Source organism: Tubulanus polymorphus, unplaced genomic scaffold (genome assembly GCF_964204645.1).
Source record: "Tubulanus polymorphus unplaced genomic scaffold, tnTubPoly1.2 scaffold_48, whole genome shotgun sequence".
In the NCBI taxonomy this organism is placed as follows: Eukaryota; Metazoa; Nemertea; class Palaeonemertea; order Tubulaniformes; family Tubulanidae; genus Tubulanus; species Tubulanus polymorphus.
In genome coordinates, this window is record NW_027437454.1 from 1 (window position 1) to 102,555 (window position 102,555).

The 102,555-nt window shown below is 43.5% G+C and overlaps 1 long non-coding RNA gene and 4 other non-coding genes across 5 annotated transcripts; 1 reads left to right on the top strand and 4 right to left on the bottom strand.

The window, feature by feature from the left end:
- The first annotated feature begins 19,116 nt into the window (after window positions 1-19,116).
- On the top strand, window positions 19,117-85,515 carry LOC141914579 (uncharacterized). Its single transcript, XR_012620857.1, has 4 exons — window positions 19,117-19,295; window positions 29,486-29,638; window positions 58,025-58,062; window positions 85,442-85,515. It is a non-coding gene; the product is annotated as an uncharacterized LOC141914579 (long non-coding RNA).
- Window positions 48,777-48,849, bottom strand: Trnak-cuu (transfer RNA lysine (anticodon CUU)). The gene has a single exon. It is a non-coding gene; the product is annotated as a tRNA-Lys (tRNA).
- An 84-nt stretch (window positions 85,516-85,599) lies between the features above and the next one.
- Trnak-cuu (transfer RNA lysine (anticodon CUU)) lies at window positions 85,600-85,793 on the bottom strand. The gene is made up of 2 exons: window positions 85,757-85,793; window positions 85,600-85,635 (listed from the first exon to the last, which is right to left on the bottom strand). It is a non-coding gene; the product is annotated as a tRNA-Lys (tRNA).
- A 5,490-nt stretch (window positions 85,794-91,283) lies between these two features.
- Window positions 91,284-91,356, bottom strand: Trnak-cuu (transfer RNA lysine (anticodon CUU)). Its single transcript has one exon. It is a non-coding gene; the product is annotated as a tRNA-Lys (tRNA).
- A 4,256-nt stretch (window positions 91,357-95,612) lies between these two features.
- Window positions 95,613-95,684, bottom strand: Trnad-guc (transfer RNA aspartic acid (anticodon GUC)). Its single transcript has one exon. It is a non-coding gene; the product is annotated as a tRNA-Asp (tRNA).
- Window positions 95,685-102,555: the final 6,871 nt, after the last annotated feature.

Genomic DNA, 102,555 nt, shown 5'->3' on the forward strand with positions numbered 1-102,555 from the left:
CTCGCTTTTTGCAAATTCAAAAGATCAAAAACGAAATTCAGCGGGAAAGATTCAATAGAGGAAGCAGTTCGAATTGTATAAACTGATCCCTGTGTAGAAAGCGGTGTAAACATTGCAATATGGTTTTTCTGTTGTCGGTCTACGTGTCGGCTTGTCGACCGGCGTCTTGTGCTTGTCGTCTGCGTTTTGATTGATATCGCCGGTAGCGCCGAACTCCCGATTCCTGCCTGTCTGTCTGTCTGGTCTATCGGAAATCAAACATCCCTCAAGATTCAATAAACCTCGATTCTGTTGACAGATCTATTGTGTGCGCGCATCGATACATCGAACACTGTGTCACTATGTATAATACGCACTACTTTTTATTGGCAATATCCCCCGTTCATCAGAAATTGACAGCTTTCACTCCTACTCGCCTCCTCCCCAATGATGATGTCATAGGGGGATTTATGGAGGCGGACATCTTTTCTGAACCTGTCTGTATATCAAATCACTAGTAGACAATTTGATGATGTCATAGGGGGATTTATGGAGGCGGGCATGTTTTCTGGAAGCGCCTATGAAATCGCTTGCGGATAATTTGATGATGTCATAGGGGGATTTCTACAGGAAGCCATCTTTTCTCGGAATGTCTATACATTTTACCACGACTAGGCGCTTAATGATGTCATAGGGGGATTTGCAGAAGCAGACAACATTGATATTATTGATATCTCATCATTTTTACTGGAGTGATTCTTGTCGATGTCCGATCATACTCATGACGTCACCGTACGGATGTGACCGTACCGTTTCTAAACGAGCGCCGAGCTTAGCTCCGTCGACGACAGCTCAACCGGGGCGCCGGAAATAGCGAATACTTTTCCTGAGTGTCCGATAAGTATTTTCTCTGATGTCTAACGCCATTTCGCCGTCTGCCGAGAGCGGTCATCCATCGCTCTGCGCGACGGAGGAAAAAAATCGCTAATAGCTTCGGGGGCCGAAATAGATTGCGAAGTAATAATGAATTATTATCAGAGCTAAGTAGCTCTAGAGATGACTATAAATATGATGGATAATTAGAAATTGTTACTATTGGCGACTGGATCCGATGGGCCGAACTGGCGATCGACGCCAGGATGAGAGCGCGAATGAAGCATCGTCGAGTTGTGGATGATAGAACTTCTGTCTTATCCGTTCAGTTCGATAGTCATTTAAGTAGTATTGAGGGGATGGGTCAAGAGCGATGCGTAGTTTGTAATGAAACGATAGTGACAGAGTTAAAAATATCAGCTTACCATGGCTGAAATGCCAGCAGCATAGGCCATAAGTAATAATGCCATAGATGAAGATTCATGAACCAAAAATGCCATGTGAGTAAGTAAAAATGCTTTAAGTTCATTGTGAATCGCGACGGAGCCCACGAAATCACGTCACGAACACGTAGATTTAGTTTTTTATCATCGTCGTAAAAAGTATCGACCGTGAACAGGATATTTTGCCCTGTATATTTTGATCTGTTTAAGCGCAACAAAATGGCGAAATGTCAAACGGCTCTCGACACCACGCACCTGAAGTGTTGAGGCCATCGAGCGAACGGTTGTCGGAATTCTATATTCATATCGCGGAATGACGAATACAGCGAGAGACCTAGAGTTTCTTGGCGCGCGTTTTTGCGAAGGGTGAATTCTCTTCTAGGAATTCGTCGAAATTCGAGGAATCATTGAATATCTGTTGGGGGTGGATGCGTAGACGCTATTGTTCAATTTGATTCTCGATTCAAAACCAGGTTTTTTTCATAGATCCACTGACTGGAACTTATTAGACTCTTAACCCAGTTCTACAGTTGTGTGGGTTTAATTTGACTCTGGACTCAGTTCCACAGTTGTGTGGGTTTTATTTGACTCTGGACTCAGTTCCACAGTTGTGTGGGTTTAATTTGACTCTGAACTCAGTTCCACAGTTGTGTAGGTTCAATTAGACTCTGAACCCAGTTCCACAGTTGTGTGAGTTCAATTTGACTCTGAACCCAGTCCTATACGTGTGGGTTTAATTAGACTCTGGATCCAGTTCCACAGTTGTGTGTGTTTAATTGAACTCTGAACCCAGTTCCACAGTAGTGTGGGTTCAATTTGACTCTGAACCCAGTTCCACAGTTGTGTGTGTTCAATTTAAACTCTGAACCTAGTTCCACAGTTGTGTTGGGTTTAATTTGACTCTGAACCCAGTTCCACAGTTGTGTGTGTTCAATTTGACTCTTAAACCCTGTTCCACAGTTGTGTGTATTTAGTTTGACTTATTTGTTCTATACTTATGAAATGTTTCAATAGATTCTAAACCGCGTCAAATGAAAAAAAAACAAACGATGCACACGTGACCTAAATAACATTTCGACCCCGATGTTATACTTTTGATCAATTACTAATGAGGTCTTTTTCAAAGAACCGCATCTTCCCCGGCTTCAACGACAACAAGAGATAGAACTCATCTTTCAAACCATTGCACTTTTCTTCTTCCCCTTAGTTTGCCAATCAAACAATCCCTCCTTTATTCGTTCCCTCTTTTATTTCTACGCGTTGTTCGTCCGTAGCCGCGGATTAGTGACGCCCGAATTTAAACCTCAACGGCTCTGATGTTTTAAATCCGGGCACTCGCCGGAACTACGTCATCTCGGCAGACGACGAATGACGTTATTTATCCCGGTGAAAAAAACCGATTTCTACCTAAGCTGCACTGACAACCGACTTTGACCCAGAGACATTTTATATCGTTCTAAATCATCGTTTGCTATGATACCTAGTGTTTAGGGTGGATCGCATCGTTTTGTTTTCATTAGTTTTATCCACATGTGATCACAATAATGACGGCCCGTTATGAGATATTCAACAACAGAAATTCCTTTCTGCTACTCTTACCCACCCTCTCTCTCTCACTCCTTCTCTCTCCTCCATCTCTGCTCCCTAAAATTTCCCTCTTCTTTCTCTCTACCTCTGTCTTCATTCGTTCTCCCCTCTCTCTCTCTCACTGGCTGCCCCCCTCATTACTACACTCACAAACTCTCTCCTATCTTCCTCGTCTCCTTGTCTGCTTCACCCTCTTAACTAAAAAATCCTTCCTCCCTTCCTTCCTTCCTCCCTCCCTCCCTCCCTATCCCTCCCTCCATCCATCCATTTCTCCCTCCCTCCCTCTTTCCCTCCCTATCTCCCTCCCTTCCTCTCTGACTATTTATCTTGCACCCACATTCCGTCTATATTTCGTACTCACTGACACTCTCCCTCCCTCTCCCCTTTCTCTCTCTCTCCCTCTCCCCTTTCTCTCTCCCTCTCCCCTTTCTCTCTCTCTCTCCCTCTCTTTTTAAATCAGCCTCTAGTGATTCCTCTTGACCGTCGTCATCATCTTCTCACTTCCGCATCGAACTTCACTCATGAATCAGTACGAAGAGAAGAACCCGACGCCAGCGACGAAAGAGAGAGAGAATGAGGCGCTCTCTACTTTCAATGGCACCTTCAGAAAATCAGAGCCTTCAGCTAAAAGTCAACAAACGCCAGATAAAAACCATCTCTCAATTATTATCAGTATGATGTCACTGCGCCGCTCGCGCGAACCGTGTGAGCCTCAATCATCGCGTAGGTACACGCTGTTGTTAATAATAACGGGTGTTGTTTGGCCCGAGGCGGTTGTCAAGTAGCGCGGCGTACTGATCTCCTAGTGAGAGAGAGAGAGAGGGATTGTTGGACTCGGATACGGCAGATGAAACTGTCGATTGTGATATCTGAAGAGATCGTTTTTTTCAGTGCCGCCAAGTCTCCCATCTCAACCGCTCAAGACTTTTCCATTGAAAAAACTTCGGAAAATCATTTTTCTTATCGTTCTCAAGAAAGCAGGCTTCACCAAGAGGTTGCCACTCTTGTCGCTAGAGGGCGTTGAATGTCGCCCTGCTGAATATTCATTTCTAGTCACTAGAGGGCACACGCTTCAAGTTGTCAATCCATGTCTCACTGTAAGTAATCAGTCACTAGGGGGCGCTAACATCGCGCTCCGAGTTGCCAATTCCAGTCACTAGGGGTCGCTAACTGTTGCAACAGTGAAAGAAGGTTTCACGCAGTCTTCAGTTGAGATCCGTAATGGCACAATCTACAGGCGCGCCTCCTGGTGACAGAATAGTCGGAATGAACAATTGAATAAGATCCATTAGGAACGATTGCCACCTCTCGACTTTCATCGGCGCTGAATCGATGCAGCTGACACGTTTTTGACAGAACCTCGAATAAAAAAAAAAACATTGAAAAAACAGATGATGAGCCGAACAGAGCGTGGCGGCGGCGGTGGCCACAGGTGACGAATATCGCGTGACTCGAAACTCGTTACGTGGCCACCGTAACTGGCACCTGCAGCCCGCGTATCACGTGTCACGTATCGGTCAGCGGAACAATCGGCGCCGTTGAGAATACACAATATACGGATACTAATCAACATCAGACGGATCCGCTGTTCATTAGTTCCGTTGTTACTTAGCGAGACTCGTAATTTATAAATCCCTGGCTATGAGAATGAACTCGGGCTATATGAGTTCGAGGTTTCGACTGTAAACGCAGTCTCAAATGTTTTGTGACTTTCTCAAAATGTATCAAAAATTTAACTAATTTTTAGTTCATAAGTCCTCAAATATTCATAAATGCACAGTTAAAAATTGTTGAAACATGTCGACTCTGCCGTAAAATCAACCTATTAACAGTCCGCAATTTGGGAAAATATCGGGCTTTAGAGAACATAATGCCCCCGAGGTCTTCACATTTACAGAAAAGATTACGTAAGTGATTCACGCGCAGCGCGCGATAGGCGCACAATAGAAATCTGAGCCGCGCGTTCTTTGAGTGTCACCAATTCGGGCTATATAAGTTCGAGGTTTCGACTGTTATCCGCATTTCCTAGTTTATGGTATCTAACATCGCATGAAGAGTCTGGATTGTGTACTATGTATCCCGGTTTTTCGTTAAAGAACTAGTAATTCTGAAGATCCGACTGTCGGAATAAAGTCGAAACGTTAAATAAATAAACCACTTATTCGGGAACTGTAATAAACTCGAATAAATGTCATTATATCATTTGATGATTTTGTCATTGTATATTCCTCTCTACTCTAATCTCAGGTCATACACAACCTAGTGCGTGTGCGTGGTGCGTGGTGCGTGAATATGTCAGACCGGCGCTAAATATATCTATATCTAAATTTGCCATCTAAATCATGCACGTAGATATCTCGATACGATCTCAATTTGATCGCAGCCGGTTCCACGAAATTCTTATCTCCGAATCACCGTTATCATTAAGGCCTTGACCTCTGCCAGTCGCATGTTGACCTCATCGAACTTCCTACAAGTGATTTGAACTTCAAGATCCAAATCCCCTAATGACATCATCAATGTTTCTACTAGGATCTAAAAACCTTCCATAAATCTCCGGCATCATAAAGTTACTTACTATCTTTATCTAGACACTTCCAGATAATATGCCAGTATCCACAAATCTCCTTATGACATCATCAAATTATCTAGCAGTGATTTGATCTATAGACACTTCTAGAAAACATGTCTGCCTCCATAAATCCCCCTATAACGTCATCAAGTTGTCAACTAGTATTTTAATCCATTGACACTTCTAGAAACGATACTTCCACGAATCCACCTATGACATCATCTAAATCATCGATCAGTAATTCAATATAAAAACCCTTCCAATGAAGTTGGCTATCTCTATCTAATGCCCCCTATGACATCACCATTCAGCGGCGCCTTGATTGGCCCGACACTACACGATCATTATCAGAGACAGCGAGATGCAATTTAGTTTTGCGTCCAATTTAAATAATTAGCTGTATCAGATTGATTTGACCAGGTGACCGCTGCGACCGCTACATCATTATAGACTAATAGATATCGGAATTTTATACCAGGGCGGACACGATTTGATATCCCAGTGTCTGAACTCACGATCGTCAGGCATAGATAATGTATTTCTAACCTACGTGCGCACGGACTCCGGTACCGATCATTGTTGGAGTTAAACCTGTCATCGATTTGTAATGTCAACTCCTCGCTCTTATCATTTAGAAATGTTGCCTCCGTAGATCACCTTAGGACGATTGTCTGAAGGTTTGGTCAATCTGCAGATCTTTCGAGTAAAAAATATCCGCTCGCTTAGAATCTCGGTAACGCCGTTCCGGGGATAGGTAATTCCGCTTGTGGCAAGTGAAGATCCTCTAGGTGTCACTAGCGTGCGGTAGTAGGACATCGAAGTAAGGTTCAACCAGGTGTCGCTGGTCGTCATTCGGTCTTCCGCGTTCGATTTCTTTTCGATTTTAATCAAAATCGAATCAACTTTAAGTAAATCAATTATCGATGCAGATCCTGCCTAACACCGAAAGAAGAAATATTGTAACTGGTCATTAAATCGCGCAACGAATGCGAATACTAATATTTATTACACTCCAACCATTCCCGTGGTATATGGAGGAAAAAAAACAGTATTTACAATTATTTACAAAAACAGTAGATAAAAGCACTTTGAAACAAAACAAACGTTATTTACAACATACTATTTACACACACTAACGGATGGATCTATATACATCTAGACCTAATTTGTTAAATTTGGCAAGTTTAAAGGTTGGATTTATTAAAACATCAAGATTCCGAAAGGTATTAGAATTTAGGTAGCTTTCACGGAATACGGTAAGTAATTTACAGTCAAAAATGAAATGTAGTTCGTCGCCTAAAACGTTACGGGTGGGACATAATCTATCGACTTTTAGTCGCGCCATCTGGCGACACATTCGATATTACGCACGTTTTCCCGAATACGTTTAATCAATATTTGCGTATATGCAAATTTCAAGAGATTGATGTATTTGTTTATGACCCCCGGTATTCCGCGACTGCCAATAAACTCTTCGCTATCTTTATCGCCGTTTCATCGGAAAACCAAACTCTCAACGCGTACTAATACACACGGGCACCGATAGGTTAAAGAGGCGATTTGTTTCACACGCGCGCAGAGCGCGTCTAAAGTAGTTCGAATTTTACGACGTTGATATACGCCGGTTTACGGCAGCTCGGTGGTCGTAACTATTGATTTAGTAACCGGATATTGGCGGGCGAGTAAGCGGCTGGCTAAATTGATTTGTTTATGCCCGAAAATACGTCGGTTAACCGGCGAATTTATTTCATAGTGAAGGCCCGCACTAAATCAGTCAGGTACGACATAAAGCACGGCGGTTTTATATTCTCGCCGTTAACGCGATTTAACGAGTGTACGCGCGAGATCTCTCGCCGATTCGGTTACGGGCGACGGTTGAATTTGAATTTTTGAATTTTATCCTCCGTTTTATAGAACGAAGTCGCGTTCCGGCTTCGGAAATTAATTCTTTTCGCTTCGTTTACGACGACGATGACGTCGAGACGCGATTTAAATTTCGTAATTTACACGGTTTAACGGTTTTAACGGCTTTTCGCTGTTTCTTATAGGGGAGTCGGAAAAAAGGCGCCGTATACTCCTAATTCGTCGAACGTGATTACAATGAATATCTCACACTAAAATCAGATTATTAGATAATTCGAAGGGGGATAGCGGGGTGGCCTGGTGGCGGGGAGCAGAGACAGGAAGGGGAGAGAGGGAGGTGGGGAGGTGAGAGACGGAGATTGGGAGGTGAGAGGGCAGAGAGTGGGAAGAGGAGGAGAGTGAAGGGAAGACGAGTAAGAGAGGGAAAGAGAGAGTGGATGGGGAGGTGAGTGGGGAGAGAGAGTGGATGGGGAGGTGAGAAGAGGGAGATTGGATGGGGAGGTGAGTGGGGAGAGAGAGTGGATAAGGGGATGTGAGGAGAGAGAGCGTGGATGGGGAGGTGAGAGGAGAGAGAGAGTGGGTGGGGAGGTGAGAGGAGGGAGAGTGGATGGGGAGGTGAGAGGAGGGAGAGTGGATGGGGAGGTGAGAGGAGGGAGAGTGGATGGGGAGGTGAGAGGAGAGAGAGAGTGGGTGGGGAGGTGAGAGGAGGGAGAGTGGATGGGGAGGTGAGAGGAGAGAGAGAGTGGGTGGGGAGGTGAGAGGAGGGAGAGTGGATGGGGAGGTGAGAGGAGGGAGAGTGGATGGGGAGAGTTCAATCGGTTCTGTTTTTCTGTTTGCTGTTTCCTGATGTAATCACGTTTCATGTTTTGCGCACGGTTTCTGTTGTTTGAGGAAGTTTTCAATCGGAAATTGAATAAATCGACAGCAGACGCGTATAAACACCGTCATTATCGGAGAAACACTCGAACGGCTGGTTCCGAGTGGTTGGCTCCGAGTGTGAAAAATAATGAGCGGGAAGTTAGTTTTATTTCAGCGATTAAAAACCAAGACCATGCAGTATAAGTTCATTTGAAATAAAAACGAAGTAACCCTTTTGGATTCGCCGACTTAAAAAAGTTCGAAAATACGATCATCGATATTCTGACGAACCCGAATATTTGCATTATGTGAACTAGTAACCGACGACGGTTTCGTTTTTGAAAATTTTCCTCAAAAACGAATTGTACAATAGGCTTTTCTCAGAAAATTGTTCGAATTCTGATCGATACATACTCGCAGCCTCCGAACTTCTACGTTTTCCGAGCGTCCGTTGTTAGATAGATCGATTTCCTCGTCGGAGCCATCCTCCTTTCGAACGGATGAAAAAGAAGCCATCCGATCGCAGACGAGACTCGCGCGAGCGCGCATGTGCGCGTAGAGAGAGAGAGAGATCGTGAAAATGGTATTTGAAAGGAAAAAATATGCGACGGAAAAATCTTTTCATGTTTTGTCTGATGCGGGATGCGCACGGGGTGGATTGAAATACGAGACAAATTCGATGTAAAACAACTGAAGCCTTTTTATTGAGTTTGTTAGTAATAAGCTGGGGTTTCCTGCATGTCTGCGATGAATTATCGTGAATCTGGTATTATTGCGGTGTAGAAATGGAGAGAAGGGATTGCGGGAGAGAATGGGAGAGGGAGGGATGGACCTATAAGGGTAGCGAGGAGATGGACAGGGGAGAGGAGAGAGGAAGAGAGGGAGAGATAAGATCATAGAGAGAGAGGGGAGGGGGAGAGGGGAGGAGAAGGCGAGGGAGAGAAAGGGGCAGAGAGGAAGGAAAGGGCGAGGGAGAGAGATGGGGAGAGAGGAAAGGAGAGGGCGAGGGAGAGAAAGGGGGAGAGAGGAAGGAAAGGGCGAGGGAGAGAGAGGGGGAGAGAGGAAAGGAGAGGGCGAGGTAGAGAGAGGGGAGAGAGGGAAGGAGAAGGTGAGGGAGTGGTGGTTGTGAGTTAGAGTTAACTCTGAACTCAGGATCCAGTTCCACAGTTGTGAATTAGAGTTAACTGTGAACTCAGGATCCAGTTCCACAGTTGTGAATTAGAGTCAACTCTTGAGTCAGAATCAGCTCATCATCAATGAATTAGACTTGTAGCTCATATTGAACTTTAAATCAATAACTGAAATCAGAGCTAAACGTCATAGCAACTATATGCATCCATTTCATCCTGAACTGCCTATCGTAAAACTGACCTTTTAAATGATTAACTATCCGATATTTCCTATGACATATGATCTCATTGTCTACAGATAACAATGATGTTATACAACCGGTCGGTCCGTCAATCATAACGACATCGATGTCAGGTTAATTAGGGGACCGTATTCTCGGAATAATGGTCGTTTCATTTAGTATTCATGCGTTTAGCGGCCGCCTGCGTTGCCGGGCAAATATACAGTAAACGTCAAATCAACATTGAACTCGAAATCTTTCCACGAAAAATATGCATAATGTATTATCCTGAGGGCTGGGTTTCATAGACGTGGAAGAAAAATAGTCCCTGGGAACATTTTGAAATTTGTCAATTATAACCATGGTTTCTCATTGTAACTATGGTGGTTATCACCCAGATTGAGGATTTACCCCTAGGGATAACTTTGATACCCAGTCTATGAAACCAGGTCCAGGTTAAGGATTTATCCCTAGGGATAACTTTGATACCCAGTCTATAAAACCAGGTCCAGGTTAAGGATTTACCCCTAGGGATAACTTTGATACCCAGTCTATAAAACCAGGTCCAGGTTATTTACCCCTAGGGATAACTTTGATACCCAGTCTATGAAACCGGGCCCAGGTTAAGGATTTATCCCTAGGGATAACTTTGATACCCAGTCTATAAAACCAGGTCCAGGTTGTTTACCCCTAGGGATAACTTTGATACCCAGTCTATGAAACCGGGCCCAGGTGTCGCTGGTTCAAAGGAAACATTTTTAGACTAGATATTATTTATCGTAATTATTGTGGGATACTCTATCTATTGAAAGGTTGAAGTATCAAATTAGTAGGTTTTTTAGATCTAGGAATATAGTATAGTAGATATTGTAGTCGCTGTTTCATCGTTAAATTCTCGTGTACAGAACTCGGCCCGCAGAGCCGCCGACACGTTATAACGTGACCTTTTGTCGTACGCGCCATAAACTGGTTTGTACCAGAACAATCAAAAACTGACCTATCCGGTCAATCTATAGATTGCGCATGAGTGACCCGTGAAAGGAGTATATCAGATCTTCTTGAGCTTGATACAACAGAGGCTAGGGGCACATAAAATGATAACTTTACATTTTGGAGGTGCCACGACCATGATTTCCAGCCCAAACATAGACGTAGCTTAGACTGGTCTTAAGCTGTTAGGATTGGTTGTAGAACCAACATGAGCTCAGACTGGTCTTAAATTTTCAGATAGGCTGTAGAACCAACATGAGCTAAGACTGGCATAAAATTGTTAGATAGGTTATTGAACTAAGATGAGCCTTGACTGATCTAAATTTGTTAGCTTGGTTACAGGACCAAAATGAGTTTAGACTGGTCGTATTTCACCAAACAGTGGTGCGGGTCAGGACGCTGCAATTTTTTTTTTTGATCTTAAAATAGGGATTGTCCCTGTTATTTATTTGGTTGTTAAATATCGTTTGTCCCTTACAGACCCACCACACCTGCCGGGAGCGAAACAGGGGGTTTGATTTTGAAATCGGAAATCGAAGTACCGATATAGTTGTATGATCGGCGGTCGAGTTTACATTTTGTTTAAATCGAAGTACATAATTTGGAAATTGCGGTTCCGGTTCATTCAAACAATCTTCCAACCAGTCTGAACCGGCGAGCGACTGATTGGAATTTTTATTCAGCGGCAGGTTCTTTTCGCTTAGAAGGTGATAAAAAGAGCTCGCATTTAGTCATAACCACCTCCTCCACTCCTAGCAGCTGAATTAATGTCATCCGACACCAGTTGAATTTTACCCAAAGGTACAGTTTTACCGGTCTGTGAAATGTGCGCGCATTTTTTTGTTTCTTAGCGATAACGGATCGGCCGGGGTGCGATGACGCATTGCCATTTTATATACGTCGTCGAAAAAAAAAACTCTGGACCCTCGCGACCGCAAACTGCTTGAAAATTTGCCTTGTTAATTACCGCCACAGAAACTGAATGATTTATGTTCTGAAATTCTGGCTTTCGAACAGCAGTTCGTAAATTCCACATTTCACGGAAAGTGGTGGTTACGCAGGATATAAGTTGAATGAGTGACTTATTACGAAAGCCTCGCTGCTTGTACTTTGACCGCAATACGGGCCTGTTGTCAAGTTTATAATATTAATCTATTAGATTTTTGGACGCCTTAAAAACTTTTACAACTGTGTTTATATACATCGATAACTAGCACGCGTTATATCAGGGGGTTATGCGTGGGTCGATGCGCACTACGTCATCGATATTGGCGTTTCGAAATAACAATCAAAAATGTGATTTTCGGCGTTTTGTTTTGTGATTAAATATATATTTCATAATTCATATTTCAAATCCGATAAATAAATTTAGATAATTATTTAAAACAGGATGTGCACCGCGTTATCATTATATCGCGACTAGACTGGTTGCCGGTCAATTCAATTCAACCATCGATATATTGAAATCTAAATTAATTTTCATTGATTCTTGATGATATGTTATATATCGTCAAACATATAACGCAATGCATATGTGTTATTTTCCAAGGTGTAAATAAACATTCGAGTTAGGTGTCTTGTTATATAGAGGTTATTTATTGTATTATTTGACCTCCACGCCCTGGTGTACTGGGTTTATGGATGGATATCATGTAGTGTCGTGATTAGATTGGGCGTGTTTCGTTTATTTTGAAATCTATTATTAATTGCGAAAGACTTCAGAGAATTTGATCCGCAGTGCTCTCGACAGTCCACGTCGTTTCAAGCCTTTTAGGTGTAACCGCACCCGAGGACGCGTGCCAGCTTTACGCAATTATTCAGAATAACTATTCGATGATGTCATAGGTGGATTTATGGAGGCAGACATCGTTTTTGGAAGTGTCTATAGATCAAATCACTAATAGACAATTCGACCATGTCATAGGGGGATTTATGGAGGCAGACATCGTTTATGGACGTTTCTATATATCAAATCACTAATAGACAATATGATGATGTCATAGGGGGATTTATGGAGGCTGACATCTTTTCTGGAAGTGTGTATAGATCAAATCACTAGTAGACAATTTGATGATGTCATAGGGGGATTTATGGAGGCTGACATCTCTTCTAGAGGTGTTCATAGATCAAAACGCTTGCAATCTATTTGATACTAGGGGATTTATGAGCAGGTAGTTCGATGATGTCATTAGGTGTTTTCCGTAAGGTTGTTTATAAACACTGCTCTGATGGGTATCATCTCCTCAGTGCGTGGTGTTACATATACTTGTCGTCAAACAACCGTTTAATCAGATTTCACGGTTAATCGATTCTCTTACAGGTGACTACGATTAACGAACAGTAAACACCATCCATCCGCATTCTGATCCGCATAGAATCCCTCACAGTCATCAGTAACACATTACTGCCTCATTGGCTTCAAGTTCATTTTGGTTACGTTCTGAAATGACTTGTGGACAGTGGGCTTATTTGAAAGTGTACTGATAAAATGTCTAATGTCTGGTGTTTGTGGTACATTTTCAATAAAAAAAATATCTCAGGTGAAGCACTGAACACATGTGAAGTGTGGACGATCAGTTTTTGAAAGTGTGATGATGATACGTAAAATGTCTAATGTCTGGTGTTAATTTTTAGATTGGTTAAAGAACAAAAATTAGCCAAAGACTGGTCTTAAGTTGTTGGATTGGTAATAGAACCAGAATGAGTTTAGAATGGTCTTAAGTTGTTAGATCGGTTATAGAATCAAAATGAGCTTGGACTGGTCTTAAGTTGTTGGATTGGTTATAAAACCAAAATGCGTTTAGACTGGTCTTAAGTTGTTGGATTGGTTATAGAACCAAAATGAGTTTAGACTGGTCTTTAATTGTTTAATACTGACCAAAGACTTACAAGAAAATACCTCGAATGCTCGTCCGCTGTGTGTAATCAGTATCGTTTGTGCAAGACACAGAATCTACATGACGTAAAAACCTATAATCAACGTAGCCGGTTCCACGTAAAAAACCCCCTCCCTCCTCCTCTCTCATCCATTTATTTAATGATACCTTTCCACGTCGACTCTCTCCAATCCAGCCTCTTCTCAGCGAGCTAGTTATCTGTAATTAGAACGCGCAAAGCATTCAATATTGTTAATGTATTTGTCGTCACTGCCGGTTGACTGTGCGCTTGATACTCTATATCGTCAGTGACACGAATCGTTTTAAAAGTTGGATCGGAAAATGACTGAAACTCGATGACGTTGTAGAACAGGCGATATGATGCTGGTTTCCATAGACAAGTAGTGCTTTTACTACGAATCAGGCAATGCGCATTGTTGGACTGTGGTAATCGAGGACCCGCTAGGTGCCGCTGGTGTAAAGCCAGTTTCCAATGCGTCCTCGCAATCTGTTGCGATCGAGGATCCGCTAGGTGGCACTAGTGGCTTCTACGCATACGATACTACTGTGGCAGTCGATGATTCGCTAGTGGCGCTAGTGTGAAGTCAGTATTCAGTATGTCACGCATGCTATTGTGGCATGCGAGGATCCGCTAGGGGCGCTAGTGTGAAGTTATTCGGCTGCAACTGCTGACAAGGCTACTGTGTAAAATCTAATGTAATATCCCATTGTGATTTTGTGCACCCTCTAATACCTCCCGCACCAAGGGTTTGAGAGTAAATAAAATCGAATCGAATCGAAATTGAACTGAATCAACACAAAGTGAAAGTAACTATGGCAATCGGTAGTCCGCTAGGGGCGCTAGCGTATAGTATATTACACGTATAGTATCACTATCTACGTGTGGAAGGTTTTCGGTTGATGAACCTTTTCTGTGACCGATTTGAACCACGGAAAGAAGCGAGACAAAACTGAAATTCGTGTTAATATTTCGCCTCGGCAGTTGCATCGTGATAACGTGCGCAGAGCGCGCCTCGGCAGGTGCTTTTATAGAACGGATTTAGAGAAAGCGAAATTTAAAAAGAAAAAAACTTTCCAGCGCGACGTCGAATTTTTTCCGTAATGACATATTCTTTTGCAGTAGCGAGCATTCAATGATATCCGTACTGGCTGAATTATTAAAAACTCCACGGCCGTCGTAAGCGATCGACCGTTCGTGTTGGCAGTTTCCATTTTCTTGATTACCGGAATTCGACGACGCGCACGCGCGTGCACCGAGCTGGCTACTCACGTGACGTTGAAGTTTGTTTTCGTTGCACGGAAATGTCAAATTCGTGCAACGAAACGTCGTACGATGAATTATTGGTGACGCTGAGTAAAATTGATCGTGTAAAGGGACGATGGAGAGAGAGAGAGAGAGAGAGAGAGAGAGGGGGGGGGGGAGAGAGAGAGAGTGAGAGAGAAAGCCCAGTCTTTAAGATACCGTGGTACTGGGCTCAGATACTGGAAGCCCAGTCTTTAAGATATCGTGGTACTGGTGTCAGATACTGGAAGCCCAGTCTTTAAGATACCATGGTACTGGGCTCAGATACTGGAAGCCCAGTCTTTAAGATATCGTGGTACTGGTGTCAGATACTGGAAGCCCAGTCTTTAAGATATCGTGGTACTGGTGTCAGATACTGGAAGCCCAGTCTTTAAGATATCGTGGTACTGGGGTCAGATACTGAGATATTTTGAACTGGTTTCCTGGTGAACCGTGTAACTGAGGTTCGTGACAATGATTTCCAGGTGAACACAAATTATTAATGTACTGAATTAATTCACGGAGGTCGTTTATGCATCAACAGATCGTTAAATTAATCACCACGACCTTATAGATACACGATATATATTACAACAGCAGCAGCAGCAGCAGCAGCAGCAGTGTGAAACACATCGAGAAATCCAAAATGATTCATACATTTAAATTCGTCATCATTCAAGTATGCGCAGAAGGTCCTGCTGTCCCTAAATATCTTGATGACAATGATAAAAAAGCACCCTAAAGATGCAAGGGTGATGCAGCCACTTAATCCAGTTCCACAGTTGTGTGGGTTTGATTTGACTCTGGATCCAGTCCCACAGTTGTGTGGGTTTGATTTGACTCTGGATCCAGTTCCACAGTTGTGTGGGTTTGATTTTACTCTAAATCTTGTTCCACAGTTGTGTGGGTTTAATTTGACTCTGAACCCAGTTCCACAGTTGTGTGGGTTCGATTTGACTCTGAACCCAGTTTCAAAGTTGTATGGGTTTAATTCGACTCCGGACCCAGATACACAATGTTGTCCTCACAACTTGATAACCGTATCCAGAGTCGAATGAAATCCACACAACTGTGCAACTGGATCCGAATTCCCCATTCCACAGAACTGAGCCTTTGCACCAAGAAAATCGAAAAGAAAAAACATTCTATTGAAAACCTGCCACGGAAGTGCGCGATTTGAATCAAACAGATGTATATTTGAACAGGACGTGCAGGTATTTGAGTGTACTGGCGGCGACCGGGGACACGGTAAACATTACCCCAGCGCGACACTGAATCGACAAATATATAACCCCCAATAACATTCACCGTGTGCAATCAAACACGTCAGCAAACTTCAATCAGCTGAAACCGCGTTAATTCGTGTAATTAAACGTTTTCCTGCAGTATTTAGTTTAAGTATTTGGACGCGGGCGACGCGATTTCGCGAGCAAGCTCCGCCGGGAAATGAATTTGTGTAAATACAGAACAAACTGACTGGTTACACACTCAGTGACGACGTAAAATAAATATTATATCAAATCCCAATAGACCCAGGCGATAATACGCTGCCGTACCCGCTAGTGAAATTGTGACCGATTTTTTATTTGTTCGGTTGGTGAGGAGACAACCCCCTCCGTAACGTCTGCGACCCGCCCCGAGCGACCGCTAGATGGCGCAGTACGAATGCTAATCGTATTTGGACACGGTAACTTATGGCAAACTGTGTAGGACCTCTACACAAGGCGAATTAAATAGATTATCCGTGAGCAACACTTTCAACATCCGAAATTAGAGAGGCGTATTAGTGAATTTAATGACGATTTAGTAAATAGTCAATTCGAATTCAAAATTGGGTCTTATCGTGTAACATGAGAACGATTCAGTAAAATTACGAGAAGTTACTAATGACGACCTTCTCATTCTCGATGACTTCAACGATTCAGTAAAATTATGATTAGTTACTAATGACGACCCTCTCATTCTCGACATCTTCAACGATTCAGTAAAATTATGATTAGTCACTTATGACGACCTTCTCATTCTCGATGACTTCAACGATTCAGTAAAATTATGATTAGTCACTTATGACGACCTTCTCATTCTCGATGACTTCAACGATTCAGTAAAATTATGATTAGTTACTAATGACGACCTTCTCATTCTCGATGACTTCAACGATTCAGTAAAATTATGATTAGTTACTAATGACGACCTTCTCATTCTCGATGACTTCAACGATTCAGTAAAACTATGATTAGTTACTAATGACGACCTTCTCATTCTCGATAACTTCAACGATTCAGTAAAATTATGATTAGTTACTAATGACGACCTTCTCATTCTCGATGACTTCAACGATTCAGTAAAACTATGATTAGTTACTAATGACGACCTTCTCATTCTCGATGACTTCAACGATTCAGTAAAATTATGATTAGTTACTAATGACGACCTTCTCATTCTCGATGACTTCAACGATTCAGTAAAACTATGATTAGTTACTAATGACGACCTTCTCATTCTCGATGACTTCAACGATTCAGTAAAATTATGATTAGTTACTGAAAATGACATTCCGACTCAAGACTACAAAAGACTCAGTAAAATCATTATAGAAGTAATCATTAAATGAACATTTGCATGAAAGGTTATTAAAAGTATTGCTTCTGGTTATAAACGCAAATATTTTACGCAAACGACCGTATTTTCTAATGAGCTTGTTTTAGAGTATAAGCACTAAGTACAATCATCACGTACCACAAAACGAACACATGTCGTTCTCAGTTTATGTACTATTATATTTTATCGTATCAATTGAAACGGCGCGTAATCCGTCGTATAAGTTTTCTATACTAAAGCATAAATATATACAACGTAACTTAATCCTGTATCGATATCGAATCAGCCACCTGCGAGCTCCGTACCGAGTCTCGTGAGCTCGGGATTAACCCGCTACCGGCGCGCCGGGTGAAATGAAATCGGATTTTGGTCTTATGTTTTTAATCAACGACACGCGATATACGTCGTAAAAAAATTAATTAATAATTGTCACCTCGTGAATGTGATCCCTGTTAATGAAGGCCGCCCAGCTATATCCACCGTCGCGATATGTGTGATCTGTATTCATCGTACGTGCCATTTTAGAAATTATGCTTAGATTTTTATTGAATCTCTGAGACGCTAGGTGGACCCTCACTTGCCACGAGTGGAATCCGCTATTGTCACAGTAGATAATGTCCTACTGCACACTAGCGACACCTGGTGGATCTTCACTTGCCACGAGTGGAATCCTCTATTGTCACAGTAGTTAATGTCCTACTGCACACTAGCGACACCTGGTGGATCTTCACTTGCCACGAGTGGAATCCTCTATTGTCACAGTAGTTAATGTCCTACTGTACACTAGCGACACCTGGTGGATCCTCACTTGCTACAAGTAGAATCCTCTATTGCCGCAGTAGTTGATGCCCTACTTACTGTACACTAGCGACACTTCATCCTCACTATAACTGGAAATGTAACATGATCAAACAGTTCTTTGTTGTTGGAGTATCTTTTGTTTGTTTCATTATCAAATAAGCTCCGTTCACGATAAGTTAAAAATGAAAATAGCTGCGGTGAATATTTCATAACTGAATCGATATGCGTTCACACACAACTACTAAAACCGGATCCAATGTCATTGTGATTTTCGAATATTCAAATATTAATGTTACTAATACGCGAAACGGCAATATCTGTAATAGTCTGATATCGAATAGATATTCATATACAAATACAATAACTGTGGATAAAAGGTTTTCAATTTATGTTTCCTTTTTAGAACGGATTAATAAAGTTTAAGGGGGTTTAGGGGTACGTGCTAATCTGTAGCCTTGAACCAGGCTTATCGCATTGCCTGTCGTAACGTGAAAAGTGTGAACGATCAGTTTATCGAAGTGTGCTGATCAAATATCTGGAGTTTGTAGTGTATTTTCAATTAGAAATGTACTAGGTGAAGCACTGAACACATTGTGTAGCGGGGACGATCAGTTTTTGAAAGTGTGCCGATAAATAGTCTAATGTTTGGTGTTTGTTGTTCGTTTTTCAATTAAAAATATCTCACGTGAAGCACCGAATATTTCTGGGTTGGGCTGCAGGGTGAAGACTTTAGGCTGACGCAGTGTTGGTTTGAAACGAACGTATCTCAAAATGCCGCGTGTCGCTGTGTTACGGAGCACAGCCACTGCTGCTGCTGCTGCTACTGTTGTTACCGATGTCGTACCGATGTCTCCGCTGTTAGCTGAGCGGCGCTGCGACACACGCGCTCGCGTCCTGATATCGTGGACGGCGCAACGACTGCCGTTTCATAGCGCGCATAGAACACACGCTAACACAACAGCCGCGGAACTAATAGCGAAAACACGCCGTCATCAGGACACGGCGCTGGTACGAACCGCGCGCGCTTATCAAAACAAACCCAGATCGAGAGAGAGAGAGCCAGAGAGAATGGGACAAAATACACGGAAAATTTACATTATTCCCTAAAAAAAAATGCGAGTGGATTTTTAAATATCAAATCGTCGAATGCCAGCGATTTTAATTGGATTAATTCATACTAAACGCTATCGGAACCCAGGTAAATATATTTATATGTATATATATATATATATATATATATATATATATATATATATATATATATATATATATATATATATATATATATATATATATATATATATATATATATATATATATATATATATATATATATATATATATATATATATATATATATATATATATTTTATGCGATATCGCAGATTTCTCTCATACGTGTCTATATTATTCTACGTAAAACTCAGAATTTTCTTTTTCTTGAAAGGAATTCGCAATATCTACGGAAACGTCCCGGGGACATTAGAAAAGAAATTCTATTTTTGAATAAGAGCTCATATTTTTGCGAAAAAACAAAAACCCTCTTCTTGCAAAGAAAATCCCATTTTTTGAATAATAAATCCTATTTTCGGATATACATTTTTTTCACAGTCCTCAGGTCGCTTCCGTGCATATCTGTAAGCTCCGGGAATTTCAGGGGTTTTGACCGTTTGTATTAGTTATACATTACAGGGGAGGCTCCGGGCATTTTTCCGTGAGATGTGATTCTTGAATAAAATGCGCGGGCAGCTGATATTGACAGCAATTTCAGAGCTTTTTCGCTATTGAAAATAACTAAGTTATATACTTTCATTAATCATTCATGCAAAAATCATGACACTCCAAAGACACTTACAAGTTTGAGAATTTCAGAGATTTTGCCGGTTTTTTTATCATCTATTTCTATTCATTTTCTCGACTGAATTTTCGTCGTGAATTTAACCAGGCACGAAGGCTTGCAATTCTGCATTTCTCCTCAACCGCTCTTTTTCTCTTTCAAAAACGCGCGTCGAAGTTCTTCGTTAGTTCATATTTAACATCTATCGGAATTTGTTTCTTTGTTCGCGCAAATTCGATATTCTGCGCAAAATCGCATTTTTGCGAATTTCGAAATTATTTGATTTTAACCACAATCGACGACGCTTCGCGTTTCGGTACAAAACGATTTCCGATTTCGTGCTGAAAATGCGATTTTCTGATCGAGGTCCTTGCAATATTTTTTCAAACCGAGAATTTCCTTCTCCACGGAAATCTCGGCCATCGTGAGCTTCCGTTCTTATCGGTCGAAAATGATTTTAATACCTTAAGATGCTAAGTTCGTTCCTAGAATTAGATCGCTTTATTTCCGAGGTTTCCCTCCTATCTATCTGATCGATTTATTTAATTTGATTTTATGCTCACTTTTCGCATGTCTTACCATACTCGTCACCTGCCGGGAGCGAAACAGGGGGTTTGATTTTTGAATCGGAAATCGAACTACGGATATATTTGTGTGATCGGCGGTTAGAATTTACGGAATTTTTCCGGTTTCAAAATGAGTATCGAAATGGAAATTTCGGCTCAGGTCTGTGAGCGATCGTCCTTCAAGTTTCATCCGGCAAGCGACTGATTGGGGTCAAATTTTCTTGGTTGCCTAATTTAGTACATCGTAATATAAACTGGAATTTACCGAAAGGTTGTTTGGCTTCTAGGTTTCTGATGAATCTCCCTTAACACCTTGAACCGGTGGCAAACGAATTGTATTTATAGTTTTTCTTCAAAAGCTTATATTCAACACCTGTCGCCTTCAAAAATCTCGAGACTCGAAAAATGAAACGAAAATGATACTTGGATCTAGTTTCTGCGATGTAAAAAAAGTGCGCGCAAAATCGTACGCGCCACAAGCGATCGAGCGATTCGAACGTAATCTTCCGGAAAACATTCGAAATATTTTCTAAACTATATAGAAAAAACCGCGTGTTCAACAAAACGTTGGAAATTGAAAAATTGCGAAGAGGATCTTTTCTTTTCGAGAAGGATATACTAAAAAGGATTGACGAATGCGGATCGAGTTTGACATCGGAAACGTTTTCGATAGATTTCGAAAAAAAATAAATATTTTTCAAGATTATATCGTGTTACCGTCGAAGTGTTAAGTCGTCGTTCTGAAACGTATTTCGCGTTTGCTTAATTTCGACGTAAATTCGATTTTCTTCAGGAAAGCGCTAGTTACTAGAGAGGGTACCTCACCGATACTGTGCCGCTACTGCGTCTGAAAGTGTTTAAATATCGGATTTTGGTTTCTAAATCAGACGCCGATTCCGACACGAGTGACTGTAATTCTAAAATCCGTTTTCGGTTAAATTCTAAAAAGGAAATATCGCGCTTCCGTCTGATTTTTATTTGAGAAATTTCCATCCGGCGAACGAGATTTAGTTCGACTTGAAATTGAAACGAGTTCTGGTCCTCTGGTGTTTTGTCAAATTTCATTCAACTTGGAAGCCATATTCCCAAAGATGTCAGCCTCCATAGATCTCCCTATGACATCATCAAATTACCAACTGATTTCATCCAGAAACTTCCACAAAAGATGTCCGCCATAATCCCCTTATGACATCATCAAATTGGCTACTAGTGATTTGATCTGTAGGAACTTCAAGAAAAGATGTCTGCCTCCACAAATCCTCTTATATGACATCATCAAATTACCTTCGAGTGATTTGATATATAGACACTTCTAGAAAAGATGTATGCCTTCATAAACCCCCTATGACATCATCAAATTGTCTACTAGTGATTTGATCTATAGACACATCTAGAAAAGATGTATGACTCCATAATCCCCCTATGACATCAATATCAATTAGTTAATTGATCTGTCGTTGTTTAATGATTTATAGAAGTGGATCCCCTGCGGTTAGAACTCACTGCGATACTTCGTATTTTCAGTTCGGTTAATTGAACTATAATGGCATCGATTTAAACGGTTTCTAATCATAGTTTACACCGGTTACGATCCGCCGGAGCCGGAGTGGCAGTGTGATCAACGCCACGCACTTCACAACCCGATATCTTTTCAACTGCTCTTGACTTCCGTTAACGAGCGTTTTCAATCTGAAATACCCGTTAGTAATGCAACCGACGGCGGAGAGGCTTAGACGACGGTAGAGCTGGAGAAAGAGAGGAGAGAGAGAGAGAGAGGGGGGGAGGGAGGGAGGGAGGAAAGCCGGGTCTGTTATTGTTAGCTTGATCATGATTTTCTTAATCTACAAGATAAGCTGCCGGCCGGGTCAGTTTTTGAGCTCAGCAAAAATGAGAAAAAGGTATAAATTGTTTTAGCCTTGCTGATATTTCAGAAGATGGTCGTATGCATAAATTTTGTGGCTAGTCGCTACGCATTGTAAACTGTGACTGCGAATGACGTGTGTCACGTGGTAAAGGCTCCAGACTGAACGACCTGTTCATCGAACATTAAACCTGACAGTCGAACAAAGGATTTTTTTAAAAAGAATTGATCATTTCGATAGAAATATACCAATGAGATATTCTACGATGAGCAAACAAAGGATTGAACAATAATTTCTATACATGAAGTACCTTTTTTAAATGATTTAATAATATATATATATAATTATATATATATATATATATATATATATATATATATATATATATATATATATATATATATATATATATATATATATGCGAATGTGGATTTTACAGGTTAGACATATGTCATTTATGATCCACGTGTATCTGTGTCTATTGTTTAGACAGCTGTGGTTGGTCTCCACTTTCTATGATCTTTCACTCCATCTGTATGCACACAATGCGCTGCTGTAATCGTTTATTTAATACGTTCATTTCGGCGCGATGCCACAGATTGTAAACCCTAGGTGTCGGATACCCGCCGTTGTGACGGTTCGGTGTCTCAACCTCGTCAGTGTCGTCGGCCTACTCAGCGGGGCAAACTCTGCGAGGCAAACTTTGTCAGGCAAACTCTGCGAGGCAAACTCTGTCAGGCAAACTCTGTCAGGCAAACTCTGCGAGGCAAACTCTTCGAGGCATACTCTGTCAGGCAAACTCTGTCAGGCAAACTCTGTCAGGCAAACTCTGCGAGGCAAACTCTTCGAGGCATACTCTGTCAGGCAAACTCTGTCAGGCAAACTCTGCGAGGCATACTCTGTCAGGCAAACTCTGTCAGGCAAACTCTGCGAGGCAAACTCTGCGAGGCAAACTCCCTCTGGCAAACTCTGTCAGGCAAACTCTGCGAGGCAAACCCTACGAGGCATACTCTGTCAGGCAAACTCTGTCAGGCAAACTCTGCCAGGCAAACTCTGCGAGGCAAACCCTACGAGACATACTCTGTCAGGCAAACTTTGTCAGGCAAACTCATTCCCGAAGATTGCCGATTGGAATCATACGGTTTTATATATCGAACTTATCCGATTCCACAAATAGTTTAGAGTCGAATTAAACAGTTACTGTTGAACTGGATCCAGACTGAAATTCAATCCATACAACTGCGGAACTTGGTCCAGAGTCGAATTAAACTCAACCGTGGAAACATATAACATAAGTTTTGAAATGTTATTCGATTTGTAAGGTCACGTGTGGATCATTTGTTATTCTTTATTTGACACAGTAAAATTAAACCCACACAACAGTGGAACTGGATCCAGAGTCAAACAAAACCCACACAACTGTGGAACTGGGTTCAGAGTCAAATTATTAAACTCACACAACTGTGGAACTGGGTTCAGAGTCTAATTAAACCCACACAACAGTGGAACTGGATCCAGAGTCAAACAAAACCCACACAACTGCGGAACTGGGTTCAGAGTCAAATTATTAAACTCACACAACTGTGGAACTGGGTTCAGAGTCTAATTAAACCCACACAACTGTGGAACTGGATCCAGAGTCTAATTAAACCCACACAACTGTGGAACTGGGTCCAGAGTCTAATTAAACCCACACAACTGTGGAATTGGATCCAGAGTCTAATTAAACCCACACGTATAGGACTGGGTCCAGAGTCATCGAACTAACGCAACTGCGGAAGATGATTCTGAGTCCACTAATAATGTCGACTAATCAAGGCTTTGCCTTCAATGTCGATTCTATATGGAATCTAACGCCGTGTTATGCATTATTTATATTCGATGTGGCGCACACTTCAATCTGGTAATATTACAAATCAGATACACGCAGAACTTTTGATGATGTTAGTAACTGGATCCGTCTCCGTCCTCTCATCCGTCCACAGCCGTCGCCATGTTTTAACGTTTTGAGTTTCATGTTTGGTATGGATATTCGGGATTCCGCACGTCATCAACACTTCAACACGTGTGTCATCGTAATATCGATGAACTTGACATAATATTCAGTATAAATGTTTTCAAACTATGAGATAAGAACGATTCCCGCGCAGGTTGCGTTGATACGATTAAAACGTTGATTAATATTCGACCAGTTGATGAGCTTGGTCCAGCGTCAGATTGAACCCATTCAACTGTGGAACTGGATTCAGAATTAAATTAAACCGACATAACTGTGGAACTGGGTCTAGAGTTAAATAAACCTACACAACTGTGAAACTGGGTTCAGAGACAGATTAAGCCAACCCGTCAAACTGGATTCAGAGTCAAATTAAACCCACACATACGGTGGTACTGGATCCACAGTCAAATGAAACCCATACAACTGTGGAACTGGATTCAGAGCCATATCAAACCCACACAACTGTGGAACTGCTTTACAACCAGATTAAAACCCAATAAAATGTACATCTGAGCCTTTGTTATTTTTGTGAACAGTGATGATACGTTGATTGTGGCAGCACAATAGTACAGTCTGCGATATACACATATAGGGGGTTCAGAGAACGGACGAATGATTTCAGCTCGTGATTCTAAGGGACTGTCTCGTTGTTATTCCAGTTCCGCTTGTATTCGTCCAGTTTTCCTGTGTTGACTCGCTGCTCATTTCCGTTCGTTACCACTGTTCCCCGCTGCGCGTTGCGTCGGTCATCGAAAGCAATCCGACCAGGCGAACCAGGCGCTTTCAAAATCAGAACTTTACCCGAGATCTTTTCAGATTTATCTTCCAGTTACGGTAAAAACCTTATTGCTTGTATTTTTCCGTGTTTTTCTGCGCGGTATCGACCGAAACGACGACAAATCGATTTTTTTTCGGGATTGCTGAGTTCTGGAATGAAATGAAGGGGAGAGGGGAGAGTAAGAGAGTAAAATGAATGAGACAGAAGAGAGGATTGGACGAAGAGAGAGTGGGGTAGAGGAGAAGGACAAGAGAGAACAGAGAGAGCAACGAAATGAGAAAATAAAGAGAAGCAAGAGAGGGGGGAAGTAGGGAAAGAGAGAGGAGAGAGGAGAGAGGAGTTCGTTCGTTCGTTCGTTCGTTCGTTCGTTCCGAGAACCGGTTGAATTCCTCGTCGGCCCGATAAACACACGCTCCGTCACGGAGAGGCCGAGAACCGGTTGAATTCCTCGTCGGCCCGATAAACACACGCTTCGTCACGGAGAGGCCGAGAACCGGTTGAATTCCTCGTCGGTCCGATAAACACACGCTCTGTCACTGAGAGGCCGAGAACCGGTTGAACATGTGGTCGTGGAGAGGGCATAAACATGAACCGATTGATTTAAAACTAACCGAGGAAATATAAGAGAAACTCGAAATGATTTTATCCTGACAGCTGAATCGTCAAACACTCACACACGTATTGATACATATATAAGTGAATTACTATTCTAATATTACTTCAAGCGTGTGTATATCGAACTACGCGTATTGACCTTCATGAAAAAAAATACCATGTTTACCTCCATATATCCCCCTATGACATCATCAAATTGCCCGCTAGGAATTTTGATCTATAAAAACTTCTAGAAAAGATGTCTGCCTCCACACCTCCTATGGCACCATCAAATTGTCTATTAGTGGTTTGAAACTCCTAGAAGTGATGTCTGCCTCCATAAATAAATCCCCTTATGACATCATGAAATTACCTACCAGTTACTCAGCGACCTAACTAGGTTTAGTTGAAGGCAACTCGCCGACGTCATCGGAGGATTCGCAGAGAAGGCCGTCTTGATTTGAAATGTATTTTCCATATTTGGAATCGTGCCCGGATATTCGCGCGTACAAGCATCGACCGTGACGTCATCGCGCAGGAAATTTCTCAATTTAGTCTCCTAGACTGGAGAGGCGCGTGACTGTTGAATCAGTTCCGTGAGAGGAGGAGGCCGGGGACCATTTGAAATTAATTGCTGTCGTTTTCTCTGCTCAGGACTCAGGATATTGCGCGTGATTTTGCCGCCTCTGCGCAAGGCGTACTGCACGCGCTGGTGACACGTCGTATAAACACGTATAATGTTCACCGAGAACCTTAGTGCCTGATGTGAATGAATCTTTTTTTCTTTTTCTAATGTAACACTTTTTTGGGGGGGTGGTATATCCTACAAGCTACGCTTTTTTATATCTTCCCCTCTGATAAATTATGTCAATTTATACTGAATTTGTGCAAAAACATGATAATTTATAAATTGTATATTATTTGTTATAAATTGCTATAATTTTCAGAAAATAAATACATAATAAATGTACCACAGAGGACACACGAACGACATTTTCTCAATACTTTTAAATCACTGTGACTTTAAACCACCAGCAATCCAGTTCCACTAAACCGATTGCGAAAAATAAACTATATCATTACAAACCTCACACGTTCAGTTTTCTTATTATTATATTCATTCGTAGGTTCCTTCATCGTAGTCCGTGCTTGATGCGATATAAATACAGAGATAGCAAAAAATGAAACCATTTTTTCGCTCTGAAACTAGGCATTGTAACACTATCGTCAAAATGATATAATGAACAAACGTAGGACGTCATAAGGGTTAGTGTAGATGGTGTCCTACTGCTGGCAAGCGACACCTGGCGGATCCTCACTTGCAACAGGTGGAATCTTCGATATCCGCAGTTTATAGTCCACATGGCACTGTAGTTGTGCACACGGTGCGCGGCGGGTCACGTGCGCGTCAGTAGGCTTCACAAAAATGGAGAACGCGTTTTATTCCGCGCCGTTTGCGAAATGAAACGAATCTGAATAAATCACGGACAGTAACGGTACTATAAACCTCGCGAGCTGAACGAAACGACTACTATGAATTTGATTTATTGATTTGGCGTGAGATCGATGTTTGACAACCTGGCTGAATAAAACCTGACTAAATGAGTCCACCACTGCTGCTGGTAATGGGGCTGCTGCTGCTGCTGCTGCTGGTGCTAATGTTGGTGCTTCTGCTGCTGCTGGTGCTGCTAGTGCTGCTGGTACTGGTGCTGCTGCTGGTGCTGCCTCTGCCGCCGCCGCTGCCGCTGCTGCTGTGTTTGTTGTCGTTAAAAAGAGTCATTTTGTAAATTGAAACGCGACCATTGCAACAATAACTACACCGCCGCAATGATCCGTTAAAACAGCGTTATATAAACAACCGCGCCGTTTCATACGTCACTGACGACGTAATTCAAAATTTATTGCCCGTGAAATGGAGCACGTGTTCCCCGTGTATCCCGTTATCCTCCGAGCTGCCGCTTCCGCCGCGGATGCCACATCCGGCGCGTAGTCAATCTAATCAGGAATTTGAGTTTTAGAAAAACAGTACAAAAAAATCATCAAAATACCAACTAGAGATTTTACATGTAAACATTTCGAGAAAAAGATGTCTGCCTCCATAAACCCCCTATGACGTCATCAAATTACCTCTACTACAGTGATTTGATTTGACCCTTGATTTAATTAGAAAAGATGTCTGCCTCCATAAATCCCCCTATGACATCATTACTTTTCTTGTAGTGATTTGATCTATAGACACTTCTTGAAAAGATGTCTGCCTCCATAAATCCCTCAATGACGTCATCAAATTACCTCTACTATAGTGATTTGATTTGACCCTTGATTTAGAAAAGATGTCAGCCTCCATAGATCCCCCTATGACATCATCAATTGTCTACTAAGTGATTTGATCTATAGACACTTCTATAAAACATGTCTACCTCCATCAATCCCCCTATGACATCATCAAATTTACTCGGCAATTTCATCCATTAACGAACTCGAGTAAACTCGACACATTTTTTTCGCGCTGTCTCTTGTGTGTGACATATTAGTTGAGTAAATAAAATAAAATCGAAAAATATTCCGGCGACGCTAAAAGCAAAATCTGCAACGTTACGGGGAAGAGGTATATAGACGTTAGCCGTCGGTCTACGGCGCGGTGGTTCCATTAGCTAAAGTGTTGATTTAGAAGCCGGTAATAAATGGACCGGTGGTAGAAAAAAAATTATATTTTGTAACCGACGCGGTTTCTGATGCTGCTGCTGCCGGTGCCGGTGTAGTGTAGTCTTCCCGCGTGGTGTGTATCGGTTTATCCTGGCGCTAAGTAAATTTTTACGCTAAAAGCCAACTCGACGGACAAATATTAGCCACGTTGGTATTTACGGCGTGAAAACAAAACCGTTCCTTTTTTGTCGGTGGATGCTGCGCGCAACTGTCTGTATCCGTCATTGGATAGCTCCTCGCGCGTTACCGTCACGGCGACATTCCGCCAGGGTCGCCTGCCAGGGTCGGCTCGCCTGCGCCAGTAACCGAGCTTTTGTTACGCGCGCGCTCGCAAATAGAGAGGAGTAACGTCGTCGTCGTCGTCGCTACGGTTTCCCTGGGGGTGTATTACGTAGATAAATACCATAGTAACTGCCATTTTAGTAATGAGTACCAACAAATGATAGTGATTCCCCGAGGAGCCATTTTTTTATGATACTCGGATAGAACTGCGAGCGGATTTCAGATCTGAAGAGTTTGAGAAAAAAACTATTGATAGCCATCAGCTATTGTGGGTTTAGTTTCACTCTGTACCCAGTTCCACAGTTGTGCGGGTTTAATTTGACTCTGTACCCAGTTCCACTGTTGTGTTAGTTTAAATTGACTCTGAATTAAGTTCCGCAGTTGTGCGGGTTTAATTTGACTGTGGATCCAGTTACACAGTTGTGTGAGTCTAATTTGACTATTAAGCCCGGGTCCACAGTTGTGTACTAGGTTTAGTTTTACTCTGAACCCAATTCCACAGTTGTGCGAGGCTGAATTTGACCCCTTCACATCCATTAACAGCGCATCAAATCACAATCGATTATATTCTCCAATCATCATTCAAACACTGCACTCTCCTCCACGCTCGGCTCGGCTCGACTCGACTCGGTTCGGTTCGGCTCGGCTCGGCTCGGCTCGGCTCGGCTCGGTTCGGTTCGGTTCGGCTCGGCTCGGCTCGAATCATCCTCGACATGCACTAATTCGATTCACACGCGCAGTTTCACATTTCTTTTTCTTTGCAGAACCTTCGTAAAAAAACACAATAAGGAATTATATATAATTATTTCGGCTCAAACGGAAGGATACAACGCCCGCGTCCGTTCTAAGATCACGACCGTCGCCGTCGCCGCCGCCGCCGCTACCGCCGCCTGACTTGTGACCGCCGCCGCCTGAAGGTAAGATATACATGTTTTATCGCGATGCTTTTAAGTAATTATTGCCGAGTCTTTGAAGCATTGTTTTCCGTAATGAAAACTAATAACGAATGAACACTGGCGGCCATTTTGTTTATTACCGACCAATCAGTGAGCTCGATTAGTTAACAGCGATATTTAGCAATTTCCTATATGTTTTGGGTTCGAATCCCACAAATTTTGCAATATTTTTCTCATCATTGTCCCAGTATTAACTTTCTGTAAGACTAAAAAAAACCAGTGCTAACTATAACTCAGAACTCTGGCGAACTGGATTCTCAGTTCTGCAGAGTTAGCTCTAACTCATCAGAGTAAACTCTTACTCACATGCTGTGGAAATGGATCCTGAGTTCAGAGTTAACTCCAACTCACAACTGTAGAACTGTATCCCGAGTTCAGAGTTAACTCTAACATACAACAGTAGAACTGGATCCTGATATGAGTTTCATAAACAAAATTTTGTAGTCTTTTTTTGAATTTGTTAGTATTATGTATATGAATGTTTGTTGACACTTTCACAAGATCCAGACGTTTATATTTACATTATTATAAGCTGCGCCGGAATCGTTTTTTTTCCTCTCTCGCTCTCTCTCTCTCCCTCTCTCTCACTCTGATTTCCCCCAGGTTTCACTCGGCGGTAAGATCCTATGAATAATGTTAATATTCGCCTACTGCTTGCAGGGCTATCGCTCAGCGGTTCTGCTTTTTGTAAATGTCACCAGTAGTTTTCGTGTGAACGCGCTCGCTTTTTCTGACACACCAAACATCGAAGCATAAAAATGCTAAAACTGGAGATGTTGGGCGGTTCATTCTAGACCGGATAGTCGGGTAGTAACCGCATTAAGGAAACACTGTGAGTCGGTGTTGTAACTGTATCATAAAAATATATCACATTATAGAAATATATAACTGTAATTGCTCAAGATATCATAGAAGATGACATTAGGACAAATTAGGACAAGGTCGAAACGTTGAATAAACTACACTAGCTCAAGGAATACAGCATTCCTGAAGATGACTATTAGGATATAGTCAAAACGTCGAATAAACTACACTAGCTCAAGGAATACAGTATTCCTGAAGATGACTATTAGGATATAGTCAAAACGTTGAATAAACTACACTAGCTCAAGGAATACAGCATTCCTGAAGATGACTATTAGGATATAGTCGAAACGTCGAATAAACTACACTAGTTCAAGGAATACAGTATTCCTGAAGATGACTATTAGGATATAGTCGAAACGTTGAATATTAAACTACACTAGCTCAAGGAATACAGTATTCCTGAAGATGACTATTAGGATATAGTCGAAACGTTGAATAAACAACACTAGCTCAAGGAATACAGTATTCCTGAAGATGACTATTAGGATATAGTCGAAACGTCGAATAAACTACACTAGCTCAAGGAATACAGTATTCCTGAAGATGACTATTAGAATAAAGTCGAAACATTGAATAAACTACACTAGCTCAAGGAATACAGTATTCCTGAAGATGACTATTAGGATATAGTCTAAACGTCGAATAAACTACACTAGCTCATGGAAACATTTCGTACTTTATCATTTATTCTATGATAGACGATCGGTAATGCGGAAAGAAATTGTGTTAAACAGTGGTGGCGTTGAGAAACCGTAGCGACTGCAGCGGCGATATTTACTGAAATGATAATTATTAATGAATAATGATTATAATGATTTACTGAGAAGAATTTCTTCCAACGCCACTGATTATAACGTTTGATGGTCATAGTGTGAAGGTCGGATTCGGTGTTAGTTCAAAAGGTTGCGCAGACGACAAAACCAAACACTTGTGACATGTGACAGCACGTGACCACGTGTTCGTCTGCCAATCTGTTGCTTTCGATGATTTCCTTTTTTATAGTGCTCCAATCACATCACGTGTTTCGATCTCTCACTGCGCGACCCCTCGAACAAAAAAAAACATCTGTCAACGTTTATTTAACGGTCGTTTAATCTGCGCCAGGCGCGATCGACAAATACACACTCAACACTAGAATGGTGGATCTCCGACGATACTGTGGCAATCGAGGATCCCTTATCGAGACAAGCGATAGTCGCCAGGTGTCGCTAGTAGTTACAATATAACCCCACGTTTGTTGCTCCTAGTCCTTGTATTCAAAATCATCACGAGCATAAATGTACACGGTACTCATCATTAGACCTCCGATGCTACTGTGGCAATCGAGGATTCTACTTATGGCAAGCAAGGTTCCACCAGGTGCCGCTAGTAGTTACAATATAACCCCACGTTTGTTGCTCCTAGTCCTTGTTTTCAAAATCATCACGAGCATAAATGTACACGGTACTCATCATTAGACCTCCGATGCTACTGTGGCAATCGAGGATTCTACTTATGGCAAGCAAGGTTCCACCAGGTGCCGCTAGTAGTTACCAGAGTCTTTGGCATCCATTGTACATTTCAGTAAAAAACCGAATGAAATTTTCTCAATGAATCAATGAAAATGTATTTAATGTAATATGCGTGATAACAATTCAATTCGAATACGAATATTTATTACACTCCAACCATTCCCATGGTATATGGAGGAGAAAACAGTATTTACAATTATATACAAAAACAGTAGATAAAAGCACTTTGAAACAAAACAAACGTTATTTACAACTTACTATTTACACACACTACCGGTAGGATCTATATACATCTAGACCTAATTTGATAAATTTAGCCGGTTTAAAGGTTGGATTTATTGAAACATCAAGATTCCGAAACGTATTTGAAAGTTGAAAATGCACCACGGCATCTGGCGGTATAGTAGATGCCACTACGAGCGGTCAACGTCAAACAGTCTATAGCTAATCGTTTCAATCTGTGACCCACTATTATTATACACTAGATCCCGGTTACTGGTCAATCTGTTACAGATATTGTTCTTATCTGTTAACCGTATTTTTGTCGCCATTCTGGCACCATCGTCAACTTCATTTACACGAGGCGTAAATTATAGACCGTTCTGAAATGTACGTTTGCTGCCATAAATCCCTCTATGACAAAAATCAAATCGTCAGCAGTAGGCAAGCTGATGATGTCATAGGGGGATTTATGGAGGCAGACACCATTCTCCAGAAGTGTCAAATTATTAGTAGACGATTTGATGATATCATAGGGGGATTTATGGAGGCAGATATCATTCTCCAGAAGCGTAAAATTATTTGATGATGTCATAGGGGGATTTACGGAGGCAGATATCATTCTCCAGAAGTGTCAAATTACTAGTAGACAATTTGATGATATCATAGGGGGATTTATGGAGGCTGACATCTGTTCTAGAAGTGTCTTTGCACACGGAATCAGTAGGTTGTTGGGGGTTATTGAGAAATCGCGTAGCGTTGAATCAACACGCGATTATGTAAGGGTCTCCGCAATTTAGGACAGAACCGGAAGTGATAAGCCGGGCGGAAGTTTACTACTGATGTTCGTTAGCGAGTATTCGTAATTAAACCCGAAATGAACAGCTGGTAATTAGCGACGTGATATAAATTACTTCCGATACATGAAATACCTACACATTTACAAAGCGAGATCCAATCGAGACGACGGCCATCTTTCCTATTGAGAGTATCTAGATTCAATCGGTAGTGACCATGTCGATGACGTCAAAGGGGGATTTATTTAAGTGGAAATATTTTCTAGAATAGTCTATAAAGATCGAATGATTAGTAGACAAGTTTCTGATGATGTCATAGGGAGATTTATAGAAAGCTTTATAGATCTAATCACTAGTCGGTATTTAATGTCATGGGGTGAATTTCGTGTAGGCAACGAAATCGATGATGTCATAGGCGCATTTATTGAAGCCGCCATCTTTATGCGTAAGGTATGACTATCAAACCAACTCGATAACGTCATAGGGTGATTTAATAGCGAGGCAATCGTCGTGCGCGTGCGTGCCTCTCTCTCTCCCTCTCCCTCTATCTCTCCCTCTCCCCTCCCTCTCCGCTCTACAATCTTGAAGATATTCCCTCTGCCACTGCCCCTGCCTCTCTCTCTCCCTCTCCCTCTCTCTCTCCCTCTCCCCTCCCTCTCCGCTCTACAATCTTGAAGATAAAATTGTTGAAAAATTCATTAACGAATGACTACATCGCCTCGAAACGAATGTCTACATCGATATCCGGCTATTAAATCTAGACACGTGCCACCATTACAAAGGATTATAATAGCTTTATCGCACCTGTTACCGTAATACAAAAGATTGTGATTTATTTCGCGACGCTATCAGAAGTTCAGTTGGCTCACTCACTCTTACTCACTCTCACTCTTTCTAGCTCTCTTTCTCTCTTCAGCTCTCACTTGCTGTTGTTCGATTAATCACTGAACACGAGCAATTATCCCGCTATCACATATGTTACCGTCAAACATGGACGTTTTTATCGGTAGGAAATCTATTTCAAGATTTACCGTTCCGGACTGTAGGTAACTGCTTGAAAAAATGTGGCTTTATCCTCTGCCTCTGCCTCTCCCTCTCCATCAGCCTCTATCTGTCCCTCTCCCTCTCCCTCTCCCTCACTATCACCCTCTGCCTGTCCCTCTCCCTCCCCCTCTTCTCTCCCTCTCACTCCCCATCACCCTCTGCCTCTCCCTCTCTCTCCCTCTCCTTCTCCATCAGCCTATGCCTCTCCTCCCTCCCTCTCCCCTCCCTCTCACTCCCCATCACCCTCTGCCACTGCCACTGCCTCTCTCTCTCTCCCTCTGCCTCTGCCTCTGCCTCTCTCTCTCCCTCTCCCTCTCTCTCTCCCTCTCCCCTCCCTCTCACTCCCCATCACCCTCTGCCTCTGCCACTGCCTCTGCCTCTGCCTCTCCATCTCCCTTTCCCTCTCTCTCTCCCTCTCCCTCTCCCTCTCCCTCTCCCTCTCCCTCTCCCTCTCCCTCTCCCTCTCCCTCTCTCTCCGCCTCTGCCACTGCGTCTGCCTCTGCCTCTGCCTCTGCCTCTGCCTCTGCCTCTGCCTCTGCCTCCCTCTCTCTCTCTCTCCCTCTCTGCCTCTGCCTCTGCCTCTGCCTCTGCCTCTGCCTCTGCCTCCCTCTCTCTCTCTCTCCCTCTCTGCCTCTGCCTCTGCCTCTGCCTCTGCCTCTGCCTCTGCCTCTGCCTCTGCCTTCCTCTCTCTCTCTCTCCCTCTCTCCCTCTCTCCATCTCTCCTCTCTCCCCCTCTCTTTCAAGGCTGAGCACGGCTTTGCCTTTACCGAACTACACGAATTATCCTGTGCGTCAAAGACCCGCGTCTAAACATCAACACGAAACGCTAAATCACATTAAAGGTTTGCATCTGGGACGCGCGGGTCGACGACATCTGATGATATATCTTTATGATTTTCATGTCGGTGATAGTTAATTCTATTCCGCCGTCGCGCTTTCACGATTCGTGCGACACGATGTTTGGTTTTCGAACGTTCGTAAATTTGGTTATTTCTCGCGTGTGTGGATGGATTTCAGTAGCACGATATCAAAAAGCCGCCGCAGCAGCGGCAGCAGCGGCGGAGGCGTTTGCGTGGCAGTGTTTAACCTCGCGTGACTAGCTCCGCACCGCCGCTCCTTACCGACCCTGACCGCTCGACATCATCCCTCATCCCTTTCGAACTGCTCCACACACCACCTCACCGACCCTCATCACCCCTCAGCACTCCACACACCCTTCCATACACCACTCCGTGTCGCTAGTGTGCAGGACATCGCAAACTGCGGCAAAATAGGATTGCAATGTGTTTTAGCATGTTAAGATCCAACAGGTGTCGCTAGTGTGAAGTAGGACAGAGCTTGTGGAGTTCTCCTCGATTCAAATCTAGCTATAATTTCCTCGAATTGTATGATGAGTAAAAATGCTTCATTTAACCAATCTCACGTCAATGCCATCTAGCGGGATCTGGTGCAGCAAGGTCTTCTCGTGGTCACCGATCTCAAGGACGCGGGTGATTTATTATCGGGTTTTGCGGACTTGTGTCGTCTGTTTTCGATCGAGGGAGATACTGCATTACCCGCGCGCGTGCGTGCTTCGTGGTAGTAATCCATATGAAACAGTGTGCACCTCCACTCACTCGATCCAGACCCGAACCAACATGGCTCAGCGGACAAATATACTGGCGCTGTAGGCAATTCCATCGAATGGACATCTCGATATTAATATGAGTGTTAATGCGCCCGTGGCACGCACACATTTTATGTTAGCCACAAACTGTTACAAAAAGTGGATTGTCGCCTAACAGTGAGCGAGATACAGAGAGTGAGAGGGGGAAAGAGAGTGAGAGGGAGAGTAAGAGAGAGAGGAGAGAGGAGAGAGAGAGAGAGAGAGAGAGAGAGAGAGAGAGAGAGAGAGAGAAGAGAGAGAGAGAGAGAGAGAGAGAGAGAGAGAGAGAGAGAGGAGAGAGAGAGAGAGAGAGAGAGAGAGAGAGAGAGAGAGAGAGAGAGAGAGAGAGAGAGAGAGAGAGAGAGAGAGAGAGAGAGAGAGAGAGAGAGAGAGAGAGAGAGAGAGAGAGAGAGAGAGAGAGAGAGAGAGAGAGAGAGAGAGAGAGAGAGAGAGAGAGAGAGAGAGAGAGAGAGAGAGAGAGAGAGAGAGAGAGAGAGAGAGAGAGAGAGAGAGAGAGAGTGAGAGAGGGACAGTGATAGGGAGAGTGAGAGGGGAGAGAGAGGGGAGAGAGGGAGTGAGAGTGAAAGGGGAGAGAATGAGTGAGTGAGAGAGTAGGCTATGTAAGGAACTCGCGTGGTGCACTGACTTGACTTGTGTCCGTGTGTGAGTGTTTAATGTACGGGATGATGATGAATGATGAGGTCGTGTTTGAGGATTAATGAACATCCGTTTCTAACCGCAGTTTGAACTCAGCTGCTCAGTTTTTGCCTCCACTCGCATTTCCGATGAAATAAAATAAAGCCAAAGTGGAGGCATTGTCGAGAACGAATGTGCTTTCGTTTAATAGACTGGTTGCCTGTTGATTTCTGCGCCATGATCGGCATCCAGTTTAATCACTTAAATGAAACAGAAATGTAAAATAGAGTTAATTGGGGGGGGGGGGGGTTCCGGTCGTCTCTGGATTTGTAATAGAGTTCGCTCAGAGACTCCGACAATCTCTGACTCTCGCCGAGGTTCTCCGAATCTAACCGATCGAGGTTCTCCGAAACATACCGAGGTTCTCCGGATCTTACCGAGGTTCTCCGAAACTTACCGAGGTACTCCGACACTCGCAGACGCATCCCATTTATCCGAAAATACCCGACGATCTTCGGCATTAAACGACCATTTCTTGCGGTGCCCTTTTTAAAAAATCTGGAGCAGACGAGATCGATTTTGGTCGTCTGCTCAGGCTGTCGGGGCAGACGTCGCCCGCAGCGGTTCGCGTGCGCATATATAACATTTATTCAGCGAATACTTTTTGCCCCTCAAGGAGGGAACTTCTCGATAAAAACTATATCGATCAATAATGATCGACTAGCGACGCGAATACTTTATTATCTTATAAACATATGCTTCAACGACGGTAGGGAGGGGGTCTATATCCCGGCGACACAGCCGTTCTCTGCCCCCGGGCATCGCAGTTATAAATTCAGTCGTTACTTCAGTCCAGAGCCAACAAATCTATTATATACATTTAATTCATATTTCTACTGAGTGTAGCTTTAATAAATGAAAACTTCATTCGGTTTTAGCTGAAAATGTAGAAGAAACACCGAATAACTACTAGCGACACCTGGTGGATCCTCACTTGCTGCAAGTGGAATCATCTATTGTCGAACTAGTTGGTGTCCTACTGCACACTAGCGACACCTGTTGATTTAGCGTTCCTTTTCTCGTAAAACTATTTTCCACATAATTTTCACTAACTTCAATAAAAAAAACTGCGTCATCAGATATTCATTGGAAATCTATCTACTTCTGTGAAGCTAGGCTGGGTCAATATTCTAGCGAACAGGATTGCGTAACAACACACCTCATTTAGACATTAAATATGAATTGCAGCCAGTCTGTTGGATATTTCAGCAATAAAACTAGATATTGACAGCACTGCTGATATATTGGCCAGAATTTACAAAAATATAGACCAACTTCCACAGGTCTGGATCCAGTTCCACAGGTCTGGATCCAGATCCAGGATCACGTGCAACTCTCGTTTACGTCATATTGGCCGTGTAAATGGTTGACGCCCGTTGCTTTTTAGCTGGACTAACCAATTTTGATTTGAACCCAGTTGCGTGGGTTTAATTTGACTCTGAACCCAGTTCCACAGTTGTGTGTGTTTAATTTAACTCTGAATCCAGTTCCACAGTTGTGTGGGTTTAATTTAACTCTGAACCCAGTTCCCAGTTGTGTGTGTTTAATTTAACTCTGAATCCAGTTCCACAGTTGTGTGGCTTTAATTCGACCGTGGATCTAGCTCCACATCGCACACGACACGACAGACGGAAGCGCCCGGGAAACATGTCTGCATTTTCCGCGTTTCCGTAAGCGTTGCGGGCCTTATAGCACGAGTAAAATCCAACGCAACGAAACGGCTCACGACCAGAGAATCGCAGCGCGGACGTTCTACATGTAATACGTGGACGACCGCGCGGGGGCAAAGTGCACGTAACCTGCCATTGATTGGGTTATTAGCGATAATAACATCTCGCCGGAATTGATGAATCCTTTGTCGTGCGGATTATACGTGGATGAAGCCAGAATCCCGTCCGAGCCTTTGATCGACGCCGCGTTCAGCACAGACGCACGTCGCGCACGTACTCGCAGATCAAATAGCGTATGTTGATTACGTATGTCTGCTTCCACGAATCACCCTATGACGTCATCGGATTACCTACCGGACTGATGGCGTCTACGGGCATTTCGTTTAAAAGATGTCCGCCTCTGTAAATCCCGGTTATTGCGTCATCGAAATACCTACGACTTCCCCCTGAATACGCTTTCAGCAAAGATGTCTGATTCCGTAGATCCTCCTATGACATCATCAGTTTCAAATAGAAACGTAAAACCCTAACTTACCTTTTGTAGAAAAAAAGCGATGAAGACTGAAGAACAAAATATACAAAGCCGATTTCCAATGTCCAATTTCTAATCATCATGATGTAATCGGGTTCGAACCCACCAAATGGCGTGACGAGCACTCGGTCTTACGTTGTCAAAATTAGTTGATTTTCCTTCTATTCAGAGTAAGACCGAGTAACTACTAGCGACACCTGGTGGATCCTCACCTGCCAATGATTGAAATAAACGATTACATCCTTCAATGCAGAGTAAGACCGAATAACTACTAGCGACACCTGTTGGATCCTCGCCTGCCGATGAGAGGAATCTTCGATTGCCACAGGAGGTCGTAGGTTCCCCGTTTAATTCGTCTTAACTCGTGAATTTTACCTGTTTTAAGCGAGTAGACAGAATTCGTCCAGGCGCCTCCGCACATTTCATCAGTGTTTCCTCGACACGGACTCGAACATAACGACTCGTCTAACTGGTCGTGTTTTCCGTACGTGTCTCCGCAATGACATTCATCGCTATTCTGCAACCCGGCGTACGCGAAACCTTTAGATAAATTAAAACATTTCAATACCGGCTCAAACGAATGAAAATCGAATTTACCGAAAATCTCTCTCCATCTGCGCAAAAGTGAAAGGTTTCTTTGAAATATCTTGGTATAAGTTTAGATAGTTTACGGATACAAACAAGGAGAAACATACGTGTAGTTAATGTTACCTGATTGGAGACATTTGGAGGCACATTTGAATACAGTCTGATCATCGGAACGACTGTATTCACCATCAAGGTCCCTCTGTGAAGCATCCTTATAACAACCAATATACTCAACTGAAATAATACAATTCAAAGAATTGATCCATTTTCACAGTTGTGTGGGTTTAATTTGACTATGAACGCAGTTCCACAGTTGTGTGGGTTTGATTTGACTCTGAATCCAGTTACACAGTTGTGTGGGTTTGCTTTGACTCTGAACTCAGTTCCACAGTTGTGTGGGATTCATTTGACTATGAACGTAGTTCCACAGTTGTGTGGGTTTAATTCGACTCTGAATCCAGTTCCACAGTTGTGTGGGTTTAATTTGACTCTGGATCCAGTTCCACAGTTGTATAGGTTTAATTTGACCGTGGATCCAGTTCCACAGTGTAGTGAGGGTTTAATTTGATCCAGAAATTTGTTTTCTGAAATGTACACACCAGACATCTATCGACACTATTTGATGAATACTTACGTGCAAGTTGTGACGTCGAATTCGCCGAAACTTCCAGAACGAAATAAACAATGGCACCGATTACAAAACTCCTCATTCCGCCGGTCAGTCGTATCGATCGCGAACGTTTTTAGCGTAAGTCTCGCGTACTTCGACGTGGACGGACCCTCTCTCTATAGCGATTCTGACTCGAATAACGAATCGCGCAATTAGTGATAATTTGTCGCGTATTATTAAAATTTACTTATTTTTTATTCATGGAACTCGTCGATGAGGCCTGGAAACATTTCGAGCCATTCGATTGAAGTTTGATCCATTTCATCAACATATATCATGCAATAACTGATGTTGAATATTTCATCCAAATTCGATTGTCATAGGGGCGATAGGTCGATGTCAGCCGTCCACGGGTACGGACAATACTACTGCGGCAACCAAGGATCCGCTAGGGGCGCTAGTGTGAATCCGGTATTGAAGAATTAATTCCGTAGATATGTTTCTTGTAATTTTTATGTTGTCAAAAAAACTATTTTTGTTACTTTGAATATATTTAATTATAATGTTGTATTCCCTCCAATACCTCCCGCGAGGGGTTTGAGAGTAAATCAAATCGAATTGAATTGAACGTTTTATACTCGAATAGCGAATCTCGCGATTAGTTGTTAATTTTTCTTGTCCGTCGCGAATAAATACATTTTTCTCATATTTTATTCAAAAATGTCGTCGATGAGGCCTGGCAACATTTCAATCCTTTTAATTGAAGTTTGATTGATCGCAACAAATAGACTAACCAATGAATCCGCTAGGTGGCGCTTGTGTCGGTATTCCGCCGTTACTGGAAAATACGTATGGTTGCCTCCATAAATCCCCCTATGACGTCATAGAGTTTGTATAGAAAAATTAACGCCTTACCTTTTGTAACTTGTTTGTGTCCGATTTCACGTAATAGTAAAATCAGAAATCAAGTGTTAAGACTTAGTAACTATCCGTGTGATTTCATTTAATCGGGTTCGAATCCCAGCAAGTGACTTCCTGAAAGAAAGTTTATTCAATTTCTTTTCACTCATGAATTTTACCTGTCTTCAACGAGTAGATAGAATTCGCCCAGCCTCCTCCGCACTTTTCATCAGCGTTTCCACGACAGTAACGGGAACAAGACGACTCGTTTAACGGCCCGTATTTTCCGTACGAGTCTCCGCAATAGCACTCGTGGCCGTACTGTAAACCAGCGTAGGCGAAATCTACATCGAATAACATTATATATTTCTATAACAGCCCGAACTAATCAAAATTGAACCTAGAAATAAGTATTGGCCGCGTAAAAATGTGAATTTATGTTTTTTTTACACAACTTGTTTTAATTGGACATCAATTAAAAACTTTTTGAAATATTTAATACAATTCTTACCCAATTTGAGACATTCGGAGCCGCAAGCAAATGCGGTTAGGACATCGAATCTAGTGTAATAGCCACCGAGGTCTCTATCCGGAGCATCCTTATAGCAACCGATATACTCAACTAAATCAAATATATGATATTCTAAACGTATTAGAAAAATTCTGACCGCCGATCATACAACTTTATCTGTACTTCGACTGACGATTTCAAAATCAAACCCCGTTTCACTCCCAGCAGGTGTTGTGGGTTTGTAAGCGACGCCAAACGGGACAAAAATTCTAACGAAATTTACCAACCAAATAGATAACAAAAGGTCAAAGCAAAAGATCAAAAGGTATGGATCCAGTTCCACAGTTGTGTGGTTTTAATTTAACACTGAAACCAGTTCCACAGTTGTGTGGTTTTAATTTAACCCTGAAACCAGTTCCACAGTTGTGTGGTTTTAATTTAACACTGAAACCAGTTCCACAGTTGTGTGGTTATAATTTGACACTGAAACCAGTTCCGCAGTAGTGTGGGTTTGATTTGACTCTGAATCCAGTTCCACAATTGTGTGGGTTCAATTTGACTCTGAATCCAGTTCCGTTTGGGTTTAATTTGAATCTGAATCCAGTTCCGTTTGGGTTTAATTTGAATCTGAACCCAGTTCCACAGTTATCTGCTATTTGATGAATACTTACGCGCAAGTTTTGACGTCGAATTCGCCGAAACTTCCAGAACGAAATAAACAACAATTACAACACTGACAACAAAACTCCTCATTTTGCCGAAATAAAGATAAACTTTTCTTCCGTTTTAAGATCCGTTAAACCTGCTCGATATCGCGCACGCGTTATCTAGACGGTTGTCTATCGTGTTATGTCCCCAGTAGCTAAGCTTTGTTCTCCTATTAGGTACTTGAATTGAATTCATCGTTCACAATATCTGTTTATTTCTTATTCATAAAATTCGCGTGCCACAGACGCCTACGCGGCTTCAATACATCAAAGCATTTAGCCGATCTTAATTACGTAATCGCATTACGCGCTATCGCCTCGGTTTAAAGTAGCATCGAAGCAGACAAATCCACGGATTAAAGCGAAGTCCTACTTTTAAAATTCTGTTTACAACACAGAATTTCGGTAGTGCCTAACAGAGCGCTATCATCAGTTGGTTGATGATGGAGCACCGATCTTTTCGAGAAGTGTCTATAGAATATGTGCTGGTGAATTGATGATGTCATAGGGGGATTTACGGAGGCAGACATCTTCTCTGGAAGTGTTATAAATCAAATCACTGGTAGACAATTAGATGATGTCATAGGGGGATTAATGGAGGCAGACATCTTTTCCTTCGTTCTACGCAGATACGATTTGACATTCATAACAATGAAGGAGCTCAGTGAATCTACTGTGGCAGTCGAGGATCCGCTAGTGGCGCTAGTATGAAGTCAGTATTCAGTATGTCACGCGTGCTACCGTGTTTTCTAAATATTTGTATATAAATGTGTAATAGTTTTCCTCCATATACCATGGAAATGGTTGGAGTGAGTGTAAAAAAAATCGTAATCGTAATCTTCCACACGTCATGTTGACAATGCTACTGTGGCAGTCGACGATCTGCTAGAGGCGCTGTGTACTAACTGTTCGCTCCATCCAAGTATCGTCGCGTCTAGCGTCCGATTAGAACATCTCAACGACTTAGATTAGATAATTGTCTGGGAACGGGGAGAGAAACTTCGCGGGCGAGGGGTTTGAGGAGACGACCGAGTTAGAGAGGCATACATATCTCGAAATACCGACGTATGAGTGTTTCGAGGTTAGAATATGATACCCGTTGACGGTTAGGGTATCCGCGAATTCTGTATCGATTTTTTGTTAAATGTCAATCCGTCGCTCGGGTCCGCGAACGAATTATTCATGAGATATGTGTCATCGGAGCGGTTATATATCTGTCAGGGTCGGACCTACGTGCCGCAGAGGGTGTCACACTTTATTGACATGTTTTTGTATATTGGAGTTTCGTAAGAAAAACGGACCACGGCGAAATAGCGAGACTCAGATAAAAAAATCATCCCTGAAAACTATTTGATATAATTCAGCGCACGACTATTTAGAGACTTATATTGATTGTACATGATAATAATAATAATAGTAATTTTATTTTGAATAGGATAGTCTTGGACCAAATATTTCCAGATGACAAGGGCGCCTTCGAGTCTGGTGTAGTTGGTCCAGTTTCATGATAGACCGGCTCAAGCTCATTTTCGTCCAGTTCAACCCGAGACTTAAAACAAGACCGGGCTAAGCCTTATTTTAATTCAGTTCCAGGGGCCAGTTGCATAGTCATGGCTTAGACTTAAGACCAATCTAAGACCAACTTCGTTCTATAGCCAATCTAATGACTTAAGACCAATCTTAAGATCTAAGACCACTTTTGGACTTACGTCACGACTTTGCAACTGGCCCCAGGGGTCCGCTCTTAACATAAAGATCAGGCTGAGATAATTTCGGGCCAGCTCAAAAGTCAGAACTCAAAATTAGACCTGGATAACCTAATTTCGTTCACATTACCAATCAGCGCTAGTCAGATAAATACCAAACTCGTTACGATGGAATCCATTATCGCAGTCCAGTTACGCATTTTTAGGAAAACTCGAATACGTAATCGGTCATCATTACGCGCTGAATCGGGATTGTGCGGAGAAGTGACGTCGATTCCTGATGGCGATGCGGCTCAAACCAGATACATCACTTTGGAGGAATTCAATGTTATTTCCCGGCTAAAGTGGTTTTTGGTTTCTCCTTTATCCAATTAGCCGTCTGTTCCGCACAGCTAGCGGGAAGAATCACCAGAACAGACGCGGTGTATCTTTCACTGCGACCGTCTGCAATATGAGAGAGAACACTGTTATTACTGCCATCTCACCAAATCTCTCTCGTCTCTTCCCTCCCATCCCTCTCCCCTCTCCCCTTCCCCTCTCACCCAATCTCTCTCTTCTCTCCCCTCTCTCCCCCTCTCCCATCCCTCTCCCCTTCCCCTTCCCCTCTCACCCAATCTCTCTTTCTTCTCACTCCTCTCTCCCCTCTCATGCCTCCCTCCCTCACCTCTCTCCTCTCTCCTCCTCTTCGCCTCTCTCCCAATCATTCTACTCTCGCTCCCCCTCTCCCCTTCTCCCAACCCCTCGCCGAATTTCTTCTCTCGCTCCACCCCTCTCTCTTCTCTCACTCCTCTCTCCCCTCTCTCTCCCCCTCTCCCATCCCCTCACCCAATCTCTCTTCTCGCTCCTCTCCCCCTCTCTCTCTCTCTCTCTCTCTCTCCTCTTACACCTCTCCCCCTCTAACTCCTCTCTCCTCGTCTGTCTCCCTCTCCTCTTACTCCTCTCTCTCTCTCACTCTTCCGCTCTTCTCATCTGTGAATCACACTGTAACATAGATTTGATGTTCTCTAGTAGCAGCCATCAGGGAGCACGGTGCAAACATCTGCAGCTCGTTACAATCTATAATAATGTCCCTTCTATTTGTGCTGATGATCGTGAGTGGATAAGAGAAGAGAGAAGTGAGGGAGAAAGAGGGAGAGAGAGGGAGATGGGAAGAGAATCAGTAACGTTTATGTTCGCTATTTATGAAATTGTCTATTAACGCAGAGTTGAGTCGTTAATGCGTCCCTCATTCTCGTATCACCATAGATATTTATACTGCACGCCAGTCGTTAAGAGTTAGTTCTAGTTATTAGCCGGGAATACTCCCTCTCCCTCCCCCTCTCCCTCTCCCTCTCCCTCTCCCTCTCCCTCTCCCGTTGCAGCTCGAGAGAGGAGGGGAATCTTCAGGAATACTGTATTCCTTGAACTAGTGTAGTTCATTCAACGACTATATCCTAATAGTCACATCTTCAGGAAAACTGTATTCCTTGAGCTAGTGTAGTTTATTCAACGTTTCGACTATATCCTAATAGTCATCTTCAGGAATACTGTATTCCTTGAGCTAGTGTTGTTTATTCAACGTTTCGACTATATCCTAATAGTCATCTTCAGGAATACTGTATGGCTGTATGGGACTTAATTCACTTATCTAGCCCGTTCGGAGACGGTTCCAGGCCCCTTGAGGATAATTACATTCAGTTTAAGATATTTTGACGAGTAAGGCCACTGAATTCGACCTTGACATTCAATCCCCGTTTAAAGATTCACGACGCCGATGTGCGCGTCTCGGTGTGTATACAGGATACGTATACGTCGGCATTCTCTCTATAATTCAGTAGAGTCACAACGTATAAAAACCAAACTCCCCAGAGAAACGACATGAGAAATGTTTCTACTCAGCGCGTATATCAGATCCAGACACGACTGACACGAGTTATAGACACAGGCCGTTAACATCAGTTAGTGCTCGTATCTGCGAGACGTTGAATAATCGTCGAGTCGCGATATGGGCAATATTACAACATCGGTCTAAGCTCAAGGTTCTATAAACCAATCTAACAACTTGAGACCAGTCTAAGATCATTTTAGTTTCATAACCAATCTAATAGCTTAAGACCAGTCTAAGATCATTTTGGTTCTATAACCAATCTAACAACCTAAGACCAGTCCAAATTCATTTTAGTTCTATAGCCAATCTAACAACTCAAGACCAGTCTAAGCTCATTTTAGTTCTATAACCAATCTAACAACTTGAGACCAGTGTAAGCTCATTTTGGTTCTAAAGCCAATCTAACAACTCGAGACCAGTCTGAGCTCATTTGGACCAAAAGTTTAAACTGTTGTTAGAAATATTCCATTCAAAATGTATTTTTAATCTCTCAGGATTTGGTTACGCTGTCTGGCGGGATATCTAGTGAATAACGGACTCAATATTTCTCCGCTATTAAGTCCCTCGTTTACCGGGCTGTCGACAATCTCATTCACACACCTGTTTATGTATAGCCGATCGATTTCGCTTGTAACAATGATATGCTTGGAAAAACCTAAAAAAATGGATTTGATGATCGAGAGTAATTGAAACCGTAAAACCCAGACTTGTTCAATCCCACCTGTTGATTGTAAGCCGGTCTAGACTTGTTTTGTCGCAGTCTCCAATAGCGCATCTGCATTGAAAATGATATTTTAAACGATTTTAGAATAATATCATTTCATGATATTGCTGGAATTAGATGTTTGCAGGTGCTTGTTTAGCTATGAAAGTTTAAGGTCATTCTGAACTTATTTTGGTTCTATAACCAATCTAACAACTTAAGACCAGTCTAAACTCATTTTGGTTCTATAGCAAAAAAAAAACAATTTACGACCAGTCTAAGCTCATTTTGGTTCTATAACCAATCTATCAACTCAAGACCAGTCCAAAGTCATTTTGGTTCTAAAGCAAAAAAAACAATTTACGACCAGTCTATGCTCATTTTGGTTCTATAACCAATCCAACAACTTGAGACCAGTTTACGTTTATTTTCATCTTATAGACACAATGAGCTTACACCGATGTTAAAGCCGTACTGTGAAACCCTGGGTACAGGGAACCCCAGTTGTTCCCGCTTGTTCAAAATAATCTCGGCGAGCTGTCAAAAAAAAAAAAAATCTAGAATAAATTGCCTGGAAATAGATTTCATTTTCATAAATCATTTCGGTTTTTTTATAATCTCGGTCATTAATCGTTGATAAACTGTCAATTCGACCGGGTCGCTTCGCTGCCATATCACTCAATCAGTAACCTATAGTAACTGTAAGCGCGTGACGTCATTAGGGGAATATTAATCATCGCAGTAATTTCGACGGCGCATAATATAACAGATGGTTCACGAATAATGAGGCAAAATAATAATGTCACAGGAAAAAAAACTAATTACGCGCTATCGGGCGCTTGACAATTGGCAACAGACGAGTAATGAAATCACGGATATGGACTAATTGTCGACGTGGCTGCGATGAATGGAATCACCGGCGTAAAAGGACTTTATCTCGGACTCGGTTGCGTAAGATAAAAACAAACGACTAGATTGCGCGTTTAATTGTTCATCAAAGGAAATTGAACCAGATCGAAACAAATCCAATTGAATCCGAGGCGAAATGGATTCGGATTTTAATCAGTTCAGGATTTAAGGGTTCTTAGTTTACGTCGCTTCGTTTCATCCGAATCGGTGGCGTTCGGCTCTTCAGCGATAAACCCTCCATCGGCTGGGATAAGTCGCTCGCAAGATTTATCAGCTATAACCTAGCAATTCAATTAGTGTTCAACCCCTCCACTCTCCTCTCCTCTCCTCTCCTCTCTCTCTCTCTCTCTCTCTCTATCGGGCGGCCACTCCATTTACAAAAGACATTTGAACCTTCAACAGTTTCCAGGTAAATTGCGCGTATTTCAATCATTTCAACAGCTCGATAATCTGCTTCGTTCTCAGGGAGTACTGTGGCAATCGAGGATCCGCTGGGCGGCGCTAGCGTGAAGTGTTTCTTGCACGCATGCTGGCAAAACTACTGTGGCAATCGAGGGTCCACTAGGTGGCGCTTGCCTAAAGGGTATGTATTACAAAGAATATACATGTGCGTATGTATTGAAATATTTTGTTAAGCTTGACTGAGAATTCTATGACAACGCCATCTGGCGGAATATTCCCTGCGGCTATAGTTTTTCAAAACGCACGCGCGCGGCGTACGTTTTACTACAAAGACAATTTACGGAGTGAATTCTAAAGAGGCTATTATACTTTACTTTAATTCCAATCCTATTTATTTCCAGGGTCCCCCGCGCTTACCGATAGATTTCTACGAATTTCGAAACTTGCTTCGGGATCGTTTTTGAAATTCGCACGACATTATTGGCAAAGTAGCTTCGCCGCGCGTACGGTTAATTCCTATACGGTTATAGATTTTATCCCCCTAGGGAGGAATTAAGGGGGATGAGTATGATACCGGCTCTTACAGGGGGTCGAACGCGCGTAGACCCGTTGGCCCCGATCTTGATCCGGCGCGTTGCCCGGGTCGTGTTGTATATCGCGACGGATTTGAATAGTGTTGCATAAAATGTTTCTAAGCTCATTTGAAAATGGAAAAATTGTCGTCATCGCCCTCATCATCCTGAGCCGGGATCTGACGATTGTCTTGTCACTCGGTTGTCGCCTCGGGCTATTTCTATTCTGTCGGTATTTTACTAACCTTTACGAGTAGACAGTTATTAGTGAATGGGAGAGGAGAGAGAGGAGTTGGAAAGCGATAGAGCAGTTGGTGAGAGGGAGAGAGAGGGGCTAGGGAGAGGGAGAAAAATAGTTTGGTAAAGATGTTAATAGCACGCGGGTATTCAGTATTGTCTAATGGGATTTATATTATGAAAACGGACAGCTATTTTGTCGTCACCACTATAGCAGCATGGTTGAATTCGCCAGAATCACTAAAATTATCTTTGACATTTTTTGATAATATCTTGTCGGTATCTGCTCTATCGGTCTACCTCTCATTCTATCTATCTCCCTCTCCCTCTCTCTCTCTCGCTCTTCTTCTCCGGTTTGCTCTTACCGTTCCCTTGGTTGAATCATGCAAAAGCGTGCAAAAACGATCGCCCAACGTGGGGCTCGAACCCACGACCCTGGGATTAAGAGTCCCATGCTCTACCGACTGAGCTAGCCGGGCGCTTGGCTCAAACTAAGCTTTTTCGGGATTTCCCAGAGGGATTTTAATGAACTGAAATTTCTAAAGCGCATCTTCGGCCAATCGCGGAGACAGCGATTCAATAGTTACAGCGGTTAGAATGTGTCTGTCGTCTGCTAACAGTGTGTGCAGCTTGTGGTTCGGTGTCAAATCGAATATTTCTCTGCGCCCTAATGATAGTCAAGACAGCGCGGATAATGTAACGATCAGACAGCATTCCATGATTGATGATGCAATTTTCTCGAATTAACTTTTTTTTTTACTTTTAAAAAGAAAACGCTTTCGGAATTAGAGGAAAAATCAATCTAACCATTATCCAATTTTCAGTGTCAAGATCCGTAAGTTGGAACAACGGCTTCGGCTCAACTTAATCTAGATCGGGTTCCACAGCTGTGCTCATTCCACTTGAGTCTAGACCGAGTTCCACAGCTGCTGCGTTGATTTAATTCGACTCTGTATGGATCCAGTTCCACAGTTCCGTGGGTTTGATTTCAATTTTTAGACCAAGTTCAACAGTTGTGTGTGTCTAATTAATTGACCGTGAACCCAGTTCCAAAAGGGCTTAATTCGACTCTGGATCCAGTTCCACGTTTTGGGTTTAATTTGACACTGAATCCAGTTCCACAGTTGTGTGGGTTTGATTTGTGTCTAGATCCAGGTCCACGGTTGTATGGGCTCAATTTGACTCCAGACCCAGTTCCACAGTTGTATGGGCTCAATTTGACTCCAGACCCAGTTCCACAGTTGTGTAGGTTTAATTTGTGTCTAGACCCAGTTCCACAGTTGTGTTGGTTTAATTTGTGTCTAGATCCAGTTCCACAGTTATATATGTGGGTTTATTCCGACTCGGGACTATTTGCCGGACCGACTGACTGGGTTTTGTAGGAGGCAGAATGGATCTATAATGACAGACGAAGACATGGCTGATGTTTCTGGATAAACAGTAACTAACAGTTACTGACCACAGATAACAACAACTCGTCTCATGCCTTCTTTATACGTGATTAGAATGAAATCCATTGCAGAATCGTGTATAGATTAGCTATATATATACACCATCTCTCCCTTCTCTCTCTCTCTCTCTCCTTCTCTCTCTCCTCTCTCTCCTCTCTTTTCTCTCCCGGTCCAGCTCTCTCCCATTCTCCTCTCTACCGCTACCAACATCCTACCTCTTACCTCCCTCCCTCTCTCCTCCCTCTCTCTCTCATTCTCCCTCTCCTCTTTTCCCACTCACCCTCTTGCTCTCTCTCCTCTCCTCCCATCCTCTCTCTTCCCTCATTTCTCTCCCTCCCTCCCCCCTCTCTCTCTCTCTCTCTGCAGCCCCCCTCTCCGACGCCGGGGAGGCACTCAACAGTGTTTTCCCAGTTCAGTCCCATCACTGGTCAATTACTGTAAGTGCACTTATACATACACTTACGCACAAAACATACAAATCAACGAAACAAAACCTGAACCATACAACATCTCATCATTCACGACACTTCACTGTGTTTACCCTGATCATTGTTGGGTTGTTTCTCTGCGAGTCTCTCTTCCACTAATATGGGGTTCAGCATGGATCTAACTGCACTTAGGGTGCACCGAGAACCAACGTGCCTTCGCCCCCAACCGATCTCGTCTTCCCCTCACCCACCACGCAGTCTCTTGAAAACCCTCCCGCTCCCTTATTTTCATAGTCTCTTAAACTCCCCTCAGCCTATACGCTCTCCCCGTCTCAGTCTCCCCTCTCTTTTCTACACCCTCTCCCCACCCTCTGCAACATCTCTCCTCTCTCGCCCTCTCCTCGCTATATCAATCACACTCTCTGGTCTTTTGGTCTTTTTCCTATTCTCTCACATACTCGGATATGGCGATGTCCCCCTCCATCTGGGCACGGTCTCCCCTACTTCTCCTCCCAGCTGGGTGCGGTGCTCTTCCTCCCCCCATCCGGGCACGGTCCCCCCCTCCCCAGGTGCTGTGCTGCAAATATTAATACATCCTCCCCAGAGCGTCCCTCGTCATCTGTCACACGCGCAGACGTCAATAAAACGTTTCGCCAATCTCTCAGATTAATACAACCTTGTGTGTCTTTTTCTATCGCCAGAATCGAAATCTCGCAACAAGCGAAATCGAAATAAATAAATGAATTTCGTTTTTCATAATACTATACGAAGCGATACAAATCTCTAGCTGTCGTATTCAAATCGGGGGGATATTCGAAGTATTCCGGCGATGTATTCTGCTGATATTTCTGTTGTATTATTACGATTTTATCTCCGTCATTTCGTCGCTTTGTTCGCCCGATGCCGCGCCGGATTATGCCGGATACGAACGAATCGACCGGATTACGGCGACTACGAACGAGCGCGCAGTATAAGCCGGTCGACAATGCGCGGCCCTAGTCCGAATCGGTGATCCCTTAATCGCAGGCATTTTTACATGTTTGCGTTTTAACATTTATTTAACGATTCTCGGGGCTCAAACCGGATATCCGTTCAACTCGCGCGAGATTCTGCGAGAACCACGCAGCCGTCAGTTGCAGTTATGTTTTTATATGTCGTTTCAGGAGAGCGGCGCGGAAAACAATCGAAATGAAATAAATCTAATAAAAAAGACCCGGTTTATGTATCTGTCTGTCTCTGTCTGGTCTCGTCTGCATCGAGCGAGAAAACGGTTTTTATTCGTTATAGCGATTATCACACGCGACTAAATGAAATTACGACGAACATTACTCGTCAATTTTCATTTGTTTAATAATCGTCATTTAGAGTGAGATGAGGGAGGGGAGGTGACGGGAGGGGAGTTGCATAGAGAAGATAGGAGGGAGAGAGGAGGGAAGGAGAGAGAGAGAGAGAGAGAGAGAGAGAGAGAGAGAGAGAGAGAGAGAGAGAGAGAGAGAGAGAGAGAGAGAGAGAGAGAGAGAGAGAGAGAGAGAGAGAGAGAGAGAGAGAGAGAGAGAGAGAGAGAGAGAGAGAGAGAGAGAGAGAGAGAGAGAGAGAGAGAGAGAGAGAGAGAGAGAGAGAGAGAGAGAGAGAGAGAAGAGAGAGAGAGAGAGAGAGAGAGAGAGAGAGAGAGAGAGAGAGGGAGGGAGGGAGGGAGGGAGGGAGGGAGGGAGGGAGGGAGGGAGGGAGAGAGAGATGAGAGTGAGAAAAGGAGAAGGGAGAAGGAGGGGGAGCTTGGCATAGAGGAGATAAGAGGGAGAGAGTAAGGAGAGAGGAGGGAGGAAGGGAGAGAGGATGAGAGTGAAATAAGAGGGAGAGAGGAGGGAGAGAGAGACGAGGGAGGGGAAGGTGAAGAGATGGGAAGAGGGGGAGAGAGGAGGGAGGGAGAGAGATATGATGAGACGGAGAAGGGAGGGAAACCTGGAGGGGAGATAGGGAGCGAGAAGGCAGAGGGAGGTGACGGTTGTCTATATTTAGTGATTTGAATCCATAAAAATGTCTGCCCAAAGAAAACTTGAAAAGATAGTACTCCTTATTTTGGCAGCCGGAATATTCTTTACATAATCAACCTTTCATATTTCATATTCATATTCTGGTCTTCAATCTTTTCAAAATGGAATCTGGTCCATATTGTGTCGCCGGGTTTCCACAGTGGAACTGGGTCCACATTCAGCGATACACCCTATACACATATAGTCTATACACAGACAAACATACTAACACTAAGGTACTCGTGACCTGGTTCTGATGCAGAAGCAAGTTTTAATAGATTATCTCAAACGTCGTCACACTGACTGCTGAGCGCAGACGACACACCGGTAACAACCTGGAATCCTAGCTATAATTCAATTCCAAACGCTCAGCTCCGAATTGCGGAACACGACGCGCGTTGAAGAAACTTAATTAGTTAGCAATTAACGACCACTACACAACGCAGCTTGTCGCGTGCGCGCAACCAACAGAAAACGTAAATTAGTTCGGGCGGGTTACGAAATTTACTTGAAAACATTTATTTCTCGGCTTCCGCTGCTGTTCTATTTCGATTAGAATTGGGTCAGCGCTTGGAATTGTAACCCTGAGTCGTCGGTTCAAAAATGTCAAATTTCAGATTTATTTACATTTGCACGAGAAGGACAATAACAGGGACAGGGACAGGGACAGGGACAGGGACAGAGACAGGGGCAGGGGCAGGGGCAGGGACAGGGACAGGGACAGGGACAGGGACAGGGACAGGGACAGGGACAGGGACAGGGACAGGGACAGGGACAGGGACAGGGACAGGGACAGGGACAGTGAGACTGACAGGGACAGGGACAGGGAGAGGACTGTGAAAGTGAGAGTGACAGTGACAGGGACAGTGAGACTGACAGGGACACGGACAGGGACAGTGAGAGTGACAAGGACACGCACAGGGACAGTGAGAGTGAGACAGGGACACGGACAGGGACAGTGAGAGTGACAGGGACGAGGAGTCGGGGAGGAAAAAGAGGAGGTGCTAGTGTATGATTGATTGATGACGTCATAGTGTCTCGGCGGAAGTGGTTGTCGCATCTCGTATTGGTTTTAATTAAGAAGCGACTGGTGTAGTCGGAGCTAATATTTGAGTTGATCTCACAAAGCCGCTTCAAGTTTACCGGCTTTGCCAATTAGCTGTGCAAATATACTTTGAGGCAAATTAAAAACTCAACACCGGCCACACATCAACTTAGTCGTTTGACAACAGTTGTTAGTCTGAATTCAGTTCCACAGTTGTGCGTGTTTAATAAGACTCCAGTTCTACAGTTATGTGGGTTTAATTTGACTCTGGATCCAGTTCCACAGTTGTGTGGGTTTAATTTGACTCTGAATCCAGTTCCACAGTTGTGTGGGTTCAATTTGACTCTGAACCCAGTTCCACAGTTGTGTGTGTTTTATTTGACTCTGGATCCAGTTCCACAGTTGTGTGGGTTTAATTTGACCCTAGATCCAGTTCCACAGTTGTGTGGTTTCAATTTGACTCTGGATCAAATTTTGACGCATAAACAACTCGAAATCAACATGGATTCCGTTTATTCTATGAATACCAGTTTTTCATCTTTTTTTTTCTTAAACGGAAAGAATTCCACTGTCAAGTTATTCTATCAAAACAGCTACAGCTACCGAATCAACTCGTGTTGATCGCGTTCATCGTCTGAAAATGTCTTCACTTCGAGTACTGGATGTCGTCGAGATTAACACTGCATGGCGCCAAGGCTGGAAATTATTCGAAAGATTCAGATATATGTCTACGACATTTCATCAGCGCAGATTTAAAAAAGACCATCCACACTCTGAGACCATAATCATATCGTATACATTATCTGTATAGATGTGTAGGACGTCAGCGGTGAGTTCAACCCGTCCTTGGTTTAGTGTTACCGGTTAATTTAAGCGCGTCATTCTCGGAATTAACGAGATCTGCCGCTTATGACGAATGTATTTGATTCTTGTCCTCGAATCTATTTCCATATCTTAGTTTCAGCTAGGAGCAACGCCTAGATCGTGGTACTTGGTTTTAGATACAGAATCTGAACCCATTTCCGCGGTGTTGTACGAATCTAATTTTGCTCTTGACCCAGTTTCACAATTGTTGGGGTTAAATTTGACTTAATTTGGTTAAATTCGAATCTGGGTCCAGGGTCCACAGTGGTGCGGGTTTGATTTTACCCTGGGCCCAGATCCACAGTTGTGCGGGTTCATTTCCACTCATACAGGACTCAGATCCACAGTTGTGTGGGTTCATTTCCACTCATACAGGACTCAGATCCACAGTTGTGTGGGTTCATTTCCACTCATACAGGACTCAGATCCACAGTTGTGTGGATTTATTCCACTCATACGGGACTCAGATCCACAGTTGTGTGGGTTTATTCCACTCATACAGGACTCAGATCCACGGCGTTGTTAGTGTTGTTAGTACCAGTACAATTCAGTACATTTTCAGGATTAATTTGAACTCATGAGATGTCGAACAACTCAACGGAGGCAGTTCAACCTCTTAAAGAGACTTTTTCATCCGTGAACGACATTAAAAACTTAATGCGCCGAATAAAAAAATTATCGCCTCGACTTCTGTAAGCGCTTGCGTGCTATAAACAAGAACATTTTATGTAAATTCGTCTCCGCCTGCGTCATGACCGTCATCGATTTTACTGTTGACCTCGCGCGATTTATTCAAGGTCGCGCGCGTCGACAGGATTGGTTCGACGACGATTGGTTCGAGTGTCCTTCACTTTGCGCGTGTTAGAATCGTTGGAACGCGTCTGTTTTACCGGAAAATCACGTTTTCGTCAAAGTGCGAAAAGTGTCTACTTCGCGCCGGCGTTTATCCTCATTTCGGGCGCTTCAGACGTCGGAATGAGTTCATTTTAAACTTTTTAAATTGTTTTGTCGGTTGCGTAAAAAAGAACTCCGTCTGAGATATTGAAATCAGTTTCCGAGCCGATCGTCACGCGATCGTTATCATTTATCGTGCGAAATTAACACGATTATCGTGTCAAGAATAGCAGTCTGTTCGGTTCATAATAGACTTTACAATTTCGAGTGAATAACAGAAAATGTTTCATTTCAGCCGTTTTCAGAGTCAAATTAAACTGACACAATTATTATTGTGGAACTGATTCAGAGCCAAATTAAACCCACACAACTGTGGAACTGGATACAGAGTCAAATTAAACTCACACAACTGTGGAACTGGGTTCAGCGACAAATTAAACTCACACAACTGTGGAACTGGATTCAGAGTAATATTAAACTGACACAACTGTGGAACTGGATCCAGAGTCAAATTAAACCCACACAACTGTGGAACTGGGTTCAGCGACAAATTAAACTCACACAACTGTGGAACTGGGTTCAGCGACAAATTAAACTCACACAACTGTGGAACTGGATTCAGAGTAATATTAAACTGACACAACTGTGGAACTGGATCCAGAGTCAAATTAAACCCACACAACTGTGGAACTGTGTTCAGCGACAAATTAAGCTCACACAACTGTGGAACTGGATTCAGAGTAATATTAAACTGACACAGCTGTGGAACTGGGTTCAGAATCGAATTAAACTGACACAATTGTGGAACTGGATTCAGAGTCAAATTATACTGACACGTCAACCTGTGGAACTGGATTCACAGCCAAATTTAACTGACACAGTTAATGGGGAACTAATTCACTGATTCAGAATCAAATTAACCCCACACAACTGTGGAACTGGGTTCTGGATCATATCAAACTCAAACTGTGGGTTCAGCCATAAATTAGACCCACACAACTGTTCAGAGACGGATAAAACCTGAAGAAATTAGATTCAGAGTCATATCAAACTGATACAACTGTGTGGAACTGGATCCGGAGTCAAATTAAATCCACACAACTGTGGAACTGGATCCGGAGTCACATTAAATCCACACAACTGTGGAACTGGATTCAGAGTCACATTAAATCCACACAACTGTGGAACTGGATCCGGAGTCACATTAAATCCACACAACTGTGGAACTGGATCCAGAGTCACATTAAATCCACACAACTGTGGAACTGGATCCGGAGTCACATTAAATCCACACAACTGTGGAACTGGATCCAGAGTCACATTAAATCCACACAACTGTGGAACTGGATCCGGAGTCACATTAAATCCACACAACTGTGGAACTGGATCCGGATTCACATTAAATCCTTACAATCAGTTTCTTTTTTACCCGTACTCGAAGTATACACAAATAAAAACGATTGAAAGGTCACGTGACGTCGTATCCAATTTGACATTTGCGCACAATAAATATTTTGATGCGGTTGTCGGAGCCGGGAGCTAGCTGGGATCATACGAGGACGGTGTGTAGCCGATAGGGTATATAGCGGGAGAGAGGGAGGGAGAGAGAGAAGGTCGCGTCGCGTCACCTCTCAACCGCTATTAAACGTTATGAGTGACGTATGTGACGGTGCAGTAATCGAATGAACCACGTCCACCCTCACTATATATATATACAGTCAGTCCTGCAGCTATTGGTGTTCTGTCTCCCCGTCGCTGACCGTGTTTTTTAGAGAAAGTTCATACAAAGTGAACCACCTCGAGATCTGGTTGTGGTCGGAAATAGACGATAGACGAGAAAAGGAGATTGACGACACTGACGACAAGACTGAGCCGAAAAAATACTGTCTGACACAGAATTCACCGACTCGACAGAAGCGTGTAACTTGTTGTAACATTGGGTCAAAAACGCGTTTTTAAGACTAAAATGTCTCTAGATCGGTTATAGAACTCAAAGATTATCCCGACGCTAGCCTGGAATCTTAGCCTTCATTGATAAAACCATCTATCTTTTCTAGATGGATCGAGTATCATAGAGTGATGTCATAAGGGGATTTATGGAGGCAGACATCTTTTCTAGAAGTGTCTATAGATCAAATCGCTAGTAAACAATTTGATGATGTCATAAGGGGATTTATGGAGGCAGACATCTTGTCTAGAAGTGTCTATAGATCAAATAACTAGTAAACAATTTGATGATGTCATAAGGAAATTTATGGAGGCAGACATCTTTTCTAGAAGTGTCTATAGATCGCATCACTAGTAGACAACTTGATGATGTCATAGGGAGACCTATAGAGGCAGACATCTTTTCTGAAGAAGTGTCGATATATAAAATCGCTAGTAGACATTTTGATGATGTCATAAGGAAGCTTTGTGAAGGCAGCCATCTTTTCAAGTGTTTAATCATCTCTCTTCCGTCTGCGTAGAATCGACCGACTCGCTAATAAACAATTTGATGACGTCATAGGGGGATTAACCGAGGCAATCGTTACTTCTTTACATACAAATTCATTCAGAACAATTTCCACAACTACACGCCGTCCTAATCTAGGCATTAAGGTCACTAATCCGGCGCTAGTTCGTATCTCATTAATCCCTGGTATGATCCGCGTAGTGATCGACCGCGCGGGCGAGGTCTCCCCGCGTCGGACGATGTTCCAAGTTATAATCCATATACGGTATTTAGCGTGTATGGATTGTTGTAACCGAACAGTGCAGAGATCGATTCGGTATCGATCATTAAATGGTCATCGATTATTCAAATATGTTATATACCCTAAGAGAAAAGAGAGGGGAGTGCTCTTCCTCACCCCTCTCTCCCTCTTTCCACCTCTATCTCGACTGTCTTATGATTTTTGAAGACGCAGAAATTCACTGGTCGATTTTCTTGTATTTTTCAGATATTCTAGGATCGTTTAAATCGCCCGAAAACAAAACGGTAAGAAAGAAACGATAATCTAATAATCCGTGCATTGAAGATGGTTTTAACTGCTTAATATCTGGCTCGCGACGAAACGGTGACCCCTCGACGTAAATTGAAAACTGTTCGATGAAATTTGTCCCGGGCCCGGTTTCACGAAAAAGTTTAAGCCTAAAACGGTTAAGTTTGAATTGTTGTCCTCATCAAAAACATGAAGTAACCAATGGCAATTATACCAGATATTTGATTTTGACTTTCTTGAGAGAAACTGGCACCTGGAGTTTAAACCTAAATCTCGAAATCCTCTTTATTTACGCCCCGCATAAAATACGAACTACAAAGAAGCTTCGATCGTTACAGAGTATGAGATTAAATGTCTTACAGACACTTCCGTCTCGCAAACGGACGTTGTGCCGTGCTCCGTATATTTTAGTTTCGCCGGAAAGATATTTTTTTTTGAAATAATAATCAGCAGATGAAATGAATGTAGATCGAATGAGTGGCGCGATCACCGGAAATGACGCAGTGGAGACACCGACCGAGCATTTCCGGTCGGGATAATTACGATTAAGCGAGTAATACGAGCTTTAATTGCGTTTACACGACCTGCATCTATATACATACTCCACTCTCCTCTCTCTCTCTCCCTCTCCCTCCCTCGCTCTCCGCTCTCCCCTCTCCCCTCTCCCCTCTCTCCTCTCCCTCCCTCGCTCTCCCCTCTCTCTCTCCCTCTCCCTCTCTCTCCTCTCCCTCTCTCTATCTTCCTCTCTCTCCTCTCCCTCTCTCTCTCTCCATTTCTCTCTCCATCCCTCTCCCTCACTCCCTCACTCTCTCTCTCTCTCCTCTCCTCTCTCTCCTCTCCCTCCCTCGCTCCCCCTCTCTCCCTCTCTCTCCCCTCTCCCCTTTCTCTCTCCCTCACTCCCTCTCCCTCTCTCTCTCTCCTTCTCTCTCCTCTCCCTCTCTCTATCTCCATTTCTCTCTCCATCCCTCTCCCTCGCTCCCTCTCTCTCTCTCTCCTTCTCTCTCCCTCTCCCTCTCCCTCTCCTGGCAGGTGTTTAATTTATTGAGGGTAGAGAAAGAGAAGGCCATCTATCATTTCATCAATTCATCGCTCGACAAGCTGCGCACAGTAGAGGTTATTATTATATTATAATATAAACCTGCTGATCTATAAACCTACTGACAGTTATAATCCTTACACAACTCACTCGCAAGATTACCTCAGACAAGACAAATTGTAATCATTAAATTGCACTCAAGCGACTTTGGTAGAAGTTGAAAAGTACATTAAGTTTGTTTGTAGGCAGTCCTTGGTGTTTATCGGATGTTCTCGCTGTTCGTCGGGAGTTATCGGTGTTTGTCGTGAGTTATCGGTGTTTGTCGGGAGCTCTCGCGGTTTGCCGGGTGTTCTCGTTGTTTTTCGGAAGCTATCGCTGTTCCGTTGTTTGTCGGGAGCTCTCGGTGTTTGTCGGAAGCTATCGGTGTTTGTCGGAAGCTATCGGTGTTTGTCGGAAGCTATCGCTGTTCCGTTGTTTGTCGGGAGCTCTCGGTGTTTGTCGGAAGCTATCGGTGTTTGTTGGAAGCTATCTGTGTTTGTCGGAAGCTATCGCTGTTCCGTTGTTTGTCGGGAGCTCTCGGTGTTTGTCGGAAGCTCTCGGTGTTTGTCGGAAGCTATCGGTGTTTGTCGGAAGCTATCGGTGTTCGGGTGACCGGGGTGTTTGTCGGGTATTTTCGAGTGTTCTCGTTATCCGCTCGGAAGTTGTGAACGTTTTCTCTATACACGGTCACCGAGGAGTTTAATCGGAGGCTGACTTGTTTTTGGACCACTATATCAGGCCGCGGTCGGCTTGACCATGTTTTCATTTGATAAGAGCCCACTTAGCAGCCGTTTATTTAACTAGAAAGTGGTCGCAAATGTGATTTGCGCCCGTGGTGATAGCCGCTAAACTGTTATATATATATAGCCTGAGTGGTCTGTTAATGCGGTGCTTTCTATGAGGCACATAGAGTCCTCCTTGACTGTCCCGGCAAATGCTGTTTTTGGTCGTTCAGTATTTCCCCTAATTGTCTTTGAAAATGGTTTACTGTCCCCTGATTGTCAGGAACAGTCTCTGAAAATGGTTTACTGTCCCCTGATTGACAGGAACAGTCTCTGAAAATGGTTTACTGTCTCCTGATTGTCAGGAACAGTCTCTGAAAATGGTTTACTGTCCCCTGATTGTCAGGAACAGTCTCTGAAAATGGTTTACTGTCCCCTGATTGTCAGGAACAGTCTCTGAAAATGGTTTACTGTCTCCTGATTGTCAGGGACAGTCTCTGAAAATGGTTTACTGTCTCCTGATTGTCAGGAACAGTCTCTGAAAATGGTTTACTGTCCCCTGATTGTCAGGAACAGTCTCTGAAAATGGTTTACTGTCCCCTGATTGTCAGGAACAGTCTCTGAAAATGGTTTACTGTCTCCTGATTGTCAGGGACAGTCTCTGAAAATGGTTTACTGTCTCCTGATTGTCAGGAACAGTCTCTGAAAATGGTTTACTGTCCCCTGATTGTCAGGAACAGTCTCTGAAAATGGTTTACTGTCCCCTGATTGTCAGGAACAGTCTCTGAAAATGGTTTACTGTCCCCTGATTGTCAGGAACAGTCTCTGAAAATGGTTTACTGTCCCCTGATTGTTAGGAACAGTCTCTGAAAATGGTTTACTGTCTCCTGATTGTCAGGAACAGTCTCTGAAAATGGTTTACTGTCCCCTGATTGTCAGGAACAGTCTCTGAAAATGGTTTACTGTCCCCTGATTGTCAGGAACAGTCTCTGAAAATGGTTTACTGTCCCCTTATTGTCAGGAACAGTCTCTGAAAATGGTTTACTGACCCCTGATTGTCAGGAACAGTCTCTGAAAATGGTTTACTGTCCCCTGATTGTCAGGAACAGTCTCTGAAAATGGTTTACTGTCCCCTGATTGTCAGGAACAGTCTCTGAAAATGGTTTACTGTCCCCTGATTGTTAGGAACAGTCTCTGAAAATGGTTTACTGTCTCCTGATTGTCAGGAACAGTCTCTGAAAATGGTTTACTGTCCCCTGATTGTCAGGAACAGTCTCTGAAAATGGTTTACTGTCCCCTGATTGTCAGGAACAGTCTCTGAAAATGGTTTACTGTCCCCCGATTGTCAGGAACAGTCTCTGAAAATGGTTTACTGTCCCCTGGTTGTCGGGAACAGTCTCTAAAAATGGTTTGTTGTCCTTGAATATCCGGGACAGTCTCTGAAAATGGTATACTCTCCCCTGGTTTTCAGGAACAGTCTCTTAAATGGCGTTCTGTCCCCTGATTGTCGTCTCGTACAGATATACACAGAAATGATACCGAAAAAAGTGAGAACCGAAATGCCCGTGACGGTGCAGTTGCTCGCTTGGAACACCCATTCGCGTTATATAATCATCTTGTGGCGACGACGACGTATATTACTACTATACGACTCTCGATACTGAGCGCTAGTAAGACCCCCTTATTAACATATAGATCGAACTGAGTGGGAACGCCAGAGCAGACTTTATAGCAGATAAATCGAAAATTAGAATTCAATCACGATGACTTTAGATAATTGCCGTTCGACGTGTCGACATCGGCTGCCATCGCGCATGCGCATTTTAACGTTCGTCGGCAGACGACACAGTTCAAATCGAGTTTAACGGTCAATTTTATCGATTTCGACAATGGGTATAACGAGCCCGCTGCATGTTTGAATCGTTCCTTTAATTGGCTAAGCAATTTAAAACAGAGAAGTGACCTTGACCGTCGTTAACGGTTGTTTGCGCAGCCGACTCTCGTTACGCAGTGGTTTGTTAGAATAACTCAGTGAATGGGAGAGTCCCTCAACGCTTCTGTGGCAATCGGGGATTCCATATGAGAGTGGGATAAATCAATTATAAATGTAAACTTTAGCCCATCACTGAGTAGACAGTATTCAATGTATGGCATATAATGGTGGATCTTGCGATACTTTATCGATTTTGGGAGCCTAGAATTCACGTTCAAAGTAGATCGATTTAAGGAACTATTTTCGACAACATTAGGATTATGATTAGGATGAGGAATTTATTTTCACACTCCGACCATTTCTATGGTATATCGGGGAGGGGGGACTTTGAAATATGATATACACAATTATTCACAAAACAACTGGAATTTAAGACTTATAGAAAAGGGACTTTTCTTAATAAAATATAACAAAGTTTCTACAATACAGGGAATTGTTGTAGGGATCTTTATAGCTCTAAGCTTATTTCGATGAGTTTATCAAACTGGGTTGTTTAATTTTTTTTAGAATATGGAGGGAAAGACCTATTTACAATTAATTACATAAATGGTAATAAAAGCTTTTAAAAACTTGATAAACTGATTTTGGACACACGCTCATACTCAGATTACGATTACGATTACAAATATTTACAAAACAACACTGAGAAGTGATTAAAATTTAGAGAATGAAAACGTACTGGAGTGCTCGTCACGCCACCTGGCGGTATAGCTGTCGTAGCAGTTCTCGCAATCGGGTTGAGGTCGGTGCGCGCCGATTGAGTAGTATTCCATCCGTCTGCTCGACTGACACTGAAACACGGTGACCGCCGTCGAGAACTTGTTAATTAGAAAACGGCTCGAATTCGGCGAAGTTTCACGGGTTTTCTAATCGCCTGAAAGTAACGCAACACCGGTGCTAGTTACCGCGAGCGCCGCGTCAAAAAAAAACTACCCGCATCGAAATAATCAACCTCGCTTACCGCAGTCGACCCTGGTATTAGCAGCCGATCTCGTAGATATAATATCTATAATCGTGTTAGAATTCGTAGATTCTTTTTTTCTGTTAAAAAAAAACTGGGATTTAGATATTTTTGAAGATATTTTGAATTATCATTAACGTCGGTAAATTTGACAATAAGATTTTAGAAAAGTTGAATTATTTATTGGCTATGGAGTAAAGGCCAAGCTTGTAACTGTGGAATATAGTCCACAACTGTGGAACTGAACACAGAACCGTGGAACTAGATCCTGAGCTGTTGAACTGAGTCCTGAGTTGCGGAACCTGATCCAGAACTGTGGCACTGGGTCCTGAACTGTGGAACTGGGTCCTGAACTGTGGAACTGGGTCCTGAACTGTGGAACTGGGTCCTGAACTGTGGAACTGGGTCCTGAACTGTGGAAGTTGTACCGTGTATAAAGGCTCTATATGATGATTATTGTACCATTTTGAAAATTATTTCAACTGAGACAAGTTTTTTTAAGTATAGAAATAACCGCTTTATTCTTCGCAGTAGTCTGTGCTACGTGCGTTCAGTTTCAAGCCGTGCACAGTCAATCAGTCTCATCTCTCTCCCGCACCATGTTTCCTGCCGCCGCTGCCACAACCACCACCGCGGTGTCTCCCGCGTGGCAGTTTTAGCTAATTAATTATCAGATTTAATGAACCTTCATCAGTTCAATCATGTTGGATTTGCGTTCGCAGATCATATACAAAATCTCTAATGACAAATAGCGAGTCTCTGTATATGTACATAGCATGTATGGACACATATGAATTTATGAAATACCGAAATAGCTAAAACCACGCCTTTACTCCGCTACCATAAATCCCCATGTGACGCAATCTAATCACCTACTAGGGATTTGAACTAGAAAAACTTCCAAAAAGGATGTCTGCCTCCATGAATCCCCGTATGAAATCATAAAATTATCCCTATAGACACCTCATCAAAAGATGTCTGCCTCCATAAACCCCCCATGAAATCATCAAATTACTTAATACTGATTGGATCTATAGACACTTCCAAAAAAGGTGTCTGCCTCCATGAATCCCCCTATGACATCACAAAATATCTAATGATTTTGTATAGATGCTTTTAAAACGGATATCTGCCTTCCTGGATCCCCCTATTACATCATCAACTTACCTATACTACAGATTGGATTTGATCGATAGACATGTCTGCCTTCATTAATCCCCCTATGACATCATCAAATTATCTACTAGTGATTTGATCTATAGACACTTCTAGAAAAGATGTCTGCCTCCATAAATCACCCTATGACATCATTAAATTATCTACTAGTGAATTGATCTATAGACGTTTTCTAGAAAAGATATCTGCCTCCAAAAATCACCCTATGACATCATCAAATTGTCTACTAGTGATTTGATCTATAGACACTTCTAGAAAAGATGTCTGCCTCCATAAATCACCCTATGACATCATTAAATTATCTACTAGTGATTTGATCTATAGACATTTCTAGAAAAGATGTCTGCCTCCATAAATCACCCTATGACATCATCAAATTGTCTACTAGTGATTTGATCTATAGACACTTCCAGAAAAGATGTCTGCCTCCATAAATCCCCCTATGAAATCATCAAATCGTCTACCTCGTGCAATGGAACTGTTGATCGACTCTGATTCCCGAGTCACGATAGATCGTGATGTCGGAATGTGAGATGTCGTGAACTCGGCTTAAAAAACCATCGCTGTATAACGACTGTCACAAGGCTTCGTAATACCCATAACGCATGCGACCTCCAGCCACTAGAGAGGGTTTAAAGGCTTCATTCGCCAGCAGATAAAAACTATTATCAAAACATTCATTGTGTCTCATCAATGATCCCGGGCTAAAGCAGTCAGTCGGCGTTTCACGTGCAGGTGAACAAACTGCGGAATCTGATTCAACAGTCGAATTAAACCCACATAAACTTGGAACTGAATTCAAAGTCAAATTAAGCCCATATAACTTTGGAATTGGATTCAGAGTCTAATTAAACCCACACGACAATTAAACCCACGCTCAAATCACCTGTTATGCCGTGGAGCGGTGGGAGTGAATTGATTGAACTAAGTGGAACTGATGGTGGAACCGTAGAACTGAAAGTTGACTATGGAATTGACTAGTGGAACTATAGTGGATGGATGTGATACTGGTATCGGCGGTGATGCGTCTGTGTGATCGCAGATTGATGCATGTGATCACATTCTAGTCGTCTTTTGCTGCTAGCGATCACAGATTGATGCATGTGATCACATTCTAGTCGTCTGCTGCTGCTAGCGATCACAGATTGATGCATGTGATCACATTCTAGTCGTCTGCTGCTGCTGCTAGCGATCACAGATTGATGCATGTGATCACATTCTAGTCGTCTGCTGCTGCTAGTGGTTGTTGTTGTCTGTGAATTGTAATTACCAGACGACAAACGGCTTTGAATTCGATGAAAGCTCTGAATTCGTTCATCAGTCACTTCGAATTACCGTTAGTTCCACAATTAATTAATTAAAGTTTGATTTCCCGTGGGACCGACTCGATCTCGCTTACTCGCTCGTTCCTCGCTGGTTGTATGAGTCGAGTGTGCGGTTGGATCAGTCAGAGAACTGTCTCCACGTTCGATGAGACTGACTGACTGAATCCCCATGCATCCCGGGGGGCCGTGGCAGTATGCGGGGTGTGGCCCCCACGATTCTCGTTCCGGAATTTACATCAACCCAGTTCCGCGTGTGAGATAAGTCTTGACTCAGAGAAGATGATTTGATTTTTTAAGTCCCCACAGTGGACTCAGAGCATTTTGTGGTTAGCCTGCATGCCTGCCACGGGTTCGAGTCCTGGATTTGAAGTTTATGAGCTGCCCACGTGTAGGTATGTGTTGCTATGATATTCATGAGTTAGCTTTTTAATCCATTAAAAATCAAACTCGTGACTGCTCGGGGGCGTGGGCCCACGCGGCTGGGTGGATCCATTTTCCACTCAGCGTCTAGTTTGTTCAGCGAGTAAATGAATAAGTCGGTAGCTCCTGTAGAGAACGAAGGAGTTAACACGAAATGGGCGAACATTTCATGAATACGTGATTCACTTGCAAAAAAAAAACAACGACGCATTAAAATAAGTGCTTTTCCCGATTGAAAATGAATTGAAATAATTGTTTGGACTTATCAACCCCTTCACGCGTCAGTTAACCGAAGCGAGGTGATGTTTTATTAAAATGTTCCTCGTTTGGTATTGAAATGAAGCTCTCAGCTGAATTTGATGACTTTTGTATTATTTCACTATTTGTTTTTGAAGATATATCATTTTATTTTGTATCATTATTTCATTTTTATTAGGAATTCCTTATAATTCAGTGTACACCATTCAGATATACCTAACAGTTGTTATACATTGCCAAAACTAGATAATAGGCTCTGTTGTACGTTACAATGCGAAATATCTTTATCTGTTCATGAGGACTTCACAAAAAAAGAGATTTTTTTTAAACAGTTGGAATACTTTATAGAGAATGCACTTCGAGATTAATTATTAGAAAACCCGTTATTGCTGCTTTGCGGCTTTATTTATTGAAATTTTCTGAAAACCCGTTATCGCTGCTTTGCGGCTATATTTATTGTAATTTTCTGAAAACCCGTTATTGCTGCTTTGCGGCTATATTTATTGTATTTTTCTGAAAACCGGTTATCGCTGCTTTGAGGCTTTATTTCATTTTATCTTTTCTTTTCGAAACCAGTGATAGAGGATGCGTGAAAATTCTGTGGACCCAGTTCCAAAGCAGAGTTAAAATCAAATCATTTTCGATGAGTTAATTCAAAGTCAAGTTTTATTAACTGACAACTGCGGCGCCGGGCCGAGGTTTGATGAAAATACGAGCATAATTATCGATCCGGATTTGGGTGTTCTCGGAGCCATCCAAGTCTCGCCCCCTTAATACAACGGTTAAGCTGAAACAACAAAACAGTTCAGATAACCCTGTCGAACTAATCTAAAATAAACGAAGAACGTTATTACGTTATGTCGTTTATTTAGGTCGAGAATAATATTTCGAGCATTTTTCTCCTATTCATCATATCTTTTGCGGCGCAGGACAACGTGAAGAAAATATTCGGAAAATAACCCCGGCGAATTCAATTTTACGGTTAGCGCTTGAACACACAGACAACACAAACAAATCGGCCGAAAAAATTCAACCGTTGACGATAATGGATCGACGCTACTGAGAGGCGAAATGTATTTTTCAAGCCTTGGCGGCCGTCATTTCAGTTTGCGCCGCGCAAACAAACGATGCCGGAAAAAATCGTCAGATTCGCCTCGTGTCGGGTAAACAAAATCAATCGCGACCGGAACCAGACGACCGATCTCGCCAATTCTCGCGAAATCTCCCGAGATTTCCGTTCGCCGGCGATGGAATTTTGTCGTGTAAATAGATTGCGGAGTTTGACTGTTGCGTTAAATACAATAACAACAAAGAAAGGCTGTCAGCCATCTGTGATGATCGGTCCGCAGTCCCCTGATTGTCAGTAACAATCTCTGAAAATGGTTTACTGTCCCCTGATTGTCAGGAACAGTCTCTGAAAATGGTTTACTACCCCCTGATAGTCGTGAAAAGTCTCTGAAAATGGTTTACTGACCCCTGATTGTCAGGAACAGTCTCTGAAAATGGTTTACTATCCCCTGATTGTCGGGAAAAGTCTCTGAAAATGGTTTACTGTCCCCTGATTGTCAGGAACAGTCTCTGAAAATGGTTTACTGTCCCCTGATTGTCGGGAACAGTCTCTGAAAATGGTTTACTGTCCCCTGATTGTCAGGAACAGTCTCTGAAAATGGTTTACTGTCCCCTGATTGTCAGGAACAGTCTCTGAAAATGGTTTACTGTCCCCTGATTGTCAGTAACAGTCTCTGAAAATGGTTTACTGTCCCCTGATTGTCAGGAACAGTCTCTGAAAATTGTTTACTGTCCCCTGATTGTCAGGAACAGTCTCTGAAAATGGTTTACTGTCCCCTGATTGTCAGGAACAGTCTCTGAAAATGGTTTACTGTCCCCTGATTGTCAGGAACAGTCTCTGAAAATGGTTTACTGTCTCCTGATTGTCAGGAACAGTCTCTGAAAATGGTTTACTGTCCCCTGATTGTCAGGAACAGTCTCTGAAAATTGTTTACTGTCCCCTGATTGTCAGGAACAGTCTCTGAAAATGGTTTACTGTCCCCTGATTGTCAGGAACAGTCTCTGAAAATGGTAAACTGCCCACGAAAATGGATCATTCACCCTTTGGTTAACTATCTACACAAAACTACAATGAAATTTAAGATTTCTGACCCTGAAGTACCGGTATTGGCTGAAGTGGCTTATATATAGGAGACATCCCCGATTCTGACCGTTCTCAGCGACATAACGGAATCATTTCACAATCTAAATTTCCGCTCACGAATCTCGTCGACTGCGACGCTAAGATGGGATGTCGACTTCTAACCTTCGCCGTAGCTTACTAGTTAATTTAAACGTGTCCCGTATACGATCACGGATCGCCAGCGCGATTACCGAACGCGACGATGAATTTTAAACCTTTCGAATGATGAACGATTCTAGAGGTTTCACAACTACACTGAGAAATAGAAACGGCGAATGAATATCAAATAGGTAGTGCTAACCTGAAACTATACGAGTCCGTGTTGTATTACAGTCCCACACTAATGCATAAAGATGGTATGGCATGTCTCCTTGAGCTAGCAGTTAATTTTTGTTATATCCTAATAGTCATCTTCAGGAATACTGTATTCCTTGAGCTAGTGTAGTTTATTCAACGTTTCGACTATATCCTAATAGTCATCTTCAGGAATACTGTATTCCTTGAGCTAGTGTAGTTTATTCAACGTTTCGACTATATCCTAATAGTCATCTTCAGGAATACTGTATTCCTTGAGCTAGTGTAGTTTATTTCAACGTTTCGACTATATCCTAATAGTCATCTTCAGGAATACTGTATTCCTTGAGCTAGTGTAGTTTATTCAACGTTTCGACTATATCCTAATAGTCAACTTCAGGAATACTGTATTCCTTGAGCTAGTGTAGTTTATCCAATGTTTCAACCATGTCCTAATGTTCATCTTCAGGAATACTGTATATTCCTTGAGCTAGTGTAGTTAATTCGACCTTGTCCCAATAGACATCTTCAGGAACACAAAATTCTTTTAGCAAAATCATGAGATATTCATAAAATCCAGACCAGAGAGACTAAATTAAGCAAAAGGAGACGATGTGAACTATGGGTAATACACAACATAAAATCAGTTATAATGTTAATGAATCTATAGACTGGGGTACCGAACAAGACTTCTTCGATATAGTTTAAACGTCGAATAAAATGAAGGAAACATTTCGTACTCTTTTTATTCTTAGCGCGCAGGGATTTGATATCATATCTCAAATATTATTAGTCTCATTCCTCGATCTTATACATCTGAATGTCATGCTGATAAAAATGCGCCACCGCGCGCCTCCCGGGCAAACGCGCATTACAAATTTACATGCATGATTCTGGTTATAACCGGGCCCGCGTCAGATATCCGTGTATATTTAAATTCGTGATATCAATTTGGTTTCGCAGCGGGAAATTGCCAATTACCGCCCTGAGGATGACATGCCTGATGTGCGATGGAGTTCGCTTCGGTGAGTTATACTGCACCAGTCGCCTGTGAATATCCGTGACGTTTTTTACCCTTTGTTACGGTCATTTGAAACGCTTAAACGAGAACGAATGTGTTTTTGAATTATTTCATATCATCGATTCACCGCCAATCCCTATTTCATATTATATCAATTATTTTTTTTTAATTTCTATTATTCCCGCGGTTCGAATCTTAAAGATACTGCTAGGCGGAAAAACCCTTTATCGCTGCTTTGCGGCTATATTTGTTATAAGTTAATTCGTTTATTTACATTACGAATGCTTGTATGACACAAAAATATCTTAACTCCTCTCCCCCTCTCTCTCTCTCTCCCTCACCCTCTCCCTTTCCCTCTCCCTCCCTCTCTCTCTCTCTCGCTTCCTCTCTCTCTCGCCCTCTCTCTCTCTCTACCTCGCTTCCTCTCTCCCTCGTCAATGGACGTGGGAACACTCGCATACATTCATAACTGGTAGCGATATTTTAATGAATAGACTTTTAAGAATCCTATAAAGTGAATATTCTCGTTGAGTCTCCGGGGGGAATTTAATGTATATCTCCGGCTACAGAGACTGCAGTAAGAATCGCGTGAAAATAACCATATGCGCTCGCGATACTTAATTCTCGCTGTTGTTATATATTCTCGATGCTGTCAGGTACTCGAACTTCGATCCCGTTGTTAATGTCCGTCTGAACATAAATTCATTATCAATTAAATCTGTATTGTATTTGTCGTCGGCAAAGTAAATCTCGCCGTCCGGACAAATCTCAGCGGACGCTACACAGACTGAGACTCGCATGCAGTCTGTTGAATCGACTCCTGTCTGGCCTGGTTCCGCGTCCGGACAAACTAGATATCTAGCAGTCCGAACGCGTTTAGGTTCAGTGGCAAATGTTATGAAGATAAGACCGGGCTTAGCTCATTTTGGTCCAGGTTCATGGGTTAGACTTGAGGTAAGACCGGACTTGGCTCATTTACGTTCAAGATTCAAGGTTCAGACTTAAGCAAAGACAGGACTTAATTCACCTAATATGGTCCCATAAAAAATGCAATCAATTTAAAAGCCATTTTTGACCTGGTTTCGAAATCCCGATTTTTTTTTTTAACTGATTCCAGCGGTATTTTCCCGCTCACAAATTCACACCCGCGTTTCATACGTTTTAAACGACGACAAACGTTGCGTCGCATTCTGACGTTGAATAATACACGTTAACGCCGACTCGTTACGTTTTACGACGGAAATGGCGTCGATAACGCGTATATGACTGTGTAGTACGGCGGCGGAGAGTAGGGCTGCATATCCGCGCAAAGCGCGCCGATCATCACCGGGTTGTTGATTCCGTGACGGCCTACATTTACATATATAAATGATGCTATCAGACATGGGATGAATAGTGAAGTGATTTCGGGGGGAATAAGAAATTGCTCGCGCCGGCCACGGTTGCGTCCTTCGTTAATAGAGGCACATGCCTGCGCTGACTGACGCGTTGCTGTTCAGATGAGAGGCCGCAGAATAATGCATCCAATTGCCGGCCTTAAGCGGCCTGTGTATTACATAACTACATGCATATAGCCGTTAGAGCCCGTTAATAACGAGATTCGATGAGATACGGCGAGATACTACGAGAGACTATGAGATACTACGAGATAAAGTGAGAAATTACGAGAAACTATGAGATACTACGAGATATAGCGAGAAATTACGGGAGAAACTTTGAGATACTAGGAGATACAGCGAGAAAATACGAGATACTATGAGATACTAGGAGATACAGCGAGAAATTACGAGAAACTATGAGATACTACGAGATACAGCGAGAAAATACGAGAGACTATGAGATGTTTCGCGATACAGCGAGAAATTACGAGTTGCAGCGAGAAACTACAAGATACCATGAGGTTAAAAATGAGCTAAAAATCCTGCGAGATTTTATTTCTTGGTATAATCGGTCTGTCCTCTCCTTCTCACTCTCCTCATCTCCTCACCCAACCGATATCGGAAGGTGACGGACGCTTTTCCTACGCATCCACAGCTGTCTCAAATAGAGCCATTACGATCGCGTCAATAGCGCTATCCTGGGAACTGTAACGCTTAAGATGACGTCACAACCGGTGATAACTATTCGACGGCGCAGGTGTTTTAGGACTGGCTGAGGGATGATTCGGCGTAGATGTCGTTTACGTTCGTGAGACAAAAACAAAGCTAGTCGGTTAATCGACATGTCCCTCGAGCGCCTTCGTATATTCTCAGAGAGTCTCTCTTCTCGGCTAGCTCGAGGCTTCACTGGTGTTAATGTCGCTTTCGCATAGGCAAACAGACTGTTTTACTATAAACGCGGATAACACGCTGGATATAAAGAAAGTGTTGTCTCTCGTCATCTACCTGGTAACGGAGAGCCAGGAGAGAGAGGGGGAGAGGGAGAGGGAGAGGAAGAGGGAGAGGGAGAGCCAGGAGAGGGAGAGGGAGAGCCAGGAGAGGGAGAGCCAGGAGAGGGAGAGCCAAGAGAGGGAGAGGGAGAGCCAGGAGAGGGAGAGGGAGAGCCAGGAGAGGGAGAGGGAGAGCCAGGAGAGGGAGAGGGGAGGGAGAGGGAGAGCCAGTAGAGGGAGAGCCAGGAGAGGGAGAGCCAGGAGAGGGGAGGGAGAGATAGGAGAGGGAGAGGGAGAGCCAGGAGAGGGAGAGGGGAGGGAGAGGGAGAGGGACAGAATGAGAGGGGTGTGGGGAAGGAAAAGTGTACACGGGTTTTATGTATATTTTCTAAAGTAATTAACAGTGTTTCAAACACACATCCATCAATTAATCTAGAACGAGCGAGATTTCGTCTGCTGTAAGCGGGTGGCTCCGGCGCTATAACTACTGCTGCTGCTTCGTTTTATCAAACAATCACTAATTGAAACGAATGAATCACTTCCTTCTTATGTGTGTTATACAGGCTGACTCGATAGAGGCTCCTTTCAGCCTGACTCATGGGCTGTCTCAGCCTGACTCATGGGCTGCCTCAGCCTGACTCGTGGGCTGTCTCGGCCTGACTCGTGGGCTGTCTCGGCCTGACTCGTGGGCTGCCTCGGCCTGACTCGTGGGCTGCCTCAACCTGACTCGTGGGCTGCCTCAGCCTGACTAGTGGGCTGTCTCAGCCTGACTCGTGGGCTGTCTCAGCCTGACTCGTGGGCTGTCTCAGCCTGACTCATGGGGCCGCAGCCTAACTCGTGGGGCTGTCTCCTCAGCCAAGCGGATCCTCACTTGCCACATGTGGAATCCTTAATGCCTCAGTAGTTGATGTCCTACTGCACGCTAGTGACACCTGGTGGATCCTCATATGCTACAATCGGAATCTTTCTATTGTCGCAGTATAAAGTGGAGTCTTCGCTGTCTCATCCGCAATGCAGCAATTCATTCGTTAAAAGCGCACGTGCACCAGCAGTACCAGCAGCAGCAGCAGCAGCAGCAGCAGCAGCAGCGAACTACAAAGACAAGTCATCTATCATTCGATTTTACAAAATTGAGGCGGCAAACAAATAAATACAAGGATGAAATGAAAGCCGTAATGCACCGAGCACACCCGAACACACGGTTAGTTTGAACAGACACATACATCAACCCCGCAGGCACAAATCGAAATCCACGTACTGCCGAGTTTTCAAACATTCAATATAATTTCTAAACCCTTGCGGTATTCGCTGTTTCGTCAAGCGATAAAAATATTTATAGGGACAACAAATAATTTAAACGCCGCGTGTGAATTGATGATTGTATTTGTCTACACGACATTTAGACAACAAACAGAACCACGGAGGATGCAGCGGTTCACACAGTCCGCTAACACAAACCACTGGAGTATCGATTTCTCCGTGGATTTAATGACTGATATCATATCTGGTGAGACACTCGTGTTTCCCGTTTCTCATGTTTCCCGTGTTTTCTCGTGTTTCTCGTATTTCTCGTGTTTCTCATGTTTCCCGTTTAATTTCTCGTATTTCTCGTGTTTCCCGTGTTTCTCGTGTGTTCCGTGTTTCTCGTATTTCCCGTGTTTCTCGTGTTTCTTGTTTTTCTCGTGTTTCCCGTGTTTCCTGTGTTTCTTGTGTTTCTCATATTTCCCGTGTTTCTCGTATTTCCCGTGTTTCTCGTATTTCCCGTGTTTCTCTTATTTCCCGTGTTTCTCGTGTTTCCCGTATTTCCCGTGTTTCTCGTATTTCCCGTGTTTCCCGTGTTTCTTGTGTTTCTCGTGTTTCTCGTGTTTAATTCCGTGGTATCGACCTATCGGCTGGGTCCAGTTTGACATTTCTCGTGTTTCCCGTGTTTCTTGTGTTTCTCGTGTTTCCCGTGTTTAATTCCGTGGTATCGACCTATCGGCTGGGTCCAGTTTGACATTTCTCGTGTTTCCCGTGTTTCTTGTGTTTCTCGTGTTTCTCGTGTTTAATTCCGTGGTATCGACCGATCGGCTGGGCCCAGTTTGACGAAAACGTTAGAAACTCACATTCTTGGTGTGTTACGTTTATATGCTTTTGACGAGGAAAACTAAAAATCATTTTAAGCTGGACCCGGGGACTTACCTTAAATGCGATAAAACCGCTGTATTTACGTTAAAAAAATGCTTTTTTTCAACCACATATAATGTGACGATTTGTGTTCTTCCATCCTTTATTGCAATTTTTGGTTAAAGAGCCCATTGGGGTCATCTTAGATCGCGCTATTGTTTGACCCCGGCCAATTCTTCTCCGTGTGACCGCGGCTGCGGTGTTGCGAGGGCGGATCTAGGAAAATTGGAAGGCGGGGACCCCGAGACCACCCCCCCCCCCTAAATCCGCCCCTGTGTTTCAAGTTCGTCATATCGAAGTCGATTCGCTGTATTATGCGCGAGTGCGGAGTTTAGCACGAGAATAAAGAAAATAAAGAAACGATTGAACCGTGGTTTAATATATCAACGCGTCTAAACGATTATTGCTGCTCGATATTAAGAAAATAATACAGAATCCTTTTATTAATAATAAAAACGTAATATCGATAGTTGCGGATGTTTTCACACGATATTCACGCGAGATATTACAGTTGTGCGTCGATAAATGTTGGCCGTATTAAGTTCTGAATGTCATACAGCGATTTATGCGTTTAGAAGGCGGCCAACTTTTCAACTAAGTGTCCATTAAAGAGTAGCCTAAATCATTAGCAGTATTTTGATGATGTCATAGGGGGATTTATGGAGTCAGACATATTTTATGGATGTATATCTCGTATGAAACCACTAGTAGACAACTTTATGATGTCATAGGTGGATTTACAGAGGCAGAATCTTTTCGAAACATGATTTCTCAACCATCTTTTCTAGAAGTGTCTAGAGACCAAATCACTAGCAGACAATCTGATGATGTCATAGGATGATAGATTTATGAAGGCAAATAATCCTCTCTAGATGCGTCTATAGACAAAATCACTATAGTAGCTAATTGAAGAAATCGTATGGTATTATTGGGGCAGCCATATTTTAAGAAGGTGTCTAAGGTCCAATCACTTTAGTAGGCAATTTGATGATGTCATAGGGGGATTTACGGACGTATTCTGTTGCCATGATGCTGGCCGTCATTTTGTTTAATGAGTTGAAAAGTGACGGTTGTAGATTTTCGTTGGTTGTATATTCCTCTTTCTTCCTCTCTCCGAATAATCATCTCTCTTTACTCTTCTTCTCTTCTCTCTCTCTCTCTCTCCTTGCTCAAATCGATTTGTATGCCAATCACTATTGCCCAAGAGGCAATTAATCAGAATATGTGTCTTTGAGACTATTGCAGTGAAGCGATTGGTTTTTATCCACAGTGAAGAGAGAATGTCATGACGGAATCATCGACGCTTCTCTCAATATCTACCACTAACCCGCACCAGCCTGGGTGGGTGGCAGCGAATCTAGGCAGCCCGGGTGGGTGGCAGCGAATCTAGGCAGCCCGGGTGGGTGGCAGCGAATCTAGGCAGCCTGGGTGGGTGGCAGCGAATCTAGGCAGCCCGGGTGGGTGGCAGCGAATCTAGGCAGCCCGGGTGGGTGGCAGCGAATCTAGGCAGCCCGGGTGGGTGGCAGCGAATCTAGGCAGCCTGGGTGGGTGGCAGCGAATCTAGGCAGCCTGGGTGGGTAGCAGCGAATCTAGGCAGCCTGGGTGGGTGGCAGCGAATCTAGGCAGCCTGGGTGGCTTACACCTGGGGGTGACAGTGAGTCGACAACTAACCCGCGCCAGACAGAGAAGGGATAGCCTGGATCCTGGCGTTTATTCCGAGTTTGTACAAGTCTGTACAAGTACATGTGTGAAGTGTGGACGATAAGTTTTTGGCAGTTGTTAATGGGCAGAACCGGCGGCCGTATGAAGGGGAATCGACTCGCAAAATGGCGTCAAGGGTTCCCTCTGGCGCGCGTGCGTGTGTTAGTGTGCGGAGAAACTGTTCTCGGAAAGTAATAATATCAGCCGCGTGAATGTCTCCTTAACCCAATTCGTCGCTAATCCGGGGCACTGGAACGAGTGTTAGGTGTACTATTAGCGATGAATTTTTATCCCTCACAGAATAGGAATACAAAACCGTAAAACCTGCCGATTATAAATATGATCCGAGTGGTGTTTAGTGGTCTGCGGTTTAAGAAAAATGAATATATGAAAATCGGATTGTTTAGATAATTCAAAAATTGAAAACTAGAAATTTATCCTCCTAAAACCTGCTGATTATAATCTCGATCTGAGAGGTGTTTTCGATCTGAGGGGTGTTTTCGAGCTGAGGGGTGTTTTCGATTTGAGGGGTGTTTTCGATCTGTGGGGTGTTTTCGATCTGTGGGGTGTTTTCGATCTGAGGGGTGTTTTCGAGCTGAGGGGTGTTTTCGATCTGAGGGGTGTTTTCGATCTGAGGGGTGTTTTCGATCTGTGGGGTGTTTTCGATCTGTGGGGTGTTTTCGATCTGAGGGGTGTTTTCGATCTGAGGGGTGTTTTCGATCTGAGGGGTGTTTTCGATCTGTGGGGTGTTTTCGATCTGAGGGGTGTTTTCGATCTGTGGGGTGTTTTCGATCTGAGGGGTGTTTTCGATCTGTGGGGTGTTTTCGATCTGTGGGGTGTTTTCGATCTGAGGGGTGTTTTCGATCCGTGAGGTGTTTTCGATCTGAGGGTCGATAGTTAGAACTTGATATTTAACTGAATCGACAAGAACCATGGAACTTAAACCAAACAACAGTTCCTCGATTCAATTCAATACTAGTTCCATAGATTTTAAGCAGGAAAATAGAAACAGAAAAGGATTCAAAAAGGCAGAAAAATTCATGAATAAAGGAAGCTCTTTTTGGAAGATACAGAGAGAAAGAGTGAGAAATAGAAGAGTTTTTGATAGAATTTGAAAGAGCGCAGTCTCGTATCTAAGTTTATCCTTTAGTTCGTTCTGACATTTCGAATGCGTTTTGTTTTCACATTTCGAAGACGTCGGCGCAATATATTTCTGAGGTTTCCGATTTCAGGAATTCTGAGCCGTTTGACATTTCTCGTCATTTCGTATCGAGTGAATACATTGTCGCACTCCGTCATCGTCGCTCGAGCATTCGCCATTTGAGCTAGCGCCGAAAACCGATGTCTAATGCCTTAAGTCGGATGTTGAAAGTGTCGTTTAACCATTCGTCGAAATCCCCTGATATAATATATATATATATATATATATATATATATATATATATATATATATATATATATATATATATATATATATATATATATATATATATATATATATATATATTGCTTTTTATTCAGACAAACCACACCCCCTCCCTCCTCCCTCTCTGAACCATTTCCGAGACTCTTGACATTAGGAAAATATGACTGGCTTCACATAAATCCCCCTATGACATCACCCAAGTTGATCTATCGCCTCCTCCCCAACCAAGTTCTGCCTGCATAAATCCCTCAATGACATCATCAGAAATGTCTAATAGCTACATGCTCTAGCTACATAGACAATCCAATAAATCTACTACCTCAATGAATCCCCCTATGACGTCAGGAAAGTTGAGTACTATTGATTTGAACTAAGAAAGGATGGCCGTTTTCACAGATCCCCCTATGATTTGATATGTAAACTCTTTCACTTAGAGTAAAAATGGCTGCCTTCTATTATCATTTTATCATTGCCAACGTAAGTCCCCTATGACATCATCAAGTTGACATCACAACGTTCCTCCTATCTTCCTCTGTCTCCCATCTCTCCATCCTCCACACGTCCTTGCCGCTGGCGCATATTCTCACGAGAGAGAGAGAGAGAGAGAGAGAGAGAGAGAGAGAGGGGGGGAGGGAGAACTATTATCATTAATCTATCGACTGAAAATGATTATCATCGAACTAGGAACCTTCTCTCTCCCTAAACATTCATCGATTCCAAGTCGACGAATTCCTCGTTAATCCAACACACATGCACAGATCCGATTTGAATATTAATGTTTACCTAACGAGCTAGTCCGATACGCGGCCACGCATTTCAGGGATTACCGCGTCCGTACCCCGGGTCTCTTATAGTATATAATGAGAGGTTGGTAGTAATAGCCGCGGGGGTGATTTAAAATTACCCCCCCCCCTCCCTCCCTCCCCCACGGCCACTCCCTCAGCGACACATATTTTCTTGTTTCTATATCATTAATTCATTCATCCTTGTGCATACTTAAATACATTCATGACGGTCCGCTCGTTAAACCGTTTAGTGGTCCCCGTAGGGTCGACTATGTATCAACGGCTCGTTATAATGAGAGGCTCACTCTCTCTCTCTCTCTCTCTCTCTCTCTCTCCCCCTCCCTCCCTCCCTCCCTCCCTCTCTCTCTCTCTCTCTCTCCCTCCCTCCCTCCCTCTCTCTCTCTCCCTCCCCTCTCTCTATCTCTCTCCCTCCCCTCCTCCCTTTCTCGCTCCTCTCTCCGGCCACCGCCTCTTCCCATCTCTCTCTCCCTCCCTCTCTCTCTCTCACTCTCTCTCCCACCCTCTTCCATCTCTCTCCTCTCCCCAGCCACCGCCTCTTATGCAAGCAATACAATTTCCTCAAAGCTGATAGATATCATTTACCTGTCATAGCACAAGAGCTCTGTTGCACACCCCCTGTCCACTCGACATAGAAAAAGCGTATATATTTCATTATCACTAAAAAAATCTCATTTCCTCTTCACTTTTCCCCATTCCCTTTGCTTTCCTGAATATTCGGATACCAACAACCTTCACTCCATCTGATTTTGTTTACAGTCAAACGCGCACACATATGAATCCGGCCGCATCATTCCGGGGTCAAATAATAGATCATTAGGCTCAAAAACTGGGCGCCTCAACCCGCGAAGAACAACAACGCCAGAACAATCAACACGCACAATGTCAACATCAATGTGAGAAATGCGCGAGGAAACGATCATCTCATCAGGGACGAGGAAAGAAGGAGACAGACGGACAGTGATGACTGTGATAGCAGACTGAGATGAATTCCCCGTTTATGGAATCACCCGCTGCACCTAATGAACTGCGGTATTGCCGACATGCTTATGAAGTGAAAACACCGCCGCATGGCGTGTGTGTAAAAATGTTGTCAATAGTCGAGATGAAAATCCGGGGTTTTACACACTTGTGATGCCGTGTAGAATAAAGCGTGGCACGGTTTACGTGTCTCTCACGCTGGTTTTCGAACCTGATGACATCGTGAGACTCGTGCCACGTTCCCCCTCCCTCGGCAGAAATTCGAATGACGTCGCGAGACTCTGCCACGTTCCTCCCGCGGCAAGGATTCGAACCTGATGACATCGTGAGACTCTGCCAAGTTCCTCCCGCGGCAACATTCGAACCCGACGACGTCGCGAGACTCTGCCACGTTCCTGCCTTTATACAAGGATTCCAACCCATGATCGCGCATGCGGATCTGCCTCACAACATTCTCGAAATGGATCTAGACATCGCCGATAATTCCGCCACGTTCCTGCCTCGACAAGGATTCGAACCTGATGACGTCTCGTGAGACTCTGCCACGTTCCTCCCGCGCACTATGGGTTACATACTTCAACTTCATCACCACCTCCACGTCACCATCTCGCTGCTGCAACAAACTACTAACACTTCTTCGTGACTATACCGTGAACTCTTGTTCCTATATAGATCACGCGTCTATTTGCTAGTTCTCCTATACGGCGCTGATAAGACGTTTTATTATTAACTCAAATAGTTTCCAGTAATTTTGGGTTTGTCTTATTTCTGCGCGTTATCGACGGTTCGGGATCGTTCGCTATCTAAAATTACAAACACAGCCCGCGGATCCGCAATCGATGTTCGATTCCGTCGAAGAGCTCTCGTGTTTCTCGAGACGAGACGTTATCATCATCGTGTCATCATAATAGACCTACACTAAAATCCCAACTCTAAGATTAAAATGTCTGAAATGTTTCCTTGAGAACTTATTTATATTTGTATCCTACACACACACACACATATATATATATATATATATATATATATATATATATATATATATATATATATATATATATCTTCTTAATTAATATATCTCCTTGATTCAAGGGAAAAAACAAAATTGTTCAGTAGTCCTTTAAGGCTATAATGCCAATCTGTTGCGCAGTTGGCTTCAGACCGAACAATAGACGGGGCTTCAGAACAATGCGGGTTTAATGTCACCCTTCATTCCGTTTCACGGTTAGCAAGTTATCTTCCAGACGAGAGACAGACACACAAATCCGCCAAACAGAGCCTAAAGGTCTATAGTTCTGGAATTAAAACTGCAATGAGCTTAGCCCTATTTAACGCGACCGACTCCTGCTGTGTTCGGCTGCTGCGTTCATCAGTCCCCGGGACAAGATAGCAGGAATGCCGAGTATAAGACACTAAACAGAGCGTGCGGAGCCGCGCTAGTCTCGTCCGCTTGTATGGAGAATTATGCTTTTAACGGCTTAAGTGGGATACAGTGTAAATGTTATGTGTATGGATCTATCTTGTCAAATCGATCTTTGACTCGCTGTGCGCCTCTCATTCCTTGACTATACAGACAGCGTGTAACATTATTCGACAGAGACCTTCCCTGGGTTACTGCACCCAGCAGACACAAGGGCTGCATCCAGCCGGTGAATTTGAATATATTCTTAATTAAACATTATTGCTCAATGATCTTCGGGCGGCAAAGCTCATTAAAGGGGGGTTTGGGTTTCCTCGCCAAGAACATTTTTTTAAATGACTCTTTTTCCTTGTATATATTTAAAAGCATTCTGGACTTGCTAGATAAGGTTATTTCTAGAAAATATGTTATTCACATTTCTCTTACTATATTCTGGAATTAATGGAATATAGCTGATACATGGCCCGAGGCCGGGTTGGCTCCCAGGGAAGGATGGGCAAAGCAGCCCTCCCATTTTTTACCATGGCAACATTTTCACAACTTAGAGTTTTTCAGAACAGATAGAGTGGCTAATTATTGCCCCCTCCCCCCTCCCCCACCACTCCAGAGGCTGAATCACATGGTAAATACAGGACTTGCAAAGACAAAACGACACGTAATATCTCAGAACGTCTCAACGCTGCAATCGCTTCTCGGATGAGTAAATATGACGTAATTACTCAACGTCGAAATACGTGTCGTTGCGCGGTGACGACGTTACAATACGCTGTTCGCAATCTATCTGACGTTTACGTTAAGTGGGGTCAACGGTTGTAAGACGTTGTTGTTATTATTATATTGACGTTACTGGCTCAGTAAACCGAGAGGCTTATAATTGTACAAGTGATCCATATCTCTCTTTGTCTCTCTGTCTCTACACCAGAGCTTATACAGAGAGTTGTGCACTCCCTCCTCCATCCCTGCCTTCCCTTCCTCTCTCCTCCATCCCTCACCTCCCCGTCCCCTCCTCCATCCCTGCCTCCCTCCCCTCCTCCATCCCTGCCTTCCCTTCCTCTCTCCCCATCCCTCACCTCCCCGTTCCCTCCTCCATCCCTGCCTCCCTCCCCTCCTCCATCCCTGCCTCCCTCCCCTCCTCCATCCCTGCCTCCCTCCCCTCCTCCATCCCTCCCTCCCCTCCTCCATCCCTGCCTCCCTCCCCTCCTCCATCCCTCACCTCCCCGTCCCCTCCTCCATCCCTGCCCCCCTCCCCTCCTCCATCCCTGCCTCCCTCCCCTCCTCCATCCCTCACCTCCCCGTCCCCTCCTCCATCCCTGCCTCCCTCCCCTCCTCCATCCCTGCCTCCCTCCCCTCCTCCATCCCTGCCTCCCTCCCCTCCTCCATCCCTGCCTCCCTCCCCTCCTCCATCCCTGCCTTCCCTTCCTCTCTCCTCCATCCCTCACCTCCCCATCCCCTCCTCCATCCCTGCCTCCCTCCCCTCCTCCATCCCTCCCTCCCCTCCTCCATCTTAGTCTTCTATAACATCACCACAGCCTTCCTTCTCGACCTCTCCCCTCTCCATCTCTTCCCTCTCCTCCTCGCCGACATCTCTACCCATTACAGCCACCACCACTATTATCTCTCCCTTCTCTCTCTCCCTTCTCTCTCTCCCGCTCTCCCCTCTCTCCCTGGGTATCATCTCTCTCTCCCGCTCTCCCCTCTCTCCCTGGGTATCATCTCTCTCTTTCTATCTTTCTTCATTCTCTCTCTCTCTTTTTCTCTGCATATCTCTCCTCTCCTCTCTCTAACTATATTCCACTTAACATCTACAATCCCTCTTTCTACGTATCTCCCATTCCTAAATCCCTATTGTCTCTACCCCCTCCCTTTACCCCTCTCACTCTCATGTTCCCCGACTCTTTAGTAGTCGTATTAAGCACACCCATATTGTCTCAGCGGTTAGATTAATATCAATGAGGCTGTCCTGCTGCTGCTGCTGCTGCTGCTGCTGCTGCTGCTCCTGCTGCTGCTCCTGCTCCTGCTGCTCCTGCTGCTCCTGCTGCTCCTGCTGCTCCTGCTCCTGCTCCTGCTCCTGTTCCTGCTCCTGCTCCTGCTCCTGCTCCTGCTCCTGCTCCTGCTGCTCCTGTTGCTCCTGCTGCTCCTGCTGCTCCTGCTGCTGCTCCTGCTGCTGCTCCTGATTATAATGATACCGGAGTGAACTCATCTCTCATAACGATGTTAATAGGTAATGGATGTGCATGGTATAACTTGTTGTTGACGAGAATCGATGATTCCTGGCGATCAGGGAACAAGTCAACAATGTAGCAGCAGCAACAGCAGCAGCAGCACTAGCTGTCGTCATGTGGTCGGTCGATTACCGCTGACACTCGATCGGCCCCTTTAAAACCCACACTCTCTCTTTCTTTTCATTGCCTTTTTTAATCGCTCGCAGCACGCATCTCAGGAAGGTGGACGGAAAGTAGGAATAGAATCCTATTCGTTATTCGAATATTCGTATTCCGCGTGGTATCCTGAAAGGGCTGTAGAATCGATGGAATAAAAACCGCGGTGAAATTGTGACGAACTGAATCGAACATTAACTACTCGCGAATCATTGGATCGGGATAATTCCGATTCAATTCAAAAAACGTCGAAAAAATACTTCGTGTTTTTTTTATTGAGCTGAAAACACCACTGTTGACATCAAAGGTATATCTATGGGGCTGTCATTGTCTACTTAACAGAACACTTATCGGAAATTTGATGATGTCATAGGGGGATTTATGGGGGCAGCCATCTTTTCTAGAAGTGCCCATAAGTTTTTTCTAGATGCATCTCGATCAAGTCAGTAGTAGGTAATTAGATGATGTCATAGGGGGATTTAGGAGAGGCGGCCATCTTTTCATGAAGTCTTCAGTATACCAAGTCACTCGTAAATTATTTTATGACGTCATAGGGGCATATACGGAGACTTTTTTGAGAACGCGAACAAACTTTCTAAAAGATCTTCATTCTAGATACCAGATGGATTTCTGAGTTTTGGGGGCGCGTAATTTTGCGATCCTGGATTTTGGGATTTACTGCGCGGAATCACGATTTCCGAGAAAATATCAAACATACAACGTAAACTGATATAGAGGATAGGAGGGGATGCATCTCGGAGATCGTTATCGCTATAAAGCTCTGTTATACCGCTAGCTAGCTCAAGCGTGACTATACAAATCTCCAAGGTCTCATCGATAACTCAAAGATCAACGCTGAAGATATATTGCGTCTCCCGTGTGTTCGTTTAAATTACTCCCAGCCTGGAGGACCCCCCTTCCGCTCTACCCTCTCCCCTCATCCCTCGACGAGTCATTTCTCAAACGTGATTAATGACTGCGGTTTAGGTGTGTGTCGACGAGCGAGGCCTTGACGGGTTCGAAGATTCGACCATCAGTAATCACCATCAGAATATCTTCTGCGGTATTATCAAACTGATCTCGAGTAATCTTATATATCAAAATTATACCCGAGATGATTTCTAGTTTGATGACGTCATAGGCGGATTCATGGAGACAGCCATCTTCTCTAAAAGGCGTATATCGATCGAATTGCTATACTAGATAATTTGATGATGTCAAGACCTTTTAGACCTTTTCAAGGTAAATTCTAATTTGATGGATGTCATAGGTGGATCTAGAAGTGTTGATCGAATTACTAGATCGTGATGATATCTAAGGGTGATTTATGGAGGCAGACATCTTTCTTCTCCTTTAGAATAGAGGCTAGCGCACGATTTGATGATGTCATAGGGTGATTTATGAACGCAGACGACATGTGTTCCAGACAGGCTATAGATCAAAATAACCAAGCGATTAATGATGTCATAGGCGGATTTATTGAGTTAGCCATGTTTCCAGGCGGAAACGTTTTATTACGTTTCATTCAACCGCACACATCCGGTTGACGTCGACACCGGTAGCAGCCGGCGACCTTGACATTCTCCGCATCACGCAGTGACCGTGACCTACTCGAGTTACGAGGGGGAACGCGAGGAGGCAGACTGGCCGGGGAGTCGCTGGTCTCAGCGGCGTTCGGTAACTCAACGCGCGTCTGTCCGTGATGCGTGCGTTGATAAATCGGCGCTTTTTTCGCGCTCGCTGTAATTCGCCGTTTTGCTTTCGATTTCTCCGTTGCCAATAACAATAAAGAAAAATTGTCAACGGGGGGGGGTCGAGAAACCGGCCGGAAAATATCCCATGCAATAATTGACCCATAAATCTAGAAGATGTTGTTTTTTTATCGGCGTGCGCGGGTGGGGGTCGGTTTTGGTCTGGTGATGAAGAGAGAAATGAATGTCCTCGGTGTTTATGAACAGCCTATAATGTTCCTAGCAAAAAGCCGCGTACATTTTACCAGTGAAAGTAGAAAGTGAATAATGCTTATTTTCTTTTACTTTGAATTTTATAGACCAGGGACCGGTTCCATAATCATGGCTTAGACTTTAGACCAATCTAAGACCATCTTAGTTTTACCTAATCTAACAGTTTAAGACCAGTCTTAGGTTTTAAGACCACTCTTTGACGTAAGTCTCAACTATGGAACCGGCCCCAGGACCCAGTTGCACAGTCGTGACTTAAGTCCAAAAGTGGTCTTAAATCTTAAGACTGGTCTTAAGTTGTTAGATTAGCTATAGAACTAAGTTGGTCTTAGACTGGTCTTAAGTCTAAGCCATGACTATGCAACCGGCCCCTGGGCCCAGTTCCGCAGTTCTGAGTTCAGATTTGACTCTGAGTTAAATCATTGAAAATGAACTAACTTTAACTCTAACTCACAACTGTGGAACTGGGTCCTGAGGCCGGTTGCGTAGTCGAAAAGTGGTTTAAAATCTTAATACTGTCTTAAGTTATTAGATTGGCTGAGATGGTCTTTGATTGGTCTCAAACTCTAAACTATGCAACCAGTCCGGGTGCACAGAATAATGAAATTTTAACACTTGACTGTCTGGAGTTGCTTATAGAATCAAAATGAGCTTAACTTGGACTCCGTCCAGTTCGATAGATACAATATGTAGTATCACCTAAAATCTTATCTTGTTTCTTTGTATATTCTATAGGATAACAATAACCACAGGAGGCTACGTTGACCAAACCATCAGAGAGAAGGCAACAAATATTGAACAAAAAGGTAGGCTTTCAGAGTACATCTATATCTCTATTTAATCCTAGCCTAAGAAAGTGTATATACATAGAGCCCGGAAAAGAGAAAACTATTCGCCCAACGTGGGGCTCGAACCCACGACCCTGGGATTAAGATTATTCCTGAAGATGACTATTAGGATATAGTCGAAACGTTGAAATAAACTGCTATCTCGAAGTTTCATTTTCGGACTCTTTATTATCATTGTGGGATTCTCTCCTCACCCTGGGATTAAGAGTCCCATGCTCTACCGACTGAGCTAGCCGGGCGGTTAGGCTCGGTATTGAGAGTTTGATATTTCTGTGATTTTTATAAAGATAACGCATTCTCTTTGTGTCGGTTAGAGTTTTGTATGCAGCGAATGTTTGTTTGTTTTTTCCACCCGAGCAGTTTCTCGGCGAAGACTTGAAAAAGCTGCGCTCGTCGTCAAAGCGTCGAGACTGTGATTTAAAACGGGGAGCGACGACCTTGAAAACAGTAGTTCAGCAACACTGAAGCAAACAAATTGGAGAGAGGGATAGGGTGAAGGAGGGTGAGGGAGAGGGTGAGGGAGGGATGAGGGACTGGGACACGGGGCGTTCTTTTCAAAAACATATACGCGTATATACTTCATTATCTAAAGCATTCATTACCCCGATTGCGATGGCCGTCCACCGACAGAGAGCTCCACTCACATCTTAGCAGACGAGATGAAGAAAAGAAATGAAGAGAGACGGAGAAAAGAAATGAAACCTTTTATACAATCACAGGGATATTAGTCATCGTCATGCACGGTTATGATCGATTTCAGCTTTTATATCGAGAACACTGGTGGCTGCGTCTCGGAATCTGTATACAGACACAGCGTGCTTTTTACTGGGAATTTATCCCACAACCTGAGAGACAGACGTTCTATTGTTACCGACAACGATTCCGACGTTGTCTCGATTCTCTTTGTAGGGTACATATATATTTCATGTTGACGTCGAAGAGTTTTCGATGATAAATACGATGTGTGTGTAATGTATGTCTGGCAGTGGGATCATTTTAAGCTGTTCCGTGTGGACGCGGCTGCGATTTTAAATGTCTTCTTATGTTAACAACCGACGAGCTTTTCTAAAGCTATCAGTAAACCATTTCTCATTCCATCACTTCTACCTCAACCACCACCCCCCCCCCTCTGTTCCCCTCTCCATCCCCCTAGACTCGAGTCTCTCCCATCTTCCTGCTTCTCTTACCCCTCTTTATTTTGGCCAACGCAAGATCCAGTTGAGTTGACTGTGAACTTAGGATCAAGTTCTACAGTTGTGAATTAGAGTTAACTGTGAACTCAGTATCCAGTTCTACAGTTGCGAGTTAGAGTTAACTGTGAACTCAGTATCCAGTTCTACAGTTGCGAGTTAGAGTTAACTGTGAACTCAGGATCCAGTTCCACAGTTGCGAGTTAGAGTTAACTGTGAACTCAGTATCCAGTTCTACAGTTGCGAGTTAGAGTTAACTGTGAACTCAGGATCCAGTTCCACAGTTGCGAGTTAGAGTTTACTGTGAACTCAGTATCCAGTTCCACAGTTGCGAGTTAGAGTTAACTGTGAACTCAGGATCCAGTTCTACAGTTGTGAGCTAGAGTTAACTGTGAACTCAGGATCCAGTTCCACAATTGTGAATTTAAGTTCAACCCTGAACTGAGGATCCAGTGGTGCTGATCGAGTCCTGAAGTTTATTGTCACTGGCCACCCCGGAGTAGACCTCCTGGTCGCAGTTGCGGCGCTATAGCCACTGCATCAAAGGTCCACTTACAGGCATCGATGACACTCATCAAAGCCCTTTTAAGCGATTATTGGCGGGTAATTTTCCAGCCAATGTCTGGTATCATCGCGGTCATTGGCCTGGTTCAATCGAGTGTGAGGTATTCTCATCGTCGACGTGAAACATCTCAATTATACCTGAATACCGACCGATACACGCGTTAGAAGAGGGTTTACTTTAGGTCGATGAGGAACCAGTGACTGACTGACTAACTGACTGACTGGCTGGCTGACTGGCTGGCTGACTGGCTAACTGAGAGGTCTATCATTGCTACCACCAGGATTCAGACCACATGAACCCCGGATTGATGAGAGGCCAGTGAAAGACCGACTGACCGCTACCAGGGGTCCAAACCCTGGATACGACGCCCATTCATTTTTTATCGCAAACCTCGCAACAAAATGATATATCTAACATCTACTGTGTTTGTCGCCTTGAATACTAACCGCTCCCTTCGCCACGACTATCGAATACTAACCGCTCCCTGTCCCGATAAGAACGGGTCACATTTCATCGGCACGCAACGCTGAATTCAATACGGTTTATTGTGCTCCCGCTGCTAGTGATGATGTGGAAGTCATGAACATGGTCGGCTACCAAATCACAGCGAGATATCTTTTTCACCCGATAAGGAAGTTGCGGGGGTGAATGGGCGCCCGGTATGTCTGCTCGACCGCACGAACAAAACACTCACCCCGAAAACCCGTGTCTCGCCATCGATCAGCGCACAATCGTGTTTTGTTCCTATTTGGGTTCGAATCCCGTGTAAACCTGTACGACTCTCCGGTGGATCTGTCGCACGATTGAATAGATGAATACGTAATGAATTTGAATAACACGAGAAAGGTTGGTATCGCGCGCACCCTGACTGATTTAAATTCGTCTGCTGGCTTCATATCTAGGACAGATACGATCTCCATACAGGGATAGACTGTCATGATCATATCGCACGATCCGACAAAAAAATGAACGCCCCAGCGCCCTCCCTCACACACATTCTCTCCTCCAGGGGGCGCATCGAGAGACCAGCTTCGAAGGTCTTCTCACATCCTAAAAGGGCACTTTGATGTCCAAAGAGGCAATGTCCCTCCCACACTGAGGGGGGCTATTCGACGAGCTTTTCTGACAAACTTTGTCACTCGTAACCGTACTTCAAACCGTATACCCTCAGCAGTTCTATGTGGCGGGACCTGAACTAACTTGTCAATCCCCAAAAACAAAAAAACAACTTCGATGTCGAACAAGACAATATTAAGCGCACTGCCGCGCGGAAATGCACCAATTATCTTTGTTGACAAAATGAACAAAAGCCACTCGGAAGAAAAACTTGATGGACTTGTACAAGTCTTACGAGTTCCTCTGAATCCGCTACCTCTCTTATATTCCATACCCCGCAGACATAGTAAATATCATTACGATTTGCGAGGCATTAAACCAGTGATGTATTTAAAGAAGACTTCATCGGAAATAAAATGTTCCGATTGAAAACGTTTTTAAAACAATTTCGAAAAAAAGGATTTTTCGTTCTGTCAAACATACATCGTGTACAACTCGCATGACACCTCCTCCAATGTACAGCGGCTTACACACATCGTCTTGCCTGGCACGAATCGAGATCAGATCGTCGGCAGAAACAAAAACGAAACAAAATCTATTCTCCTCGGACACTGGTGGGATAACTAACCCCGTAACTGTAACGTGAGAAGTCCCAGGATGCGCTCCCCACGCCCCCTGCGCCTCCCTGCTCCCTACATCCCGCGTCCTGTTCATATTTCAATCGATACTCGACCGTTTTCTAGTGTTAACTCGCTCCACACAAAAATACCTCGTATCAATTCCGGTCACGTGACGAAAATCCACGGCATGTTATTTGTCTACGAGGGGCTCACCACGTCACGAAACGGTAGCGTCCATTACTGTTGATAATATCATCGAGCTCGTGATGAGTAGGTCAAAAATCACTCGTCATTTCGTTAATGGAATTAGTAGAGCGCATTCTACACGTTTCGTGTATCGGTTTCTGTGTTTGTTTTTGTGTGATCGAGCACTTGTGAGTAGAGCGAGCGCCGCCGCCATCTTGGATCTCGCACGTCATTACATGTGGCTTTTGGTTTTTGATAAAGGCCAGACCTAGCTCGTTTTGGTTTTATAACCAATCTAACAAGTTCAGACCAGTCTAAACTCATTTTGGTTTTGTAACCAATCCAACAACTTGAGACCAGTCTAAACTCATTTTGGTTTTATAACAAATCTAACAAGTTCAGACCAGTCTAAACTCATTTTGGTTTTATAACAAATTTAACAACTTCAGATCAGTCTAAGCTCGGTTCTATAACCAATCTAACAACTTCAGATCAGTCTAAACTCGTTTTGGTTTTATAACCAATCTAACAACTTCAGATCAGTCTAAACTCATTTTGGTTTTATAACCAATCTAACAACTTAAGACCAGTCTAAACTCATTTGGTTCTGTAACCAATCTAACAACTTCAGATCAGTCTAAACTCATTTTGGTTTTATAACCAATCTAACAACTTCAGACCAGTCTAAACTCATTTGGTTCTGTAACCAATCTAACAACTTCAGATCAGTCTAAACTTATTTTGGTTTTATAACCAATCTTATAACAACTTCAGATCAGTCTAAACTCATTTTGGTTTTATAACCAATCTAAAAACAAAATAAGTCTTAAGACTGTATTGCGATACAGCTGGGGGGCGGGGTCAAAATTTGAAAATAGATTTCCAGTGGTAAGTATGAAATGTGGTATTTTCTTTCAAAAACTACTTCCGCCAAACGAATAACTAATTTCAATACAGAATAACTTCCTAATAATTGAGGTTAGTTTAAAACATCGAACATACACGCGTTAATTATTAACAATTTATTCTCGTCGATACCGATACAATAGCAGACGATCTTCTATATTAGCACATATTTATCGATTATCCGAAAGCAATCAATAACCAATTAACGGGTCTATTAAGCGCATACGCTGATATCGTGTGGCTGAAAATAATAATCATTTCACTGTTCGATTATCGGAAACGCCTACTATAGCCGCTAGAGTGCGCTACTGGTACATGCATATCTCAAATAGCCTCTAGGGTGCGCTACTGTTAATGCATGTCTCAAATGACCGCTAGAGCGCGCTACTGGTACATTCATGTCTGTTGTAGTCGCTAGGTGTCGCCACAGCTTTATGGTTAGTGTTCATTCTAGTCGCCCATTTGTCTATTCCAATCGCTAGGGCACCTCGACGCTGAAGTAAGAACCAATGTGTCTGTTGTTGACGCTAGGGGTCGCAACCGTTATTGGAAAGTTCGGGCGAACCGATCATAATAAACTGTTACTGCGGGTGACACCACGTGTTTCCGGTGTCAATCGTCGGCGGGGAGACTATTGTTGTGTCACGTGTTATTTCTATCATCAACAGACGGCCACAATGCGCTCTAATTGATATATATAAGTTCCGTTCCGTTCTCGGCAGCAGGGAGAGGTTTTTCTCCCCCCTCTCTTTCTCTCTTTCTCTCTTCTCGACAACGACGATGATGAGTACTCGTAGTACACTTGAATAAACTCACCTGCCGCGGTAGGCTATCGATTAACGATAGTCGATAAGTTTCGTTGTACATCGAGACGACATTGTGCGCGCGCGCACATGTGTGCGCGGTATCGTATACCGTATTTAATACTTAGTATCGACAAACTCGTTAAACCTCTCCGACTTCTCCCAATCTCCGATAGAAATCACTACCTGGCTTTAACAACTCGGCCTAGACGCGTCTCTAAAATACAATGACCATTTTCACAGTCCGGAATGAGCTTAGACTGGTCCTAAATTGTGATTATAGAACTAAGATGAGCTTAGAATGGTCTTTTATAAGTTGTTAGATTGGTTATAGAACCAAAATGAACTAGGCAGATCTTGTATCAAAACCGAAATGAGTTTGAAGTATAAAAACGAAAAGGTTCGCCCAACGTGGGGCTCGAACCCACGACCCTGGGATTAAGAGTCCCATGCTCTACCGACTGAGCTAGCCGGGCGGTGATCTGTGACATTTGTGTCGTGTACGACATTATTAATTGATATTTCACATGACGTTTAAACGCGTCATACGGCCTTCGTACATGATGTTAATTGTTAATTACGGCGGCGTCTGTTAATTGTATAATTAAATTGTGTTTCTGTGTTTGCGACGTTCCCCGGGCGCCTTCAATGCGGGTCGCGGGGAAGATCGTGATATTAGAACGCGCAGAGCCAACTGAGATATCCACGCGTTCCCCGGGACCCTCGCTTCGGTCCGGTGAAGATCTTCCGCGGGAACCCAACATACATTCCATCGATACATTAACGTTCTGAAGTGACGGCCATAGTGAGGGAAGGAATTCCCTCAGTCCCGGAGGTGTTTGTATCCATGGTACTGCCACCACAGGTGTTTGGCGATGGGCTTGGATTTTATTTCCGGGTTGTTGATAATCTCACGACTTGAAGGCGTTTCATCCCTTGTGATTTTATATAGTAAAGCGTCACGACCGTCCGATAATGATTCTTAACGACCAATTGTTTATCAGAACTTTATAGCGGATAAATAAACAATATAAACATAAGGTATTTCCGTGATATTTTGAATTTATTCGCAGTTCATATTTAGCGCCATTCTCGCGAGATTATCAACAACCTGGAAATAAAATCCAAGCCCATCGCCAAACCCCTGTGACTGCCACTGCTCTACGATTCCGGTGTGCCCAACTATGTGGTACACTCGCTGCTGGCAGGAAGGCTCTTGGTGAAGGAAGGAAGAGATGTCGAAGGGATCCAAATGCAGTCCCGTGGACGTGGTTGTATGCACAGTGCTCTACGACACTACCAACTCTCCGTGATACGCAGATAGTAAGGCTCCTAGTAAAGCGATTGATATAGAGAGGGTATGAGGAAAGAAATTCCCCATTCCTGGAAGTGATTGTATCCACTGTGGATACTCTTCGCGATCCTAGGACCCAATTGGCGTATAAACTAAAGGCTCTTTAACGAGAAGGAAATAGCGAGATGTACAGAGAGGATGGAAGGGAATAGATTCCGCTAGTTGTGGAGGTAGTTGTCGGTCTTTACCACCCTGGTCGGTGTTCGATCCAACTGCGGTAACAGTTAAATCAGTAAGTAAAAAGGTTTTTTTTATTTCTTCGTGTTGTCCTCTTACAACACGGACCCAAAGTCGTTGCATCAATGGTTAAAATTGACGGACTCACGGACTTATCGGGCTGATTTCTATTCTTATTGTGCAGGGATCGACTTTACAACTCGTACTCGGAGAGAGTTTCATGAATGGTTACTATATTCTGCTCTCAGAAAACCGTGAACACGGCTATTCGGAATAGGGACGATAATAAGACAGCGCCTTGTAAACGAGTGAGCTCGAGTTGTGCCGCGATTCCACTCACGTATTACGGCGTCTTGAATCACTGTTGTCAACGGACATTGTGTCCTGTCCTGTCAGCTACAGGGAAACGACCATAACAACGCCGCTGACTGCGAGACTCGGAGCCATCCATCATTCGACACAAACTATCATTTATCTTCGTTTTATCAATGGCCGCGTGCGCGCGCAGATTAAACCGCCGTAAAGAAAAAATACTAGATTCGCGACGCAGACGATGTCTGATTTTTATTCATAAAACTTACGCAATATGAAAGGGATGGCTGGCTGGCTGGCTGGCTGGCTGGCTGGCTGGCTGGCTGGCTGGCTGGCTGGCTGGCTGGCTGGCTGGCTGGCTGGCTGGCTGGATCGATGAGAGGCCAGTGAAAGACTGGGTGTCAGCTAGCACCAGGATTAACGAGGGACCCGATGACCCTTGATATTACCGTTAATAAACTGTAAATTGATCCAGTTCGCGCTGTAAGGTCGCGCCCATTTTACGTCGTGTTTACGCAAAAAACCCGTCCTCACTCACTCGTTTAGTGAACCCTGTGATGTTTAATTCCCTTCATGAGGGCAAACACTTTCTAGAAAACACGATGACATTCTATATTTAATTTTTACCGACTCGATGTCGACTCGGTGAAAAAAAGAAGAACGCAGATCGTTATTGCATTGAAAAAATATCGAGGAACGATTTTTGTTTGTTATCGCTGCAAAAAAGGAAATAAAAACTGATTAATTTTTCCTCATCGATTTCCGTTCGTTTAGAATTCCGAGCGTTTGGAATCGTGTTGATGGTATTTAAAAGGGTAAAACAGATGACTGCAGATTCAAATGAAACCCACACAACTGTGGAACTGGGTCCAGAGAGGAATTAAACCCAAACAACTGCTGGTTCCTGCTAGTTACTGCTGGTTCCTGCTAGTTACTGCTGGTTCCCGCTAGTTACTGCTGGTTCCCGCTAGTTACTGCTGTTTCCCGCTAGTTACTGCTGGTTCCCGCTAGTTACTGCTGGTTCCCGCTAGTTACTGCTGGTTCCCGCTAGTTACTGCTGGTTCATGCTAGTTACTGCTGGTTCCCGCTAGTTACTGCTGGTTCCCGCTAGTTACTGCTGGTTCCCGCTAGTTACTGCTAGTTCCTGCTGGTTCCTGCTAGTTCCTGCTGATTCCTGCTAGTTACTGCTGGTTCCCGCTAGTTACTGCTGATTCCTGCTAGTTCCTGCTGGTTCCTGCTAGTTCCTGCTGGTTCCTGCTAGTTCCTGCTGATTCCTGCCTGCTCACTCTCACTCGCTCTCTTTCGAAACGGAAAGGGAAAAAAACAATATCTTCTAATCACGAACAGTGTATGGATTATTCGCATCGAGGATATTTGAGCCGCCGGGAGACAGTATTTCGGGGAGGTCTCGTTTATCGGTGGGGGGATACCCGCAGGCGAATGTGCACAGATCGACCCAAGCGATAGGGAAATAGAAATGGGGTTGGAGAGAGGGAGAGAGGGAAATAGAGAGAGTGTGACAGAAGAAGGGAGAGGGAGGGAGATGGTTTGCTTGATGAGACAGAGAGAAGTGAGAGGGGAGAGAAGGAGGGAGGGGAGGGATAGATAGAGAGGGGAGAGATGAAAGGTCAACACAATTCCAATCGTTCGGTAAAGTAGTTATTGATTCGCTTTCTTGCCGAGTGTCAAGAGCGAAGAGAAAGATTGCATGGAATGCAGCTTCTATTTCGCGTTTATTTGTAAATATCCGTCAGCGGAGACCATGAAAAAAAAATATATCGAATTCTTGCCCTTTTCGAACCGAAACCTAGAATCCAACTGGATGTTGATTCGAAAATCTAGAAATTTCAATTTTCCACCGAGAATGTAAATTTTATTTTGATGAATTATCACCGAGGAATCTAATTAAACTAACTCGGTCATCTCTAATGTTTTGGGCATGTACAGGGACGATTGTCTTGAACCTTTTAACTGCCCATTGCCTCCGTGTCCTTTGCTGTCCAAATCTCCTTAAATTGTCTATCTGCACCAATTGTCCCTCGCTGCCTAAATCACCGTGTCCCTTGCTGTCCAAATCTCCTTAAACTGTCTATCTTTTACCGTCCAAATTTGTATTCTTAATTTCCCTCGCTGCCGAAACTCCCTAACTGTCCCTTGCTGCCCAAAACTCCCTAACTGTCTCTTGCTGCCCAAAACTCCCTTACTGTCCCTTGCTGCCAAAAAGTCTTTAACTGTCCCTCGCTGACCAAATACCTCCTTTCAAGTCGAATATATTCTGTGAGTAATATTTGCTGAGAGTAGCGCGACGATCAGTGGGAATTGTTGATTGCTAATATTGACATAAGCGTCGCGCGTGTTGTCGGTTTAGGTCGATCAGTTCGAATACTCATTCCTCGCGGCCATATTATTGTCATCAACGTTTCCTGCTTACCTTATCCGAACTCTTATCTCTTATCTCTTATCTCTAGCTCTCGCTCTGTTTTTCCTATCTCTATTTCGTTCTTTTTTTCCGCTATTGATAAGCGTCACGAGTGAATGGAAGCCTGTTTTTAACTTATCAACGTTATTTTGAATAACAGCAGCGGCAGCGGCAGCAGCAGCAGCGGCAGCGGCAGCGACAGCAGCGGCAGCAACTTTACTTCGTGCAGACGATTTCTGGCAATGATTTGAATGTTTTTTCTAGTGTCTCGTCATCAACTGAACTTTGTGACGTGGTAAAACTACGCAATGAATCGCGACAGACGGGTAGAATATAAGTCCCACAATCAGAGGATCAAAAAAGTTTGTTAATAATCAAAACCATCAAAATTAATTAAAAACCCAAATTTTCAGTTTTATAGTACTCGGTTTTATACTCGTGAAAATGGTTTTTAGTGCGCTAAAAAATATCTCCCCGGCCGGGAATCGAACCCGGGTCTCGTACGTGACAGGCGCGGATACTCACCACTATACTACCGAGGATCGATGTCCGACGAGTTTGGCTTTTCGTTGATGACCAACATGTCACGATCGCTATTCTTATAGTGGGAGTTATAATAGAGAACCCGCTGCACTTCAAGAAATAACGGGCGCTGGTTTGACGAGCTGTGCTGCACCGATATTTTCACTTTCGAAAATATTTCGATGGAAATTCATTTCTTATAACGAAATCGTTTTTTTATTTTCTTTGTCGAGAGATATATTTATGGCCCTTATCTAGAGCACTCTACCCGTGAGGGTTGTATGATTGATAGTCGCGGCGCTCGGGTCGTACGTCTCCACACTGACCCGCGGTGTTTTATTCACCGAATCTACGCCCATAAAACCGAGAGCCCGAATTAACGGTCATTTTATGACGTCAGTTCCGTACGCGCATGCGCGAGACACAGCTATTTAAAGGTCAATGCCATCTGTTTTACCGTACTACAATTACATTAATGTCATGATGTCACTTTTCACGCTTAAATCATCTTATCTTCGCTAATCCATTCATTCGTGCATTCAATCTACACTCTGTGTCTATTCATATTTCTATCCGGACTCCAGACATAGGGTCACTGCGTACACATCTGCCTCTGACTCTAGTCTCTCTCTCTCATTCCCTCTATCTCTCATTTCCCTCTCTCCCTCTCTCCCTCTCTCCCTCTCTCCCTCTCCCTCTCTCTCTCTCTCTCCCTCTCTCCCTCCCCTCTCCCTCTCCCTTCCTCTCTCTCTCCACCCTCCCCTCTCTCTCCCTCTCTCTTTCCCTGTCTCTCCCTCCCCTCTCCCTCTCTCTATCCCTTTCCCTCCCTTCTCCCTCTCTCATTTCCCTCTCTCCCTCTCTCTCCATCACTCTCTCCCTCCCCTCTCCCTTTCTCTTTCCCTCTCCCTCTCTCATTTCCCTCTCTCTCTCCCTCTCTAAAACAAATATCACAGAAGTACCGCGTTATCTCGCGATATAATCGGTGAGTAGTTATTTCATCAGTTTTTATCGAGGTCAATTAACACATTGTCGACAGTTAATCCGACTTATCCGACAGATAAGTTGACAAGTTAATATTGTTTGATTTATTATCTTAATGTTAACGAGGACGCGCGCGTAGGACGACGCAACGAGAGTTCAAGGTCACGCAGTGCAAAAATACCGAACGCCATTTCGTTTGATTTCGTTGGTGCGGTTGAGAGAGAGAGAGAGAGGGGGAGAGAGTGGAGAGGAAGATGGGGAGAGGGAGATGTAGGGAGAAGGGAGAGTGTTGGGAGATGGAGACGGAGGGAGAGAGAGACTGAGAGAGATGGGACTGTCTTCCACGCGGCTGAGTCGCGCACACACGTCACACGCTATTATTCGTACAGTGTTCACCACGCCTGATCGCGTCTGAACGGTGTAACTAGTGAATTGATAATCCACGATGTGAGGAGATCTGTTCTCCTCAGCGCATCACATATCTGTATACAGACAGTGTCAGTGAGACAAATAGACTTTACAACATTGAACACAACTTATCAGAGAAAACGTATATTATACCTACTGTTCCGCTGAGTTCCATTGGACTTTGATCAGTTCCAGCGAGTTGGAACCAGTTCCACTGGACTTTGATCAGTTCCAGCGAGTTGGAACCAGTTCCACTGGACTTTGATCAGTTCCAGCGAGTTGGAACCAGTTCCACTGGACTTTGATCAGTTCCAGCGAGTTGGAACCAGTTCCACTGGACTTTGATCAGTTCCAGCGAGTTGGAACCAGTTCCACGGGACTTTGATCACTTTCAGCGAGTTGGAACCAGTTCCACTGGACTTTGATCAGTTCCAGCGAGTTGGAACCAGTTCCACTGGACTTTGATCACTTCCAACGAGTTGGAACCAGTTCCACGGGACTTTGATCACTTTCAGCGAGTTGGAACCAGTTCCACGGGACTTTGATCACTTCCAACGAGTTGGAACCAGTTCCACGGGACTTTGATCACTTTCACCGAGTTGGAACTACAGAACTTTGGTCAACTCCACTTATAGCTAGACGTTTTTACGTTGAGACAAATACCAGGAGTTTAGACCCGGTTTAAAGCTTGTCACACGGTGGGCTCGAGCCAGCTACACGGTGTCAGGACCACAGTTCTGGCACAGTTGCTGATACAAGTTCTAAACAAGCTTAACTCATAAACTAATTCAATTTCTTCATTGAATCAGTTTATTCTAAAATAGATTCAGCGTCACAAAAAGGATTAGAAAAAAAGGAGAAATCAATCTTAGATAAGTAAATTGATCCGATAAAGAAATTAAACGTATTTAGACTTTGATTTAATGTGTTTTGTGGCTCAGGGCCTTTTTATACGTAGCCTGTCATAGGTTGGATTCAAAAAGTTGCAGTCAGCCCCCAAGAAATTGAAGCCAGTCCTAAGTAATTGCAGCTGGCAACAAATCATTGGAAGCAGTCTCACGTTTTAATCACTTTAGCTTGTGTCTTTGTTTATTAATTACTTTAATCTACATTGCCCCTAGTTTGCCTTGCTTACTTTAGCATTGTTTTCTAGTTGTTATGTCATTACTTTAATCTATTCCCCTTTCAATATTTTAATCACTCACTCTGCTTCTATTGTTTTGGTCTTGTATAAATATCTTGTAATATTCTCCTGTACTCAGTACGCCTGATGATGGCTAATAGTCTTTAGCCGAAACGTTGCGCAAATATATATAACTCTTCTATTCAAGTTTCTCGTTTTGGCTGAACTTATTGTGGGATTTCTCTTGTTATCTCGGCCAGACCCAGAGTTTTAGTAAGTCTAGGAGCCAACCCGGATTAACTGTAGCCGGAACCAAAATATATAAACAGTATCCAGCCCTGGATAATTATAGCAAGCCCCAAAACATTAGAGCATGCAATCAAAGTATCGGAGCCATCCCACGTATTTGTATCCAGGGTATACGAGCTAGGATCTCTCTTACCTGACCAGAAAACTGTCTAGAACCTGATGCGGTCCAGGGTTGATACGGCACAATTCACAATTTTCTACGTCACTGACCGTGAAGGAGTGAAGCTAATCTCATCAACAAACGTAAGATATACATAAGCGTACAATGTGGAAATACTAGTGGAAATACCTAGTTTGCCGCCACCGCCGTCATCCGAGCGCATTCTTACAAATCTAATTATACAAATATCAAAGGAAAACGATCGCGTTTGATCTGCTTATAGCTTTTAGGATAGTTAATTTGAACGCTCGCTCGCTCGCTTGCCGCAGCCGATACGAGTCCGCTGCTGCGGCTATGAAAACTCCGCGGACACGCGATGAAAAAAAAACAATTTAAAAAAAAAACATTTTCCGAGATGAATCGGGCCGGGATTTCTCTCGACTAACAAAACGGTAAAAGATGCTTCGCTTTGAAATATTTTGAGAAATAATTGGTGTTTTTTCTTTCCATTTTCAAGGCAAGGGTTTAAAAATAACGGTTGATATGCTAATCGTCAGTTGACGACCAATCAGAGATTTGGATGAATTCGTGGTTGTTATTCTCGAACATTCTTTAGAATTCGAGAAGCGATTTGACATTTGAACAAAATTCTTCGTCTTCGAATACCTGAACATCGTAGGGCAAGGGATTTTTTTGTTAGGGAATATTGTTTGTTAGGAGGTAATTTAGAAGGGAGGTCGTTTAGAAGGGAGGTCGTTTAGAAGGGAGGTCGTTTTAAAGGAGGCTGTTTTGAAGGGAAGTTGTTTACAAGGGATGTTGTTTGCAAGGGGGGTTTTTTAGAAGGGAGGTTATTCATAAGTGAGGTCGTTTCGATGGGAGGTAGTTTAGAAGGGAGGTAGTTTAGAAGGGAGGTAGTTTTGATGGGAGGTAGTTTAGAAGAGAGGTCGTTTTGATGGGAGGTCGTTTTGCGGGAGGTTATTTGCAATATGACGGACATTATAGACTATGATATATCCAGGTTCTGCCGTACACATAGTGCCACAGACAGCACACGACTTGAAGCAGATCGGCGACACTTCTGAAAGCTAAATCCTTGTGATCACTTGGCGCAAACCTCATAATTCATCCGTTAAAACTGACAACACACGGCGCGAATACATTCGATTCGTTTCAAATCTCCGCTGCTGCACGTCGGTGCCGTGTGACTGGTTTCCGCTAGATACTTCAAACCTATCATTATCATTTTACTAGATTATAGCGACGCTCTTCACGCGTCGAGTCGTTTCGAGGCGTTGTGTATTTTATAGCCACCACGCGATAAAAACAGAATCCCCCTAAACCGACGACATAACGAGTAAGATGAGGTCCGACGAATGTGCTCAAAGCTAGTATTCATTGATTCGACTTTTCGGCTATTATAGCGTTATAGTCCTCTCCTGGAAACAACGAATCAATAAATTATACAGCTCTATTTAAGGAAACTTATCGGACTTCATCTTTCTTGTTACATTAGAATATGTGGGATTCTCTATATATTGTCACAACGCGGACATAGTGTTTCATCAATGGTTTTGCTGCGCCTAGAAATGTTTAAGAAGTTCTTGGCCCTATTTCGCAGTTCTAGCAACCATCGTTGAGAAGTTTTTCCCACCTAAATATTCAGCAGCCGGTTTTAAAGACTAATATCAACTTTAACCCGGGGGCGTACGCAATTCATTATTAACTGAGTTAACTCCTTAGGTTATATATAGATAAAACCACTCTTTAAAACTTGCCCAGAAACTTTCACCGTGACTGTATTTGACTCTGAGCCAAGTTTCAGATATGAGTTTGAGTTAACTCTGAATTAGAATTAGTCAATTTTCAATGAGCTCACTCGGGAACCTGTTGGAGTCTAGACGTAACTCTGAGTGTGAAATAGTTAATTTAAGTTCGTTGGTTCGTTAATTCCGATTCAGAATTTGTTGTTCAAAGATTTAGAAAAACTCACAAAGATACGGCCTGGTTCAAACAGTATTGTTGTGGAAGAACCTATGATGCCTTCTCTGGCAACCGAGGGCCATCAAATATCTACCATCATGATACTTTGCCGTCAGATGGCGCCACTGTCAGTCGGTCAAATTCGAAATTACTGGACGCCGGTCATTTTGTCGATTAATGGCCTTAAGACACTAGCGTTTAATCAAGGCCGGTTAAAGACCGCCGCGGTTTGTTCGCTTAATGGGTTCGTTTAACGTCTCTGTATAATTAACGAGTAATTGAGAACCCAATCATCTTCTCACTGGTGCACACTGTCTCTTTTCTGTTGATTATTTCGACTGCGCGGTCTTTCTCTCTCCCCTCGCGCGCACGACGCCGTTTATGAATGCAGAAATCAATCAGCGACAATCATCGCTTCAAAAAGTGATCGTTCACGAGAATATCCTGAAAGCGCTATTCTCCTGCTCGGATCGTCGTTTCGGCGTTGAACGACACGCTAGTTATCATCTTACATTTTCCGGCGCCGGAGTTGTATTGTCGGCTGCCTAGTGTTGTTGATTGCTGTGACGCGCGCGCGGCTCCTCATCATCGCGGGAATTCTCGGAGTCGTAAATTATAGCTACCGAAACACGACAGCGGCGTGGGGGGATATTCACGCGATCAGACGATGGTCGATGATTTTGAGAGGAGATGGAGTGAGAGTAGGGAGGTTGGGAAGATTGGAGAGACAGGATAGAGATAGAGGGGAAACCGAGAGGGAGAGGTAAAGAGAGACAGAGAGAGAGAGACAGAGACTGAGAGCAGTTAAGCAATCCAGTCCGTTGCTCTCGTTCTCGACGGTTCAAGATCGAAATTAAGTTTCAAGAGGCGCGAACAGAAAATTACCATTCGAAATATTCGCAATCTAAACGAATTCGTCGCCGTGTTTTATTTAGTGCTACAAGAAACAGTCGATGAACTCCAGTCGGTGCTATATACACTATCAATCCCGAGACCGCCGCAGCTGCAGCTGCGTTTTATACACAGCTCAGGAGAAAAACAACTGAACAGAACTACTAAAGATTGTTCCGAAACGTTTTCTATTCTCTGGGCGATACCGTCTTAGTCGTTGAGCGTTTCCTGGAAAGAATGGTCGTTGTTTCTGTTAGTTACATCGCTGTCTCTGAAGCACCTCACATCGACGAGAGTGAGAGAGGAAGAGGGAGAGAGGGAGAGGAGGGAGAGGGAGGGAGAGGGAGAGGGAGAGGGAGAGGGAGAGGGAGAGGGAGAGGGAGAGGGAGAGGGAGAGGGAGAGGGAGAGGGAGAGGGAGAGGGAGAGGGAGAGGGAGAGGGAGAGGGAGAGGGGAGGAGGGAGAGGGAGAGGGAGAGGGAGAGGGAGAGGGAGAGGGAGAGGAGAGAGCAGCTTGTGGGGAGAGAGGGGCAAGGAAGGTGTCGAGATGTCGCAAATTGTTTCCCAGCAAGTATCTTTCACCGTCTCTAGATACAGTTCCACGCGTGGATTTATTTTGACCGGGTCCAGTTCCATGTGTGGGCTTAATGGTAACCCGCAGCACCAGCTATCCCACCAGATGGCGTGACGAGCAGTCGTCCGTTGTCAAAATAAGTTCATTATTTCAACTGCAATTTTAGACTCCCGGATCCATTATCACAGCACCGACCAAATATACAATACTTGCATTCCTCTACCCAGATATCGGTTTAGTTTTCTTAAATAATATTGATTAATCTAAGAGTGAAGTTCATTCAGATTGAATTGAAATGTGGTGAAATCGACTAGCGACACCTGGCGGATCCTCGCCTGCCATGCGTGGAATCCTCGATTGCCACAGTAGAGATGCGGGTAGCTCCATTTGACCGCGGATCCAGTTTCACATCGTTGAATGGCGATGTCCTAGTCAGACGCTATGGCCGCTTTTTATATGAAACAACCATAATTTATCAGATAACAACATAGCGTTCACTAGAGATGGACGTTCAATATGATACAAAC